We start from the raw sequence: 144,179 nt of genomic DNA, 5'->3' as shown, positions 1-144,179 counted from the left end.
ACCTCTGTCTGACCTGCTGAATTTGCTCTGTCGTCTGAAGCACGATCTCTGTACTGCCCATCACTCTCTGCGCAACCTCTCCCCAGCAAATGGGGGTCCGACACCTCCTACCATACAACAGCTCAAAGGGCGGCATACCAATGCTCGAATGATGGTTGTTGTTGTAGGAAAACTATGCCAAGGGTAAATACGCATCCCAGCTACCCCCGAAATCTAACACACATGCTCGAAGCATGTCCTCAAGCGTCTGAATCGTCCGCTCGCTCTGGCCGTCTGTCTGGGGATGATATGCGGTACTAAAATGCAATTTAGTACCCAGCTCCTCATGAAATTTCTTCCAGAATCTGGAAGTGAAGCGCACATCACGGTCTGAAACAATCGAGATCGGCACCCCAAGCCGAGATACCACTTCTCTCACATATATCTCCGCCAACTTCTCCGCTGAAGAACTCTCACTGATGGCAAGGAAGTGAGCGCCCTTCGTCAACCTATCCACAATCACCCAAATTGCATCAACTCCTCTGGCAGTCCTCGGCAATTTGGTGATGAAATCCATAGTGATCTGTTCCCACTTCCATTCGGGAACCTCCAATGGCTGCAACTTGCCATGCAGTCTCTGGTGCTCGGCCTTAACCCTGCGGCAGGTCAAGCACCTCTCAACGAACCATGCGACGTCCCTCTTCATACAGGGCCACCATGTCACACCCCGAAAACCAAAGGCGGAAACGTTCCCGGGGTTGACTCCACGTTGAGTATCAAATCCAATGTACATAGTAATCACAGTAAACAACCATTACATTACATATATATAGAAGTTTACATTTGGTTCAAAAGTAAATTGTACAAAAGTTATACATATATCATATGAACAAAACGAGACGAGTCTTCGGAGCACTCCGTCTTCACCAAAAGATATCGCCGGGTACCTGTCTAACTTTGACCTGAGAATACAAGCAGTTTGAAAATCAGCATAAAGCTGGTGAGTTCATAAGCGGTTTTGTTTTATGAAAAAGTATCGGTTTCCTTTAGTTTTCTGAAAAGGTTTGATATCCAAGAAAATCCCATATTTTCTTATGTAAAATAGTTAAGTTATCTTTCGTTACAGTTCTGTTACAAGATATAAGTTAACCCCAGGAAAATTCCATATTTTCCTAAATGCAAGATTGATTGAATAACACATAATATAGTTTAATATACAAAACTATAATTTAGACGAACTGTAGATAGAAAGTATTTTGAAAACCTTGGGACTAACATCCCGAACCAGTTATAAGATAATTTGATAAAGACCATGGGATCACTATCCCGAAAGTAGATATAAGATAGCTTGATAAAACCATGGGATCACTATCCCGAAACTAGATATATGATAGATTGATAAAATCATGGGATTATAATCCCGTATAAGATTTAGTTTCAAAACCATGGGATTACCATCCCGAACGAGATATAGACACAAGATCATGGGATTATCATCCCGAACGAGATATAGATACAAGACCATGGGATTATCATCCCGAACGAGATTTAGATTCTAAACAAATCCTAGCTGTGAATAAGTTTATATTAATACGTATTGTGAGTCGGGTAACCATGCTGATACGACAACGAGACCTCCTTGACGTTAGTCAGACGTCGGACGATATACAGAATTTGTCACCCCAGGCGTGCCCGCCTAACTGTAGCTAGCAGTTAAGGTGTGGGATTGTCAGTCCCGAATAGATCTATTCACAAATTCCTCGCTCTCCCTCCAGGAGACTCTGGTTACACTTCCGGAGAGGATTTACTTTGATCATCCATAAAGGGTAGTGACTATCTCACAAGCTAGTATTAAACTATTCACAGGATTCTCATACGATAACAGACTTACAAAGATTTTAAGACATGATACAGTGAAAATAGTTACATACTATGAAATTATCTGGCAAAACATTCAAATGATACAGAGATAAACTGAATCAGACATAGTTTATCTAATAACTTAATACAGATATCAGTACATGATATAAAGAGAAACATAGAACCCCAAATTATTCCCATAATAATTTGATTAGTTTGATTATTTTCTTAACTAAAATCCATTTAGTTGTAATCGATAAATCATTCCTTATGCTCAACATAATACATAAGGAGTAAAAGAGTTTATAAGTTTGCCAGATATTATTTGAAACATATCAATGTTATAATTTGAAAACAGTTATAGTTTGCTTGTATTCCCCCCCTGAAAACATTGAAAAACACGGAAAAAGGCGTAGGGGTATGAACTCACCGGACGAGAAGTATGACGATTTGGATGCTAAGAGTTGATCCGGGGCTTGTAAATACACGAGGTTCCTAATTATAATGTAAAGATACATATTTATATCTAATTAGGACTTAGTTTATTTATATGATAGGGACACTAGCTTCAAGTCGCGAAAACACTCCGATACAAGTGTTTGGAGGGACCCGGGTGGCGTTTAAGGACGTGAAATGACACTAGGGACTTGGGACTTGAGTTTACTCCCCATGAGTAAACTAATATAAGAGTTTTGGTCTAAAAACACCCATTCCCCATGAGTTTACGGCCGTAAACTCATGGTGGGTGTGGTTTAAGGTGCTAAATGACTTCTAACACTTAGGGGATAATTTCTAGACTTGGTTTAAGGACTTGGAATGATTTCAAAGCATCAAATAGACCTTCTTATGGGAGTTTACGGCCTAGCATGGCTTCATGGCCGTAAACTCCTATTTTCTCATGAAAATGGTGTTAAATGGTTCCAAAACAAATCACATGTGATTAATAGAATTATTCCAAGGCGTAACATGAGTTTGCAAGGGACATTTGAGGGGTTTATGGAGTTTACGGCCTATGAGACCCCCCTCATGGCCGTAAACTCTTCTATAGGGTGCTACAAGGTGTTTCAAGGTCTAAAACTTGCATGGAAGGGCTTCTAAAATTCATCTAAAGGCTTTAGGGGTGTTTAGTTAGCATTCTAACACCATGAATTATGGTGTTTACGGCCCAAGAACAAGCCTTGGCCGTAAACTCTTAAAAATCCCACAAATAATGTGTTTAAGGCCCTTAAACTATTTTTGGTTGGTCCTATGATTTATTCCAAGACTTTTGGTGGTGTTAGATGGCTTTCTAACACCTTAGAATTGAATTTATGCCATGTTTTGAGGAGTTTACGGCCCAAGGACATGCCTTGGCCGTAAACTCACATAAGTCCCCCAAAAATCATGTTTCAAGTGTCCAAATGCTAGAATCAATATTCTATAAATCATATCTAAGCCATACTAGTGATTTGGAAGGGTTTAAGGGCATGAAAAACCCCATTTACATGAGTTTACGGCCCAAGCTTATGCCTTGGCCGTAAACTCCTTCAAATGACTCAAAATCAAAGTTTTAAATGTTCTAAGTCCATATCTTGAAGTCCCTTATCCATATCTAAAGTCCAAATGAGTTTAGGAAGGAGTTTAAGGGCTTAAAACCCTTCAAAATGGTGTTGACGGCCTAGGCAGCCTCCTGGGCCGTAAACTCACATATGTAGTCCCATTTCATGATTAAATGTCGAATTTGGAAGCCAAATATGCTATAGATTAAGGCTAGGAAGGTACCTTAGGGATTTGAGGCCTTAAAATTGAGTTTTGGACCCTTAAACTTTGGATTTAGGAGAGAGGTTAGAGAGAGAGTAGAGAGAGAAGGAAAAAGCTTCAAATAAGAGGTTAAACACGTTTATATAGTTCCTAAAACTTGGACACGGAGGAATTCTACCTGATACCGGCCTTAAACGATGCTTTAGGCCCCACCCGATTGAGTTTCCGTCACCCGACGAGGATATTTCTAAAACTTATGAAATAAATGTTTTGGGCTAAATCCATGAGTTCCTAAATGATTTGGACCCTCATTGAATGATAATAAACATATAATTTTAGTTAACTAAACCCAAAAACGATATCGGGACATTTTGATCTCCGACGAGTTATACGGGTAGAATGGGTTTTCGGCGATGAACAACTTCGGGTTGTTACACACCAATACTCTTTCCTCAAATCCAAATACATCTTTGTAGCCCCCGGATGGATTGAAAACTTCGACCGATGAGCCTCTTCCATCAAAGTAATACGCGTACCACCCACGAACGGTACCCAAATCCGACCCTGAAACGTCATAAGCCCTCGTCCATCCGTAACGAACTCTGAAACCAAACCAACGACCCGCTCTCTCTTCTGCATCTCCGGTCGCACAGCCTCGGCCTGTGCCCCACGAATAGCATCCAATACTGGAGCTATCACGGTCAATCTCAAACATACGTCTCGCAGTAGAGTGCTCTCCGCCCTGCGGCTCAACGCATCGGCTACCACATTAACCTTGCCTGGGTGGTACAAGATCTCACAATCATAATCCTCGACCACATCCAACCACCTCCTCTGACGCATATTTAGGTTGGGCTGATCCATCAAATACTTCAAGCTCTTATGGTCCGTATATATCGTACATCGAACCCCATACAAGTAGTGACGCCAAATGTTGAGAGCGAACACTACTGCCCCCAACTCTAAATCATGCATGGGATATCTCGTCGCATGAGGCTTCAACTGCCTCGACGCATAAGCTATCACATGACCCCTCTGCATCAACACTGCACCCAGCCCCAAAATCGATGCATCGCAATATACTACAAAATCCTCCATCCCTTCTGGGAGAGCTAATACCGGGGCTTCGCACAACCTTTGGCGAAGTGTCTCAAAGGAGGTCTGCTGCTCGGGACCCCATGAGAATGCAACACCCTTCCGGGTCAATCTGGTGAGCGGCACTGCGATCTTGGAGAAATCCTTGATAAATCTCCGATAATACCCTGCCAACCCAAGGAAGCTCCTGATCTCCGATGGTGACTTCGGCACCTCCCAGCTCATCACCGCCTCGACTTTGGCCGGATCGACCAGAATCCCTTCCTGGTTAACGAGATGTCCTAGGAACTGGACCTCCCGCAACCAGAAATCACATTTGGAGAAGTTTGCATAAAGCTTCTCCGATCTCAATACCTCAAGGACCTCCCTCAAATGCTCCTCATGCTGCTCTCTAGATCTTGAATACACCAGAATATCATCGATAAATACAATCACTGACCGATCCAACATCGGCCTGCATACCCTCTTCATGAGATCCATGAACACAGCCGGGGCATTGGTGAGTCCGAAAGGCATCACCACAAACTCATAATACCCATATTGCGTCCTAAACGCCGTCTTCTGGACGTCCTCATCCCGCACTCTCACCTGATGGTACCCCGACCTCAGATCGATCTTGGAAAACCAAGATGCTCCCTGCAACCGATCGAATAAATCGTCGATCCTCGGTAACGGGTAACGCTTCTTGACCGTCAACTTGTTCAACTCCCGGTAATCAATGCACATCTGGTGTGAACCATCCTTCTTCTTGACGAACAGAATAGGTGCTCCCCACGGCGAGCTGCTCGGCCGAATGAATCCTTTCCCCAGCAACTCCTGAAGCTGCGAGGATAACTCTTGCATCTCTGGAGGTGCAAGACGATAAGGCACCTTAGCAATAGGCGCGGCTCCCAGAACCAAATCAATACCAAACTCCACTTGCCTCACAGGAGGTACTCCCAGCAGTTCCTTGGGAAAAACATCTGGAAACTCACGCACCACTAGGACCTCCTCAACTGATCTCGGTCTCTCGGAAGCCTCCCGCGTATCCATCACATACGCCACAAAACTCTTACAGCCCTGCTGTAGACACTGCCTCGCCCTAGCGGCCGAACAAAAAGCTGATCCTGAACGGGTACCCTCGCCGTACACCGAAAGAACTCCCCCACTAGGGTCTCATATAGTCACCAGCTGACGCTTACAGTCGATGACGGCGCCGAATCGGCTCAACCAGTCCATGCCCACAATGACACAGACATCACCCATCGCAATAGGAATCAGATCAATCGGAAACTCAACCCCGAAAATCTCTAACACACATCCCCGGAGAACCTCCGTGGCACAAATCACTCTCTCGTCAACTATAGAAACTCTCAAAGGCCGACTCAACGACTCACGACCAACGCTGATATGCTGACTAAAAGCCAAAGATACAAAGGACCGACTCGCACCCGAGTCAAATAACACTAAAGCAGGAACAGAGTTCACAAGGAAAGTACCTACGCATATCATAACATAAGCATAACATCTCGACATCAAAATAAATACATGAATTAAAGCATACCTGCCACAACATCGGGCGCAGCGCGGACCTCCTCCGCAGTCAGCTGAAAGGCTCTCCCACGAGCCCTCGGGGCCTCGGCCTTCACCGGTCGAGTCTCAGTAGTCCTGGCAGCAGGTGCAGATCCCTGAAGAAGCTGAGGGCACTCGGCCTTCCGATGGCCTGTCTGGTTGCAATGAAAGCAAACCGTAAACCCCTTGGGGCAATCCCTAGCGATGTGCCCCTCCTTGCCACACTTGTAGCAAGCACCAGATCGACACGTCCCCTCATGACCCTTGCTGCACTTTCCGCAAGTGCGGCCCTTCGGACCTCCCATCCTCGAATCGGTGGACTTAGTCTGTTTGGCTGCCGGCTGAGACTGAGCCGGCCGCCGGTCCACCCGCTGAGACTCGGCCTCCTCCCTGGCCTGGGTCTCCAACTCGATCTCGCGCTTCCTGGCATTCGCCTGAAGCTCAGCAAAAGTATGATAGGTGGAGTTTGACACAAACTCCCGGATATCCCTCCTCAAAACACCCAAGTACCGGCTCATCCGAGCCTGCTCTGTGGACACCAGCTCGGGGCAGAACATCGCCCTCTCATGAAACTTCCGCGTGATCACCGTAACCGAATCAGTACCCTGCTTGAGGGTCAAGAACTCCTGAACCAATCGTTCCCTCTCCACCGGGGGAACGTACTCGTCTCTGAACATAGAGGTAAACCTCTCCCATGTCACTGCTGAAATCTCTGCCAAAGTGAAGTTCGCCGTCACGAACTTCCACCAATCCTTCGCTCCTAGACGGAGCTGGTTCAAAGCGAACCGTACCCTCAGATGCTCCGGACATGAACAAGTGTAAAAGCACCCCTCAATATCAGCGATCCACCTCATCGCAACAATCGGATCCTGCGTCCCATCAAACTCAGGTGGCTTCGTGTTGCTGAACTCCCGAAACAGCAACGAGTCACCCCCCTGTGACCTGGCAGCGGCTACAGCTGCGGTAGCTGCAGCGGCTGCAGCCTCAGTCAATGCGGCGTACCGCTCATCAAAAGTCTCCATCAAGGTGGTCTTAATAGACCCAAACATCTCCAGAATCTCAGCCCGGATCGCTGCAGCCACCTCCTCATGAATCATTTGATGAATCTCCTCGTCACTCACACCGCTCGTACTCGGTCTGTGGCGTGGTCCAACCATGAGGTCTCTGAAATACAACATAAAACTATCAGAGACTCCATCGAGTATAATTGCACTCGATAACGCAACCCTACTCAGTCTCTGATATCCAGGGATTCTTACTTGGGTCTCCCACTGACCCGGTGTCTTCGGTAGTACGGGCCCAATACTACCGACCACACCGCATCAGCATTCGTCCCAAGTCTTCCTCCCCAAACCCCGGATAGTGAGTACTCTACTTTTGTTATGCACTATCTACCCGCACGCTATCAAAGCATCTCATATCGGCAAACCTCCCTAGACTAAGGCATCACAAATCAGGCCACTCTAGTCCTATCATGAATACCTAGTCTTCTAGCATGCATAACAATTCATATCATATCTTATCTCTTAACATAACATTGTAAGGTATTTTGGGGATCTTTACCGTTCGGGCGCTGGCTGATCGTACACACTTCTTCTTTCTTGTTTACCACAAAATCATTTACAAAAGTTTATGCCTTTATTTTAAAAGTTTTCCTCTAATCCTCGGTTTGAGTTCAGTTACGCCCGAAGGTGCACCCGAATCCCTCAAACCAAGGCTCTGATACCAATTTGTAACAACGTAAATTTTCAAACAAATTTTTCATTTCAAAATAAAGTGTTTTCATTCAAAACAAGGCATAAACAATCCATGTGTCATAACAGAATACAAATCATATAAATCCCAAGATCACAAAACATCTATCAGTGTGTACAGATCACGCCGGCGCCTTCCCACGGTCCTCGCTAGTACCTGAAACACATACACAACAACTGTAAGCATAATTGCTTAGTGAGTTCCCCAAAATACAACTTACGCACATACACCTTTCCAGACCCTGACCTTCCGGTCCATGTGTCTCAGGGGACTTCCGTCCCTGCTGGGTAAACCTTCCGGTCCTACCCACGCCAACCTTACGGTCCACATAAAACGCCTTCCGGCCCATAACATAATGCCTTCCGGCCCACGTAACATACATAGCACGTATAACATTTAACTTATCACATATAACACATATATCACATATCATATCCGACCTTCCGGTCACACAGTCAAACCCTTCCGGGTACAGTATAGTGAGAAGACTCACCTCGTGAATATCGAAAGCTAGCAAATCCCGAAGTCACTCGTGCTCGACCCGCCGAGCTACAATCTCCCTATAACATCATACATCTCTTATTAACACTTTTATCTTCTAAGTTTGACTATCCCTAAGAAGTCAAACATAGGTCAACTCTGGTCAACGGTCAACGGTCAACTTGACCGGACTCGGTGAGTGCACAAGGGCAACTCGGCGAGTCTAGACGTATCCGCCAACTCCATAGGATTCCCCTCTTACTCGTCGAGTGCTTCCCTTGACTCGACGAGTTCCACCTGGGAGAGTCGCGGGGCCACCCCGACTCAACTCGCCGAGTCTCAAGAACAACTCGGCGAGTCCCAACTCGACTCAGACCACCTGTCGACCCTCTCTAACTCGTCCTGACTCACTGAGTCAACCCGTGACTCGACTGGATCACTCACTGGCCGATCTAAGGCAATCTTCAAGCTACTCGCCGAGTCTGCTCATCGGACTCGGCGAGTCCATGCCATGCAATTACTCAAACTCGCTTCTAAGGTCAGATCTGTTCCATCAAGTCATAGATATAGCCTTTCAAGACTGATTCACCACGTAAAGTCCCTATCTTGGTGTCCAAAACACACCCCATGGCTTATAATGAACATTTTGATCTAAAGCATAAGGGTTCCAACCCAAAACTTCCATTGATTCCCAAAAAGCTTGGGCAAAGGGACACTCTGGACCTTTAGGGGTCCAGATCTATAGTCTAAATCTCTTAGGGGTCCAAGGGAGCACAAGATCTAGCCACAAAAGGGTTCAATAAACCCTAAATCAATGAAAACACCAACATAGAAGAGAATAGCTCGAAATATTACCCCAATAGAGCTGCTCTGGACTCCAAATCCTCAGAAGATGGCTCCTCTTGCTTTCCCCTTGGCTGATTTCCTCTTTCCTTGCAAAATGACACCTCCAAGATCAATAATAGCCTCCTTCTATGCTCCAAACGCTCACACTCGATTAGGGTTTCACTCAAGGGACTGGTGAGCACAAATGACGGCCATAAGGCCCTTTAAATAGATCCCAAACCCGAGAAATTAGGGTTTCATTAAACAGCGCAGACTCGCCGAGTCCATATCCTGGACTCGCCGAGTCCAAACGAATCCCGCGTCCAGAATCGCGACCCTACTCGGCGAGTCTGAGCTCCAACTCGCTGAGTCCCCCCTCAAAACACAAAATAATCAAAACAATAAAGATACCTGGAATTCCGGGCTGTTACATGTTAAAATCTAAAACAAATGTTTTCTATTGGTTTTCTATGTTGTATAATTTTTTGAAGAATCATTTTAATTCATATGTTAAGAGTGTTAGGTCTGATAATGGTACTGAGTTTGTGAATTCTCAATTTAAAGATTTTTTTTTGATAAGAATGGTATTTCTCATTAGACTACTTGTACTTATACTCTACAGCAGAATGGTGTTGTGGAGAGAAAACATAGACACCTTTTGAATGTAGCTAGATCTCTTTTGTTTCAGTCAGGTTTGCCCCTTAGTTTTTGGGGTGAATATGTTTTAACTACCGTGTTTTTAATAAATAGACTTCCCACTTCTTTTTTACATGGGAAGTCAACTTTTGAAATAATTTACAACTGTTTGCCTAAATTTGAAAATTTAAGAGTATTTGGATGTCTATGTTTTTCTGTTAAACAAAACATATCAGATAAATTTGTTGAAAGGTCTGAAAAATGTATTCTTATTGGTTATTCTAATGAAAAGAAAAGATATAAGTTGTATAATCTTGATAATTCTTCTATTTTTTTTCCAGGGATGTAGTGTTCTATGAGGATGTTTTTCCTTTTAAAATGAAGAAAGATTCAGTCAATGAAAATGTGCTTTCATTTTTTAATGATTCTAGTTTTGTTGACTCTATACATCCTTGTCCCTATAATGAAGTTCTTCAATCATCCTATATGGATGAGGTTTCTGAACCTGATACTTCTGTGATGAGCCACCAGACTGATGACTCTGGTGTAGTTGTTTCCTCTAGACCGGCTAATATTAGCAACTAGGATGGCTTGGAACAGTTGTCTCAGTCTCAGGAGGTTGGTCCAGGTGTCTCTAAATCTTCTGAGGGAAATAGCTCAAAAAGTCTTGAACCTTCTAGTAGTATTAGGAGGTCTAATAGAGAATCTAAAATGCCTTCTAGATTTGATGACTATATTGTAGAAGGAAAGTATAAGTATGGTATTGAAAAGACTTTAAATTATGCGGGATTAAGTCCTGAGAATCTTTGTTTTGTTTCAAACTTAAATAAAACTGTTGAGCCTAGGAATTTTTTTGAAGCTTCTACTGATTCAAATTGGGTGACTGCAATGAATGAGGAAATTAAGGCTTTATATAGAAATAAAACCTGGGAAATTACAGACTTACTGTGACAACCCGAAATTTATCCCGTCATTTTTAACCATGTCTTCCGTTAATAAAACCGCTTTATTAATTGTCCGTTAACCTTTTGGACAAGGTTAATTAAATTGGGACTTATTATGACTTCGTAAGGCTTGAAACAAGTTAGAAACACCCTCATTAATTCCTTGAAAAGTTTTAGTTGTAACCAAGTCAAAATAAAACCATTTAATCGGGTGTGACCAAAAGCCCCGTTTAACGTCAGTATCTGGTAGATTTCCACCGAGCCACAGACTCAAACCACTATATAAGGGTGAGTGGACTCCATTTGAGACTTTTCACTCTCTCTCTACACACTCTCTCTCTCTACAAGTTGCTTTCGATCCAAAAACCACCCATTTCGAGCCCCAAACTAGTAAGTGATCTACCCTAACTTGTTGTTTAGCTCATTTAACATGCAAATTCGTGTTTAAGGCATCCAATAGGGGCCAAATCATGTGTTTACGGCCCAATAACACTCTTGGACCGTAAACACCCATAAGTGGGGTTTTGACGCCCCAAAACCCTTCCAAATCACTCCTAGGGCTTAGATATGACTTGTAGACTTGCATGTACGAGCTTAGAACACCAAAACCTTATTATATGGAGAGTAAACATGATTTTATGGCCCAAGAACACTCTTGGACCGTAAACCCCTCTTCAAGGGCTGTGAACACCTTTTAAGGTGTTAGAATTGCCCTCAAACACCTCCTACGACTTGGGTAAATGTGTAGAACCAACCACCATTGAAGTAAGGGCTTTAAACATCAATTAAACCAAGGAATTAGGAGTTTACGGCTGTAAACCCCCTAGGATTGATCCATGGGCCGTAAACTCTCAAAAGGAGGCCAAATGATGCCCTAACTTCCCAATATGGCTTGGAAAAATGCATAGAACTTTATACCCTTCCATTTAAGACCTTAATACACATAAGGAAAGGGAATGCAAGAGTTTACGGTCGTAAACTCCTAGTTCACTGCCGTAAACTCCTCAAATGGTCCATATGTTGTTCAAGTTCCATTCCAATGCCTTAAAACTAAGTCTAGCATCACCCCTCAAGAGTTTAAGACCATTAAGCATCCTAGAACACCCCCACCATGAGTTTACGGCCATAAACTCATGGGGAGTTGGTCATTTGGGCCGAAAACTCCATAAGGAGTTTACTCTTGAAGAGAAAACTCCATATACAAGTCATACACACCTTTAGATGCAACCCGGGGCACTCCTAGCACTTGACCAAAGTGTTTTCCGCACATTAGGATGTGTTTACGTGTTTAATTAGTATTATAAGTACTAATTGTATGTAAACATATGTCACCATATGTTAATAGGTCACTAAGTGTGTTCAAGTCTTCACTTGACACCGAGCACCCAACTGGCACCTCCGCCCGATCCACTTACAACAGGTGAGTTCATACCCCTGAATTAACCTTTTAAAATGTTTTTACATACTTTTATGGGGGGGGGGGGGGAATACAAGTTAAAACATGCTAGTTATCATATCAATCATATGTGATTAATAACACGCATGCACAAGGATTTATCACACTTTCAGCTGTTTTACCAAGTATAATACTATAGATGGTTTTCCAAAACATCTTTACTTGTTTAAATCTTTTCTCAAATTATCTCTCGTGCTGTATGTTTTACTTCTAAACCAGTTACAACAGTGTTTTAAACAAAGGTGTTCTTTACTTATATTTTGTTATCAAATTATATTCAAAACGTGTTTATGAATGGTTTTCAAAGCTTGTTTTACATAACGATATCAAGTCGTAAATTCTTATTTTTAAAGGTTTTCCAAAGGTTTTACCAAAGTTTTCTTGTATACTTCTAGGCTTCTACTTCATTAAATGCATGCCTGTACTTGTATAGTTATATAAATAATGTTTAAAAGACTTAGGAAGGCTAGTTCGCCCTATTTCCTTTTCCTCGTTGGGATGTGGTCTGGTTGGTATCGGATATCCGTCCGAAGGTCGTTTAAACATTAGTTATATATCATGTATACACGTATAGACATAAAGGTTTACATCGACCAGTTCATTTCCCTTGGGTAGCAAGGGCATCCTTCCATTCATCATTCATAGATCAGAGACACTAGTAACTATTATAGGAATAGTTAGGAGGTTCTATTTACTCTTTCTAGTACGAGAATTCCAAAGGAGTTAGTTCATTCGCGAGTCTATATCATTTCTCCAGCGCCTCTAATAGAATTCAGAATACGGGATGCATCTTCAGGACATGGATTTCCCCATTGTCATGTTGGTAACCAGAGTCTCCTGGAGGGAGAGCGGGCGTTGTGTGTATAGATCTATACGAGACTGACACTCCCGCACCCTGACTGCTAGCTACAATCCACGACCTACCAAGCCAAAGGGTGACAAATGTCACATTTATTCCGACGCTTGCAGGGCGTCAAGTACTCTAGTGTCAATCAGTATGGTTACGAGTATCTCCATGTTTACCTTATAATTCATGGCCTTAATGTAACGAGAATTAACACTGTATTCTTGAAACAACACTCTTAGGATTACCCTTTGTTTTAGACCTTGCTAGCTGTATCGTTCATTTGATATTGTTTGGGGTCTGTGTTTCTTTGTTCTAGACCTTGCTAGTTGTATTGTTCATTTGATACTATCTGGGGTCCGTGTTTCTTTGTTTTAGACCTTGCTAGCCGTATCGTACATTTGATGCCATCTGGGGTCTGTGTTTCCTTTTGTTAGACTGAGCCAGGCGTATCATTCATTTGATACTCTCCTGGAGTCTATGATTTCTTTTGCCTTAGTCAGCAGTATTTTCTACTGAGGAATATGTTATTTTCCCCTAGTATTTTTTACAAGTGATATTCTCCCACTTTCTTTAAAGTCAAATACCGTATTTTGGTAATGATAGTATTTCAGGGAAAATTTCTCTTTAAAACATAACACTGTCGAGTCTTGGTAGAAGACTGCTTTTAATTAGAAAATATAGGATTTTATGGAAAGGACGCTAATACATCGTAGATTCTAAACTACTACTTTTTATAAAGTTATTTTGAATAAAATGCTTACTTACACAAATGACACTAAATACTTATGAACTCACCAACATTTATAAAATGATGATACTCGCTTTCAAAATAACTTGTATTCTCAGGTCAGCGATAGACAGGTACATCCCAGGAGCTTTTGTGAAGCCAGCCTAGAACCAAGCTGCATCTATACTAGTTTCTGTATTACTTTGATGTCCTTATAAAATGTAACTTATGTAAAACTATTACTATTAATTCAATGGTTGTTGTACTTTGATTACTATACTGCATATGTTGTGATACTTGACATGACGTCATCCACCCCAGAACATTTCCGCCGTTCCGGTTTTGGGCTGTGACATTTACCCTCTAATCGAAAGCACATTGGTTGTAAATGGGTATACAAAATTAAGTATAAGTCTAATAGTGAGATAGAAAGGTTTAAAGCTAGACTAGTAGCTAAAGGTTATAGTCAGAAAGAGGTATTGATTATGAGGAAACGTTTTCTCCTATTGCTAAAATGGTAACAGTTAGGGTTGTTGTTTCTTTAGCTGTTAGTAATTCTTGGAATTTATTTCAACTTGATGTGAATAATGCATTTCTTTTTTGGGATCTTGAAGAAGATGTTTATATGACTCTTCCTCATGGGTATCATACACCTGGTGATACTCGTGTTTGTAAATTGTTGAAATCTTTGTATGGTTTAAAGCAGGCTCCTAGGAAGTGGAATGAAAAATTACGTTATTCTTTGTTTGAGTTGCATTTTATTCAAAGTATGAATGATTATTCTCTGTTTGTCAAAAATAAAGGTGATACTATTGTCATTTTGCTTGTGTATGTTGATGATATTGTTATAACAGGTAATTGTGAGCTTGAGGATGTTAAATTGAAAGATTTTTTAAAATCAAAGTATTTGATTAAAGATTTAGGAAAATTAAAGTTTTTTTTTGGGCATTGAGGTTTTTGATAAAAATGATGGAATCTGCTTAACTCAACGAAATTATTGTTTGAAATTAATTCATGAGTTTGGTAAATTGGCTAGTAAGCCAGTTAAGACACCTTTGGATTTAAATTTTAATATTTCTGAGAAAGGAATTGATGAAAATGATGTTTTGTTAAGAAATATAACTGAATATCAGAAACTTATAGGCAAATTGATCTATTTGACTATAACTAGACCTGATATTTTTTTTACTGTTCAAACTCTTAGTCAATTTATGCATTCTCCAAGAAAGTCTCATTTTGATATTGCAATGTATGTGTTAAGATATCTATAGGAAAGTCCTGGTAAAGGTATTAGTTTTTTAAAGAATCAAAATGTTTCTTTATATTCTTATGTGGATGCTGACTGGTCTAAATGTATTTCTACAAGAAGGTCTGTTACTGGTTATTGTGTCTATTTTAGTAATTCTTTGATTTCATGGAAAAGTAAAAAGCAAGACACAGTTTCCAGATCTTCTACTGAATCTGAATATAGAGCTTTGGCTTCTGTTACTTGTGAAGTAATGTGGATTCTTAAATTGTGTTTTGATTTGGGTGTTAAAAACTTGTTTCCTATAAAGGTTTTTTTTTTTTTTTTTTTTTTGTGATAATGATTCTGCAATTAAATTGGCTCTTAATCCAGTTTTTCATGAAAAGCCTAAACATTTTGAAGTAGATGTTCATTTTGTAAGAGATAGGATTTCAAAAGGGCTTTTGAAAATTGTTAAGATAACATCAAAGAGCTGATATTCTTACTAAGGCTTTGTCATCAAAGCAACATGATTTTCTATGTTCTGAATTGGGGTTATATGATCTTTTTTAAAGAAATAAGTAAAACAGTGCATATTACTTTTTTTCCTCTCAATCTTGATCTTGAGGGGGGGGGGGGGTGTTAAAATATAACAATTTATGGTTCCAGATTAACATTGAATAATTTCTTAAACTGGGTTGAATCTGTAAACCTGAAGAAATGTTTTATTATAGGAATAGAAATAGATTTGTGTTGTTGGGTATGTTGTGTTTGTTTCTGTAAGTGCAGGGGGTATAACTTGCTTTCTGTATAAAAGAGAAAGCATGCGGATCTTTGAGAACGGGTGTGGATCGGATATGTTCAGGTTTGGTTTGTGGATATTATCCGAGGTATATATGTTTGCTCCGCTGTGTTATTTGGGATTTATTCAGTTCATTTTACCGACACACATAAATTGAGTCTCTCTGTTCTTGAGTCATCTTCGTCTTCTTCGTTTTAGGGTTTGTTCTAGTTTTAGAGTCTGATTTCTATTAGACTTGATATGTAAACTAAAACTCCTTTGAATATTGTTGTATATGTCTGAGTATGAGTGTTGATGTAGTGAGTTTTCAGTTGTAAGTTCTTGAAAACCATCTGGATCTTGTTTCTCATTTAATAAAAGATCTGTTTATGATGTGGATAGATTTGTAGTCTTGTGAGTTTTTATCAAGTTCCATAAACGAAAACCTTTAAACCCATACAAAGATCGAACGATTTCTTCTTGGTCTTGAAAACCCCGAAACGAAACCCTTAAAATCGAAGGGTTTTTGTTCTTTTTGTGTTCTTAAATCTTGATTTCTTGAGTTCCAAAAATGAAAACATATGCAATCGATTATTCCCACACAACACACATCTAAAATTGTCTTTTGGGAGGGAGCTTCCAGAACAGGTGAAATCGAAATTAAGATGTTCTTTTCTTCTGAAATCGTTTCTAATGAATGAACCCTATATTTTAGGGGTTTTATATATTCGTGTTTTGGGTTTGGATCTAGATTCTTGTGAGTCCTTCAACCCTTAACTTGAAATAGATTTCAATGAATACACCAAAAACAACCCCAGTTTCAGATTTGTGTACATGTGTGTGTTTTCATTGTTTGAGCCCAATAATTTGTCTGTGTGTTTATATTGGCCGACAAATTCATAGAGTTCATCGGAAAATTTATATTTGGTTGGAGACTTGTCGGAAAAGATGACCGGAGATGTCAAAGTCACCGGAAACACATAATCCCTGGTCATAATGGTATATTTTGAACAACAATAACAATAACAAGTTAAATGATAAATGAAATAAAAAAATGAGTAAATATAAATAAAGAATTAAAAACAACACTTCTTTACCGTCCTAAAAGTCATTTTCTATTTAAAACCCAAAAAATATATGTACACAAACGCCGCCCATAATCTAAGTTTTTTTTTTTTTTTTAATAAAAAAGTATGCATGATTTTCAATATCAACTACACGTGTGGAACTATGTCATCATCATGATTTACTTTTTAAAAGATTTCGGGTATGAAATGTTCTCTTTATTCCTTCTCTTATAAATACTTCAATCATCTCGACCACTATTCAGCGAACTCGTAGTTTGACTCTTCTTCAGCATCGTGATTAAAGAAATATGAGAAAAGGTTCAGTTGGTTTTTTGGCATTCCTTCTACTAATTTTCGTTTTTGCTATCTCAGGTGCATAATCAATTAAACTTATTCAGCTAGGGCTCAGAATATTCCGATTGTTTTTTATTTTTTTTTATCTTTTTATTTTTTTGTTTTTTAACAACATATTTTTTATTAAGAATAGCGAAGTAGTGCTACGAGAAAATAATTAAATAAACAGCCTAAAATCTTTAATGTTGTTTCTTCATAAGTGGATTTAATTGGTATTACACAAATAACGAAAATCTATATAATTCGTGTTTAAGAATTTAAGATAACATACTATGTTACGTATTTTGTGATGGAAAATCTATCAGCCAAATACGTTGTTAACTATTCGATCAATGGCAAGCCATGAAGTCATACGTTTATAACAAAAACAAGAGATTTTAATCATTGACGAGTGGTTTCTTGAACTGGTTTATTTCTGTTAGCTTCGTGATAACAATTATATAGTAGTTTTCTATTCATTTTACTTCCTTATATTTAAAAGTAATTTATTATTCTTAGAAAATACGAAAAAAATGCCATAGCGGATTTGTCTTCGTTAAATATGATATTACTCGGTTCTCCTAAGGGTCCAAAAATGTTAAGGTTTTATGAGGTAATAGTAGTCGGCATAAGATAAACGAGAGAAGAATAATGAAACAACTTTAATGGTAAATGAGAACTCATTACCTACTCGATCAATAGCATTTGCGTAATAGTATTTTTCATTCTCTTCTACTTGATATCTAATAACTAATTTTCGTAAATGAAACTCCAATTTTAATGGTGTGAATAGAAATTACAACCGTGAAGGCGAAAGTATGTGAAAAGCCAAGCAAGACCTGGTTTGGGGTGTGCAAAGACACAGCCAAGTGCGACAAGCAGTGCATAGAGTGGGAGGGTGCAGAACATGGAGCATGTCATCAACGTGAAGCAAAATACATGTGCTTTTGCTACTCCAAATGTGAAGCCAAAGCGTCTCCTACTCCTCCCTCAACTGCTCCCCCTGCAAATGGGTCACCGACTCCTCCTGGAACTCCTGGAAGTGAAGGCGGACAACAACCTCCTGCGGAAGGTGGAAAACCACCATGCAAAAGGATGCGAGCCACCTCCAAGCATTTGATTGGATCCGATCATCTTACATGAACAGCAAGCATTATATCATATTGAATAAAATGAATTTGCTTACGAATGAACATATGAGCATTTTCTAAATCACAAGGTCTCCTGTATCGATAATACATAACATATGTGATGTGATTAATTTTGTCAGATTTTAACTTTATAAAAGCGATTGCACAAAATATGAAGCGCAACATGCTTTAGGCAGTAAACCTGATCGTGTAATAGCATAACAATGGTTAGACCAGGTGTTGAATGAAAGTGGTACATGTATGATTCAAATCCCATAAAAAATCTTAACAGTTAATTAAAGTACTTTCACTTAAATTTGTTTATAAGAAATTAACTAAAACGCAAAAAACAAATTATAATCGGAACAACCAAAGTAAGAAACTAATTTGAAGTAAGTTAATTAAAGTACTTTCACTTAAATTTGATTCACCCCTTATTTAAGGTTAGTTTTGCATAAGTACAATCAATTTATTTCGTTGTTTAGCAATTTACATTGTGACTATCCTCTTCGTCATATTCTAACCATCATCATTCTAATAATAACTAACCTAATGTTCTTCAAATAACTACTCTTATTATCAACTTTAAATTTGTATTATGCAAGACTTAGCCTTTTAAATGTTTACTTATTGATATTTGGAGAACAAATAATTATATGACAAAACTTCATAATGGTCCCTTGTTATCTCGAAATCTGAAGTTTAGTCTCTAAATTTAAAAAACCTCACGATTGGTCCCTGTGGTTTGAAATTTTTTAACAAAATGTCCTCATTGTTTCCCTATCTTATCTATGGATGTAAAAAGAGAATCAGGAACAAAGGAATATGGATGAAGGTTGATGAAATAATTCATAAATTACTTTAGTCTTTTTACTGCACGTTTTGTTATTTTGAATAATTCAAAGCCATGTGGGCTAAGTCCGGGTCTTAAGTTAGTAGAGATAGTTGCAGATTTCTAGCACTATTTTGACTTTAAATAGCTTGCATTTATGTACAGTGAAGTATCACCTCCTTTCCTGATTCACTGAATAAAAGTTTTAAGCTTTAAGCATACTCTGTTGTGTTTTTCCATTTGTCATTGTTACATTGCCTTTCCTAAGTTGCAAGTTTGTGAAAAACCAACATTTGGTATAAGAGCGAATCTGATATATGCCAAAGTATCAATCTTGAGAAGAAATGTCAGACAATAATGGTAATGGCGACAAAGATAGACAAATCACACTCCACTATATATCCGATGTTAACAAGAAGTATTTACGGGGCATCGGCAATAAAAATGCGTGTTTTCATGCAAGCTCGTGGAGTATGGGAAGTTATCGAACCAAGAACACAGAATACCATGGTAGATGTAAAGAATAATAAGATGACATTAACAACCATCTACCAAGGTATTCCTGAAGATCTTCTGATGTCACTAGTGGAGAAGAAGACGACCAAAGAAGCGTGGGAGGCGCTTAAAGTCATTTTTATGGGGGCAGAAAGAGTTCAGACGTTGAAGGCTGAATTTGAAACCATGAGCATGAAGGAGACAGAAGCTTTTGATGAATTTTCCACGAGAGTGACAAATATTGTAAGTACTATGCGATCCCTAGGTGATACGGTGGATGAGTCTTATGTGGTGAAGAAGTTACTTAGAGCAGTTCCATCTAAGTTTGTTCAAATTGCTTCCACACTTGAACAATTTGGAGACTTAGATGTGATGACTGTTGAAGAAGTCATCGGAAGGTTAAAAGCTCATGAAGAACGAATAAGAGGCCATACTGACAGCGAAGAAAGAAAGCTTTTGCTGACCCACAAAGAGTGGTCAGAAAGAAACAAGAAGAAATTAGCCAACAACAAATCAAATCGGGGTGGATTCGGAGGTTCTTGAGGACGGGGCAGAGGAAGAGGAAGAAATGGTGGTGGTCGTGGGAAATGTGGATCGCATCACCAGGAGAAAAGCAATAAAAATGCATCAAGTAGTCATGATAAAAGTCACATTCAGTGCTATAATTTCCTAGAGTTCGGACATTATGCAACTGAATGTAAAAACCCATGAAAGGAACGAACTCACAAAAGCAATCTGGTACAAGAGCATCAAAATAACGAGCCAACCCTACTGCTATCAACACTAGAAGGTGGAAACAAATTATAACCGAAACAACCAAGGTAAGAAACTAATTTGAAGTAAGTTAATTAAATTACTTTCACTTAGATTTGATTCACCCCTTATTTATGGTTGGTTTTGCATTTGTGCAATGAATTTATTTCGATGTCTAGCAATTTACATTGTGACTATCCTCTTCGTCATATTCTAACCATCATCATTCTAATAATAGCTAACCTAATGTTCTTCAAATAACTACTCTTATTATCAACTTTAAGTTTATATTATGCAAAACTTAACCTTTTAAATATTTACTAATTGATCTTTGGAGAACAAATAATTATGTGACAAAACTTCATAAATGGTTCCTATGGTATTCCGAAATCTGAAGTTTAGTTCCTAAATTTAAAGACCTCTCGAATGGTCGGTATGTTTTCAAAACTTTTATCAAAAGGTCCTCATTGTTTCCCTCTCTTTATCTATGGCTCTAAAAAAGAATAAAGAACAAAGGGATATGGATGAAGGTTAGGTTCACAAAGAAGCAAAATATCAGTTTTTCATGGATCGCCATGGAAAAAGTTAAGGAATTCGGACAGTAGCATGTGGGTTTCATTACATCGACATTACATAGAATCCCCCTGTTGGAGAAAGACATTCAATATTGTCTGTTGTTTTCATTTGCGATTCCATTTCATGTCTATATATATTCTTCTTTAAAGGCTAGTTAGAGCACACAAAATTCATCAACTATGACTTTCATGGAAAACCAAATCTAATGAACCGAAGTTTTGTCGGGGAAGATTGCATGTTTAAAGTTACCCATATGTATATATAAGGAAGGAAGAAGAGGTTGAGATTTGAATCTTTACAGATAAGAAGAAAGCTGGACAGGAAGAAAAGGGCATCTCAGTCTCAATCTACCAAAGTGTATGGTGGGTCTAGTTATCTTAAGGTGTGGCTGTTGCTCGATTCATCCGAGTTTAAATATGATAGATTGTTGGATATAATCCCATCTCTCTCTCTCTCTCTCTCTCTCTCTCTCTCTCTATATATATATATATATATATATATATATATATATATCATGTTCCTCATATATACTGCAATAAAGAGTGGACAAAGTGACTAAGATGATCCAATTTTAGCTCAATGTATTATGCCCACCAGATGTTTCTTAAAATGCCAAGGGGTGATTTTTTTAGTTGCTACATCCAAATTTGCCATAAGGCCTATTTTTGTTATTATGTGAGTTTCTGATATTAATTTATGTGTTTTATATACGTTAATATCTAGGAAAATTGAAAGAGAATTTAATCTTATCCATAAATTAATGAAGAAAACATAGATATGAGAGAGAGAAAGAGAGAGAGAGAGAGAGAGAGAGAGAGAGAGAAAGAGACCCTTTGTATATTAAATAATTATTTTTTATTTTTTTAAATAACAAAAAACTTCATAAATGGTCCCTGTAGCAGTGAAATGATTGAAATGTCTTTCACATAATAGACCAAACTTGACAGAGTTAGCAATAAGGACCTTTTGTTAAAAGTTTTGAAACCACAAGTACCATCCGTGAGGTTTATCAAATTTAGGGATTAAACTTCAGATTCCAAGATACCACATAGACCACATATGAAGTTTTGTCACATCATATTGAATGGTCATCAGATATATAAACTTACATATTTAATTTACCAACTTCACTATTTATCCTCGGATTTAGTTAACGACTAGTGGCACAAATTTGAATGTTCATAAAGCTCATATGATTCAAGTTAATTCAAGATAATGGTCATTGATTATATAAACATATGGAATAAGTAATGATAGTGCATAAAAGTGACCATCCATCCGATATGAAGCTCATCCGAGCATGAGGTATGACCAAAGATGTATGGTATCCGAGGAAAACGACCAACTGAAGAAGTTGTACAACTAAGCTAGCATGTCATCTGAAGTAAGAAGATAATTTTTCTTACTCATGTTATAGATTGGGGAACAAGATTAACATGAACTTTTTTTCAGTATACTATCCGATTGATAAACCTTTTGGTATGCCATCAATGGATGTGCCTTTAAGTAGGCTTGTAATACTTCGTTGTTATGTACATTTTAAGAGCATTTGAATACAATCAATCAGATTCTCCTCATACTTCCTGCATTAAATACAAGTTGATAATCAAGTCTTTGATTGGATCATTTCAAACTTAGACTGGAACTTACATTGTTAGTCTTATTGTTATTCAAGCTTTATACTCTCAAAGTTGGTGTTAGAGCCTAAGTGATTGTCTTGTAAATCTATTTGACCATATTATCATTGCTCAAGCACACACTAATGTTCATTTTCATTTCTGATTCTACTGGATAAAATTTCTTCATATATACCAGTTTCGCTCTTAAACATTAAAACTTTATAATGCCTAATCCTAGTAAACCTTTTTATTCAATACACATAGCCAACAATGTGGATTCCTTCCTCGAGCCCTATTACCGGTGGTTGAGAAATATAATCACTAGAAGATAAGAATGGAATGGTTTTTCTGATTTCAAAAGAAAAATGAGACGAAATTTTGAGCTATTAATAGAAGGTCTTCAAGTTCCTGTTTGAAGGGTGATAAGAGATGTAGTTGAACAACTTCTTGGAGAAGAAGGTCTTGTTAATGTACCAATTATTGATATTGAGAAGATGCATGCATACGAACTTGCCTTTTTAGAGATGATCTTTAGAATCCCTCTACATCTGTTCGAACATATCGGGCTATGCAAAAGTGAAAAGGAAATCTAGAATACACTCAAGGATTTGTTGGAAGGATATGAAAATATCAAATACAAAAGAATAACATTTGTTGTTAATGGCTATTGTTAGGAAATTAGATGATAGTTGTCAAGAATCAGAACAAATCTGATGCCAGTTGCCAAGTTCAGACGACCATGAAGTAATATGGATAACACATAAAACAAAAAGCACATAGCGACACAATATTTACGTGGTTCGTTCATAGAGGACTTAACGACATAAGTGGCTCGTCAAGGGATACCATGGCTCATAAGGAGCAAATATGGCATACCAGGAACATGTGTGGCGCATCAAGCCACCTAATGGCGCATCATGATGCACAAGTGATGCATCCTGTTTACTGGTGGCACATCCATTTTTTAACGGCACATTAATAACACATCAATACACCAAAGTACTCCATGGCACACTAGAGTGCCACACCTTGTGCCCAAGATGACGCATCTAGCTTTAAGGTAACGCATCTCAAATCCTCCGTTCCCAAGTTATGATGATTTGTTTCATTGTCACATGGTCCGTTCCGTTGTTACATGATCCATTCCCTTATGACATGATCCATTTCTTTGTCACAGGTTCCATGAACTCCAAGTCCTCTATTGAACTCAAATGCTCCAAATTCTTAAGTCACATTTAACAATATCTACCTTGACTTGAACATCCTATGTAATCCACCTTAAACAAGAACTTCCTGCCCGTTCCTACCATCAAGCCCCGAAGAGCCTTACCACTTGCAAAATCAACTAATTCGAAGCAAATCTGTGACGACCCAAAATTTATTCCGTCGTTATAACCCGTTTCCGTTAATAGAATAATCTATTTTATAAAAGTTCCGTTAATTTGGGGTCGAAAAATAAATAAATGTTTTATTTTATTTTCATGTTATGTTATTATCGTCGTAATAAAATAAATAAAAACACGTAAATTATCTTTCCATTTAATTGGAAAAAGTTTATTTTTAATTACGACCATTTAACCGGGTAAAAACTTTAAACCTCGTTAAACATAAGTATCGGGTAGGTGTATACCGGGTACAACACTGAAGCCCTATATAAGGGTGAGTGGACACTCCTTTGGACTTTTTACCAACACTAGATACTCTCTCTCCTCAAGTCCGATTTTATCTCAAAAACCGCAAGATTTCCGCTCCAAATCGTAAGTTATCTCACCCTAACTTGTTCTACAACCCATTGTATGTTGATACAGCACAAAAATCATTCAAGAAGGCCATAGAAAAGGAGTTTACAGCCTAAGAGCATCCTTAGGCCGTAAACCCCTAAAAACTTGCCCAAAATGCCCTAAATCTCTCCTTTAGGCTTAGAAACCAGTTTTGGGTTAAACCTTGAAGTGTTTGAGCCATGAATCCTTAAGTTTGAGGGCTTGAAAGTGGGTTTACGGTCCAAGCATATGCTTAGACCGTAAACTCCCTCTAAGCATGTAAATGAAGCCCAAAACACTTGCAAACCACATTTTAGGCTTAGATATGACTTAGGGACTTACTATTTCGGACTTGGAACACCTAAACATCATCATTTGAAGGGTAAACTAGAGTTTACGGTCCAATCATATGCTTAGACCGTAAACTCCTTCAAAGCATGCCAAATGACCCTTTAAACCCCTAAAAGCCCTATTCCCCTCACTAGAAATTGTTAGGAATGAGCCAAGGACATCGAAATCAAAGAATGGAAGGTGTCCAAGAGTTTACTACCATAAACAATGGGGTTTACGGCCGTAAACTCCCAAGGAGTGGTCCTTGGACCGTAAACTCGAAGGGAGTACCCTCCTTTAACCCTAAATACCCCCTTAAGCCTCGGATTAAGCCCTAGAACTACCCCTAGTTGTGTATGAACCCTTTTAGAACTCAAACCCACTTCTTCCATGAGTTTACGGTCGTAAACTCATGGATGAAATGGTCCCCCAACCGTAAACTCACTCAACATGAGTTTTAAAAGAGTAAACTCCATGGTGAGGTCTTATACTCTTTCCTTGCAACCCATTAGTCTTCTAGCACTCAACCATAAGGCTTTTAATCACATTAGGATGTCTATATGTGTATAATTAGAATTTAAATCACTAATTACTTGTAAACATATGTCTTCATATGTTACTAGGGTCATAAAGGGTGTACAAGTCTTTACTTGACACCAAACGCTCATCCGACACTTCCACCCGATCTACTCATTTCAGGTGAGTTCATACCCCTTAATGAACCTTTTTAAATGTTGTTACATGTTTTAGGGGGGGGGGGGATACAAGTATAATTCTACAAGTTTTATTATCAGATCATATGTGATTCACAATTTATCATCAAAAAGGGATTTTTCTACACTTTTAGCTATTTACCAATAAAACTGTTTTAATTAATTATCAAATGCATTTTTAAGATTTAATTGTGGTTAAACTATTTTCAAAACTATGTTTAAAATACTTTTCTTTTAAAATATATCTACACTAATATATTTATATAAGTAAGACTTGAAGGACTTAGGACCGATAGCTCGCCTTATTTCCTGTTCTTGTTTGATGTGGTCTTAGGGTATCTGTTGTCCGTCCGACTGTCGTTGATTTCTTAGTTATATATCATATATATTTGTGATAGATATGAAAGTTTTCATCTTATACAATACCATTGTTATTCAAAGGCATGAAATCATACACTCTAGTTAACTATAATAGGTATAGTTAAGACTACTGCTCGTTACCTCTACTACTACTATACTCACTATAACTGCTATTATTACAAGTTAATACACGTATAAGAGAACACTTTATGAGCTATACTAAAAGTCTACTATACTATAACACAAGAGAATACACTAATCCAGAGTATAACACACTATCCCTCTATAAGGCGCCCTACCGCGCTTACACCATGTGACCAGGGCTTCCTGGAAGGAAAGCAACACTACATGTATAGATCTATACAGGACGGACGCTATTACATCCCAACTGTTAACTATAGTCCGAGCCGACCAGGCCCAGGGGTGGCACTACATCACTACACTATGTATGATCGGGAAGGTCATCGGGCTCTCTATTATCATACAGTTGGTTACATGAATGGTTACACCTATATCCAAATTAATACACTAAGACTTAAAGTCTAAGATAATATCCCAAAGTAAATAAATATCTATTACTAACTGAAGTTGCACCACTACTACTGTTAGCATGCATAACATTTCTTCAAGTATGTTACTCAAATGAGATTTATTACTGTACTTCTATAACTGAAGGTTTCAATGATAATACTTTTACACACTCAAAGGATTTAACTTACAAATGTACATTTCTGGAAAATATAGGATTTTCTAGGGATTTCTAGTACTCACAAACTTAAGTCTCAGGTTTTATATTACATGTTCGTAAAACTCTTTTACACAAACAACGACACTAAATTTTTATGAACTCACTAGCTTTATGCTGATACTCGTTTTCAAAATAACTTGTATCCTCAAGTCAAATATAGATAGGTACTGGTGCAACTTTTGGAGAAGACGGAGCACATACAAGACCCATCTTTTATTTTGTTATACTTTTGGTGTCTATTAAAGTTTATAGAACACGTTTGTAATTAAACTTACTATGTAAATGCAATGGTTGTTGTCGCTTGCTTTTACTATTATGCAATTGTTATGATACTGTACATGACGCCCTCCATCCCAGAACGTTTTCCACCGTTCTCGGTTTTGGGGTGTGATAGATTGGTATTAGAGCATTGTTTATAGTGAATCAAGTATATCAACATATAAAAGATATACGAACTATAAACACTTCGGGACTAAAACACTTTGACCAAGAATATATACTTATAAATACTAAAATATTTAATTAAGTATATATATATATATATATATATATATATATATATATATATATATATATATACACACACACACATTCACCACTACAAGAGGGTCAGTATCATACTAGAACAAAGTATTAAGATTGTTGAACATCACAATTAAGCTTAGAGACATATAGTTACATCTGGGTGGATGTAGCCTGATCAACTACATTTTTCCAGGAGTGACTAGCATGTGCCTAAGAGTGATTGTGGTGTTGCAACAAGTCTAAAAACTTACCAACACTACCACAAGAACGTTAGAACAAGAATACTATAGGAGTATTTTGCATTCTGCTAACTGCATATGTGTTAACTAAAAGGGTCGTTACTAGTAGGACAATAGTTGCTAAGTGGATACACCACGGTTACATGTGACTAGGGCGCTATAGACTCAGAATCTGTGACCTTTGCTTAATTTCCTGTTCTTGTTTGATTGGGGATCTGAAGTTAGGGTTGCTTATTTGAAGGACTATCTTGCTTCGCTTACATGTAATTGGTATGCACTACGCAAGTATTGGGTCGACTAATAACGATCTACCTTATAAGTGTCCTAGATGAGTATGTCTATTAACCTTTCTTTCCCCATTCTCGTGTAGATAGCATTGATGGCTTCCACCATCCCGTCGATCCATATTATCCAAACTAGGGAAATGGAGGATGGCTCGATGAGGAGCCAGAAGATGATCACCCGATCCCTTTGGATGATCATCATGTAGAAGGCTTTTCAGATAACTCCAGCTCCGAGCCAGAGTTAACAACCTACCCCCTGTAGCTCCAAACCCCATCCCCCGTCCGGCATTTCAAGGTCCCACTCCCATGTGGGCAATAACCTTGAACCAATGGAGCGAGGAGCAGGGTCAGCCTTTGCCTTACAATGGAGACCGAAGCTTCTAGAACATAAGCGAGGGAGGATCAGCGGACCGAGTTCTGCCCATCATGGTCCGAAGGAGTGCTAGGAACGTTGAGCAAGGTCAAGCAGCCATTGGCCGAGTTGTGGAAGGGGATGTCAACTCAAATCTCAACACTGTTCGCATCCGCCAACTTAAAGAAGCTATGGATAGGACGAGGAGGACCAACGAGGCTCTGCAGCAACAGCTTGCTGCATCCCGAGCCGAAGTTAGGGAACTCCGAGCACGTCAGAGGGCTCATGAATGACATCTTCAAGAAGTTATGCGTCAACTAGCTGATCTGAGGGTTCGCCCAGTGGGTAACCGTCACCAATAGAAGATGTCGAAACATCTCACTCTTTTGTTTAAGGACTAGCCTTTTCTTTTCTATGCTCAGTAGAGCACTTGTCTGTAAACATTCCTAACTTTGAAAGTACTCTAATTAGGCCTCTAGATTGCCAACATTTTCCTAATGGTTTGATGTAAGACCTACTGTTAGGTGACTTTTCCCGAACTTGTATTACATCATTAATACTAGTAAATTGGCAGTTAACTACTCTATTGCTATGACTCTCTCTCTGATTTTCAGACTATGTTGATTTAGTCCATGAAACACTCTTATCATATTTGCAATAGACTCTTACTATTTTCATCATCCCTATTAACTTTTAGTGAAAGATGCCTCCTCGCAAGCGCCTAAACTGAGGCAAACCAGCGACTCAAACTCCACCTCCTCCACCTTCTCCTTCGCAGTTCGATCCAATGCTGTTTCAAACAGCTGTGACGGCAGCCATGGCCCAAATGAATTATGGCGATGCTAGTGGAGCCGGAATGGGCACCAACTCCAGACATGGTGAAATTCCCTCACGTACACAGGGGTGTAATTATAAAGATTTCATGAACTGTAAACCCACATTTTCCAATGGGACCAGAGGAATCCTTGCTCTGTCCTAATGGATCGAAAGAGCCGAAGCTGTTTTCGAAATGTGCTCATGCCTCGAAGAAAGCAAAATCAAGTTCGTTGCTGCCACCTTCACTGAAAGGGCCCTGACATGGTGGAATGGCCACGTCAGTTCACTCTTCCTAGTAACGGCCAATGCCAAGGGCTGGGACACACTGAAGGACCTATTGAGAAAGGTGTACTACCATAGAGGTGAGGTTCAGATGCTTGAAGAGGAACTTTGGAACCTCAAGATGAAGGGAACAGACATAGTGGCTTATATGGCCAGGTTCTGTGACCTGGTAGCTATGTGCCCTAACATGATTCCTTCTGAGAGCAAGAAAATCAAATGATACATCTGGGGTTTAGTGCCCCCGTATCAAGGAAATGTTCTATCTTCCCATCCTGCAACCTTTGACAGCACCAAGGAGTTGGCCCACAGGTTGATTGATCATGAAACTCCTTCCACTCCAGCAACAGCAACCACAACTGCCACTGCACCCCCCAAATGAAACGACAAAAAGAGGAAGCGTTGGGATCAGAAGAACGGCAAGAAAACTCAAACCTCCTCCAAAGACCAACAAATCATGGCTGTCCATGCTGCCACCACTCCTACTACCCCGGTGCCAGCAAAAACTTATGTTGGGAACCTGCCTAAGTGCCCCAAGTGCCCCTTCCATCACAACGGCCCCTGCCGTGAATTACACTGCACCAACTGCGGCCAGAAGGGCCATACCGTCCGGTTTTACAGATCCCAACCCAAACCTATCTCTCAAGTCCCCAGTTCGGGAGTGAGCCGGGCCTGCTATGGCTGCGGCGAAGCGGGCCATTTCAAGAAAAACTGTCCGAAGGCTGGGAATGCGGGAGGAACAGGAAGAATACTCGCTATTGGCCACAACGAAGTAGTAGCGGATCCCGCAGTAGTCACGGGTACGTTCTGATGGGTTTTAGCCAAAAGACATCATATGTGCTCATGCAAACCCCAAAGCTTGGATCTAGGTTTCTCTATTGTACATGCTTTTAATCCAAGGCTTAAAAGCCTAGATCTAATCAAAATAACATATGAATAAGGGTTTAGATCATAACTTGATTGTTATATAGTAATAACAATCTCAATTCCTTCTTGTATAGACTTCAGAAAGCTTAAGAGTCACAAATGTCACTCCTCTAATGGCTCACAAACACCAAGAGCAAGAGGATGAAGAGGAGAAGAGAAGGAGGCTGCCTAAAACATGTGGAAACCCTAGAAGGAAGCTTGTCCACGTTTTTGGGCATAAGGGTTCCTTAAATAGTGAGCCCATTAGGGTTATCTAACAAGGAAACCCTAATTTGGATGCTTAGGCCCTTAGCAACCCATGTACTCCTTTCTTAAAGGCCTTTGGACGATTTATAATGGGTTTCCCCATAGAATTCGTCCACCCCCTTAATAAGGAGTCCGTTAGCTCAATATTCAACTATCACACAATTGACAGTTCTAGTCCCTTAAGTTTAATTAATGTTTTTTAGCCACAAACTTAATTCTTATTAATTCTTGACTAATATTAATTAAACAATATGATTTCTCCTTTAATATATTACTATCATAATATATTAATAAATCATATTTAATCCTTTCTCTCCATAATTCATCCTATCAAGTTGCTTTGGTGAAGGCAACCCAAAAGGACCATGCACCATCGGGTCAAGTACATACCAAAATAGTTATGGACTTACACACTAATCCAACAGTCTCCCAATTGGATAAGTCTAATAACTATTCCGCGTATGACTTCAGATCTTGATCTGCAATTGTAGCTTTCCAAAGCCGCTGTCAATTCTGATCTTATCAGATATGCGTGTCCTTAAGATAAGGGATCATATATTCCTCCATTCTAGATATCGTATAGACTAAGACATGGATCTAAATCATTCTCTCTGTCTATGTGTTGTTTCCTGAATTCAGATTTATGATGACTGACAACAGACTACAATTGAACACATCAATTTAGTCCCGGCTTGGCCAAGCGCTTAGGTGCCATCAATAAATCATCGAGGGGCCCACATATATCGCTTTTATCCTAATTTGAATAAAAGGAACAGATAAACTGTGATTCAATGCTTGCTTGTACTTACTCACCAAATCACACACAACAATATGTTTTATAACACCAAGTTACTGGTGCGTTTACATATTATCAATGTGTAACGGACTCGCAAGACACAACTCACACATCTCGGTTTCAAGAATATAAGATGTTATCGTCTCACTGATCACTTATGATGACAATCCATGAAGTGATCCAAGTGAGCGTGGGTTTAATCCAATGCTCAAATCATATTCGTAAGCATTCATGAACGTTGCAGCAAACATTTGCTTATGTCTAATGCTATTTAGACAATCCACACACCAATTCATGACAGTCTTCATTCATACTAATCACATATGGCCTCAAACCTTTGAGTATAAATAAAACACCTTTTATTTGTCACCATATCGATTACTCATTATTTATTGTTTCGGGTAATCAACTTCTTACTTGAATTGTTACAACATTTGTCGCATGCTCATATCATGCACACAACATTTACCTACGGTTCTTACTTTGTGAAATAGATCAAATGAACACATTTCCAATCATACTCATTTCACAACTCCTAATCCATTTTTATAAGTGAAAGAATATCAAATTCTTGCCACTTATGGAATATGTTAGATTCTAACATTTTATGCAATGATCCTTTTGTAATGTCACTGGCACTAAAGTCACAATGACTATTGCCAATGAAATTACAAATTCCTCTATCGGAGATTGTTACAAGACAATTCCATAGATGTGATGTCTCTCACTCAAAGTACATTCCTTTGAAGATCATTTTGCATAAAATTTCTAATCTAGACATTGATTCTCAATATTCAATTCCCAATATGGAAATCCTTTCCATACTTACCATATGACAATTCATTCTCAATAGAATCTTATCTATTCATAACAATGTCGATATGGTCCATCCAATATCATGCTTCCAACTACTCACAAGTGACCAATCCTCGACGAACTTTGGATTGTCCTTTGATACTTGTCTAATTATCTTAGTCAAAACCGATTCTTGTCCTTTTCCCTCTAAATGCACTAAACATTTGGAAAATTTTAGAATGGTCAAATATTATAGCATTTGCCATCGATCCTATACTCGAAGCGCATGCGACACGATGCATAATGTTTTACATAAAGATTCGATACTTTATCAAACTTCTGCCATAATATTTTATGTGCTACGTTCTCTCAATTCGAAATATGAAGAGGAATGTCGTAATCATAATCGAATTTTTAAGAACGCACTATGTTTCATTGACTTAATTTATTAATATTCCATAACCTAAGCCTTTAGATTTGAAATGAAGCATAATATTCTCTCCCTTAATTATAGCAAAACAACTTTACAACCATTGCAACTTTGCAAAGTATAACTCTTGTTTTCTATAATTAATATTGCTAACTTGCAATACTTGCCTTAATAATCATGCAATCATAACATTTATGCTCCCACTATCACAGTGATTATTACAAAACATAACACTTATGCTCCCACTAGCTTTGACATGTATTCAGAAACAACTTAACTTTCAGAAAAACAATGCCTATTGAATTTCTTTAATTTTATATTTCTAATACCTAATGTTTTGATAATCTTTTATCAAGGCTTCTTAAACTTATACACCTTTGCCTTAGATAGATCATATGTGTGTCTTAAACAATTCAGACTAATTGCCAAATCTCATAATTCGAATCATGGAAAGGGATACCGTAACCATAATTGAATTCGAGAATACAATTTTCACAATTTCTATCTTCTTAAAATCTTTCTTAGTGAAAGCATTTCCTCACAGTCATTTTCATGAAGGAGGGAATCTTATGAGACTTACATTTTAATGGTGTATGTGTTCCTATCCATGTGAATTTGTCAAAACCAAAGTTTACGAGAAATTCAAATTCATATGGACCGAACTGTCTTAATCTTGATTTCTTGCCTTATGGTAACACAGGTACCCACCATGTCTTCCAAGTAGTTAAGCAGCTCACCCTTTCCTATCAATGTACTTTCAATTGATCAAGGTCCTTGCCTTTTATGCATTCAAATGAGAACTCATAGGGATCACATGCATAATTAACTCAATTGGAACGGCACAAAAACAAGGTAATTTCAACACGATAGGTTGTAAACCTCTACTCGTGTGCTAGTGATGATCGATAAGGTTTATTCTTGATTTGTTCTTGAAACCTTTCAAGACCATTAGGACTCCCACTGACTCCTTGAATACTCAAGAGTTAGTGTAGTCTTTATCAAGACAAAACGTTTCATAAAATTGGTCCTAGTTGGTCTTTGTCTTATCCAAGACATCACAACTTTCGAATTTCAAATGTGTGAGAACAGGAAAGCCTTTTTCCAAATTCTACATTTGATGAATGTTATAAACCTTCCTAAGACTTGTCACTTAATGTCACAATCTTAACTCTAAGACTTGTTTTGGAATGAAGTATGATTGACTTCTTGATTTAACCATTTCTTCAATTCTTGATTCCTCTTCTTATACATACACTTGTACTAAGATTTATTTAGAGGATCAATTGAGATATGGTTCTTAATCATTAAGTCATATCATAAAGCATAAAAGGTACTCTCCCTTCTTCTTAGAATAGAGAAACTTTTATCTTTCTGCCTACTTGATTCTTCTTATTCGTTCTGCTATTGATTTAAACCTTTTTCAATCAATTCAGAATTACACTTAATATTATACGTATAATCATATTTACTAAACCTTTAGTAAATCATGACGAATATCTTTGTCACTCTTGTGGTGGATTTTATCAACACACAACTTTGTCTACTCGATCTCCTAGTCATTCACTTGACACTTTGTCAATGAATCAGTCCAATTTCCAAATATGAAATTTCTCATTCATCATGCAACCAAGTTGCATGATTCCAAGTTTCTGTCCAATTGAAACTTGGGTGATGAGAAACTTTCCTTATTTGGTAAATTCTTGACATTTCCACTATTAACATAATTAAGAATCACATCCATTCGTTGTAGAAATATGCAAACATCAATTTTTCATAACGATTTCATTGCAAGGAAATAAATAAATAAATAAATGAGTCAAATCAAAATTTTATTTTATTCATAAAAGCAGTGGAAAGCATTTGTCCTTACAATGCAAAATCAACTGAAAAACTATGTAGTAAAATATTCCTAACAATTCTATCATAACTTTCTAAGCTCAAAATCTAATCTTCAAATCCATGCGATCGAGATCCATTTCTTCGTGATTAGATTCATCTTGCTCTTTCGTCAAGCTTCCTCTCTTTTCACTGATCCTGCAAAACATTCAAATGCAATCTTATCACATCATGTATTAAGAATCAACGAATAGGAACTTAATGGAAATAGATAGTGGATTTTACCTGAAGCACAGCCATACTCTTTGACTCTCCCATCTTCTGGACTCTTCAAGCTCTTAGTTCAGACTTGTATCCAACGCCCTTTCTCTTGGCAGCAAACGCAAGTCGCTTCTCCTAGAATGTCCTCGGAAGCATGGTTGGTTGACTTTCCCAACAAATATGCTCCATTGGTTTGCCAAATCATTTCTGATTCAGCAGCAATGAGCATGTAAGTTAGGTCAATGGGGTTTGCGTCATGATCCATCATATAATACTTTCTTTTGAACTCATTATATGATTCAGGGAGTGACTGTAGAACCCAGCTTATAGCCAACTCATCAGGGAATGACGCACCCAACATTATCAACCTATCGATGTGTGATTTCATTCCTAGAATGTGGGCACACACGGGTTTACCATCTTCATGTTTCATTTCCAATAGGTCTTTAGTGACATTGAACCTTTCAATTCTTCGATCTTGTGGGTTAGGGAGAATAATTGGAGGAGGAGGAGGAAGTGAAGCATGATCTCTTGTTCCTCGATCGACTCATGGAATATCATCTTCGTGTGGAATGATTGTTCAACGGGATTTAGGAAGACCATAGTAGTCGAACTTTGACATCTACAAAATGGGAGAAAAATAAATTCAAGTTAGTTGATTGATTGAGTCCTTAATAAATCACGCAAATGAGATATTAAGGCTAGGACCCAACACAATACGCTACAACCTAGAAAAGGGATGTCGTAATCTAGTTGCAGAATATTTGAAGGTAAGTGAATGACGATTCACTAATTTCCACCATGAAAACGAAAAAGAAATTTAAGTTTTAAATCTATGAAAACTCCTAGATCCTTTTAGATTCATTGAACATTTCAACGACATGCTTAAATCTCGATATGCCCCTTTATTTTGTGACTGGGATGCCGAGGATCACAAAGTGGGTGTGAATAACCATGCAAACTTACATGGTGCCCCCACATGTTACAGTCACCTATTCGATGTGCCAGTAAACCACACATGCTCCACCGAACTATGACAAACATTGAGTCACCCTTTTCTACCTTTGCTTAGAACCGTTTAGTGTGCCGGTTAACCACACGCGCTCCACTAACGTCTTCACAAGGGCACAAAGTGTAATTTCATGGAATTGCATCAATTCACTTTTGCCTAATGTAACTAAGATTGGGAATTTGTAAAACATTTAGTTACTTTTGTATTTCATTATACTTATAATGGAAAGTTCTGTCCTATCCTACCCATTCGGCTAACGACCCTCCACTAGTCAAGAGTGCGGTGGGTAAGAGTGGATACCCATTCAATCGTCATTTTATAGGCAATTTCCTTAAACACCCCTTATAGACTAGTTTCGTGAATGAGGCCTACTAATGGTAAGACTGACTTTTACTCATACATATATATAATGTTAGACTTTTAATGTTATATATAGTATAGGGTGTATTTTACACTTTTAAAATACTAGGTGGTCAAATTTAACAATTGTACTATTAATTCAATTAAATTGTAAACCAAGACTTTATGGATTTATTAAACCTCTTTTAATTATACACCTTAATTAATTAATAAAACCATAAGGGTGTGATTTGATCTTTTCAAAAACAATACTCGGGTTTTAGAATTTAATATTCCTAAATTAAACTTTTAATCAACTTTTAAATTCCAAAACTTGAGGGCAATTTTTGAAACATTTCAAAACATTAGGGTTTAGAATTTAAATATACATCAAAATTAAACTTTTAATCAAAATTTAAATTCCAAAACTTGAGGGCAAGTTTTGAAACCTTTTTCAAAACATTAGGGTTTCAACTATTTAAATTTCAAAACAAAACTTTTAAGTTCAAATTTAAACTATAAAACCTAAAGGGGGAAAATTGAAACTTTTCATACAAGATAATTCAAATCTAAATTACAAATAATCAAATTTTATCTAATAAAACAAAAGATTATCTAAATTTTGACAATTATCTTCTATTTAGGTAAGGATAATCACCAAATATTGATAAAATTCGGATTTTATAACAAAAACATGTTTATGGTAATTATCCCAAGCTAAAACAGGAAGAAAATCGCAAAAATTAGCTGTCAGACGTTTCGACTCGTCGAGTCTGGACTTGGACTCGTCGAGTACACCTGACTCGGCGAGTGCACCAAGTGACTCGGCTAGTCAAACCCTCAGAACCCAAGAAAATTCGATTTTCAGTGCTGATTTCGATCAAATATGCATCAATACAATAGAAACTAATCTAGGCTCTGATACCACCGATGGGTTTTAGCCAAAAGACATCCTATGTGCTCATGCAAACCCTAAAGCTTGGATCTAGGTTTCTCTATTGTACATGCTTTTAATCCAAGACTTAAAACCCTAGATCTAATCAAAATAACATATGAATAAGGGTTTAGGTCATACCTTGATTGTTATATAGTAATAACAATCTCAATTCCTTCTTGTATAGACTTCAGAAAGCTTAAGAGTCACAAATGTCACTCCTCTAATGGCTCACAAACACCAAGAGCAAGAGGATGAAGAAGAGAAGAGAAGAAGGTTGCCCAAAACGTGTGGAAACCCTAGAAGGAATCTTGTCCACGTTTTTGGGCATAAGGGTTCCTTAAATAGTGAGGCCATTAGGGTTATCTAACAAGGAAACCCTAATTTGGATGCTTAGGCCCTAAGCAACCCATGTACTCCTTTCTTAAAGGCCTTTGGACGATTTCTAATGGGTTTCCCCATAGAATTCGTCCACCCCCTTAATAAGGAGTCCATTAGCTCAATACTCAATTATCACACAATTGACAGTTCTAGTCCCTTAAGGTTAATTAATGTCTTTTAGCCACAAACTTAATTCTTATTAATTCTTGACTAATATTAATTAAACAATATGATTTCTCCTTTAATATATTATTCTCATAATATATTAATAAATCATATTTAATCCTTTCTCTCCATAATTCATCCTATCAAGTTGCTTTGGTGAAGGCAACCCAAAAGGACCATGCACCATCGGGTCAAGTACATACCAAAATAGTTATGGACTTAGACACTAATCCAACACGTTCCTTCTCAACAACTCTTATGCCTGTGTCTTATTCGATAGTGGTGCAGAAAGAAGCTTCATAAACCAAAACTTTAAACACTTACTTAACAAATCCGCACAACCACTAAAAGAAACATTCGTCCTAGAAATGGCTAACGGAAAGACATAAAGCTCTAACGAAATTTACATAGGTTGTACCCTCAAGTTAGACGATCATTCATTCCCAATCGATCTCATACCAGTGTCGATCAAGAGTTTCGATGTCATTGTTGGCATGGACTGGTTGAGTCTTCATCGCGCTGATATTCTATGCTTCGACAAAGCCATCCGCCTAAATCCACCAAATAACAAAACTCTGTTGATCTACGGAGACAAACCCGGTATGAGCCTTCGTATCATCTCCAGTATTCAAGCTCAGAAGTACTTACGTAAGGAATATCGTGCATTCCTTGCACACGTCTTCGACACAAGCTAGAAAGTGAGGGATCTAAAAGGCATCCCTGTTGTATGCGACTTCCCCGATGTCTTTCTAGAGGAGCTTCCAGCTTTACCTTCCAAACGTCAGGTTGAGTTCATAATCGACCTAGTCCTAGGAGCTACCCCCGTAGCTAAGTCGCCTTATCGTTTAGCGCCTGCAGAGATGCAAGAACTATCCGGCCAACTTAACGAGCTGCTCAGCAAGGGATTTATAAGACCGAGCTTCTCACCCTGGGGAGCTCCGGTCTTGTTTGTGAAGAAGAAAGATGGATCGTTCCGTATGTGCATCGATTATAGGGAGCTCAACAAACTCACGGTCAAAAATCGCTACCCCATAATGGCTTGACATGGGTAGGTAAGCACCCCAGAATGGCTTGACATGGGTACGTCAGCACCCCAGAATGGCTTGACATGTGTAGGCCAGCACCCCATAATGGCTTGACATGGGTACGTCAGCACCCCAGAATGGCTTGACATGGGTAGGTCAGCACCCCAGAATGGTTTGAGCCGGGTAGGTTGGCATGCCAAAAAGGCCGTACCAGGTAGGTCGGGCACCCCAGAATCACCCGACAGTGTGAATGCTATGTGGATGTATGGTATGTGGTACGTTGGGGGAACTCACTAAGATTCATGCTTGCAGTTTATAGTTTTGATTTTAGGTACCTCTTCAACTAGGGGGAAGGAGCTGGCGCGGTAGCGGCATATCACACACACACACTCTTGTTTTTCCGCATTATGGATTTTCTGGGATGTACTCTGACATATTATTATGATGTAGCTGATTTTCAGACATGAAGCATTACTATGAAACTTTTATATCGAAGTTTTTAAGAACTGACCTACTTAAAAATGAATTTTTTGGCTTGTATTTTTGGGATGTTACAGGTTGGTATCAGAGCCATGGTTTGAGGGATTCGGACACACCCTCGGGACTGTCTGGACTCAAATCGAGGGAATAAAAGAATTTTCTAAGAAATTGATTTTGTCCTAAAAGGGTAAGCTAAAGAGTTTTGGGAAAAGTACGAAGTGTGTGATGTGCGCGACAGGCCAAGCTCAAGTAAGTATTCCCCAAAGTACCCATACGAGATATGTTATGTTTATCAGCTTCAATAGAACAGCATGCTAGTATAGGACTAAGGATCTTGGAATGATGCCTTATGTGTCTGCTATATGTGTTCCCGCTTATGAAAATTGCATGCTAGTATTGAGTAGACAATAGTAGGGTAGCCTGTATAGGTTATGCCTGATAGTGTGAGCTTAGCATTGTATGCTAGTATAGTTTCCTGCTTTGAGGATGTGATTGTTAATATCGTTCCCTCTTCGTCTAAATGTTGTTTTCTTTGTGCTTTGAGGGACTTCGGGTGATGGGGGTTAGCTATCAGGTGGATACATTAGGTCATATACGATCAGGGTCGGATAATCTCAGAGTGAGGGGTTTGACTCTATTTCGTAACTCTTGTTTGAGTCCTAACCGTGGTAGGGGTGAGTCCCTTACTCGAAGGATTATCTGAGCCTCGTTGCATGTGATTGTATTCAGGTGATGGCTAAGCACCATCACACAGAGATCTTCGGCAGCTGAGGACTGATTAGGGTAGGGTCGACAGTTCCCTAAGCAAGCATAGGATGAGAATAGCAGAGAGAAATAGTGATGAAGGGACTTGGTGGATTCGAAGCAGTCCTTCAGGAAAGTACAGATAGATGTGGAAGGTAGTATGGGCCCGTACTACTGAAAGTATAGGATCCGTACTCGAGTCAAGGAAGGCTAAGGCAAAACCAAGGAACTTGTGATCGATGTGATCCCTCTAATGTATTAGTATCGCTGATGATTATTATGGTGTATTGGAGAATGGTGGTACTACGTTTGAGGCCAGCAGTTGGCAGTTCAGGAGAGGGATCGGGATCGGGTTCGGGTTCAGGGTCCGAGCCAGTTGATGAGAGCCTACGCGAGTTCATCGCATTAGAGATCACTAGAGGTATCCTTGAGTCGACCCCTATCATCTTCGGCTCGATCAAGGAAAGGATAGTCAAGCTGATGGAGGATCGCTTCAGGGCGTTCAGGAGTGACATGGCGTCAGGCCAGTCAGGATCCCGCACACTATCCTTTAAGGACTTCAGGGGCAGTGGTGCACCAGATTTCCATGGGGTGAAGGACCCCATTGCTGCCAGACGATGGATTGCAGACATTGAGTCTTTGCAGTTGACTAGGTTCTGTGCTGAACGATCCATCCTTCTTTTTGACAAACAATAACGGAGCTCCCCATGGAGAGAAGCTTGGCCGGCTAGAGCCTTTTTCCAGAAGTTCTTGAAATTGAATGGATAGTTCTTGTGTTTCTGATGGAGCTAGACAATAAGGAGATCTTGCCATTTTGTGTTGCACCCGGGAGTAGGTCGATTCAGAATTCGACATGTATGACTGGAGGTACTCCAAGTAGATCTTCTGGAAATACGTCCGGGTAATTGAACACTTTCGGTATGTCTTTGATTTTCTTCCCCTTGCCTTCCATACCCACCACGTGGGCTAAGAAAGAGAAGCATCTCTTCTATAGATACTTCTTTGCCTTCATGGAAGTGTTGAATCTTAGGTTCTTTGCTTATTTATCTTCATAAATCACAAGGGATTCGTTGTTTTGTAAAGGTAGTCGGACAACATTTTTGTAACATAAGACTACTGCTCGGTGTAGAGATATCCAATCCATTCCGATGATTACATCGGATCTTTCAATGGTCATTGGCATTAGGTCCGCATGGAAGACGTGATTATTTAGGGTGAGAAGGCAATTAGTGAGTATTTCTAAAGTGCTTTCTATTTGACCATTTGCTACTTCTACCGTGTAAGCTTCATTAAGTTAGCATGATTTATTATTTATCATTGTTATATACTTATGGGAAATAAAGCTTGTATTGGCGCCAGTTTCAAATAATACAGAAGCATAAATATTGTTGATAAGAAAGGGCTTTTTCTGGAGTGGGTGTTTTCATGATTAGAGGATACACAACAACAGGTTCTGGATTCTTCTTGCAATCCTTGATGTTCCCTTTCGGCTTCCCATGGAACTTACTTTTTGTATTACTCACTTGTTGCTTCTCCTTTTGCGGGCCATGATACCTTGACGGACACACTATTCTGTCAACTGATAGGCCAATTGATTGGCACTGCCGAAAGTGGAGGCTCTAGATGCGGTAACTAGACCTTGGACTGGTGAAGCTAGTCCCCAGATGTACCTTTCCATCTCTTTGTCTTTCGGGGTCACCATTCCCGAGAAAAGGTATCAAAGGTCATCAAATTGAGAGGTGTAGGCAGCCATCTCCGATCCTTTAATAGTAAGGTTCCAAAGCTACCACTCTAGAGCGTGGACTTCTTGTCATGGGTAGTACTCTTTGATTATCATATGTTCAGAGGTTCCCAATCCATTACATAAGCTTCGTTGATTCCCATTGATTTTGAATGGTTATTCCACCAAGTTAAGGCATAATCCATCGACATGTAGGTGGCATACTTGAATCGACAGTCATCAGGGAACGAACTGATGTGAAATACTACCTCCATCTTTTCTATCTAATAGGATATACCAAAATCTCCTTCTATGACATAGAAGGATCAGGGTTTACAAACCATGAACTCTTTGTATGAACAAGCTGTAGAGTTGTTTTGATTAATGATTGAAGTGCCGCCACCATTTCTATTGTTCCTAGTGTTATCATTCCTCACAACCTCGTATACGGCTAAGTCTGTAGCAATCCCTTGCGCAAGCAATGTCTTCATTAGAGTAGGATGCATTTGAAATGGTGGGTTTGCATTAGTTTCACCAGGAGCTCCTTCGGGATTTGGATTTTCTCCGGAAGTTTAAGTAACTTTTGGAGAATTTCCTCGATTGCCTCGGGCAGTTAATGGTGGACGAACTTGTGGACTTTTTCGTGGAGGCCTCGTCCTAATATGATTTATACAGATACAATAAGTTGTTTTACACTATGTAGTCGCAAATAGGTTGTATTTTGTGATAATGTGTTCATGTAACTTGTTCTTAAAATCTTACATATTTCCAATTCATAGTATGAGAGTTGTATTCGATGTTTTTAAATTAGTAATGATAGTATGTTACAAGAAATACAGGTAATAAGTTTCACATTCAACAAATACTAAAAGTATTTTCATATATTATAACTACTTTTTTTTCGGTTACAAAGATACCAACCATGTAAGGTTAGAAATGGAAAACCTTTACCAAAGATCATTTTCAAATCAGGTAGTGATAAACACTTACAAAAATAAAAGCTATTCCTCAAAAGTTCTGACGCTACCCTAGGGCACAAACCATCCTATATGAAACATTTATCACCATATTGCAAAATAATATGAAGGGCCAGTTCCTCGAACTGCTCCTGGGTCTGACTTCCCACTTGCGCAGCAACAACCACTTGGTGCTTAGCTAAATCTAGCCGACTCTCAGCAATCTGGGTCCTGTAGGCTAGTATTCTATAATGATCACTCATAGTCTTTGCCTTGGTTCGGTTAGAACCTATGCAATGATATAGTGTCTGAATGTCAGTGTCCTACTTCTTCTCCTCCTTGAGTCTTTCGACTTGCCGCTCTAGTGAAGTGGACTCTGAACCTCTGTTGAGACAATCCACAGATTCGACGCTATCAGATAGCCGATTGCTTTGAGTCATAAGGCGGGGGATCTAATCAATCTTCGGGTTATCCCTAAGTGGTTCCTGTGGCAGAGCCTGTAAAGACTCGCCAACCTTGAATTGTAGGGTAAGGTCAGTAACTGTCTGCTTGTGGAGGATATCGGGGAGCCGAGATGGCTCATAGGCCATTGTCCGTTCTGTTGGGTTTTTAGCACTATAACACTACTATGGTGCACATGCAACCCTAGATGCTTTGGATCTAAGTTTTCTCTAATTATACATGGTATTTTCAATTTTCAAATCATACACCCTAACTAGCATGCAATTAAAGATATACAACATAAAACCAAGATAGATGAATACCTCTTAGTGTAGCTTGTAGTTCTTGGCCTTTGAAAGCTTTAGCACCTCAAGTGTGATGCCTCTAATTTGTCACAAACACCAAATACAAGAGGAGCCTTATGAGAAAGAGGCTAGATAGCACAAAATCGGTTATGGCTCTTCTTAGAATGCATGGGAGCTGATTTTAGGGGTTAAGTGGTTGCTTTTATAGTGTCGCAAATACTAGGGTTTCATCCATGCAAACCCTAATTCACCATGACCCTTCATATTTCTTAGGCCCTTTGGGTTTAAACCATCATGGACTATCATATAGGTTTAGCCCATCCTAATCAACCATTGATCATTAGCCCATATTGTAAGTCGTACTGATTTACATAATCAGTCCCCGTAAATTTAATCAGTCTCTTTGATCACTAAATTAATTCCAAATTAATTCTTGATCAATACTAATTAAATAATATGATTTCTCAATTAATACATTATACTTATAATATATTAATAAATCAAAAATAACCTCTTCTCAAAAGTCCATCCTATCAAATTGCTCTGGTGAAGGCAGCACAAAAGGACCATGATACTATCAGGTCAGGTACATACCAACTGTAGTTATGGGCTTAGACACCTAATCCAATAGTCTCCCACTTAGATAAGTCTAATAACTATAACTATCATAGCAACTTCAAAATCCGATTAGCAATCATAGCTCTGAAAATCCGTTTTCGAACTCTGACTAGTCAGTAACGCGTCCTTTAGATAAAGGATCATATAATCCTATGTTCTACAAGATATCGTGAGGACAAATACATGGAACATAGTCATATTTATTGTCCAATAGTTTGTTTCCCGATTTCCAATTTGTTTGACATAGAACTTTATTGAACACATCAATTGAGTCCTGACCGGGCCTGACATATAAGCCAAAACAAAATCATCGAGGGGCCCAAGATATCGCTTTTAACCCTCTTAGGAAAAAAGGAACAGATAAAATTCGACTTATATGGTTGTACTAACTACTCGTTAAATCATGCACAACAATACGTATTATAACATCAAGTTACTGATGCGTTTTCATACCATCAATGTGCAAGCAAATCGTAGTCAACAACTCATATATCTTAGTTTGAAGACTGTATTATATTATCATCTCACAATCACATGTGATAAACTCCATGAAGTGATTCATGTGAGCGTGGGTTAAATCTAATACTCAAATCTTATTTCAAGAGCACTCATGAATGCTCTAGCAAACTTTTGCTATGTCTAACACCTTAGACAATCTACAAGCCAATTCATGTCAGTCTAGCCTCATAACCTACTTCCAAAGTATGATTGACTGTGGATAGTTTGAATAATCTTATTATTCCGGAAGTCAAAACATGCAAAAGTGAAACAATAGTAAACAATTGACACAAGATAGTAACTTTACTTATAAATAAAACTCCTTTTATTCAATAAAAAAATGTCAATTACAATTTAGCTATTACAAGTTTCTAAATATTTATCTAATCTCTAAAACTGATATCGTCCTTCAGCCCGATACGCTAAGCATGCTGCAAGTGCTTAACCATACTCAGTCCCTTCGTAAGGGGATCTGCTGGGTTATCCTCCGACGATACCCTTTTAACCACGATAAGTCCTTCTTCTACCCGATTCCTTATGAAGTGCTATTTTCTGTCGATATGCCTAGATCTTCCATGATCTCTCGGTTCCTTGGTTAAGGTGACTGCGCCTTCATTATCGCAGAAAATCTCCACATGCTCCTTTATGGATGGTACAACTCCAAGGTCTCCGATGAAGTTTTTCAACCATATCCCCTCCTTCGATGCTTCGCTCGCTTCTATGTACTATGATTCACATGTTGAATCAGCTACAGTCTCCTGCTTGGAACTTTTCCATGTTACTGCTTCTCCATTTTGGGTAAACACCCAGCCCTACTTAGAGCATAAATTATCTCTATCGGTCTGAAAGCTGATGTCACAGAACCCTATCACTCTCAAGTCGTCATTCCCACCGAGGGTAAGGACCCAATCCTTAGTCCTCCGCAGGTACTTAAGAATGTTCTTTACTGTAGTCCACTGAGCTCTACCATGGTTCACTTGATATCGACTAACCATACTCAAAGTAAAAGCCACATTAGAGCGAGTACACGTCATAGCGTACATGATTGAGCCAACAACGGAGGCATATGGTACTTGACTCATATCCGCTATCTTCTCATCAGTTCTCGGACTCTGAGCATTGCTCAGTTTGGTATTCCTCTGGATAGGTAAGACACCATTCTTGGAAGTCTCCATGTTGAAGCGTTTCAACACCTTATCCAAGTAGGTACTTTGACTAAGTCCTATTAGTCTTTTACTCCTGTTTCTCAAGTATCCTTATTCCTAGAATGTAAGCAGCTTCCCCAAGGTCCTTCGTAGCGAAACACTTCCCATGCCAGGACTTCACCTGCTGCAAGGTTGGTATGTCGTTTCCTATGAGCAGTATGTCATCTACATACAATACCAGAAAGCTAACTATACTCCCACTAGATTTGATATATACGTAGGACTCATCTTCGCTTCTGAAAAAACCAAACTTTTTGACTTTCTCATCAAAACAAATATTCCATCTGCGGGATGCTTGTCTCAGTCCATCGATTGATTTCTCAAGCTTACTCACTCTATTAGGGTACTTTGCATTGACAAAAATCTCTTGCTGACACATGTAAACATCTTCAGCCAACTTTCCATTAAGGAAAGCGGTTTTGATATCCATTTTCAATATTTCATAATCATGAAATGCATCTATGGCTAGCATAACCCTTACAGATTTAATCCTCGCTATTGGTGAAAAGGTCTCATCATAGTCAACACCATCAGTTTGAGTAAAGCCCTTCGCAACCAGTCGCACCTTATATGTGTGTACTTTCCCATCCATGTCGGTCTTCTTCTTGAAGATCCATTTGTACCCGACTATCTTGTGACCTGGTACATTGTCAACCAAGTTCCAAACTTGATTGTCATACATGGATTGAATCTCCCTGTCCATCGCCTCTTTCCATTTTGCAAGCTCGGGGCCTGCCATGGCTTCCTTGTAGTTGTTAGGTTCATCCAAATTTACGAATGTACTATCACTGATAAATGTATCACCTTCAGCTATTATATGAAAACCATATAACACAGGTGGAACACTAACTCTACTTGAACGTCTCAAAGGTACGGAGTTGTCAATCGATTCAACATGATTTTCCTTCTCGGGATGAGCGCTAGTGTTTGAGGTTCCCTCATCACTTAAATCTTAAAGCTCTTCAAGTTCAATTTGCCTCCCACTGTCCTCTTGGCATACGAGTTCTCTCTCTCTCTCTCAGAAAACCCTTCTCCTCGCAACGAAGACAACATTGTCACTTGGTCTATATAAGAGATACCCAAAGGACTTCTGCGGGTAGCCGATGAAAATACATCACTCACTACGATGTTCGAGCTTGTCATGAGTCTCTCGTCTTACGAAAGCCTCACAACCCAAAACCTTGATATGCGCTAACGAGGGAACCTTCCCTATCCACATTTCGTGAGGTGTTTTGGCAACCTTCTTAGTTGGGACTATATTAAGGATATAGTTGGTAGTCTCTAAGGCATACCCCCAGAATGAGATTGGTAACGAAGCTCGACTCATCATGGAACAAACAATGTACAACAAGGTCCGTTTGTACCTCTCAGCCACACGATTCAACTGCAGTGTCTTAGGTGGCGTCAACTGTGAAACAATTCCACAATCCTTAAGATATTCGTGAAACTCGATACTAAGATACTCACCACCTCGATCGGATTAGAGCATCTTTATCTTCCTGCCCAATTAATTCTCCACTTCTTGCTTAAACTCTTTGAACTTTTCAAAGGTTTCTGACTTATGCTTTATTAAGTAAATATAGCCATATTGGCTGTAATCATCAGTAAAAGTCACATAGAAGCGGTTAGCATCCCTTGTGGCGGATCTGAAGGGTCCACACACATCGGTGTGTATGAGATCCAACAAACCTTCACCCCTTTCACAAGTACCAATGAAGGGTGACTTGGTCATCTTTCCATGCAAACAAGATTCACAAGTGTCATCCCTCTTTAACTCGAATGACTCCAAGACTGTATCCTTTTGGAGTTGGGCTATGCGCTTCTTGTTGACATGCCCAAGACGACAATGCCACAAGAATGCCTTGTCCAAACTATTGGACGAATCAATATTCAACACATTATTTCTTTAGTTATCTACAACCATCACAGTTTCATATATACCATTACAAGGCAATGCTTTAAAATAAAATACACCTTTATAGAAAGCATTAATAGTGCCAATTTCATTATCAAATGAAAATCTAAAACCTTGTTTATACAAACCATAAAAAGAAATAATATTTCTCGCCATTTCCGACGAGTAACAACAATTATTCAACTCTAATTGTAACCCATTACTAAGCAATATAGAATAAACTCCAATCTTGGTGACATGCGACACTTTCCTATTCCCAATGATTAAGTTTATCTTCCCGTGCTTTACATCCCTACTTCCTTTTACTCCATACAAATCAGAACAAATGTGAAATCCAAAACCTGTATCAAGGACCGAAGAATTAGCATGTGATGAGTTATTAGATAGAATAGTGTGAATACCTGCGAAGGTGGGATTTATCTTCCCATCCCTAATGTCCTGCAAGTATTCGGGGCAGCTTCGTTTCCAGTGCCCTTTTTCATGACAATGGAAGCACTTTGCATCCTTTGGATTGGAAGAGGGTATAGCAGGACCAGTTTGGTTCCACTAGAAGAGGATCCATCATGGGACTTTCCCTTGTGGCTCTTAGAAGGAGCCTTCCTCTTTTTCCCCTTCTTATGTCCAATTGCCAAGAAGGGGCAACAAATGTACGAGTGGGTACAACATACTTGCCTTTCAAATTACTTCCTGCAGTTCTTAGAAGGCATTGAAGCTTGCTCAGAGTGACTTCCTCCTTATTCATATGGTAAGTCATTATGAGCTGATCATAACAAGGAGGCAAAGAATGTAGGATGATATCAATAGACAATTCTTCATCGAAGTTCACACTCAACTTCAGCAAGCGGTCGACAAACCTCTACATCTTTTGCAAGTGGGCCGTGATGGACTCTCCATCCTTCATTTTGGTTGTGATCATGGAGGCAATGATTTCATACCTTTCCTGCCAAGCACTTTGATGGTACCTCTCCATCAAATCTTGGTGCATCTCGAAAGGCCAGAAGTCCTCATAGGACTTTTGAATTTCATCAGTCATGGTGGCAATCATAATGCACGATATGTTTGTTGTGTCCCTCTCATGAACCCTATATTCCTCGATTTGCTCGGGAGTAGTAGTTTGTTCATCAATCTCCTTCAGCACTTTATGGAGGATATATTCTTTGTCGTCATAGCGAAGGGCCATACGAATGTTTCGAATCCAATCGTTAAAATTTGAGCCATCAAAGATAGTTTTCCCAACCAAGTTCATGAGGGAGAACGAGCTAGAAGGGTTGGAGCCTGAATCATTGTTTGGGATAGACATCTGAAAGGAAAAAGAGCAAAGTTTAGATCAGATAAGAATCCTTAATATAACACCCAAATGAAATATTAAGACTAGGACCCAACACAATATTTCACAATTCGGAAGAGGGATGTCGTAATCCTATTGCAAAATATTTGAAGGTAGATAAATGATGATTTACCAATTTCCACCATGAAAAACAAAATTGATTATTAAGATTTAAATGAATTGAAATTCCTAGATTCTTTGAGATTTATTGAACTTTTCAATGGCATGTTTAAATCTCGATTATGCCTTTCATGTTTGTGACTGGGATACCGAGGATCACGAACAAGGTGTGAATAACCATGCAAATTGTTTGGTACTCTCGATGTCACTTATCACCTAATCAATGTGTCGGTTTCAACACACGCTCTATTGATCTATGAAAAACATCAAGCTACCCTTTGCCACCCTTGTCAGTTGCAAATTAGTGTTTCGGTTAACCATACACGCTCCACTAATGACTTGGCAAGGTGTAAAGTGCAATTTCATGGAATAGCACCAATTTCACGTTTTTCCTGAAGTAACTAAGATTGGGAATTTATAAAACTTTAGTTACTTTTTAATTTCATTATACTTTTAATGAATATTAATGTCATATCATACCCGTTCGGCTAACGACCCTCCACCAGTCAAGGAAGTGGTAGGTGAGAGTGGACATCCATTAAACCACCGTTTTATAGGAAGTATCCTTAGACCCCCTTATAAACCGGCTTCGTGAAGGAGACCTACTAATGGTAAGACTGACTTGTCTTATACATACATACATACATACATACATACATATATATATATATATATATATATAATTAAGTACTAAACATTAATATTATAATAGTATAGGGTTGAATTTTAAACTTTTAAAATTCTAAGTTTTGGAATCAAAGTTTCATAAATGCGACTATTTAAATTTCAAAACTTGAGGGCATGTTTTGAAACACTTCAAAACCTCTTGAGTTTTAGAATTTATGTTACATAAATGAGACTTTCCAAGTTCCATAACTTGAGGACAAGTTATGAACTTTTCAAGACCTTTGCAATTCAATAACTTAAAGAGTTTAAAGTTTCATGAATGAGACTTTTCATATTTCATAACTAGAGGAAAAGTTATGAATCGCTTCATAAACTAGTTAGATCACAATATAAACTAATACAATTATCATATAACTTATCATTTACCAATTTGACATAATTTAACACTCATTGCCAGACAATTTTTATCAAGCAATACAAATAATCATATTATCATGTAATCAAAACATTATATTAAAATTTGATAATTGTCTTTTAATTTTGCATGATGGAAATCATTACCTTATAACAAAAACAATTTTTAATAGTCAAAACAATTTTTGGTAATGATTCTAATCCAAAACATGGCCAAAAAACTGAAAAATTCGTCCACTGATTAGTCACCACGTCGTGGTAACATTGAACACTTCGTGGTCACCAGTCAGATTCCAAAAAAAACAATTTTTCTTGCTTTGAAAAATTACCAATGCATTAATATAATAGAAAACAATCCTAGGCTCTAACACCACTGTTGAGTTTTGAGCAATATAACACTCCTATGGTGCACATGCACCCTCAATTAATATATTACACTTATAATATATTAATAAATCACAAATAAACTCTTCTCAAAAGTCCATCCTATCAAATAGCTCCGGTGAAGGCAACCTAAAAGGACCATGCTACTATCGGGTCAAGTACATACCAACTATAGTTATGGGCTTAGACACCTAATCCAATAGGTTTCACCCGATGACCACAAGTGGGTTGGGAAACATGTGTAGTAGGGTCCGTGTGGTATATAGGAGGAATGCATATACTTGGGTTCCGCATCAGAGAAGGACCCTTACCATTAAGGAGATATGGCTGATAGTATGGCCTGGGCGGAGCGGATAGTTGATTAGGAGGGGCAGGCTCCTAGTCAATAAGGCCCTGCTCATCCTCGATGGGGTCGTGATCATCTATCTCCTGGGCATCCTGAAGTATTCCCTCATCTTTAATCTCTAAAATCTCCTATATATTATCATCTTCTTCGTCCTATGATGGGTGCTCTTCCTATGAGAAGTCTACAGGGGCGACTGGAGCGTCCTGAGGGAAATATGGGTACCTGGCTAGAAGTATTGGGACCTCCTTTAGCTCTTCAAGGTCAGCAATCTCCGTCTAAGTTGGATGGTCGTCCGGTAAATTTGCCATCTATATAAAAGGGGTTTAAGTCTGTTAGTAAAATTTTTAATGCATAAATGTTTTAATGTTAGTAGAAAGGCTCTAAGGTGCTAGGTATCTTAAACGAATCTTGAGAACATCTTTCCACTTCTAAAACTGTCAACCATTGTAGTATGTCTAACTTCTTGCTCAGGGCGTGTTCCAGGCTTATTTGTGGTATGGATTATGTATGGTACTAACCTTAGTTTAAGCATCTGGCCTAATGGGTTGAGTTGGTAGTTTTAGTTTAAGGGATGTTTTAGAATTTTATTAAGTGTTCTTATTGCGGGTCAGAGTATATATATAACTGTTATATATTAGTTTTGGTGAGGTTTGTAGTATTACTTAATTTTGTTTTGTACTCCAAGACTACTATGTACAAAATAGAACCAAACATGAAACACTTAAGGGTAGGACCATGTTGAAAGTTAAAACATTCTGAAATCCAACAACCCTAAGCGACCCATAAAACCAGATTCCATGTACCGTATGTAGTTAAGAATAGTGTGATTAATAATAATACTTTTATTAGGATCTTGTTGCTATAATTGTATTCCTCTTTTGAGGATAGGAGTTCTTTATACCTAATTTAGCTCTGATACCAGTTTGTAACACCCTCGGCTGATGCGACGGAACAAGCCGGGTTGTGTGACTAATTTCATGGATCACTAGTAAACAAAATATAGAGCACAAGAACAATAATAAATAAAACAATATTTGTATTCCATCTTTAATTTTGAATATAGGATTCTTACAGATAATAACAATATATGAATTGCCTTAACATGTAGGAAGACATAGCAAAAACTAGCAAATTAGAGTTCCTAAAATCCCTGATTATCTATCGTTTGAATGCTTGTATTACTGATTCCCTGATAATACATGTAGTTTTGGCGGTCAACACAAGGTTGGTCAGAGTTACAAGTTTTCTGTTAGCAATAATATGATACTTTTAAAAAGTATGAAAGTATTTTCTTTGTATGTATAACCATACTTTAAACAGTGTTTGTAAAGTAACTTTGATTAAGCTTTGAAAACCAAAGTGTATCTTTGTATACGTAAATCCATAATTAAAATAGTTTTGAAAACAAACAAACCCATGGTTTGTAGTAAAAGAGAGAGATTCTAGTTAATTTTTATAGTGAGTCCTATAACCGAGTTATGTGACAGAGTGTACCCCCTACAATGCATCATTGCACGTCGTAGTAAGGACATTAGACACTTGTCACGCGCTTCGATTGATCTGTAGAGTTTGTAGCAAGCAATTGTATGTATGGATGTCAACCCCATGTAGATCTATATATATATATATATATATATATATATATATATATATATATATATATATATATATGTATCTCACTTTAAAAATTAGCGATCATAGTAGTGTGGGTATGTTAACCAAGGTATGTGAATAGGTCTCAGCCCCAACTTATAAGTCAATAAGTTACTAGGCATAATGAATTGTATAGAGTTTACGAAAGGCGTGCATGGCTGTTATGCATGTATAGTATAAGGCACTAGCGTTTATAGCATAGTATATTTCTTGTATATACTTTGTAAGTATATATTTGCTGTTTACATCCAAGGGAATACAACAAAGTTTTATGAAATACAATGTCACATAAAATCATAGAGTTTTTTAGTAATAGGCATATATTATTTCTATAGTTGTATCATTTTTAACAACATAACATATGAAAATATTGAGGTTTGAAACTAGTTTGTGTGTTTATAACATATAAATGTCAAACCAATATTTTCTAACCAGTTATAGTTTTTAGATAAAATAATAATATTTTATGTATATTTTTGTATAAGGTTGTACAATTTAGAACATATATTCTCCTCCAAAGCATAAAGAAATATTAAAGAGGGACTGTAACACTCACCTTAACATGTGGCTGCTGATTTGTTTTGAGAATTTACTGCGAGAAACTGAAATGTGTCACTTCTAGAACAAACCGACGAGACTAATTTAGTTACATATTTAACCAAAGGATATATTTGGTATTAATTACTAAGTATGCGGTTAGTTTAGTAAAATAATCAATAATTGGGACTTATATTGTAATTATAATCCAAGAAAGGGACTAAAATGGTTTATTTAAATTCCAAGTTTGAGTTTTGGACTTATTTTCTAAAGAATTTCTCAATGGAGGGTTAAAATAATTAAAATCAAATGGAAATTGAGACTTTGGTATCTATTTGGAAATGGATTTTCAATAGAGGGGTGTTTAAATATATTGAAATAAGGTTTGATGGTTAGGAATTGATTTGCAAGGAAATTTTAAGTGAGGGAGGGGGCAGTTAATTTTTTTCGAAATGGAGTTTCAATAGGAGGAGGCCCTCCTACTGCTTTCATTCTCATGCACGTTGATGAGAAGAAGATCTCCGATTGGCCCTTTTGTGATTGAAGAAACACCAAAAAAAGAATATATATATATATATATATAATGGAGGGTGTGTGGTGTACATACAATGTACTAGTAGTAGCAACATACGGTGGTGGTAGCATACATTAAAGGGTGGCAATAGGGGTATTTGGTGGTGGAAGGAGGCCTTTGGCAGCCTCCTGTTGCCCGTTTTTCTGCTTCTTCTTGACAAAAATGAAGGGAGGGAAGGAGGAAAGGGAGTAGAGCTATGATGGATGTGCTGTTGGGTGGTTTCTGATCAAAAGAGGTGGCTAAATGTGGTTTCGGTGGTGGTGTATAAGAACCGAAAGAGAGGTTTAAAGAGATAGATTGCAAGAGAGAGTGGTGATATACAAGGGCGGCTCAACCAGTTTGGGGGCTCTAAGCAAACAAAAATTTTGGGGCCCTTTTAGTTCTTGACGGTGAGAAAACTCTAATTTGTTCCACCTTGGCAACATCCAACCAAAATCATTCCAAAATCTAACTTGACACAGTGAATATTAAAAAAAAAATTAAACCCAATTGACCCTAATAGATAGTGTAATCAAGAAAGAAGAATCAGTCAAGACTACATCAAAGTTCAAAACATAGATTTATTCCCTCTTTTCTGCAGAACATAAAAAACAAATTTCTACATCAAAATTAATAGATTTAACTTCATCAAAATAGCAAAACTTTGCGTAATATATATATATATATATATATATATATATATATATATATATATATATATATATATATAACAAAACGTCACTCAAAAAATTGCAGAAAATATGCACTTGCTTTGCCCTAAAAATCAGAAGATACAATCTCACATATTGCAGAAAATATATACTCTCTTTTTCCTAAAATTAGAAAATATAATCTGAAAAATGACATGAATCATACAAAAATTTAAAACATATTTACAAACACAAAAAAAAAAATCTGACAGTGACAGGGAAAATGCTCATGTACAAAGTACAAACAATCAAACTCAAACACAAACACAAACAATATTATATGAAGAATCATCAATTCGCCAAGGAAAGAGATAACAAGTCATAGAATATCAAACTTTCAGAAAGAAGAATCAACAATGGAGCTAACTTTTTATTTTGAACAAGAATCAATTAGATCATCAGAGCCAATAAGAGGAAGATTAGAATCGAAAATCAAAATCAAACTGGTAGACGATAGTGGTAATCGTTTCTACGGTTCTGAGGATTGGGGAGAATAAAGAATGAACTCGGAGGACAGAGATTCAAAGAAAGAAGAACATTCACCGAGAATTACTTCTGCTGATTGCACTAATGGAGAATCTGAATCGCCAATCCCTAATTAAATTGTCGGTTAAGTGTGGCCCCTTAGAATTGGGGGCCCTAAGAAAGGGCGTAATTTCCATCTATGTAAGGCCGGGCCTGGTGATATAGCTGATGAATTGAGTGAGGATTGATGACGTTTAGGATCTTATTTATAGCCTAATGAAACACCAATTCTTTGAACACCATATATCTAAAACCAAGTCATACACAATGTAACTCATGTTTGTACATAAGTGAAGCTTACACTCAAAGAAAAGGGGAACGAGTATGGGGTTAGTCATGTGGGAAGAGGAAAGAAAGTCCAACAAATCTATTTTTTTAAGAAGTCTTAGTGGGCCCCACAATGATGCCATAGTTAGCTATTGTCCCAAAAACAAGCCTAGATTCATGTATCAGAATCCCGACATTGAATAATTTTTCTGAAAGTGTCATTAATAGAGGCGATCTCAAGGATTCCTAGAAACCCAAACGGATTAATTTTTCAAGTTATAGAATTTCGGGAAATCGCATTTAAAGTTTCGCATCTAAATGGCCGGAAACGCTCGATTTTTCGGCTTGTGCAAATATTTTTGCTAAAAATATTTCGAGTGTGAAATTAAATATTAGACTATAACCTATGTCCAAAAACGTTGTATTAATTTTTATCTGAGGTGTGTAAGTGGATCAACGGATTGATTGAGTTTTAGCAGTTGAAAGAAAGTTAGTGTTTTATTGGTTTGTTTTCTTATAATTGTCATATCTTTTGCATACGAACTACGTTTTGGAAGTTCTTTATTTTTTTGGAAATACGGAAACATGTACTATGAGATAAAAGTGTTTACTTTGCTCACAACTGCTTAATACGAATTTTCAGATTTTGAAACGCATTAACTAGGGTTGTAGTTTGAGCTGTTTGATTCGTTTGCCAGTTTACACATTTGAAATCAACTCATTTATTTCAGATAAGTTGCACTAAAACTTAATGAGTCAAATTACAAAGAAATTTATTATGAATTCACCGTTCATAGTCTTTGACCTACATTCGTGGATGTCACATCCTTCCTTCCAACTGTCTTACCTGGTAAATCCTTATTTCATAGAACTAACATTATTCATTGGAATGATTGATAGATATAGACTATAGTCAGTTATGTAGTATATTGGACTAAGATTTAGTGATAATGATACTAGGTTATGTCAAAGAAAAAGTCAGTTGCTAGAAGTGAAATGTTTCCCGAGTTTTGAGTCATCACTTTAACAAGTTAGTGCATAATTACTTTCATCTTACACATAGATATGAAGTATTTAAGATAATTACATGCTATATGTGCCTACTATATGTCTTCCTGATATATATATGCTAGCTAAACGATCTATACATGTTTTATTCAACTTAAACTATATACATATTTTTATACCTATAAATATATTGGGTAGAAGAAAGATGAAATAAATGAGATGTCTCGATGGGTAGTTGATGTTGAGTCATCTAGCAGAATATAGATGACGACCACAAACTATTCTACATAGTCTGATGGAATGCTATCAGGCTTGCAAACTGTAGGTTTTTTGAATTTAGTGTTCACTAGCTGTGCCCCATCCCCCCATGGTTGTCTTATTGACATATATTTCTAAGGAATACCCTAAGCATAGTCTGTCCCTAAGACGATCATTAGGATAAGTCCCTTGAAATAGATGCTTTAGGGACCGAAAATGAGGATAACGTAAAAGGGTAATCAAGATGAATGATTTGATGAAAATATGTGATTAAAAGAATTTAATTATTGTGAGTTGAAAACCCTATGTGCTCACCAGGCTCCCAAGTCCGACCCACTCAATTTCTTGTATTACAGGTAGTGGCACGAGAGCATAGGTGTGATGAGCTGATGACATATTTATGGATTATATGCCAGTAGAATAATAGATGTTTGTAAGGCTTGTATTATTTTTTTTTATGTTTATGTACTGTATTGGAAATGACAGCTCAAAGTTTTTAATATAAATAAAATACATTTCTTTGGAAATGCTTCGATAATATCATTATCATGTTTTGGGAACAAATTCCGCATTATTATTCTTCAAAAACGGATACCATGATTTTAAATAAGCATAACTAAATTGGTTTTTTAAAGCCTTGAAATTGGGGATGTCACCATGCACTCACTTGATAAAAGTGGATGCCACAAAATTTTGGCAGAACTTTGCCTTAGTACTTATGCTTTTCCTTTGACGTGACCTAGTTTCATATTACTAAGTCTTAATTTTATATTCTTGGCAATGAATGATAGTCGAGATTCCTCACTAATCCCAATGTCAACATCAAGATCTATCAAGTAAGGAACATCCAGGTAGCATCATATCGGAAGTATGGTTCGTTTGGTATATGGAATATACTATTCGGAAATCTCACTTTAAACACCTCCCTAAGCCCAGCCTATATATCATTTTCGTAAGTAGGTCAATTAGTATTTTGACTTGGAATTACTGATAAATCTTATTTATTTGTTCATAATAATGGCTATAAACATAAATATAAGTTACACTGAAATAAATATGAGTGTATCTTAACTTACATAAATTTTAGCGAAAACCAGGATATAATACGGATAGAACTCCAAAACCGGAAGCTTCTATTTTTCGGAAACCTTGACCCTTTAGAACCTTGCTAAATACCCCAAAGAATTCCAAAAATTTCGATTTAAGAAAAAGAAATATCTTAGAGAGAAAATGGAATGAAAATTGTGTGAAATGAAAGCAAAATTGGAGGAGTATATATACTACAGGTGGAGCACGCCACGCATGGCCAAATGGCGCACCACGCCATCGAGTCTTGCTGGTTCCACTGGTTGTTTGACACATGTCGTGGTTTGATGCAGCCACCTGTAAGCACCATTTTGAACGATCGGTGGATGCGAAATAAATAATATCTTGAGATTTAACCAACATTAAATTTTGAATGAATAACATATAATGAAAAATTCCATAATCACTAGAAAAGAGATAAATAATAAAACATGAAGAACATTTTTGGGAGAGAAAAACTCTCCCTTGGTGGGAGAGATCCCACCACTTTCTCTCTCTCTAGAAAAGCTACATTGTGCACTCTTACAATTACATTACCAACTCTCACTTTATATAGGACAGAGAAAAACACCAACAATACAATAAAGGGAATAAATAAATAACCTAACTATCACTCATAATTTATAGAGAATTTCCATGCTCCAACAATCTCTCCCTAAATGCTCGCAAATGATGAGGATACAATAAGTGATAAAAGGCTAAAATACAGTAATCTGACTTGCAAGTGTGGCAATAAAAATGAAGCATAATCAGAACCAAATGCTGAAATGTCTCTAAAACTCTGAACTGTCTCTGAAAAACATCTTCTAATTCTCGAATCATAATACACCAAAAATTCTTCAAAGATAACCAGCTAAAAATGTGAAGCATCCAACAATGAATTCCGAATAATAAATAATGTGAATCCAAAGACGTAGTCTAGAAATACCAAAAATTTCATCAAAAGATCAAAAATAAGTGTCATGTCACATTGCCAAAATAATCTTCGTATTCAAAATATCACAAATCCAAACTCAAAAATTAATAAGATATGAATCAGATGGAACCACAAAGAATCATCCTGTGGTGGAGTCCGAATAATAAATAATCTGGAACCGGGAAACATCTAGTAATACCAAAAATTTGTTCAAAATATCAAAAATCAGTGCCACATTGCATCACTAAATAAATCATCGTCTTCAGGAGTCTTAAAAAATCCAAACTCAAACAATCATAAAACCATATCCGAATGATATCATAATATTCTCTCCCTATTTTTGATAACCAAAGACCGGATATCAAAACTAAATATATCATCGTGATGGAGAGTGTCGGATACCAAGAGCTAAGAAAGGTCTCCCTATATGTATGAAGGGTCACGATAAGTACTATGTGGTCATATGTAGCTGGCTGATTTAGTCGTTGAAAACTGCTCGAACAAACACCGTAGAAACAATAATAACTTTGCGTGAAAAAAATATTTGTTGTGCTGAAAAGATACCGATATACCCAAACTGCGGTGTCAGAACTCTCGAAGTCGTCTTCAAAAGAAATAAAGTCCACATGCTCAAGATACATGGTTCGTCAACCAGGGATCAAGAGCGACAGGTCATATAAATCCCACAAAGCAAAGAATGTGAAACAATTTTGTTGATCAGGCGTCATTGCGGTGCAAACATCACAAAGAATAACATGAAATCTAACTGCGGTATGGAGTAATCCTCATGGAAAGAATAAAATTTTTCCAATATAATTGGCATGAAGTAAACCAATGTGACTATCAAAGGTTGGGTTGTGACAAAAGTGGGTATTAATTAAAATAATTGGTTTAAAAAAAATAATTGGTTTTAATAACAAAATTGGCTAAATAAAAAAATGATTGAAAAAAAATCAATGTAAAAAAATGACTAAATAAATAAATAAATAAAAACTAAAAAAGAAGAGAAAAAAGATTGTTGTACAAAAAATGGTGTTAAAAAAAATAAATGGAGTTAAAAAAAATAAGGCTTAAAAAAGGGGGGAGGGGCTGATGAGAGGAGGAGGAAGAAAGGAAGGAGGAAGGAAGGAGGAGGGAGGGAGGCTAAAAGAGAGAAGGAGAAGATCTGAAGGAGAAGATGACCGGAGTTGAGAGGGTTGATTGCGGTCTAGAGAATGGATTGCTGGTGAGGAGGCGAAGGTAACGAAGTGAGAGGGTTAGAGTGAAAAGAGGAGTAGCTGCGGGGGTGATAGCTACCGAAGTGGGAAGTAGGGCTGCGGTCTGCGATGGTATAAGGATGGTTGCGTTCAGCGAAGGGAAGTTGACTGCGGTCCGAGATACACTGGCCGACTATGGTGCGAGATGCGGTAGGAGGTGAAACGAATGCGGTACGAAGGAGCAAACTACAGTCCGAACAGCGGTATGTGAGCTGCGGTCCGAGAAGAAGTTACAGTCCACGCTTCGGTAGAGAGAAGTGTACCGCAACTGCAGTCAGAAGGTTTGAGAGGACTTCGGTCAGAAGAAGAATGGTTGCAGTCAGAAGATTTCGGTCTGAGAGGGGTACCGCAACTGAGAGGGGTTCCGGTAGCTGAGTAGGGCTCCGGTAGGCAATTTTGGTTGCGGTTCTGGGGGGCCGAGAATGGCTGGTCTGATGACGAAAAATGTTATTTTTCATGAAAAAATGATACCAAAAAGGCCGTTTATTCATATTTTAATGAGAGGAATCTTTTCTAAATCATTTTGGGTCAAAAAAAGGTCTTGGGAAGGCAAAATGTGGAGTGTGCAAGTGGTTTTATGGGCACAAAAGGTGATGTGATTGGTCAAGTCACATGGTTTTTGTCTTTTGAGGGAATAATTAATGGAGTACTCTTTACCCAAAAGAGTAACAAGGACATGGTGCTTTTGCAAACAAATAACACATACAAGTACACTTGAAATGAAGATCAATCAACAACTTTACAGAACATAAAGGCGTTCATTCCTTTTGAAATGAGCTCAAGTATTGCCGGGAAAAAGAATCTTCAAAACAAATTGCTTTTCTCCACTTTCTTCAATAAAAGACCCATGATATTTTTTGTCTCCTTTCAAAGAAAAAGAGCTTCCTAGAGCAAATTCTTCAACCAATTTTAAGAACACAAAAATCTTCTTCTCCCTTTGTCTTCTTCTTTTCTTCAACAACATAAGAACATTTAAGAACATGATTTTCCAGCAGAAAATTTGAATGAACATCAGCAAGTAATTTTTATTCTTCTAAGCTTGAAGCAACACAAAAAATAGAAAACTCACCATAAAAATTTTCGGTTTGAACCCGAAAATTCTTGCAAAATCCGAAAAATATTCCAGATAATCATTGAACGAGAGTCGTTCCCTTGAACTAGTCGCCTGAACCTTTAAGGTACGACTCTGATATCAATTGTAAGACCCATTTTGAACGATCGGTGGATGCGGAATAAATAATATCTCGTGATTTAACGAACATAAAAATATGAATGAAGAACATATGATGATAAATTCCATAATCACTAGAGAAGATATAAATAATAAAACATGAAGAACATTGTTGGGAGAAAAAAAACTCTCCATGGGTAGAGAGATCCCACCACTTTCTCTCTCTCTCTCTCTCTATAGAAAAGCTACATTATCCACTCTTACAGTTACATGACCAACTCTCTCTTTATATAGGAGAGAGAAAATGCCAACAATACAATAAAGGGAATAAACAAGTAACCTAACTATCACTCATAATTTGTAGAGCATTTCCATGCTCCAACACCACCCATCGTTGTTTTATAACGTGTCACCATGTGGTGGTGCCACGTGTCACAATCTTCTGGATCCACATCGTCGTGTCTCTTGGAGGAGTGAGCAGACGGCCTTGCCACATGTTGCACTCTAGTGCTAATTAAGTCATCAGCCCAGGCGGTTTCTCATAGATCTTCGGATGGCCAAAACTTTTTGCAGACGAGCTCCGTTTTCAACATTCTTTATATCCATGGAATCCTATCGACGAGATATAAAAATTTCTTTAACGTCTAAAAGTCTGATTTTTCTTCTAACAAAAATTAATATTTTGACCGGTTTAGACTGTTAAAGTCCGTGCGAAATTCATAACTTCTTCAGACGAACTTCATTCCGACCATCTTTGTATTCATGGGTTCATATTTACGAGATCTTCCATTCCTGTTTAGATTGTTCTGACTAACAATCAACCTATTTTGATATCGATTTGTGTGTCCACACTACCACACTAAAACTTCGAAAATCATAACTTCCTCTCACGACGTCAGATTTAGATGTTCTTTATATGCATGCTCTCGGTTTTATGACTACTATGAATTTCATTTAGATTAATTAGGATGATAAGCAACCAATATAAAATTCACATTTTTACAACGCACATAGCCGTGTCGGTTAATCCCGAAGCTTCGAAGAAGCATAACTTCTTTATACGAAGTGGGAGTTCAGAGTTCATTATATATACGAAACCCTTGTCACATATACATAACTTTGGTTAAGGTTATTTCTCCTAATAACCTTCTCCAAAATGACATTTTTATCGCTTAATATATATTAATCGCAGTGTTGTAAAACTCGCCGAGTTGGCCGACAACTCGATCGAGTACTCGCTACTTGGCCCCTTACTGTTGCGAGTTACAAAATCATATTACTCCCAGATTAGCCCCTTACGGAAGCAATTAGTGTTATAAAACTTGACAAACTTGGTTATTAATATGTATAATATACGTAATGATTTATTATTTAACAGACACACATATGATTATTACTATATATATATATATATATATATATATATATATATATATATATATATATATATATATATATCTTAAATTTTTAGTAATTATTCAGGTAGTGAGACCATTGCATGTCTTTCAATTTTTGTGTATTCACATGTATCTAATTTTATTATATATTTCAATCAACTTATGGTTTTAACTTATGATTTTGACATATATAATTTCCGTAAAAATATTTCTACAAGAATTACCGAATCCGAGTAGTCCTCGAGTACTTGCTACTCGAAAGTCGGCCGAACAGGTACCGAATAGCGAGTTTTATAACCTTGCTTAATTGCCAAGCCCGAATCCTAAATAACCTTTTATAAAATTGTCATTTTTATCGCTTATTATATCCTAATCACGTAGCCTGAATCTGCAGGCTTTACAGTTAGCTCCCTCTGAGGATGATTATGTCCTAGAATCATCAGAAAAACATGGATTGTATAATGACTCTATACGTTACCTTTCCAACCTAGCTAATAACCGTATCTTTTATGTCATTTCTTAAATGTGTTTCCAACTCTTAGTTTTCTTAACTGTTCACGACGCTCAATCTTGCACCTGCTCTTCCTTCTAAATTAGATCTTCATTGGAGAATCTTGCTCCTTCTAGAATAGACTTAAGATAAGGTCTTTACTTGACTACCATAACGTAATGAATGGTCAGGCTCTAAGGATCTTCCATCGTATGATGCAATGGCTAGACTTGGGTCTCTATGAGTTAGATTCCAACATGGAAGATACCTTCCTTCATGTTGTAATGTGATGTAATCACATCATAACAAGTAGCATTTCTAGCTATAGGCTACTTAGTATTAACAACGACAGCGATACTTCTACTGATCGTTTCAATTATATTTTCCTTTGATCTTTTAGCTAAATTCAGACTCGATTCATAATGAACACTCGGTTCGGATTAATATTTATGTTCTTAGGTTAGCAAAACAAAGGTAATGATGGAAATGAACAAAATAGCTCAATTACTAGTGTCTTAGCAAACTTGTGATTTTTCCTAATTTAAGTACGAGTCATGTGCCTCTAGTAGTACAGGCCTCAACTACATTTCACGACTACTCGTACTCGTCCTAATTACTTTCTCTTAGTTTAAGTTACCATAAAAGAAAGTCAAACAAAATGTAATACATTGAATAACATAATTTAGGAAATTATATTGCTTCTTAGATGATTACATTGTTATTCTACTTATATGGCTCCTTCGTTTATTAACTCTGAAAAAGTAGCCCCGAATTCTTGCCTTCTTCCTTCCTCATCAAGTATCATATGCATGCTCAAGATTTTTCCTTCGGGGATACACTCAAACTTTCTACTTTGCTTTTCTTTGGGAAATCCTTCGGAATATGCCCATTTGTCTCCACATATGTAACATGCCCTGTCATTGTACATATAATCCTTAGAATAATGACCAATCCTTCATATTTATAGCTAGTCACTTCCCCACCGCATCTTCTGAAGTGATTCTTTTTACACTTCTCATACCATTCGGCTTAGTTATTACCCACTGACTTCTTGTCGTTGGGGCCAGATGGTTGGTTTTGGATTCGTTGCTATCTTCACTGTTAGACCAAAATCCACTGGTAGTCCACTAACAAACACATTTACCTTAGAACATTTGGCAGGAACTATGTAATGAGCTAGCTACATCTTCTCAGTAAAAGCTGCAGCATACTCGTTGATACTCAACTTCCTCTTCTTCAGCTTCTGGAATTCATTGTTGATCTCCAAAAGATCTTGTTCACAGCAATATTGCTTCTTCAAATCTTCTAAAATTTTTTCCCAATAGATCTTCCTTGCTTCTCCCTTCGGCATGGAGTTAGCAATTAACATCCACTAGCTTAACACTCCATTTTTCCGATGTCCAACTGCTAAGATGGTATTCTTTTGGTTGTTGCAGTTGTAGCTTTCAAACACTATTTCCATCTCAGATATCCAATCTATAAATTCTACTGGTGTTGGGCTTCCAAAAAGACTTGGTGGTTTGGCACCCATGCAATCCTTATACTTACATCCATCTTTCTCAATCCTACCATCAGTATTTTCCATTCTTACTACTTGGGGCTCAACCTAGCTAACAGTCCGACTGTAATTTTCTTCCTCCGAATCTTCATCATCCAACTCATGTTGCATAATGGGTGCATTAGGTTCATCCTTATTCCCTTGAATTAAACTCCTTGACTCTTCCATCGAACGTTCTAACATCACCTGTATCATCACCATTATGATTAGTTCGGGTGCAGATACTGCCTCTGGTGCTCGCTTGGTTATATGGGGCTTAGGTTGTAGATTCCCGTTACCGTTTCGTAGTCCACTTTGAATTCTAACCATGATGATCTATACAACGAAGCAGACATTCAATGTACCAAGACGAGAATATAGATAGTGAAGGTTTAGACGCATAATTCTCCTTATAACTTCGAAAAGTTATATGTCAGTTCTAATACCATAATTAAACATTTAGAAACCTGAAGACATAAAATCTCCTAATTCTAGGTCGGCAACAGACCTTAAACCTAATAATAGCATTTTAGATAGGCAGCCTAAGGCATGCTATATATATATATATATATATATATATATATATATATATATATATATATATATATATATGATCATTTAGCACATAAAAAACAATTATGTATCTTATCCTAAAGTAAGCTAGTGTTTTTGTTAATTGAGGAGTATTAACTAAAATATAATAGACACACATCTTACGATCATCACTTAACATTGTAAGTTTACGTTTAGAAATCCTTTAAATTCAGAGTTCGCTCAAAACTAATGCTCTGATACCAATTGTGGAATACACACTTTTTACGGCCATTTTAAAACTTTTTATTTATGCTTATTTAAAACAGAGTATTCATTAGTGTAGAATTCGTCAGATAAAAGTATTTCCAAAGAAATGTTTTTCATTGATTATTATAAACTTTGGGACGTCATAAATGATACAAGAAATATTAGCATAAATTAGCCTTACAGTATCTTAGACTAATAATATACATTTCCTTAAACCTCTCATCATTCATGTACCTTTGTACCGCTACTTATGATACAAAGATGTTGAGTAGGTCAGGATGGGAAACCTGGTGAGTACATAGAGTTTTCAACCCACAATAATTTAGTTATTTTTTTAATTATCAAACAATTAACCTAATTACCCATCCCATTTTCTTCTTTATTCATCCCTAAGGATCTAGCATAAGGGTCATCATAGTCATCGTTGCTGACAATATTGTTTTAGAGATTTCTACGCAATACATGTTAGTAGGTTTTTTTCTATTTTCATTCCTAAGGATTTTTCCTTAGGATCATCTTAATAATCATTCCTGACAGTATTGTTACGGGATATCTCCGCAATACATGTTAGTAGAAGTAGAGTACATCAAATGGGCACACAATCCAACTCCTACATGTTATAAATCTGCATGTGTTTCATGAGTCTGTCTTGCATAGTCTGGTGGCCATCACCTATAGTTTGTTAGACGAATACATCATTAGTACATTGGTACCATTCCTATAACGTTAGTACACCAGTACCATTTCTACATCGTTAGTACACTAGTACCATCAAATTCGCGACATCCTATTGTATTTTCATCATTCATCATACTATGGAAGCTTATCAGTTTCATCTCTCATCATACTATGACATCTTAACTCTCATCATATTGTGGCATCTTATTAATCTTTCATTACCCAATATATTATATTCATGAAAGTACATATATGTCATAAGTCATATAATTTATCATTAAATTATTTCATCTAACACATAACATCTTTGCAGATAAGAACATATAATATTCCATTATCTAAATACTTCATATATGACATAAAATGGAAGTAACTATATACTCACTTGATAAAAGTGGATGCCTTAGAATTTGGGCAGACCTTCGCCTTGGCACTTTAGATTTTCCTTTGAAGTGACCTAGGTTGATATTATTAACTCTTAGACTTACATTCTTGGCGGCTAATTATAGTCTAGAATCCTCACTAATCCCACTATTTACATCAACATCTATCAAGTAAGGAAAAACCAGGTAAGATCATATCATTGGTAGGGTCCATTTAGTATACAAAGTATACTGTTTGGAAATCCCACTTTAGACATCTCACTAAATTCAGCCTAGATATCATCCCCGTAAGCCAATAATTCAGTATTTTGACTTGGATTTACTGATAAATCTTATTTATTGGTTCATAATAATGACTACAAACATAAATATAGGTTAAACATAAAGAAATATGAGTGTATATGCGGATAGAAGTTTGAAACCGAAAGCTTCTATTTACCGGACCCCTAGACCCTTCATAACCTTGCTAAATGCCCTAAGGAAACCCAAAAATTCATACTTAAGAAAAAGAAACATCACAGAGAGAAAAGGGAATGAAAATTGGTGTGAAGTGAAAGTAAAATCGGAGGGGTATATATACTATAGGGGGAGCATGTCACGTATGGCCAAAAGGCCGCCTCACCCTCGAGTCTTGTTGGCTCCTCTAGTTTTTTTACCATGTGTCATGGTTTTATTCAGCCACCCATCCTCCTTCTTGAACGTGCCACATGTATGTGTCATAATCTTGTAGAGCCACATCGTAGTTTCTCTTGGAGGAGTGAGCAGCCGACCTTGCAATGTGGCGCACTCTGGTTCGGTCACGACTTCAGCCAAGGCGGTTTCTCGCAGATCTTCGGACAGCCATAACTTTCACATAAAAGCTATGTTTTCTAAGTTCTTTATGCCCCCATAATTCTATCTATGATCTCTACAACTTTCATTAAGGTCTCTACATCTAACTATTGTTCTAACAAAAATTGATATTTTGACCGGTTTAAATTGTTAAAGTTCGTGCGAAATTCATACCTTGTTCATACGAACTCCGTTCTCGACTGTCTTTCTATCGACGACCGCATATTCAGGAGATCTTCAATTATCGATTAGATTGTTGTGGATAACTATCAACCAGAATTTCGATTTTTTGTCCGTATTGTTGTGCTGAAACATCAAAAAATCATAGCTTCCTCTTACAAAGTTAGATTTAGATATTCTTTATATGCATGCTCTCGGTTTTACGACTACTAAGACTTTCGATTTGATTAATTAGGCTGATAAGCAACCTATCTAAAATTCAATTTTTTTCGATGCACATAGTCGTGTCGGTTAATCTTGAAGCATCGAAGAAGGCATAACTTCATCATACGAAGTCAGGTTTCAGATTTTATTATATGTATGAAATCATTGTCAGATATACTATAACTTAGCACGAATCTGCAGGCATTACAATTAAGACAATAAATATCATATTGTTTTGATATATTGGGATATTATCTTCACATCAATATTTTTTGTGTTCCATATTGACATGTTTAATTGATGAAGAATCTAATTGTTCTAAAAGTTCATAATCAGTTACAATTGTGGAAACAATTATGAATTAGGACTAACATGAATTGGATTGGTTAAATCTCACAAGATGAAAATAGGAAAGATGTTGCAACCAAGATTCATTGGTACTTTTCTAAGACCAAATATTGGACATGGATTGCATCAAGATCACGTCATAGATCTCTATCGTGGGTGATGCTTGATTTAAGCTACTATATTTGTATCCTTAATACCTGAGATACATATTGGGACTTGTGTGTAAGGAGAACTATACTTTGACATGGCCCAATGCTATTATTTGACCAGGAGATTATAAAGGCCATTATGAGGTGTTGTATGAACTACACAAGATTCGTACATATTGAAGATGGGATTTGTTCCTCTTAGGTCTTAAGAGCTAGACATCTAATGTGCCTTACCCAAAGTTGACCACCAAATGAAATTGATTATGATCCAATCCTCATGGTCTACAGGATGTCAGTAGCAAAGGGGTAATTGAAAAACTTACATTAGACATCAATTACAACTTTGAGCTTCTTGGAATTGGATGTTGATAGAATGGAACAATGTCATATTTTACCAGGGACAGTGAAATGTTGCTATATATTCACCATTGTTTAAAGCAATCTATAATTACTCTTGTGCAAGTGGGAGACTAAAAGATCTTTAAGCTCAAGCATCATTATAGGATGATATTTTCTACATAATATATTATCCTAAAGGGCAACACTAACAACAATTTGATGTTAATATGTAATTTATAAAAATTTTAATTATCCTTAATAAAGATGTATATTTCATGTATTTAATTGGAAAATTAGAAAATTATTATTCTATGAAACTAATATTATACCAACATATTAGGAATTATTTTTTCAATAAAATAATAATAGAAGAGAACATTGACTAGTTATATTCACATGGTATGGATGTAAAAGAGTTGAACAATTATTTGGGCACTATGATTAATCATCTAGTTGGCTTTTATAAATAACTTGTAATGAGTTAGAGTGAAACACAAACAACCCTCACATCTTGTCCTCAAATGTTGTGGACTTCTTCTTAGGAAGAAAGATTGTGTGTTGGTTTTGTATCTTACACTTCCATATCCTTCTTTTGTTTCATGCTTTCATTTAATGAGGATATGTTCCATGGTGTATGTATGTATGTATAAAAGTAAGTATTTAAAGAAATACTTGACTAGTTTTTCTAACACTTATTCCTCTTTTTTTTCCCTCCCAAGGCCGAGAGCTCTATAAACTCCTCCGCTCTCATATCTTGCAATCTGTTGTGTAGAGCTCGAGTTCTTATTAGTTGCTTCTCCTTAAAACTTATTTGGTATATGTCTTTAAGGATTAAGACTAGCTGAAATATAGAAGAAGGACTAGCGTTTATGTCAAGTTGAAGAATTATTGGTGTTTCTAAATAAGGTTGAGTTCTACATCTACATTCTTCATAAACTTCCAACCTCCCAAGAGGATCGAATTCTGCAAGGGTTTGTGCGTAGAGTAGAAAAGTAGATTAAAATGGTTGTATTTTTGGAGTTTTTAGAAACCTGACATCTTTTCTTCTTATGGTTGTCTTAATCATTACATGCTTTGCAAAATGATCATTGGTGGATTAAAATGGTTTTCAATCTATTCACAATTTTATAGCTTTTGTTGCCATTTTTAGTGTTTTTAGAAACCGTTTTTTTTAATAAAACCCAAAAATACGTACATACTTATGTTTAGATTTGTGTGTAGCATAGAAAAGTTAAATTTCGTTGGATGTAGGTTTGCACAAAATTTCATCTCCATAAAGCTTGACAGTACCACATATGAAGCTGTAATGGCTTTCATGTGATTTTACTTGTATTACTCATCCAACGAGTCTGTCATGTTACAATACACTATTTGTCATATAATAGATGTGTATTTCTGCAATGATTTGAAATATTTTTGCTTCTTGGCATCAAAAGTTGCTTGAAAAAATGTTTATTTTTTTGGATACCTCATCAATATGCATGAATAAGTTTCTATTCATCCGAAACCATTTCCTAAATTGGTCATCACCAAGATTTTCATTACAAGCTAAGTAGTCTTTTATAATTCATTTTTGGAAGCTTGTCGATCTCTTTCATGATAAATTCTATACACTCTTGAACTTCAAGTATCTTGAAGAACTTCTACAACAACTTGACAAAACTACTGACAAAATGTTTAGTTAATGATGATTCAGATGAAGATGAGTGATGAATAAGATTATTTTCATTATCCCATTTGCTACAAACATATGAATAACACTTATTTGAAGAATTATCTAAATAATAATCTAAAGAGTTATTTAAGGAACCCATTATGTTAAAAACGAAAGAAGAGAGTAGAAATGACAAAAGAAAGATGATGTAATTTTTTTAAGTTGGGTTTGTGTATTTATATAGAAGGTCTCATTTTGAATTTCTAGTCATTGCATCAACGACTTCATACGTGTGGTTAACTCTACTAAGCATACGTCGTCGAACCCATTCAAACACGGAGCGGCAAGATCGTCAGGCCAGTCGGTGCTGATGAGGCTTTGCAGCAAAAAACATCCCACACCGTGCACTCTTATAGACATTGCAAAACTCACTCCGTACTACTAAAAAAATATATTATTTCGTCTCACCTATAGATTAATAGTCCACATTCTTTTCCACTTTAGTTTAAGGCATAACCATAAAGATATTTTTTTTTTTAAATTTATAAGGAAATCTATAATAACATGTCATTATTTTGGGCTACTTTACAGTTGAATCCCAAAGAGGTCTTTTTTTAAAAAAAATTTAAATCATATTACCGACTATTATAATCAAACCAACCATTTATAATCTTTTTAGCGGACAAACTATTACATGTAGTGTGACAATTTGGAAATTGCTAATGTGCTACCTCTAGGGGTGTAAACGAGCCGAATCAAGCCCGAGCTTGACTAAGCTCGAGCTCGGCTCGTTTAATTTGAGGAAGCTCGAGCTCGGCTCATAAACAATTTAGTGGACTCGCGAGCCTAATCAAGCCTCTCTCTCTCTCTCTCTCTCTCTCTATATATATATATATATATATATATATATATATATATATATGTGTGTGTGTGTGTGTTTATGTATGTATATATATATATATATATATATATATATATATATATATTTATTTATATATATAGGCTCGTTTAAGCGCGTTTAAGCCCGTAAGCCCATTAATTGAAGCTCCACTCGAGCTCGTTTAATAAATTAGTCTCATATTTAGGCTCGAGCTCGGCTCAGGATCTTGAGTCGAGCTTTTAACGAGTCGATCCCGAATAGCTCGGCTTACTTATACCCCTAGCCACGTCAATGCGTTCTGTGAAAATATTGATTTTTTTAGGAAACTAGGAGGGATCAGATTCAAACTCATCACATCCCACACAAAAACCTTTCATGTTACCTGTGTGGGATGGCGCATCACCAATATGTCCTCTTTTGACGCGCCATATGACATACGCTTACGTGCCGAAAAGATTAGTAATGAATGGCTCAATTAAATAGTTTGTTATATGTAATTTTTTAGAAAAAGATGTTATTAATATATGTAATTTTTTAGAAAAAGATGTTATTAAATTGGCAAAAATATTATGACTCTATTAGTGATATCTAAAATTTATAATTATTTTACTTTCATTTGTTGAAAATAATATTTCTGATGACATTTATAATTCGTTTACTTCTATTTTTATGGAAAGTTAGGCATAATATTGTCAAATTGTTAAATATTAGGTACAATGTATGGTAATTTGTTGGATCGGTGTGGTATTGCTTGAAATATTAATAAATTGGTAGAAATTTATCTTGTATTGTTAGGTTTGTTAAATTGTTATGTTGGTAAGTTTTAGGATTTTAAAAAAGTGTTTGTTTTCAAATATGTTGAAATTTATATTTTTATGTTTATTAAATTGGTCAATTGTATTTTAATCTATTATGTGAATTGGTATGTTTTAATAAGTTTATGACGTTGTGTTTCTTAAATTGGAAAATTCTTATGTTTAATGTAAATTGTCGTGTCTAGGTAAATTTGTATGTTTATGTTTGTTTGGAAATTTTGCATATGTTTTATGTTGGTTAAAGGTTAAAATTCAATAAATTCACTAAGTTTATTAGAAATTTTGATTTTAGCATCTTTTTATTTTCTCAATTATATCACTAGATTTACATTGTTGTTGCAATGTCAACCAACTGACATCTTATTATTTTCTCATAACCAGTAGTTGCCATAGTGACTATTATTTACCCATGTCAGGTGTGCGTCTAATAAACATTCCAAATTTCGTTTACCCTAATTTCTACGAACCATGACAATCGGTGAAGACAAAAGCCACAACAAAAGTGGGACATGGATGAACCACCAACATGAAACTAAGCGTATGTGGATCCAAGGAAAATGCTCTTGATTTGGTTGTTGCCATGACTCGTAAATAACGCCTAACGTTATTTAGAACCTTGATATTTATAGATAAATTTGGAGACAATTCATATCTTATACAATTCGATGACAACAGGAAGCACTTCATGTTTGACATATTAATATAGTAAAATTGGGCATAATGTTTGGCTTTAACATAATGTGTTTGCGTCATTGTTGCGAATTGTTAGCTTTAACATATTATGTTTCATGTTGCTTGTTTTTGCTCAATATTTGTCTTTTACATTTTTCTTCCTTATGATTCATTACAGTGATAAACGGGAACATAATGATTTAGATTTTGTAAAAGGTATTTTTGAAGGAGAAACATCTAGTGCATCAGATGATGAAACATTTGTTGTTGATAAGGAATTAATCGACAATGATAAGGAAGGAAACATTACTCAGTCTGAAAATATTGGTTTTGATGACTTTTGGTATAACTTTTGCATTGTACCTGTTATACATGATATAAATGACGATGTAGAAATTAAAGAGGATGGGGCATCTAATAACCAAGGAAGTTTGGATAGGAGCATCAATGATGAGTCAAGTGAAGGTTGTACTTAATATGTTATTTATAAATCTAGTATTGATTGGAAGAATATGAAACCACATATTGGGGAAAGGTTTGTTAATCAAGAAAAATTACGGTTTTGTTCAAAAATTATGTTGTGGCTAACGGGTATCCAATAAGAGTGATGCGATTCTTTTCTATATGTCTTTAAGCTAAGTTTGGTATGGACAGGAATGATAAAGAATGTCCTTTGAAATGGTGAACTTCATGGATGAACAGAGAAAGTTCCTTAGATATTAAGGGATTTAATGAGACACACACTTACATTAGGGATTTTAGGCATTCTACATTTCTCAATACTTATTGTATTGCAAAATAATTCCTTAAACATATTTTTTTTTTTTGGAAAGGGAACTTCCCTAACGAGGGTTTCCGGGCCAGCTTACGCGCACCGACTAATCCCCCGCTGCAAACATGAGACTTTGCCTCATGCCCTGGAGTCACTGCAGGCGAACCTCCATGGCCACAAGGGCTGAGTAGTGCCAGGATTTGAACATGGGTCAATAGGTTATCCACCATATCTTCCACATGCCTTACCAAGTCACCACAACCCAAGTGGTCTAAATGAAAGGTAGAGAGATTAAAGAAGCTGTGAGGAATAAATTCCTATGTGAAGTTTTAACAGCCCAACACTACAAGGCAAAGAAGAAAGCATTGGAAATTATTAAATATGAAGCTCATAAACCACTATGGTCTTATGTGGGACTATGCTCAGGAGATCCTTAGGTCAAACCCTAGAAGTATAACCAAAAAGGATATTAATGTCAACCCATATGGAAACACTTAGTTTCAAAGGTTATATGCTTGCATCAAGGCATTAATGATGGCTGGCGTAAGGGTTATAGAAGAGTTGTTGGATTAGATGGTTATTTTCTTTAAGGCCTATGAAAATGGGAGATGCTTACTATAATTAGAAAGGATTTGAACAACCAGGTATACCCAATTTCATGTGTTGTGGTTGATGTTGAGAATAAGTCAAACTGGCTGTGGTTTTTGCAGTTTCTAGTGGATGAGATTATGGTCCAAGATGGGGAGGACTAACTATCATTTCTAATCAACATTAGGTACTATTACTATTATTTTACTTCAGTTTATTTAATACATAATGGTTTTATTAACTTCTTTTATTACATTTTCAAAATTCTTCATTAATCACAAATTATCATGACTAGAATAAGCTTTGTACTTCCTATTAGGCAGCAGCCACTACAGCCACTAAGGCAAGTTTTCTTTGGGCAATGGTGTTACTGAAGTATATGAATAACAATGCATATGAGTAAATTGTTCAACTGGATCCAAACACATGGACTAATGTATCTTTGTTGAAGGAAGTGATTATGAAGTTGTAGAAAATAGGATATCTGAAAGTTTCAACCAAGTGATCATGAAGGCAAGGATAAAACCAACACTTACCTTGTTGGAAGATATATGAATAAATGTTAGGAAGAGGTTTTTCATAATGGAAAACAACCACGTCACATGGAACCCTCAAGATCGGTGGGGAACAACTTTTTGAAGTAATGTTAGGGTTTGCGTGTTACTAGTAGGTTTATGTGGCATACCATGTGTCCATGATTGTGCAACTATGAACTACACATATCAACATCCAAATGCATTTGTAAGTGACTAATTTAGCAAATAGATGTTTCTACTCACTTACAAAGGTATTATTAGGCAACTAAATGGTGGTAGTATGTGGCCCTAAACCCCTTAGACTAAATAGCTAGGCATTCCCACCAATAGCTAGAAGAATGCCATGGATGCCAAAATACAAATGGAGAAGACATATAATTAAGGGTGATAGGGAAGATAAGAGAGTACATGCTAGTGTTGCGACAAAAAATTGCACAAACTACTGGGAACAATAACGTAACAAAAGGACTTAAAAAAAACACCATCACCAATGGAGAATAAGAAATTGGGAAGACTATTGAACATAGTCAGACTGGTACAAGCATAATAGGTAATCAAAGATGTTGAACTAAGAAAAGCACTTAGAACGCGGTAATGTTCTTTAATTTTTGTAATATGTGATCATAAAAGTAATGTACCTTAATTTGTGTAATATGTGATAAAACACCAATTGTGTTATATAACTTATGAAATATACGATATTTGTGACCAGGGCAAGGAACCATTTCCTGAGGGTGTTACAAAGGCACACCAATCAAATGTTCATGTCACAAAAACAAAGGTAATGTACTTTAATTTGAGTATTATGTGATCATAAGAGTAATGTACTTTAATTCGTGTAATTTTTATGAAAACAAAATATGTTTATATGATGATGTGTTTTGCATATAACCACTTAAAAGCTTTAAGTTTATATCCTATTTATTCGATTTAACTAAAACATAATAGACAGTGTACCTAGTCGCATAGTAGTGAAGTAGAGTAAGTAAGAGTCAAACACAGAGAACAAAATTTGAATAAGGAAAATATTGCTAATAATTATACAAAAGAAACAAACATAGAAAAAGGGTTTTTATCTGATTTTTGAAGTTCGTAAAAACATAACTTTAAACAATGTACTTAGTAAACAACTAGAAAATGAGATTTCATCAAGAGTTAAAAGGTAGTTTCGTTTAAATTCGAATCCCCTTTTTCATATGACTGATTTGAAGTGATTGATTAACTTCAATTGGATACCAATTTAAAGATTACAAATTGTCATGATCAGACTAACTAGCATCAATCAATTCATTAACTTTAACCAAAATGATCATGCAAATTAAGAACACAAAACTAATTTTTAAGATATTTTTAGGCTATGAATGATTTGACCTAAGAATTATCTGTCAACGATCAAGATTAGATAATCTAGAAATTATTATGATCAAATGATTATCTTTAAAACAATTAAGCAACTAACTTACCACCTATATTACGGTATGATCAACCTCTATCTAGCAATTTAATTATTATAAACAACTAGGTAAATAAGTTCATGCAATCAATGGCCACTTTAGTACCCAAACTAATACACTAAGTAATAAAGATAGAAAAGTTAACATACTAAGATGATCTATCAAACACACAGTAAATCCAACTTCAATAATCCAAAAAACTAGTAATGGACACATGGTATTAGGTTTTATCTAATCTAACGAAATCAATAGGGCTTTAGCCCATAATTATAGCAAAAGAACAAATAATCACGAAGTAAGATAGATTAAACATGATTATCACTATGGAAACCAAATGATTATTGTAAATCATTACTCCAATCTCCATAAAGCTCTTTCTCCAACGAATTCTGGTCTCTAAGGGTTCCTTGGTTGCTTTTGTGAAAGATCTCGACACTCTCAATAAATGCACCTTTAGTTATGACTTGAAAACGGTATTTAAACTAGCCTAATTATGTTTTCCACGTTGTGGCAATCCGTTCGGCATGCCATGGGAAGCATTTAATTCCAGTAAGCAACAATTCTTCAGTTTAATCGAGAAGCCTCCAACAGCCACGACGTGGACCAGAGTTAACCACGTCACAGACTTCCTCATAATGTAGGCTCTTTTTCAAGATCTCTCTTCCAAGTTTCTAGCTTTGTTCAGTTTCGACCCTTCTCCCTGAGAATGTCTTCATTTGGCTATAAAATAGATATTAATCTTATAAGTATCCAATATCTTTTTATTTAACCAAATTATAGCTCAAATGTATAGAAATAACACATAAATATGTATATAAATATTGAAATATCAAAATACCGACACTTGTCTTTTGGTTGCCGCAAGAAAAAATTCTTTCAATACATCACATCAAAACATTTCCAACAAATATCACACAAAACAATCCAATTCAAAATCACTAATTACATCCCACCTAAATGCGTGTATTTATGCCTAGTAAATCCTAAGTACTTCCCTAGTCCTAAATAGTCACAATTCTCATAAATGTTTCCCACTTATGTTGAGCAACATTCATATTTGCATTTCTACCACCTATGCCCTTTTATTTAACCCATTTTGTTTGAAAAGTTATTGTCAAATTCCAAGTGATGCGACTTTAAAAAGGAAAATACTATATAATATAATTGTCCTAAAAAATATAACTAAACTTTATTTTCAACTTCCTATTTTTGTGGAACATTTTATTTATTTTTTATTTTTTTTTCAACTTTTTCCATTTTTTTTTCTTCTCTCAAATTTTCAACTTCAACCTCACGTAAAAAAGCAAACAGATAACTCTAAGTTTATTTCTACTATACTATAGCTCATGAATTTTTAAGAAATTCATGGAATTCCTTAGACCACTAATGGAACTCATGATTTTCGATGAAAATCATGTAGCGAATTTCTTCGTGTCCATCAAAGTTCATAAATTGGTTCCATTTCTGAACTTTTAATTATTTTTATATATAGCCATGTAAAATCATAAAGTTGGTCACTTTATGACTTAGGATATCATTTTAGACTTAGATTTGAGTTTTGGATGGAAGGATTAATGAAATAAGATCTTAATGAGACTTTAGGACTAGGCTACATACGCTAGGCATACCTAGGGGTACGTTGCGCGTATACATGCGCTAGGCATACCTAGGGCGTACTCCGTTGGGAAGGGGTATTGTCTTTTGTGCCTCGACCGTTGACTTTGACTTTGACCAAGTGTGACTTAAGGGGTATTTTGAGCTACAGTTAAGCCTTCATCTTTATTTGTTGAATTGGAGACCTATAGAGCTATTATTTAGAGTAGTGAATTCTTCGGCTATTCGTGAGACTGTGAGGTGAGTTTTTCTCACTGTGCATGTGGGTCCAAGGCACCAATACTGGCCCCTTTAGTTATGTATCCTAGTATATAGGATGTTTCTATATGGTAGTGATATGCAGATCTGTCTGTTATTCTGTTAACCGGTTATATGATTATTTGTTGCTGGATATATGTTATTTGTTATGCATTTGTCGATATGGTATGATGGGGTTAAGACTGTACTTCTTTGTGCTATCAGTCAATAGACCGGTGCATTTCAACCGAAATGTTGTGGGCCAGGGCATTCCAACCGAAAGATTGTGGGTGGGGGTAACCCAACCAGGAGGTTGTGGACCCGTTATGTATGGGGCAAACCAAGCGAAAGGTTGTGAGTTCGGGCATTCCAACCAAAAGGTTATGCGCCGGGGGTAATCCAACTAGGAGTTTGTGGACCTATTATCTGTTTGATTATATGTTTTGTGGTGTTACTTTGGGGGAAACTCACTAAGCTTTAGCTTGCATTTCTAGTTTATGGTTTTAGGTATTTCCGAGGATCATGGAAAGGCGATGGCGTGATCGCACACAACTTCCTGTTTTTCTGGCATTGGGTCTTGGAAAACTCTGATCTTGAAATAATGTTTTGAAAACAATGAATCTTTTGAATGATATGATGTTAAATGGTTGATTTTGAAAATTTCAAATTTCTTTGATTTTTGGGATGTTACATGACTCACTTTATTTTAATAGAAAGGACCCATGAGATAAATCATCGCCGGTAGGCTTTTTATTAGGTTAGATATTCACAAAGAAAAACATATTATGTCCCTCAAACTACATAAAACGCCATTTTTATCTCATGATTTCACTAGAACTGGGAAGCCATAAATGTACTAGAGCATATTGGCTAAAGTAAATCTTAGAGTTTTTCTTCAATCATCTCACACACCACTAGCAAACTAGTCCCAACACAATAATATCAAAATAAAATTTAAAAAAGTACTAGAGTTTTCAAATTAGACTATTTTTGCAAGTCAGCATAAAATTATTTGGAAAAAGTTTTAAAATGTAGCATTTTCCTCAATAAAAACTTTTTAATGCTTTAAATTCTTTTTGACCCCTTACCCCACACTTATTTCATACAATGACCTATTGTATGAATAAAATAAACCATATAAAAGCAATAAAATAAAAAAAATGAACAGACTACCCTGGAGTAGTAGTAGAGAGATCGAATTTGATTGTTATGGGCAAGCTTTGACATCTCAAAAAATTGTTGGAAACTGGAGCTCAACTGCTTGTTAATGTATTAGAACATGAATAAAGAACATGGACTTCGTAATCGTAATGTAAAAGTTTGCAAAAAATTGCAATAAATAGTGACCACGACGTAGGAAACCGTCGAGCACTTCGTCGCGTTGAGTGAGAGTTACAACGGAAAATATGACCGTGATGAAAAACTCCTCCATGGCATGGGAATAGCTCGTCTACGTCGTGGAAATCGCTGAAGACAAAAACTACCATCCTTTATATTTTTGTGACATAAAACAGCAAAGTTCCTCTTATAATCTTCATAATGGCTAATTGACTCTCACGAACTAAACGCCTATCCCACACTTATTGTAAGTCGTGTCGCTCAATTATTTACTCTAAAAATTCTCTCACGACTTCTTTCTTTACTAGCAAACTCTCGTATGTGCATCAAAAATAAACCAATTCTCTAGGGTAAAACAAAGAAAATACAATTCATCATTCGGTTACAAAATGTAAACAAACAAAAATTAAGTTGGAATAAATCATAGAAAACATAAAAAAAAAAAAAAAAATTGAAAATGAAAGGGTAAGTGTCACTCCTCATCTTCATCATTGCCTCCTCCACTAGTGCATGACCCAATATCATTCACTTCCCACAACCCCTCCCAAGTTCTAATATATGGAAATTGTTACGGAATATCAACAGAACACTCCATCTTCAAATGGTAAAATAATAAATCCATAGATTTACCAAAATGATTAATCTCTTCATGAATATTTTCTAAGTACATGACAACTCTTTTCTGAAATGGGTCAACAGAAATTCCCTATACTAGCACATGTTGTTGTGATCGTGCTTTTGTGATCCAACCTCCTCAATCATTCTTATACGGTCATCCAAAGGAACTAAATATTTTACTTCACCTACATCACACAGAATTCTAGCATTCTGAAATGATCGAGGCAACAATAAACACCCCCTACTTTACTAAACATTGTAGCAATATGATGCTCCATAAAAACCATAGGATCTAGCCAAGCGTGTAGCAAGTTTTCCTCCACAAATGGGTGCTCCTGATTTCTCTTTTGCTACTCTCTTATAAAGGAAAAGTGCAACATGATACGGATTGTTGTACACAATTCATGGATTGATAATGCTCCGTAGGAATAACAAATCTTGCTCTTGAACCCTATCCCCTAATTTCTTTTGGTTGATGGAAAATGTGATTGGTATGTGAATGAAATGAAGAATCGGAGAACGAATATGGATTGAAGGCATAATAGATGGCTTGAAGATTCCAGTTTCTAAATGAAAATAATGAGATTAAAGATGACTCTCCATGACCACGATCATGGGGTTATGTTGTATTTATAGATAAATAATTACAAGGGTACACCACAAATAATAAATATAAACAATTAAATGTATCATACAACACTTTGGTCTAATACTTCCCCTCAAGCTTAAGGTGGTGGACCGAGACGAAGCATATGACGAAACTGTTCAAACTGGTGTCGAGAGAGACTCTTTGTGAATATGTCTGCCACCTGAAGCTTGGTAGGAACAAACATGGTGACAAGCTTGCCGGAAGCCACAAGCTCACGAACAAAATGATAATCAAGATCAATATGTTTAGCGCGTTTATGAGCCACCGGGTTTTGAGTAAGAAATAATGCACTCTGATTATCACACAAGAGAGTTGGTGAACCGGGCGGCAGAGCATGAAGCTCCCGAAGCAAATGAGTGACCCACATAAGTTCAGCAGCAGTGTTGGCCATGGCTCGATATTCAGACTCGCAACTGGAGCGGGAAACCGTAGGTTGCTTCTTAGCACTCCAAGACACGAGATTACCCCCCAGGAATATCGAGTACCCATACGTGGAGCGGCGAGTATCGAGGCAACGAGCCCAGTCAGCATCAGAGTAGCCAACAATGGTTGTGCGAGAAGGCCGGGAGAAGGTGAGACCATAAGTAATGGTGCCTTTGACATAACGAATGAGCCGCTTCACTGCCTGAAAATGATCAACGGTAGGGGCAGCAAGGTATTGGCTGACTTGGTTAACAGCATAAGAAATATCTGGCCTGGTAATAGTGAGGTACTGAAGTGCCCCAACCAGAGAACGATAGTGAGTGGGATCATCAAATAAAACACCATCCCGAACCATGGAAACAGACGAAGCCAATGGGGTGGGCATAGGTTTGGCATCGAGCAGACCAGCACGTGAAACAATGTCATGAGCATACTTAGCCTGACTCAAAAACAGGCCGGAGGGAAGATGGGACGCCTCAAGACCAAGGAAGTAGCTCAAACGACCAAGATCTTTGATGCGAAATTCGGCATGAAGCTGAGCGACAAAAGAGGAGATAACAGAGGTGTCAGAGCCGGTGAGAATCAAATCATCCACATATACCAACAAATAAAGGAGGCAACTACCCTTGCGAAATATAAAAAGGGAAGGATCAGCCCGACTACAAGAGAAACCATGGGCGACCAAAAACGCGCTAAGACGATGAAACCAGGCACGAGGGGCCTGTTTCAAGCCATAAATAGCCTTATTAAGCTTGCAAACATGATCCGGATACCGAGTATCAACAAACCCAGGCGGTTGTTGCATAAAGACAGTGTCACCAAGCGTGCCATGTAAAAAGGCGTTATTGAGATCAAGTTGCCGCAAAGACCAACCGTTAATAATAGCAAGAGTGAGTACAATTCGAACAGTTGCAGCTTTAACCACCGGACTAAAGGTATGAGAGTAGTCAAGACCCGGAACTTGACTAAACCCCTGTGCCACAAGGCGTGCTTTGTAGCGCTCAATGGATCCATCCGCCCGATATTTGGTGCGAAATAGCCAACGACAACCAACGATATTGGAAGACTTAGGACGGGGAACCAAGGACCATGTATGATTTTGTTGTAAAGCAAGCATTTCGGACTTCATAGCCGAATGCCATTTGGGATTCTTAATAGCAATAGAATAATTTGCCGGCTCGGGTGTAGAGAGAACCGCAGAGAGTAAGCCATGGGAGGGGCAGTGGGGTGGTGGCAGATTTCCAATGGAAGGAGGAGAAGGGTGGCAGGAAACTGAAACAGGAGGAAGAAGAAGGAGAATCGGAATTTTAGGGGGTGGGATGTGAAGGGAGAGAGGCTCTTGATACCATGAAAATAATGAGATTAAAGATGACTCTCCATGACCACGATCATGGGGTTGTGCTGTATTTATAGATAAATAATTACAAGGGTACACCACAAATAATAAATATAAACAATTAAATGTATCATACAACACTTTGGTCTAATACTAAAGAAAACCAAGATGTTGGTAAAAGAATTCTTCTGGTAAGACCCGATGTACCTTTTATATAAAAATAGTAAATGATGGAGTAATAGCATCCAACTTAACATAAAGACCCAATATCCAAGCTAACTCCACAAGAAAACATTGTGGATCTTTCATAACCAGTATAAAACTCAAGTCCCTCTTATCATTTATGTCCCCTCGAAAATTGAACTCAATTATGAAAAACAATTATGCACATAATTCCCTGAATATTAGTTCATTAATCTTGAACAAACGACCCCATCCATTGCAAATAAAACGAAAGTCTTTTCTCGTGTAAATCCTTGTCAAATAAGGAAAAATTCGAGAGGCAAGTCCCATTTCTTCCATCCAATTCCAATCTAAAATAGGAGGTGCAACAATTTCTCTTTCATGCAAAAGATCAAACGTAGCCTTTTAACATGCATGTTTGTCCGATTTAATATTTAAAGTCCATTTATACCACTCATGAATGGGTGGTTCAACTGGAAATGCTCCCTTTATTTGAAATTCATGCCCATTACTACGTTTCCTAGATCCCATATGTTGCAAAACAAACAAATAAACAATTATCCACATCATAATCATAATCATGTTTAGAAAAAAATTATAAAATTTGCGAAGCTGCCCAGTTTCCACGGCATGGGAATGACGTCCATGTCGTAGCTGAAGAAGAAATCGAAAATGGACACTACAAGGATACAGACCTATGCCGACGACACTTATGCCGACGACTAGTGTCGTCGGCATAAGTACCCCTATCCCGACGACTAGTCGTCGCCATACCTTCTGCGAACTTTGACCAATTTAATTTGACTAGGAACTCTATTCCGACCATACGTGGTCGGCACAAGTATGGCGGGAACGACAAAAATATTGGCGGTCTTCTGAAACTCTATACCAACGACATGTTGTCGGTATAGGTATCAAAAAACTATATTTTTCATATATTTTTAATATATATGCCAGAAAAACAAAACGATGTAGTTTTGTGTAAGCTGTGCCGACGACATGTCGTCGCCATAGGTTTTTAATTTTTTTTTTGTTTCCGCAAATAACTGAAACGACATCATTTATTTTACCCTATACCGACGACATGTCGTCGGCACAGGGGTTTACCCTAAATAATGCGCAGATCCCTCGTTCATTTGCACAGCGACGCCATCTGTTTTGCTCTTCGACGAAACTCCGATTCCTCGTCAAGTAGCCGGTGATTAGCCGCAGGTAAACCTTTTCTACTCCTATTTCGTTGAATATTGATGTGTGCTAATGATTTTTACCCCGAATTTGGGTTTTTTTGGTGTATATGGTAGTTAACCGGTGGTGAAACACTACCGCCCTTTTCCTGCCTCAACCTTCCCATCGGCGAGTTGTTCGCCGGCGACCTCGTTCCAGCCACCAAGGGAGTTGTTCACTGGTCCGTTTTCTACTCCTATTTTGTTCATATTGTGTTTTTTTTTTTTCTGATTTTGTATTGCCGCTTGTGGCCACCACCGGAGGATTACCAGCTTTTTTGACTTCATCACACAAGAACAAAACACAGATTAGTTTTTTTTTTCTAATTTTTATTGAAATTGAAATTATATGTATATATAGAATTGTGTTGAAATTGAAATTGATCCTCTTTTGATTATATAATTGTGTTCCAACAACCAAGATCCACTCTAAAACAAAAGGGTTTTGTTCCTAATCAACTTTTTCATTAATTAATATCAAATACATCCCTAAATGACCGCTAAATCTAGAATTATCAAACCTAAAATTCGATTCCTAAAATTTTATGGGAACTAACATGAAATTATCATGAAATATCCGATCTAAATTCAATAAAATAAGGATTATAGTTTGCACACATACCTCGGATGTTGATTAAAAAGGAAAAATAAAAGAAATTTGATGATTTTTCGTGGAGATAATGAAAACGTTCTGGGCAAGGATAAAAGAAAGGGGTAAATTAAAAATGAATTTTGACCTTCTAGGGCAACAAATATTTTACCAGTGACGAATCCACACCGCGAGGTCAGTTTCAATGCCAGACATCATAAAACGGGTTTAAGATGGATTCCACGGCGTGGGACAGAATATCCATGTCGTGGCTAACGAGAACCGGAAATTATTACTTTGTAACTTAAAAAAAACAAATTCACCCGACCCCTCCCCCCCATTTAAGAATCCAAAATGAGAAAATGAGGAAGCAACTATCCTAAACATATATTAAAAAAACAAAATGGAAATGAAATGCAAAGCAAATTTGGGTTACCTCCCGCATGCAGGCCGCAAGGGCTTATTTTGTAGGAGTAATGAGTTGGACTCCTTCCCACTTTAAGTTGCCTTGGGTGGGAACTTATCTCTTTTAATCCCATCAACTCTAGTCAATTCCTTTTGAATGCAACTACTCTTTTTCTATAAGCCTTGTTAAAATTCTCTTTCTTTGTTGGAACAAGATTGTCTTCTTCCTTCTATTGACTCCATTCTTTCAATACTATGCTCATTCTCTAGAGTTGTCTTCTGGACTTGATGTTCAGGGTGTGAAAAGGAAAATACTTCAAATCTCATTGTTGCGACTCACTAACTCTCTTCCATTAAAATTTCCTATTCTAGACGGTAATTATTTACTTCTTTATATTGATCCACTTCTTCCAAAAAGAAAACACCATCATTAAATTCTTCATTAACTGCCTCTTTCTTCACTCCAAAGGTTTTCCTGATCTCCAACTTGTTGTGTGAGCTAGGAATTATGGAAGTCTACTAACGCATTAATGGTACTTAGGAAATGTCTTCCTAAGATTATGGGCAAATTATCTTCTTCTTTCATGTCCAACACCGTAAAGTTCACTAGAAATATGAACTTTTGCTCTTTAATTAATAAGTTTTTGATAACTCCACAAGGATATGTGATCCAGCGACACACCATGAGGATAACAATGTTAGTGGATTTCAATTGTGGAAAATCATGCTTCTTGTAAAAAGAATAAGGCATTAGATTTATAGTTGCTCCCGAATTGGCTAATGCATTTATTTTAATTGTGTTACCGAACTCACAAGACAATGTTAATCATCCCAGATCTTCCATCTTCGTTAAAATTACTTTTTCTAACAGCAGTTGAACATTGTTCGTTTTGCACCACATTTGAGAGCTTGTCCAATATCTTCCGATGGCGAACTAAATCCTCGAGAAATTTCTCATATTCAATCATTTTTTAATCACTTTGAAAAACGGCATAATAATGAAAAGACCTTTCTCTTGCTCCATGAAGCTATCATGTTCTTGCTCCAACGGGTTGTATTTGACTGTAGACGGTGGTTTTAGAGGTGGCGGATAACGCATGACATGCGATGATTTAGGGACTTCTTCCATCGGCTATGCTGTGGAGATCGAAAATAATTTGTTTTCTCATTATACACTTCTTTTTCTCCATCCTATTTTTCGAAAATCTTTTAACTTTTCTTTAAGAGTACGAAAGGCTCTAACTTTTCCCCATCTTCACTTGTAACCTCCAATACATGCGATTTTGAATTTGTCCCGACATTATTTTTACTTGAACCCAATATTCGTTCGTGAATGAGTTTAGTTAATTGCCCAACATGCTTCTCAATATTTACTATAGAGTGGCATACGTATTGTCATGCCTCTTCTCACTAGCTTCAATGAATCTATTCATAATTGACCCCAAGTCAGGCTTCTTCTCCACTTGTATTTGCTTCTTTTGATACAAAATCTTGCCCATGTTGTCAATATTTTTCTTCTCTGTCTTTTTTATACTCTTCATAGGGCTTCCATTCCTATTTGGATTCCTCCAATCGTCATCAAATATATCACCACTCGAATAACACACTTGCACCTTCTTATTCCCGTTCTCATTCAAGTCACCTTCTTTTGTAAGGTGTGGTTTACTACAATTATCACATCTTACTTGAATCGTGTGAATTGTCTTCTCCATCTTCGTGATCCTCCTATCTATGGTGTCGAGTTACGCAATTATAGAAGCAACATTGTCTTGCACTCCATCTACACTCACTCTTTCTCTGGTATCGTCCTCCCTTGGGTTTTGGTATTTTCTTGAATGCTTGGCGAATTCTTCAATTAGAGCCCTATTGGAGGCCGAATATTTCTTTGTCATGGGTCATTGGGAGTCAAGGATTTGTCGTGTTCCTCTATTTATTCGATCATAAAAAGTTGTAATATCTTGATGCACAATCAAGTTATGTTGAGGTCAATTTCGTAACATTTCCTTATAGTGCTCCCATGCATCATATAATGACTCCCCATCCTTTTATTGGAAAGTTGGTGATGTTCCTTTTCAACTTAGAAATTTTCGAAGGAGGGCTAAATTGTTTAATGAATTCTTTTTTTAAGTTTGTCCATGTTTTAATGGCTCCGGGTGGAAGTGACTTCAACCAATGCTCCACCACATCTTTTAGTGTGGCTGGAAGAATTCTTAACATGGCCGCGTCTTTGGGAACAATAGGAAAGTTGAAGTAATTGGCTATTTCCAACATCTCGACAATGTGTTTGTACACATCCTAATGGTTTTTCCCGAAGAATGGTATATCTTTAAGCATACTTCAGATGTGTCCCATAAGCTCAAACTCCGTGTTGGTTAGGATTTTGCGTAGTACTTGACCCGACCCAATATGATCTCTCATTCGTTGATTTCACTCCTCTATCGCCATGGCCATTATATCCGCCATCATATTTTCGGGTTCTCTTTTTTTATCCTCGTCTAAGTCTCTCTCGGTTTCCGGCTCCTAACATGTTCCTTTCATGTTTGGAGTCTTTTTGAATGTTGATACTTTGTCGACTTTGGAACTGCTAATTGATTCATCTTTCTTTTTTTTCCTTTTTCTTGTGGAATTCGGATTCCGGGTCGTCGAAAGGTGGCACAATTTATCCCCTAGTCATGTAATATTTTTTAAAAATAAGGAATTACATATAAAACGAGTAAAAGCATAACAATCCAAAATCTAAAACCCCGGTTTCAACGTCATGGCAATCCAATGGCCACGTCGTGGGAACTGTAATTCCATAAAAGTAAAAAATGATTAAAAAGTAACTTTTTGTGGATTTAACCCCACAAAAAGGGTTGATTAAATATTAGAAATTAAAATTAAACTAAAATAATTGTTCCCCAAAAATGGAGCAAAAAACATAATGTGTTTTATATATAACCACTTAAAAGCTTTAAATTTATATCCTATCTATTCGACTTAAGTAAAACACAATAGATAGTGTACGTAGTCACGTAGTAGTAAAGTATAGTAAGTAAGAGTCGAACATAGGGAACGTAATTACAATTAGGAAAATAATGATAATAATTAAACTAAAGAAAGAAACTTAAAAAAAAAATTATCCGATTTTTCAAGTTTGGAAAAACATAATTTTAAACAATCAACTTAGAAAACAACTAGAAACGATATTTGATCAAGAATTGAAAGGAACTTTGGTTTAGCTTTGAATCCCCTTTTCCTTTGATCGGTTTCAAGTAATGGATTAAATTCAATTGGTTACCAATTTAAAAATTACTAACAGTCATCATCAGACTAACCAACATAGATCAATTCATGAACTTTAACAACAATGATCATGCTATTAAGAACACAAAACTAATTTTTATGATATATTTGGGCTATCGATGATTTAATCTAAGAATTATCTATCTTTGATAAAGTGTAGATAATCAACCAATTTTTATAATAAAATAATGCTATTTAGCAAAACTAAGCAACTAACTTTACCACCTATACTAGGGTATGATCAACCTCCAGCTCTAGCAATTTAACGATGATAAACAGTAAGGTATATAAGTTCATGCAGTCAGTGGTCACTTAACTACACATAACTTATATATAAAGTAATAATGATAGAAACTTTAACATGCTAAGATGATATATCAAACACAAGGTAAATCCAACTTCAATAATCCATAAAAGTAGAAATCAACACACAGTATCAAGGTTAATCTAATATAAACGAAAATGATGGGGCTTTAGCCCATAATTATAACAAAACAACACATAATAACGAACTATGATATATTAACCTTGATTATCACTATGCAAACCAAATTATTATTGTAGATTTTGTAACACTCAGGTCTTGGAGCTACTTATTTATTGATTTTCTAGCTATTATATGAGGGTCACAACGTGAGACAAGGTTGTCACGTCATGAGTGAACATTGACTATTTGACCAGTGTTTTTGAGTCTCACGACGTGAGCCTTTGGGTGCTCATGACATGAGAAAGCTATGATGGCCAAAACCCTAATATTTTGGGTATTTAATGGAATAGAGGGCTAGGGTTGCCGATCCTTTGCCTCCCTCACTCTCTTGCCTCTTGAAAATCCTAATCTCAACCTACTTGAAGTCCTTAGACATTTTTGTGACATTGAAGCATTCTTTGGTGGTTTTTGACTCATTGACTTGGAAGAAAACCTTGGTGGAGCAACCTCTCGGCTATCTAGCTTCTACATCACCTTCTTGTAGAGCTTTTGGACCATTGTAAGTCATAAATCTGGCCTTTTTACCTCTTGCATGCTAGATCTAAGTTTTAAGATCCTTTTTTCATGGTTGTGAAGGATTGTATGCATAAGATCCATAAAGTTGGCAACTTTATGGATCATTGAGGCATTCTCTGTAATATAATCTTTGGATATAAGTTTGGAGTAGTTTTATACTGCGAACGTGAGTATGGATCTCGTTTTTCCCTCTTTTGACCTAATGAGTGTTTAAGTCATGCATTGGTCAAGCATGACTAAAAAGATATGATTTTTTTCATCCTTTGGGTGAGGGAAGAACCTCTGGAAAGTCTTGGGTAATGGTTGAAAGGAATAAGAGCTTAATGCTCAAAGCTGGCCAATGCAGTTCTCATGACATGAGGATAAGCCTGTCACGTCGTGAGAATGCTTGTCATCGCGACTGTTTTGCCTGGATTAGGTCACGACGTGACTTAGGAAGTGGTCACAACGTGACGATGGTTGGAGTCGAGACTGGTCGAGTTGATTGGCTGAGTTGACTCACTAAGTTGGGCCCAAGTCAAACTCAATGCTCATGAAGTGACCACGATCTGGTCACGACGTGAGGTTCACCTGTTGGAGTTTGGACTGCTGAATTGAGTCCACTTTGGAGCATCTGGCCCTTAGGGTTCTCTAGATGGGTTGGGCCATTAGTGGGCTAAGTTTAGGCTTGGGCCATTATTGGTCCTCATGATTAAGAGCTTAACCTAAGAAAGAAACTAGGGTTGGTATTGACTATGTTCAGTGTGAGGAGCCCTTGTGCAACCGACTTGGGTGTAAGATTTACTACCTTCTGATCGAGGTGAGTTTTCCTCACTGTACTTGTGGGTCGAAGGCATCAATGCCGACCCGATAGATTATGTATTTTGGTTAGGATGTTGGTATAATGTAATGTAACAAACCGTTATTTCAAACCTATGTAATAGTGTAGGTCAATTTGTACTTCTTTTTAAATTAATAAAGAGAAATTTTGGCATATTATGCATATTTACATAATTGACCCTCAAAAATAAATTATTAAATAATCTCAATTGGGATGAACCAAGTGATACAGATTGTAACAAGGTTTCCAAAAATATAAAGAGCACTAAAATCCGAGTTATAACGAAGAAGTTATGACCAATCGAAAATCCGCGACAAAACCGGCAAAACACTGTTTAGTGTAAAAACTGAATTTTTAATAAAAGGCTTTTTAGCCTTAACAATCTAAATGAACGTTGTAGTTTATGTTAAACTGAGAACTTTCATAAAAAAGAACGCCAAAATCTGATTTCGTATGAGGAAGTTATGATTTTTCTAAGTTTCAGTATAGCAGTGTACAGCTAAAAACTCGACATAAAGATCGAGTGGTTTTTAGCCGACACAACCTAAACGAGAATTGAAGGTTTCGTCATTAGTAGTACAACGGTAAAAAGACAGACAAAAACGAACGTCAGATAAAGAAGTTATGAATTTTTAACGGATTTTCCCATCTCGGTCTGTTTAAAATAATAATATTAAAAATAAATTCAAAATTAGCCGACGAAGTCTAAATGAAAGTCGTAGAGTATAATTTTACCTACGCGTGCACATAAAGAACGTCAAAAACAGAGTTCGTATGCAAAAGTTATAATTTTTACAAGTTTTTGGCACAAAAATAAAGAAAAATCGGGAATTTTCGCATGAACAGTAACGCCACGTCACCCTCGCATGCGAGGCCTCCACGTGTCGGCTGGTGATTGGACCGAAGCCTCGCATTTCATCTTCTGATTGGAACAACTCTGTGGTCCACTAAGCTTCCGACAGGCTCGCAGGAGACACCCTGCGGATGCTCCTCGGACACCGCCATCGCATCGTGGCATCCTCCCATTGGACCGAAGGTTGGTCAAATCTGAAGCCTACATCTGTCCGACCCTCTCACGTGTACACTTCGCATGAACGATGCGTGGCTGCTGACTCCTCACCCTCGCCAGCTGTCCCTCTTCGGACCGCACCCTCGTACCCCTATATAAAGGGTGCGAGACTTCTCGGATTTGAAAGGTTTTTCACCCCAAATTTCACCATCTTTCACCTTTTCACCCCCTAGACTTTCTCACGACCCCCCAAGGCCCTGATATCACATCTAAAGCCCGAAGCAAGCCCCAGAGCCCCGAAATTCTCGAGAATTCATCCTCTCTCCTGTCGAAACTCTGTTCGATTCACCATCTATCAAGTGAGTTCATACCCCCGTATTTTCATAATTTCTACTGTTTTAAGGGGGGGGGGATACAAGTATAAAAAAATAACTTTGTGTTATAAATAAATGATTTCAAATCACGATAAAATGATTCAAAAATACTCCAAATATTGAACTCTTTTATAAACTTATATTTTTCCCAAACATTCATATTTGCATATATATATATATATATATATATATATATATATATATATATATATATATATATATATATATTTATAAGATTTAAAAGGCTTAGGAATAATAACTCATTCTAGGTCGTTTCCCTTGTTTGGATGTGGACTTATAGTAGCCGTTATTTGTCCGAATGTCGTTTAGCTTTTACTTATCTATAAAATTGTATATGTATATAAATATAAAAGTTATTTCACTAAGTTTAATTACCTTTTGTAACATTGAGCAAAGGATTACATGCAAAAATAGTTATTTACCAATTCATAAAGTACATATAAATTATAATATGTATAATTTATGATACATAGAACAATAATTCATGATTTAAGTATACAAGAATACACTGTTTTACATAAAACGAGGGTTTTAATTCAAAACAAATCAAAGGTTTACACTTGTCAAATACATGTTCAGAATACTAATTCAAGAACATACTGTCAATCATTTATTTCAAAATGATTGGGTTTGCATAAGTGATATACATGTAACATTTATATGCTTTTTATGAGACATTCAATTCAGGTTGTTTAATTCATTTTAGACAACCAAGGTAAAGCCCTGACATTATAACCAGAATCTCCAGTCTGGGGATCGAAACAAGTTGTGTGTAGATCTATATCGGGATTGACAACCCCACACTCAGGCTGCTAGTTACAGTCAGGCATACACGCCAATGAGTGGCAATTGTTATCAACAATTTAAACGCTCACAAGGCGTTTGTTTCAGGCGTTCATGTCTTAGTATGGTTATAATAACTCATTAAAAAGATATTAACAACACGTTAGTGTATAAACAACTAATTGTAAGTATATCTTCAAAGTACCAGTTTACAAAATACAAAGTACAATGGTATACTACAGTTTTCAATAACAGCTGATGAAGCTCTCTTTCCAAATTACTTGTATTCTCAGGGAAATAATAATAGGTACTCCCTGAGCTTTTTGAGAAGATGGAGCCATTATGAGTCATATCTTCTTCTTTTGTATAACTATTTTGGTTTCAATATACAATGATTGAACACATGTAAATATTATACTTTTAAATACAATGGTTGTTTGTACTTTGATTACTATGATGCATGTGTTGTGATACTACAAATGAAGTCCTCCACCCCCGGACGTTTCCGTCGTCTGGTTTGGGGGTGTGACAGATTGGTATCAGAGCATTATTTATAGTGAACTCAGTATATCAATCCATAAAAGATATACAAACTATAAATACATTGAGGCTAAGAGCTCTGAGTACAAGTATACTTTGTAAGAATTCTAAGTATTTTTACAAGAAGTATACTAACCCTCATACCTACAAGTAAATAGTCATAAGAACTTAAAAGTATTTGGATGTTGAACATTACAGTTAAACCCGGGCAGTTATGTAATCATATCTAGAATTAATATAGCCTGATCAACTATATTGATTTCAGACATGACCAACATGTGTTTGGGAGTGATAGTAGTGTTGTGACATATCTAAAACTTACCAACTACAGAAGAAACTCTAGAACAGAACATAAAATACTATATGAATATTTTAAACATCGATATGCTTTAGTTTTTCAGGCATTTCTCATAACCTTATTATCGTACAGACACAATGGCAGGACATCATCTACCAGGGGACCCTTATGTTCCAAATCATGGCAATGAAGGATGGATAGTGGAGGATGTGGAGGAGGATCCGGAGGAGGATCCAGAGGAGGATCCAGAAGAAGACTTAGATGAAGAACCAATTGAGGACAGCGAATCAAGTGGTACAGATACAGAGCCATAAGCCTGCAACCCGGGGTTACGTCCCCCGAGGAAAGAGGAAGCAGTACCCACACCCGAGTAGGGCCAATACATAAACCATTGGAGTCGACAAGACGGCCAACGCCCTCCCTACGAAATCGCATGGGGTTTCTATAACGTCTCATAAGGTGGAACAACCGACAGAGCTCTTCTAGTTATAGTGAACCAAATAGACTGACAATTTTATCAATCAAGGATGTCAATCAATCGCATCCTAGAAGTGAATGTGACTGCACAGGCTAACACTGCAGATATCCTTCGTCTTGACGAGATGCAAGATGATACCCAGCACCATACTAAATCCCTTCAAAGGAAACTTAATGTTGCTGAATCAGAGATCAGAGAACTCAGGGAGCATCAAGCTGCCCAAGAAATCGCAAGACGAAGCGGAACCCAGTAACCGTCGTAGCAACCGCCGCATGTAGTGTTTACACTACTTTCTAGTTTAATATACTGAATGTATAGACTACTTTAAGGATATGTACAAATCAAGTATCAATAAAATAATTAGCACTTTACTTCAACAAGAGTTATTACAATTTTCATAAACATTCCATTCCAAAGTTTTGGGATTATGGATATGTTCCAGTGTTATTTTTCATACTTTTCAAATACAACTGCGAAAAATTTTATTTTTGGTAGGCCAGTTTGATGTCGATAGTTTCGCAATATTGTGTATTAAAGACCTGCTTTAGGGTCAAGTATCCAAATTACATATACTTAATATACCAATACAATCGACATGTATTTTCATACTCTTTGACAAATAACCACTTCATTTTATACTATCTTGTTGCAAGTTGTACTTGCAGTGGACATCCATTTTCAATTCTTTACAAGATTCTTGTTGAATTAAGTGTTTAAGTTCAGAGATATCAAATTCATATTAATTCTTGATATCTCACTATCTTTTTATCTATTGACTTTTATAGAAAAATTTGCCTCCTTGTAGAAATCCAAGACGTAACAATGAAAGTGAAGCACCGACGCCACCTCCACCACCACCCCCTCAATTCGATACTGTTATGTTCCAAGCAGCAGTCACGACAGCTGTAGCGGCTACCTTATCTCAAATTAATGCTCCTGGTGCTAGTGGGTCGGGAGCTAGTGCACATCCATCTAACCATGTCGAGGGTCATGAGCACTCGCGAGAGTGCACTTATAAAGACTTCTTGAATGCCAAACCCAGGAACTTTAATGGAACTGGAGGAGTGATGGTTTTAAGGCAGTGGATCGAGAAGACAGAAGCAATCTTTGAAATTTGCTCCTGTCCAGAGGGTAGCAAAGTTAAATTTGTTGCATGTACTTTCTCAGATAGGGCCCTAACATGGTGGAATGGCCATGTTAAATCACTGACTTTGATAGTGGCTAATACTATAAGTTGAGAGAACCTAAAAACCATGTTGATGCGGGAATACTGCCTGCGAGGGAAAATTCAGAAACTGGAATAAGAACTCTGGGGTCTTACTGTTGGAATAGTGTCTAAGGCTGCAACTATATTAGGCAAGTATTTGACCCGGTTGTGCATGGTCCTTTTGGGTTGCCTTCACCATAGCAACTTGATAGGATGATTTATTAAGAGAGTAAATATTATTAATATATTATGAGAATAATATAAAGAATAATATATTGTTATTTGATTAATATAAGTCATAGAATTAATTAGAATTAATTTGGTGACTTAAAGAGATTAATTAAATAAAGGGGTATAAACTGTCAATTGTTTGATAGTTAAGCTTTAGACTATAAATCCTTATAGATATACAAGGGACAAATTCTAGAAGCTAAAGGATAGCTAAATTCGTCCAAGGCTTATCTATGGAAAGGATTTGGATAGCCTTAAGAGAAGATTATCCAATTAGGGTTTAGGTTGTAACCCTTAAGGAGTCTACAAGTATAAATAGACCCCATGGCTAAGGGAAATCGGCAACTCACCTAAAGTAAGAGAACCCTGGCCAATTTCCTCCCCTCTCCTCTCTCCTAAATCATCTTCCTTGCTATTGGTGTTTGTAAGCCATTAGAGGAGTGACATTTGTGACTCTAGAAGCTCCAAGACCACAAGATCAACAAGGAACTCAAAGGTATGGTTCTAGATCTATTTCAATGTTGTTATTTAACCTAAATTAGTTATTAGAAGTCTTGGATTCAAAGCATGTTTAATTAGAAAGCCTAGATCCAAGCATTAGGGTTTTGCATGCGCACATAGGAAAGTTCTTATGGCTAAAACCCATCAGTGGTATCAGAGCCAAGCTTGGTTTTCTTTAAATTGTTGCTTGATTAACTGAAACAAACCTGCAAAATTTGATTTTTTGGTTTCTGAGTCATGGACTCGGCGAGTAGGCCTGACTCGGCGAGTCTAGGCGTCAGGAATGGCCAGATTCGGGATTTTTTCAAAATTATCTTATGGAAACCTACCTTAATCATAATAGATCAATCTAAATCCGATTTTTTTATATATATGACTATTATCTTGATCTAGTTAAAGGTATTTATCAACTAATAAAATACTTAATTTCCTTATATGATAATTAATTAATTGTTTTAATTATTTTGGTAATTATCTTTCAAAGAAATCTTGAATAAAATCAAATATAGATAATTAGGACATTAATTGTTAATTGGAATTATTTGTTATTTGATCCTCCATGTTTTTAAATGTTTAAAACTTGCCCTCAAGTTTTGAAATTTATATTTGTGATTAAAAGTTTTAACTTAGACAACTTAAATTTCAAACCCTAGATTTTAAAAGGTTTAAAATACAACCCTATAGTAATATGATATTACTAGAATAATATATATATATATATATATATATATATATATATATATATATATATATATAACTAAATGCTAGTCTTACCGTTAGTAGGCCTCATTCACGAAGCCGATCTATAAGGTGGGTATAAGGTTGCGGCCTATAAAATGGCGCTTAATGGGTGTACACTCACACCCACCGCTTGCTTGATTGGTGGAGGGTCGTTAGCCGAACGGGTAGGATAGGGCAACCTCATCCTCTCATTAAAAGTATAATAAGTAATACAAAGTAACTACACATTATTTTTAAAATTTCCCAATCTTAGTTACTTTAGGAAAAGTGAATTGATGCAATCCCATGAAATTACACTTTGCACCCTTGCTAAGAAGTTAGTGGAGCGTGTGTGGTTTACCGGCACACTAATTGGTTCTAAGCAAAGGTGGCAAAGGGTGATTCATTGTTTATCATAGTTCGATGGAGTGTGTGTGGTTTACCGGCACATCGAATAGGTGATCGTTACAATGAAGGCACCATGTGAATTTGCATGGTAATTCACACCCGCTTTGTGATCCTCGGTATCCCAGTCACAAACAAGAGGGGCATATCGAGATTTAAACATGCCATTGAATAGTTCAATGAATCTCATCCGAACCTAGGAATTCTCAATACACTTAGGACTAATAGTTTAAGTTTTGTGATGGAGAATTAGTGAATCGTCATTCACTTACCTTCAATTTATTTGCATGTTAGATTATGGCATCCCTTTTCTAGTATGTAAATGTTATTGTTGGATCCTAGCCCTAATTTTTCTTATTGGGTGATAATTAGGGATTCTTATTCTAATATATCTTTGTCCTTTTCTTTTGTAGATGTCGAACGCAAACAACGCTGCTGCTAGTTCTTTCACGTTGATGAGCCTTTGCTAAAAGGTCACCTTCGATGGAACGAACGTTAGCGAATGGATAAGATACATTCGCACCATTGCTCGCTATGAGGATAAGGAGTATGTCCTCGATGAGAAGCTCGAGAAAATCAACCCCGAAATCGCTACTCCGGCCGAAATCACCGCTTTTGAGACTCATGAGCGAGATGCAACGAAGGTACATTGCATCATGATTGCCACCATGAACTCCGAATTCCAAAAGTCCTACGAGGACATGTACCCGTACGAGATGCATCAAGACTTATTGGAGAGATACCACCAAAACGCGAGACAAGAGCGTTATGAGATTTTCACTAACATGATTTCCGCTAAGATGGGTCATGGAGAATCTCTTACCGTGCACCTGAAAAGGATGCAAAGGTATGTCGACCGCCTTCGCAAGTTAAATGTTGACTTTGGGGAAGATTTGGCGATCGACATGGTGCTTCACTCTTTGCCTCCGATGTACAACCAATTTAGGATGACCTACCACATGAACAAAGAAGAGGTCACCCTAAGCAAACTCCAAGGACTTTTGAGGGTCGCCGAGAGAAACTTCAAAGACAAGTCTGTTGCACCTACTGCTCCTGTCTTGGCTATTGGTCAAGGAAAGGGAAAGAAGAGTAAGGCTTCATCGAAGAACTATCGCAAGGTCAAAGCCCGAGATGGTGCCTCTTCTAGTGGGACCAAAGTTGATCCCGCTAAGCCCTGTCCTAACCCGAAGGAGGCAGAGTGCCACCACTTCCACAAGATATGACATTGGAAAAGAAGCTGCCCAGAGTACCTGCAAGCAGTGTTCTAAAAGGCGTGCCATGGCGCGCGCCAAGGCGCGCCATGGCGTGAGGCGTGGCTTCGCCGTTACGAAAAGCCTCATAATGTTGCTGTTAGGCGTAACGCGTGGCAAGGCGTGATATGGCGCGCCATGGCGCGTTATGGCGTGTTATGGCGCGTGTTTTTTCGTTTGAGACAGTTTTTTTCTCTTCGTTAAGTCTTTTCAAATCGGAGATACAAGTATTGTGGTTTTTGTTAACTTTTTGTTATTAGTTATTGATCTAACACTTCTAATAAGTAGTTATATTTAATATAAATTTATATTTATGTGGTAATATAATTTTAAATTAATACAAAATCGCCGCCTTACATCACGCCTTGAAAAACGCCGTGGCTCGCCATGGCTCGTTAAGCTTAAGGCTTGGCCTTGCCGCCACGCCACGCCTCACGCCATTTAGAACCTTGCCTGCAAGCAATCAAAGAAGGAAAGATCAAGCCATCTTTTGCAGGTATATACACAATTAAATCTAACGATTCTAATCATGCTATTTCTTGGGTTCTTGATACCGGTTGTGGTTATCACATTTGTTCTAATGTGCAGGGACTAAGAAGAAGTAGGGATGTGGAGCAAGGAAGGATCAATCTAATCATGGGGAACAGAAGATCGTCGCCTGTGACCAAGATTGGAGTGTATTCTTTAGTGCTTAGGAATAATTTGGTTTTAGATTTGAACAATTGTTGCTATTCGCCAGAAATGGCTAGAAACATCATTTCATTTCATGGTTTATATAGACAAGGATTTAGATTTTCTTTTAATAATGAGAATGGTTCTATTTTGGCTTATCTAAATGGTGTCTTTTACTTTGAAGCTATACCATGTAATGGAATATATGAGACTGTTATGATTGTTGATAACTTAGGAAATGACGTTTTGAATATTGATTCTTCCACTAGTATGGATAAAGCATCCTTGTGGCATTGTCATCTTGGATATGTCAACAAGAAACGCATAGCCCAACTCCAAAAGGATGGAGTGTTGGAGTCATTCGACCTTAGGGAAGATGACACATGCAAGTCTTGTTTACTTGGAAAGATGACTAAATCACCCTTCACAAGTACGTGTGAAAGGGGTGAGGGTCTATTGGATCTAATGCATACCAATGTATGTGGACCGTTAAGATCAACCACGAAGGATGGGAACCGCTTCTACATGACTTTTATCAATGATTATAGTAGATATGGGTATATCTATTTAATCAAGCAAAAGTCAGAAACCTTTGAAAAGTTCAAAGAGTTCAAGAATGAAGTGGAGAATCAATTGGGCAGGAAAATCAAGATGCTTCGATCCGATCGTGGATGAGAGTACCTAAGTCTTGAATTCCATGATTATCTCAAGGAGTGTGGAATAGTTTCACAATTGACGACTCCTAGGACACCACAGTTGAATGGTGTGGCAGAAAGGCGTAATCGAACCTTATTAGATATGGTTCGCTCTATGATGAGTCGTGCTTCACTACCTATCTCTTTTTGGGGGTATGCCTTAGAGACATCCGCCCATATCCTTAACCGAGTCCCTACTAAGAAGGTTGCCAAAATACCTCACAAGATGTGGACAGGGAAAGCTCCCTCGTTGGCACATATCAAGGTTTGGGGTTGCGAGGCTTTCGTAAGATGAGATACTCACGACAAGCTCGAACCTCGAAGTGAGCGATGTATTTTCATCGGATACCCGCAGACATCCTTTGGATATCTCTTCTATAGACCAAAGGACAATGTTATCTTCGTTACGAGGAGAGGAGTTTTCCGAGAGCGAGAACTCATAAGCCAAGGAGACAGTGGGAGGCAAATTGAACTTGAAGAAATTCAAGAGTCGATAGATGAAGGAACCTCTACCGCTGGCACTCAACCCGAGGAGGAAACTCTGGTTGAACCAATTGACGAGTCCTTACCTCTTAGACATTCCGATAGAGTTAGAGTTCATCCCTAGTTTTATGGTTTTCATATTACTACCGAAGGGGATACGTATATTAGTGATGGTACACTAGTAAATCTTGATCAACCTAATGGCTATAAGGAAGCCATGGCAGGCCCGGAGTCTGCGAAGTGGAAAGAGGCAATGGATAGCGAGATCCAATCCATGTATGATAACCAAGTTTGGAATTTGGTTGACTATGTGCTCGGACGTAAGACCGTTGGGTGCAAATGGATCTTCAAGAAGAAGACCGACGTGGATAGAAACGTGCACACATATAAGGCGCGATTGGTTGCGAAGGGCTTTACTCAAACTCCTGGAGTTGACTATGATGAGACCTTCTCACCAGTTGCGAAGATTAAATCTATTAGAGTGATGCTAGCAATTGCCGCATTTCATGATTATGAGATTTGGCAAATGGATGTCAAGACCGCTTTCCTTAACGGAAAGTTGGCTGAGGATGTTTACATGGCTCAGCCAGAGGGGTTTGTGGATCCGAAGCATCCGAATAGAGTGTGTAAGCTTGAGAAGTCCATTTATGGACTTAAGCAAGCGTCTCGCAGATGGAATCTTTGCTTCGATGAGAAAGTCAAAGAGTTTGGATTTGTACGAAGCGAAGACGAATCTTGTGTATATGTCAAAGCCAGTGGGAGTATAGTAATCTTCCTCGTTCTATATGTCGATGACATATTACTCATAGGAAACGACATCCCGACTCTGCAGGAGGTTAAGTCCTAGCTCAGGAAGTGCTTCGCTATGAAGGACCTCGGAGAGACTTCTTACATTTTGGGAATAAGGATAGTAAGAGAAAGAAGTAAGAGACTAATTGGACTTAGTCAGAATACTTACTTAGAGATGGTACTAAAACGTTTTAGTATGGAAAACTCAAAGAAGGGAGAATTACCGATACAAAGTAATGCCAAGTTGAGTAAGACTCAAAGTCCGAGTACCGAAGCTGAGATAGCAGAAATGAGCCGAGTACCATACGCTTCCGCAGTTGGCTCAATCATGTATGCTATGACTTGTACTCGCCCTGATGTAGCCTTCGCTTTGAGCATGGTTAGCAGATATCAAGGGAATCCTGGCAGAGCACATTGGATTGAGGTGAAGAACATCCTTAAGTACCTTCGGAGGACGAAGGAATGGTTCTTAGTCCTCGGAGGGAGTGATGACTTGAAGGTGCGAGGGTATAGTGACGCCAGTTTTCAGACCGACAGGGACAACTACCGTTCGTAGTCAGGCTGGGTCTTTACCCTAAATGGAGGAGCAGTGACACGGAAGAGTTCCAAGCAGGAGACCGTAGCTGATTCAACGTGCGAATCAGAGTACATTGCAGCGAGCGAAGCGTCAAAGGAGGCAATATGGCTGAAGAACTTCATCGGTGATCTTGGAGTTGTACCTGCCATAAAGGAGCCCTTGGAGATTTTCTGTGATAATGAAGGAGCGGTTGCCTTGACCAAGGAACCGAGGGATCATGGTAGATCAAGACATATCGACAGAAAATATCATTTCATTAGACATCGTGTAGAAGAAGGAAAACTCGTAGTAAAGAGGATATCATTAGAAGATAACCCAGCAGATCCGCTTACGAAGGGACTGAGTAGGGTTAAGCACTTGCAGCATGCTAGGAGTATTGGGCTGAAGGATGATATTAGCATAGATTAGATAGTATTAGAAACGTGTAATAGATAAATGTAATTAACATTTGATGATTAAATAAAGGAGTTTTATTTATGAGTAATGTTACTGTCTTATGTTAATTATTTAAATATTGTTTCACTTTGCATGTTTTGACTTCCAAAATAATTGAGTTTATTAGGAATAATCGAATTGTTCAAATTGTCCACAATCGTTCATATGATGGAAGTAGATATGAATGAAGATTGTCATGAATTGGTGTGTAGAATGTCTAAATGGTGTTAGACATAGCAAAGGGTTGCTGCAACGTTCATGAGTGCTTATGAACTAGTTTTGAGCATTGGAACAAACCCGGGCTTGCTGGAATCACTTTATGGAATACGATATAAAAGCTGATCGCAAGACGATAATATCATATAGTCTTAAAACCTAGATATATGGTTTGTTGTTTGTTAATTGATTGTACATTGATAATGCGAAAATGCATCAGTAACTTGATGTTATAAAACGCATTGTTGTGTATAGTTGATTAATGAATAAGTAAATGCATATAAGTCGAAGTTTATCTGTAACTTTTATCTAAGAAGGTAAAAGAGATATCTCGGCCGCTCGATGATTTGATTTGACTTATGTGCCGGGCCCGGTCAGAACTGAATTGATGTGTTCGATTAAGTTCTATATCAAATAAATCAGAGATCGAGAAACCTGAATGCTTGACCAACCATTCCATAGGATTGTCAGCATGATATCTAACAGAGGACTGTACGATCCCTTATCTAAAGGACAAGATTGATTAGATCAGAGTTTGACAGCGTCTTTGAGAGCTACGATTGCAAACCGAATTGTACTTGTGCATATAGTTACTAGACTTATCCAAGTGGGAGACTGTTGGAATAGTGTCTAAGGCTGCAACTATATTAGGCAAGTATTTGACCCGGTTGTGCATGGGCCTTTTGGGTTGCCTTCACCATAGCAACTTGATAGGATGATTTATTAAGAGAGAGTAAATATTATTAATATATTATGAGAATAATATAAAGAATAATATATTGTTATTTGATTAATATAAGTCATAGAATTAATTAGAATTAATTTGGTGACTTAAAGAGATTAATTAAATAAAGGGGTATAAACTGTCAATTGTTTGATAGTTAAGCTTTAGACTGTAAATCCTTATAGATATACAAGGGACGAATTCTAGAAGCTAAAGGATAGCTAAATTCGTCCAAGGCTTATCTATGGAAAGGATTTGGATAGCCTTAAGAGAAGATTATCCAATTAGGGTTTAGGTTGTAACCCTTAAGGAGTCTACAAGTATAAATAGACCCCATGGCTAAGGGAAATCGGCACCTCACCTAAAGTAAGAGAACCCTGGCCGATTTCCTCCCCTCTCCTCTCTCCTAAATCATCTTCCTTGCTATTGGTGTTTGTAAGCCATTAGAGGAGTGACATTTGTGACTCTAGAAGCTCCAAGACCACAAGATCAACAAGGAACTCAAAGGTATGGTTCTAGATCTATTTCAATGTTGTTATTTAACCTAAATTAGTTATTAGAAGTCTTGGATTCAAAGCATGTTTAATTAGAAAGCCTAGATCCAAGCATTAGGGTTTTGCATGCGCACATAGGAAAGTTCTTATGGCTAAAACCCATCACTTACCATGGCCGGTGTAGACATAACAACTTACACGAACCGGTTCTGTGACTTGGCGATTCTGTGTCCGGAAATGGTTGCTCTAGAGAGCAAAAAGATTTAATGGTATATTTGGGGACTGTCTTCCTAGATACAGGTAAGTGTCATTGCATTTAGGCCTGTTACCTTTGAAAGTGCCAAGGAACTGGCACAGTCACTTATTGACCACGGAAATCGTCAAAACTCTGTCACTACTGCCCCAGAACAACCTAGGGAGAACAACAACAACAACAACAACAAGGGTTGGAACAAAAGGAAGGGAAAATCTCCTCTGGAACCTTCAATAAAGCAACAAATAGTGGCAGTCCATGCTACCACTGTACCTGCTACCATACCTACTATTGTGCCTGTTGTTGCCCTTAACAACCCAGCACCAACTAAACCCTATGCTGGTAGCCTCCCTAAATGCAACAAGTGCAATTTTCACCACACTAGAAATTTCCCACAGATGTAGTGCCGTAACTGTAACAGGAAAGGGCATACTGCTCGATTCTGTAGAACACCACCTCAACCCCTTAACCAAGTACCGGCCGCTGGAGTAGGTCGAGCATGCTACCAATACGGTGATGTGGGGCATTTCAAGAGAGATTGTCCAAAAGATGGAAATGCCGGTGGGGTTGGGAGAATTCTAGCATTGTGTCACGAAGAAGCGGTGGCAGACCCTGCAGTGGTCATGGGTACGTTCCTTCTCAACAATACATATGCATGCATTCTTTTTGATTGTGGTGCTGAGAGGAGCTTCGTGAGCCATAACTTTAAACATCTACTAAATCAAAACTCCTAACCAATAAATGAAACTGTCACAGTAGAAATGGCTAACGGGAAATCCGAATCCACCAATGATATATACATAGGATGTACCCTTACCTTAAATGACTGGTCTTTCTCAATAGACCTTATGCCAGTCTCTATTAAAAGTTTTGACGTCATAATAGGCATGCTCGCGAAGTTTTCAAAGTGTGAATTTTGGGTCAGGAAGGTAGATTTCCTAGGCCACGTGGTCAGTTCAGAAGGAATACACGTTGACCCTTCCAAAATAAAGGCAATTGAACACTGGTCAGCACCCAAATCACCTACAGAAATCCGTCAATTCTTAGGTCTTGGTGGCTATTATCTCAGATTCATTCAAAATTTCTCTCGAATAGCTAAGCCTCTTACTACTCTAACCCAAAAGGGTGTAACCTTTAGCTGAGGAGAAAAGCAAGAAACAGCGTTCCAAACGCTGAAGCGAGCCTTGTGTAGTGCACCAATCTTGTCTCTCCTTGAAGGGACATAGGATTTTGTAGTGTACTGTGATGCTTCTAATCAAGGGCTTGGATGTGTTCTTATGGAAAGAGAAAAGGTTATATCCTATGCCTCAACACAGCTAAAGACACATGAAGTCAACTATACAACACAGGACCTTGAACTAGGAGCAGTGGTGTTTGCTCTGAAGATCTGGAGACATTACTTATATGGCACAAAATGCACAATATTCACAGACCATAAAAGTCTCCAACACATCTTCGATCAGAAAGAGCTGAATATGAGACAACAACGATGGGTGGAGCTACTGAACGATTACGAGTGTGAAATTCTTTATCACCCTGGTAAAGCAAACGTAGTAGCTGGCGCCCTTAGTAGAAAAGAATACTCGGGATGCCGGGTAAAGTCGTTGACCATGACAATCCATTAGCATCTGTCCACGCAGATCAAGGAAGCTCAACTTGAAGCCTTGAAACCCGAAAACGTGGCAGGTGAAACCCTGAGAGGAATGGATAAGAACTTCAAAGTCAGGGATGATGGAATCTATTATTTCATGAACCGGGTCTGGACACCAAAGTTCAGTGGTTACAGAGATGTGGTTATGAATGAAGCACACAAAACCCGATACTCCATCCACCCAGGTTCAGACAAGATGTATCTGGAGCTTAAGAAAATATATTAGTGGCCTAACATGAAGGCCGAAATCGCTACCTTTGTGGGCAAGTGCCTTACTTGAGCCAAAATTAAGGTAGAGTACCAGAAACCTTCAGGTTTATTAGAACAACTTGAAATCCCTGAATGAAAGTGGGAGCGGATTACAATGGATTTCATAACCAAGTTACCCAAGACATCAAGTGGTTATGATACTATTTGGGTAATCGTCGATAGATTAACCAAATACGCACACTTCTTATCAATCAAGGAGACTGACAAGATGGAGAAGCTAACAAGAACATACCTCAAGGAGATTGTTAGACTGTATGGTGTGCCAATATCTATTATTTCGGACCGAGATAGTAGATTCACCTCTTGTTTTTGGCAGTCTTTACAAAACTCTCTAGGAACTAGGCTAGACATGAGTACAGCCTACCATCCGCAAACTGATGGACAAAGTGAGAGGACAATTCAAACGTTAGAAGACATGTTATGAGCTTGCGTGATAGACTTTGGAAAGGCATGGGATATTCATTTACCCCTTTTTGAGTTCTCTTATAACAAAAATTATCACACTAGCATAAAAGCTGCTCCATTCGAAGCCCTCTATGGCCGCAAGTGCAGATCCCCTCTGTGTTGGGCTGAAGTGGGTGACACGCAGCTAGCTAGAGGTCAAACTCCTAACAGTGCTCTCACGGGTCCATAAATTATTCGAGAAACTACCGAGAAGATCGTACAAATTCGGGAGCGACTTAAAGCTTCCAGAGATAGATAGAAAAACTACACTGACAAGAGGAGAAACCCCTTGGAATTCAAGGTCAGTGACCGCGTTTTGTTAAAGTTCTCACCCTGGAAAGGCATGATACGCTTTGGAAAGCATGACAAACTGAATCCAAGGTACATAAGACCAAGGTACATACGCTTATGGAAGTTTCAAAACTCTTAAGATCATAACTTAAAAAAAAACTTTTGAGTTCCAAAATTTTATGACAAAATTTGTAACTCCTTAAAACCACTTAGATCAAACTTTTAAAACAAATAAAATAATCATATCATTCTATCTTTTAATAAATTGACCTAATTCAACTCTTGTAGTAAAGTGACTCAAATTTTACAAATAATTAGTTTTTCATAAAATCAAGTAATTATCATAAAATTTGACAAACTTCATGTTTTTTTTTTCTTTTTTTTTCATCAACTTGAAAAAACAAATACATTTGCATCAAATATAGTAGAAAACAACCCATGGCTCTGACACCACTGTTGGGTTTTGGTATAATACAACATCCTATGGTGCATATAAAACCCTAAATACCTTGGATCTATGTTTTCACTAATTATACATGCAAATGGTTTCCAAGGCATTAACCTATAACTAGCATGCATTTGACATCAACCATATAATATACTAGTTAGGGAAACATACCTTTTATGTGGCTTGAAGTCTTGATGTATTTGGCCTTAAGAGCTTAGCACCAATAGTATGAAATGCCTCAAATGGAATCACAACACACCTAGGACAAAGGTGGCTCTTGAGAGAGAATTCTATGCACCAAAACACCTCCATATTTCTCTAAGAAAAGAAGTGGTGATCTTGGCTATGGAGTAACCTATTTATATGTAGGATTCCAAGGGTCATGGGTATAACCCATAATCCATACCCATGGGTTTTATGATCCATGGTTCATGTGGCCCAACTCTTTATGTATCCATACATAAACTTGGTCCAACATGGATCATAAGCCCAACACATATAAATATAACTAATTATCATAATTAGTCCCCATAGATTTAATTAGTCTCTTTTGATCACTAAATTAATTCCAAATTAATTACTAATTAAAACATATGATTTCATATTAATATAATATAACTTATAATATATTAATAAACCATGAATAACCTTCTCTCAAAAGTCCATCCTAACAAATTGTCATGATGATAAGCAACCCAAATGGACCATGCTACTCTCGGGTCAGGTACATACCAATAATAGTTATAGGCTTAGACATCTAATCCAACAGTATCCTTCAATTTTATGTTATTTGGATTTTGGGATACTCTGATTACTAAAATACACTTTTGAAACAATGGTTTTGTAAAAATTTATGGTTTTGGGTTATTTATGTAAAGTTAGAATTTGTTGTGATTTTTGGGATGTTACAGATTTTTACTCCGATCTCCTTAAAGCTCTTTCTCCAACGAAATCAGGTCTCTAAGGGTTCCTTGGTTTCTTTTGGCAAAGAATTCAGAATCTCTCAATGGATGCACCTTTAATTATGACCTAAAAATTGGTATTTAAACTTGCATAATTATGTCTTCCATGCCATGGCAATATGTTCGACACACCGTGGGAACCACATAATTCGCGTAAGTAGCAAGTCTTCAGTATAATCGAGAAGCTTCCTATCGCCACGACGTGGACTAGAGTTAACCATGGCGTAGAGTTCTTAGAATGCACACTATTTTCTAGCTTTCCTTCTTTACGAGGATTTTATTCTACAAGTTTCCATCTTTTCTCAGTTTCAACCCTTCTCCTTGATAATGTCTACTTTGATATAAAATAGAAGTTAAACTTATAAGTACCCAATATCTTTATATTATACCAAATTATAGCTCAAATGTATTAATATAACACAAATATGTATACAAATATGGAAAGATCATATGAATTATGAAATAGGTGTTTTTGTGATCACAAAAAAGCAACTATGGTGGAAGTTCTGATAGAACTACACCAATCAAATGTTATTTCCACACAAAAAGTGTAATGTAATTTAATTTTTGTAATACATGATCATAAAACTAAAACTACGAGAATATAGGCCTTTAATGACAAGTGAACTATGATACGTATTGGCTTTATAACATGCAAAAGTTTGTATCGTAAATATAATGTCGTCTCTGCTAAAATGTAAAGTGTTCAGGACACAAATTTTGTGTGTCCTAAAATTAGCATCGTTTTATAAAATTTTAAGAACATGCGTCGTCATCCTTAATAGCTAAGGAGGGAAATGATATCCCTAAATTTTTTTGAAGACCACATCTTCCTCTAACTCTACATACTCTTTATTCTAGATCTCTACGCGTTGGACCTTCATTCTCTCCCTCCCTTCTCTCTGCAAGCCCTACATCACTGCCATCACCATCGAACCCAATTAGATCTAGAAGTTTGGACAACATCTGATGAAATCCGATCACCGACGATGCTATAATAGTTCTCTCACACTCGAACCCTAGATCTTACCTCCTACATTCCTACATCTCTAATCTCTCCGTTTGACCACCAAACCATGCATGAGCACCGTCGATCGACGAAGTCATGACGCCTATAATTCTGAATCATGTGCACCGCCAATTGAAGGCAACATGATGCATGTATATCCAATTCCTCTCAAACCAAAGGTGGCATGACATCTTATATACAATGACTGCTGCTCCTCATTGTTTCATTGGTATCATCTTATTGAATCTGAAGTCCCAACTTCCTCTTTATAAGGTAATAATGGTTCAATCAAGGTTCATTGTGTGTTTACTTCTGATTTGTGTGTTTATTGTGTTTACTTTTTTGTCTGTGCTTCGGTTTGAAAGAAATTTTCTCTCATGTTTTGCTCCACCTTAGGTCGGTTGCTTCACTTCCTTTCCATTATTAGTTCTTTAGTTTTCTTGAATAAAGTAAATAGACATTTTTATATCTTTATCAGTTACATTTAATCATAATAATCTTGATACTTGATTTTTGCATCTTGTTGCAGTTTTATTTATTAGTGAAAGGGAGAAGGGTAGGGGGTAGGGGGTTGCAAATATTGGAAATCTTGGTTTTCTAAACTTCCTTATATCTATATTTTTTATGTATTTGTCTCTGCTTCCAATGGATATGATTTCGTATGGTCTAAACTGCAACTTTTGTTTTCAGACAAAACTGAATGGAGAAAATGGTCGGTATAAATCTCAAGTAAGACTAGGGTTAAGAGTTATGTTGTCAGAACTAGGATAACATAGAATGGAATAAAACATTTGCAGCATGTAACTCATCCCAATGTCATTAGAGCTATTGTGAACAAGCAACAAAATGTTGTCCTTCTTGCTGATAAGATACCACTATTCAAGGAAGTTGGTTTGGCCAAAGGGTATTATGGTTCTAAAGCAATACACAATGGAACTAACTTGAGTAGAGATTTTCTAGTAAAGTTGTGGGTTGCAAATTCTAAAATGAAAAAGACACAAGAAAAAAGAAAGCAAAACTTTATTGAGCGTGCAGTTAAAGAAGAAATAGTTTTTGGCACTAAAGGTTTCCAAGTAGATCTTTAAGTGGGGATGGACCTTATGCTTCTAAACAATTCACAGAGCCTCTAGAATCTTCATCTGCGAGGAGGTGAAGCTTTTAATTTTTATTAAAGATTACTTAGTAAAATTAACAGTTAAAGAGACAAATGACACACTCATTTATTGATTCTTCATCTTCCAGGTTTGGATTACACCTATTTTTTCAAGATCTAATATGCTAATTACAAGGGACATATATGGGCCAATCTTACAATTGATTTTGAATGCTAATTGAAACAATCATGCATGTATACTAATTTCACTTTAGATATGCAAAAAATAGTTGTTTTAATTTAAATTGACACCTTTATTAGGCAAACAGATACGAAATAATTGATGTCAGCAACTGAAATGAGGTATTTGCAAAATCCATTTTCTCTTTAAATATTGATGTTATATAAAATGAAGACAACATTTTTCCTATCAGCCTGCAGGTTTTATTCGTAAGGAAAACTATGTGATTACGAGACAGGTATATCATTCTTGAGATTAATCATATTTTGTTGTATATAACCTAAAACTAGGGATTTTATAGCAATGTTATGTTTGTGGATACATTGTTGAATATGATGCTTTGACTTTTTTCTCATTTTGCATTTGCAGTTGCTTTGTCTTAGACAACCTTTTGTTGCTACTATTACCGATGGCTTAGGTAATGAGATGTTTACGGTAAGACTCATGGACTTATATAATTAGATTTATTTGTATAATTTTATTTAGTGTATCACTGACTTTCATCTTTTTAAGCTAATTACATATATTCCCAACGGTTCTAAGTCTATTTTCTAAGAATTTTTTACTTGAAGATGTTATAAATGGGTTTTTAATTATTAACCTTAGCGTCATCTAAATGGGTGATGTTTATTAGGTTGAATTGTTTGGTCAGTTTTTTTTTTTTTGAAACACTGAATAGGTCTCCAAGATATTGTTATCTGAGCACAAAGGGTATATATATATATATATATATATATATATATATATATATATATATATATATAAATAAGATGTCTAATAATATATCATTTATCAAAGACTATCTGGAGAAAGTATGTGTTTTGTAAGCATGTTGAATAATTCTTCATTAGAGAAGTACCTTGTTTTTCATATTATTTATTTTGACTAACTTTTTTTCTTCAAAAATGTCATTTTTATGATGGCATAAATTCTTGCAATACAACTCTTGAAGTCTTGAAAGTGCTACTTACTGATGTTGCATCTACCAAGATTAGAAGTAATCTTAATGCTTTTAAGGGATATTTATTCTGGTTATATGGTGTGAAATGTTAACGTTATGCTTTCTTATATGTAGTTCATGGGGAAGCATTACTAGGGGTAATTAGAGTTTCTCACTTCTATTTTCATATGATGCAAGAATCAATTCGTCTTGTGCAACAACAAACCATGGAACCAAATGGAGATGTCATGGTAGAATTCTCCCAGAAGGCTTATTATGTTTATCATTATATATAGTGTGTGTAACTAGCTAGTGTTGTAGTCTACCTAATGAAATGAATTTGGTAGGTGTAAATCTTAAATACAGGTTGGTGGTGAGAGATTTGAAAAAGAATATGTAAACAACATATAAACAAATTACGGTAAAGAAGTAATGAAAACTACAAGTTATCCTGATTTGGTCATCCATCAAACAAAAGATTGTCTGGATAATATTGTAGAATGGTTCCAAGATCACACAAAACTATTGATTATAGATGGTGAATTGAAGAGGCTGGTAGAGGTGGAAACTTGTTGTTGAAGAGGGTGGTAGAGGATGGTTAAGATAGATGCATCTTCATGTGGTGAAGTAGCAAGGGTTAAAGATGTCATAGATACTATAAAAGAAGAGCTTACACATCCTTTATTTTTTGTGTTTTGTTTTTCAATAATATTTTTTTTACAATATTAACAATTTATTACACCTATTTACCGTTGTAATGATCATTTGTATTTGGCATGTTATATTTGTTGCAATGAGTTATCTTTCTTGTGTATGATATTTTATGTTGTATTATGATACTTTAAATATGTTATTTAATTTGAAAATTAGTAAATCTATTAAAATTATATCTTTTAGAACATTGAAATTATGACATGCAAAAATGTGTGTCATCTTCCTTCATGAAAGGGGCTTTAATACATACAATATGTGTCATAAATTGATGTTGTAAATGGGTGTCATAAATAGATGTTGTAAATGGGTGTCGTAAATAGATGCATGGCGTCTTACTTTATGATGGGGGCTATAATGGCACACATTTGCATATCATTTTTACCCAATTTATGACACGCAATGTGTGTCATTAAAGGGTTATTTTCTAGTAGTATAATGTACTTTAGTTTGCTTAGTATATGACAGAAACACCAACGTGCTTTTATGAATTACAAAATATGTGTTATCTATGATCAAGGCAAGGAACCTATAGTTAAAGGGGTAAATACATGGTTTGAAAGGGTGAATGAGGGGAAACAAGATGTAGAAGTTGTACTAACTTTTAAAGGTCATAAAGAGGCCTAAGATCTTCTCAAATTAAGAAACTCAAAAGATGAAATACTAAATGAATTGAAGGAACTCACATTATGTGTAGAACAAGCAGTACATGACGTGGATGTGATTATCAAAACACAACAATATGAAGGAATTAAGGAAACACAAGAAGGGGAAGCAATTGAGGAAACATAAAAAAGGGAAAATAATTGAAGAAACCCAACCATATAGGAAAAAGCTTAAATTTAGGAAGAAGTCAGAGAAACTTCTAAAAGAAAACTAAAGAAACCCAACCCATAGGTAAAAATGTTGTTGACTGTGCTAGCACTAAGGACGCTCTAAGCTTAAAATACAGAATCTTAAGAAATAAAGGGGTTGATGGACATTTTCTGAAATCCCCTTTTTTATAAATGAATCCTCTTGAATTCAATGCTTTTTAAGTGGTATCCCAAAACTGTAGTACCTTTTTTGTACATTGGGTTGGGTACTTTGTAATTATTGGTCATGTATGATGAATTGACTCTCTTTTGTAAATGGCATTCCCAAACTGTATTACGATTTTTGTAAATTGGGTTTGGTACTTTCTAATCCATGAAAAATGTAAATTATGGTAATTGTGGTATTTTATGACATATAGTATTTTTTGTGTGTAAGGTAGTTGATAGGTGAAACGGTATGGGTTGCTTTAATATCGTCTCAAAAGTATGAAGGACCTGATACAGTTGGTAATTACATTTCCAATATTCAAGGGTAAAATGTTCTATGTTGGCTAATTAGAATAGAAATCGAACAAAGATCCATACATGCCAAGGACCAATGGAATCATGGTCTTTTTTCACATGATAAAATGGCCTAGGTTGCTACTATAGACCAATTGACTTGATCTAATCATGATTTTTTTTCATCATCTCTCAATGGTTATTTGAAATTTCACAATTAACATAGTATCATTTTTTCAACTGTCAAAGGTATAATGGACCAATAGATTTATTGTAAACTATTGCTGCCAACCATGGACCAGATGTATAACTATGAAGTATTGGTTTATAAAATAGATAGTAGATTGTTATTTATGACAATATATTGTTATTTAAATTGAAAGTATGTTGCAACATAATAACCAAAATTTCGTATCGACCTTATTCTTCACAAGGTGAATTGTTTTTCTGTCAAGGGTAATTAAGATAGTACAATTCTATTTAATTTGAAGGCACATTTTTTTCAATTGTCAAAGGTATAATGGACCAATGGACCAGATGTAACTACATGGTTTTTTTGTTAGATTGTTTGATTGTTGTTGAAATAGGAAAAAATGCATCACACATTATTTCAAGGGCAAAATGGTCGACCGTAGTTCAACATCCATATCTCATGTGGGCTAACTCTTCATGGACACTTACATAATCTTAGCCCATCATCCATCAATAGCCCAAACAATATATATATATATATATATATATATATATATATATATATATCACTCATTTACATAATCAGTCCCTATTAGTTCAATTACTCTCTTTTGATCACTAAATTAATTCCAAATTAATTCTTGATCAATACTAATTAAATATGATTTCATATTAATATATTATAATTATAGTATATTAACAAATCACAAATAACCTCTTTCTTAAATATCCATCATATCAGATTGTTTTGGTGAAGGCAACCCAAAAGGACGATGCTACTCTTGGGTCAAGTACTTACCAAATATAGTTATGGGCTTAGACACCTAATCCAATAGTCTCCCACTTGGATAAGTCTAATAAATATAACTGCAAGTACGACTTAAAAGCCGACTAGCAATCGTAGTTCTTAAAATCTGATGTCGAACTCTGACCTAGTCAATGATGCGTCCTACAGATAAGGGATCACATATTCCTCCATTCTAGATATCGTATGGACTGAGACATGGATTATAATCATTCTCTCTGTCCATATGCTATTTCCCGATTTCCGATTTATGACGACCGACTAATTGAACAAATCAAATCAGTCCAGGCTTGGCCAAGCACTTAGGGTTATCATCATAAAATCATCGAGGGGCCCACATATATCGCTTTTATACCTCTAAGGGTAAAAGGAATCGATAAACTTCAACTCATTTTCTTGCTCTATTCACTCATCAAATCACATACAATAATATGTTCTATAACACCATGTTACTGGTGCGTTTACATATTATCAATGTGCAACCGATTTGTAAATTGCAAGCATATGTCTCCGTTTCAAGAATATAAGATATTATCGTCTCACCAATCACTCGTGATAAAATCCATGAAGTGATTCACATGAGCATGGGTTTAATACAATACTCAAATCTTATAAGACTACCCATGAACACTGCTGCAAACTTATGTTATGTCTAAAACACTTACACAGTCTACAGTCAAATTCATGACAGTCTTACCTCATTACTTACTTCCAAAGTATGATTGACCATAGATGTTTGAATAACCTAATTATTCGGGAAGTAAAACATGCGAAGTGAAACACAAGAATAATCGAATCCAATATGGTCTCAAAACTTTTGAATATAAATAAAACACTTTTTATTTTATCACCATATTGATTACACATTATTCATTATATAATGTTTCGATTAATCAACTTAAGACTTGAATAATAGTTATCCCATGCTCCAAGCATGCACACTATGTTTACGTGTGGTCCTTACTTTGTCAAATAAATTAGTTGAAGACACATCACTGATGCAATGATCCTTTTGTAATGTCGAGGTACAAAAGTCAAAGAGAGTTTGCCAATAATATTACAAAGTATTCCTTTGGAGATTGATAACAAAATAATTACAAGGAAGTGAAGTCTCAAATTCAAAGTACATTCCTTTGAACATCCTTCATGCATAAATAGATTCTTAACATCCATCTCCCATTATGGAAACATTTCCATATATGCCATATGACAAATCATTATAAATAGAATCCTGTCTATTCATTATAATGTCAATATGGTCTATTCATTACTATACTTCCAACTGTCCTTAAGAAACTATTCCTTAGCGAACCTTAGATTGTCCTTGACAGTTGTTTAACCACTTTAGTCATATTTAGTTAGAATCCTTTTTCCCTCTTAATGCCCTAGTCATTTGGAAAATTAGAACACGTGAATATTACAGCATATGCAATCGATCCTATATCTGAAGCATATAGGACACGATTCATAATATCTTACATAAAGAGATGATACTTGACCAGTCTTTTGTTATAATATTTCTATATATAGAATTTCCACTGTTGAAATATTTCAACATGGTATTTATATATATCCATGACAATGTTTGATTAATACTTCAATCTAAACTTTTAGATTCGAAATAAAGTATAAGTATCCTCTCCCTTACTATAGCGAAACAACTTTTCAACCTTTGCAATTTTACAAATTAGAACTTTATTTCCTATATATAGCATTGCTAACTCGTAACACTTACCATAATAATTATGCTCCCACTAGCATAAAAATTATTTTTTTACTAGCATAACATTTATTCTCCCACTAGATTTAACATGTATCCAAAATCAGTTGGACTTCTAGAAATCAATACTTTATTGATTTTCTTACCAAAGTTCAGATTTCTTATACGATTTGCTTCAATAAGCCTTTATATAAGCTCCTACACCTTTTATTAGAAAGCCCATATGTGTCTAAACTATTTCAGAACTTACAACAATAAGTTCTAAATGTTCCAACTATTTGCCACTTCTCACAATTCGAACTATGAAGAGGGATGTCGTAATCAAAGTCGAATTTGAGAATGCAATTAACATAACTGCTATATCCTTAAATCTACTTAGTGAAAGAGTTTCCTCAAAATCATTTTCATGAATTGGAGAAAAACCTTATGAAACTTAGATATTAGGGTGTATGTGTTCCTATCCATGTGAATCTGTCATTTCCAACTCTAACGCCTGTAGATCCGGGCTAGTCAACTTAGAGATAAAAGGGGTCGAAAATGACTTTTCGACAAAATATTTTTTGGAGTAAATAATATTAACCAACTCGTAGAATATGTCTCAATGCTTCCGTACATATAAAGAACACCGAAATCCGAGTTATAACGAAGAAGTTATGGTCCGTAGAAGTTTTACGGCAAAACCGGCACGACACCGGGAGACGTAAATGGTGAACTTACGATGGAGGAATTTTTAGCCTTATAAATCTAAACAAAAGTTGTAGTATACATTAAACCGAGAGCATACAAAAAAAGAACGCCCAAATCTGACTTCATATGAGGAAGTCATGATTTTTCTAAGATTTGGCTTAGCAGTGCACAGCCCGAAACTCGAATTTTAGACTGAGTGGTTTTTGACCTATGCGACCTAAACGAGAATTGAAGATATCATTAATAGGAACTCAACGGTAAACATACAGATGAAAACAGAGTCCGTATATATTTAGAAGTTATGAATTTTACACAAACATTTAACAGTATAATCTCCTCGTACTGTTAAATTTAAGATCGGTCGAGAATTAGCCGACAGAGTCAAAATGAAAGTTGTAGATCTTATTTTTTACCTATGCGTGGATATAAATAACGTCAAAAATGGAGCTCGTATGAGAAATGTACGGATTTTATAAGTCGAAAGTGTGCTGTGAGAAAATGGGTGATGTGGCACAATCTTGGCAATTGCTTTCTCCCCAAGTCTTGCCATCAGATGGTGACATGTGGCACCAAGTTCAGCCATATTTCACCCTACAAATAGAACCTCTCCCACCCTCTTTTTCTTCACACCTTACCCATTCTTTCTTCTCTTTACTCTTTCTCTCTTTCTAGAACCTCTCTCTAGCCCCGAACCGCCCCCCCCCCCCCCCCGCCCTGAAAAGCCTAGGGAACCTCCCTAGCACGAGGCGGAAACCCCGTAGTGCTCGACGGCTCCGAGAAGAAGATATTTTCGGCTTGGTAACGTTGCTCCAAGCAAAGCCAGGTTTACTATAAAACCTGTTGTAAGTGAGCTACGCCTAAGCTATTTTTAATATAGCTTTTATTTAATTATAGCAACGTTATTAGAAACTTATAATAAGTACTTGGGCTATTATTATAGGTTATATATGTATTGTTTAACGCTTATATAATAGTAATAATAGCTAGACTATTAATTAGTCTCGGTGAATAATAGACTAAACTTTAGTGGTAATAATACTAGGTTTCGCCAAAGAAAATTATTTTTAAGAAGCGAAGCACTGTCTGAGTTTGGAATCACCACCTTTTCAAGTGAGTGCATAGTCCCTTTCATCTTAAACATAGATATGAAGTATTTTAATATAAATTACATGCTATGTGTGCATATTGTCTGAATACTTGTTGTCTATGCTGGGTGAAAGATTTTTATACATGTTTTAAATGATTTAAACTATATATATATTTTATATCTACAAAATGTGTTGGGTAAAACATGGGTAGATGAAATAGTTGATGTGTGATAACACGATGAAAAAACATCAATGTTGACAGTGATTCATTCATCTAGTGGAGTATAGATGAAGACCACGGACTATACTAGACAGTCCAGTGGAACGCTAGCAGGCTCGTAACCTGTAGGTGTTTTTGAACTAGGTGCTCATTAGGTATTTTGAACTGAGTGTGTTCACTAGGTATTTTTGAACTAAGTGTGTTCACTAGTTATTTTTGAACTAAGTGCTCACCATATGTTTTGGACTACGTGCTCATCAGTTGTAATCTATAAACCTTGGTAACGACGGACTTCGTGCCAATTCCTTAGGATGATCCTTAGGAATAAATGAACGAGGAATAGTTGATTCTTAGGAGTAAAGAAGATAAAGGGGATGGGTAATTGGGTTGATTAATTGTTTTAACAATAAACATAATAATTATATTATTGTGGGTTGAAAACCCTATGTACTCACCAGGTTTCCCAACCTGACCCACTCAGTTTATTTATATCACAGGTGTTGATATGAAGTCACATTACACTGAGAGATTAAGGAGATATAAATCACTAGTGATAATGAATGTAAGTTTTGTTTATGCTTATGTTTCTGTATTGGCGATGACATCCCAAATGTTTTAAAATGAATAAAAATACTTTTCTATGGAAACGCTTTGATAACGTATTTATCATGTTTTACTAGGAACAAATTCCGCAACATTTTTATTAAAAGATGTACTCTGATTTTTACAAAGCATAAACAAAATCGGTCTTTTTTGGCCATGAAAATGGAGATGTCACGCCAACCATTATCATAAGACAAGATCTTTGACAAATTCAAACTTATATGGACTAAACTTGTTCAATCTTAATTTCTTGCCACTTGGCAGCACAAGGGCCTACCATGTCTTCCAAGTTGTTCAACAGATCACCCTTACTGATCAATGAACTTTCATTAATCAAGATGCTTTGCCTTATGCAAACAATTTAGAACTCATAGAATTCACATGCATAGTCACCTTTAACTGGAATGGGCACAGAAACAAGAATATTTTAACACGATAGGTGATGAACCTCAAGTCGTGTGCTAGCGATAAAAAATCGGTTTTATTCTTGATTAGTTTTTGAAGCTTTTAAACATCCTTAAGACTCACACTAACCTCTTGATATATAAGATTCTCTGTCAAGAACTATTCCTTGACAAACAAATATTCAAGAGTTAGTGCGGATTCTTATCAAGAATGACACTTCATATAATTGGTCTTAGTTGGTCTTTGGTTTAGCCAAAACATCACAACTACCAATTTGAAATATTCAAGAGTTAGAAAACATTTCTATTCCATATTTCATGATGTGTTATAAACCTACTTAAGACATGTCACTCAAGTCATTATCTTGGAGAATGACTCTAAGACTTGATTTTGGAACGAAGTATGATTCACCTTAATTGATTTAACCATTTCAAAAATTCCTTATTCCTCTTCTTAGCCATACAAATGTACTAAGGTGTCCTTAGAGGATCATTGTGATATGGTTTTCATAATCATTAAGATTATCATAAAACATGATACTAAAGTACTCTCCTTTTGTTTCAGATTGGAGAACTTTTTTCTTTCTTCCTAATTGATTCTTCTTATTCGTCCTGCTATACATTGAAACTTTTTTTCAATGATTCAGAATTACACTTAAACTTGTAGGCATAACCATATTTAATAAACTTTTAGTAAATCATGATGAATAGTCTTATCGTTCTTTGTGCTGGACCTGACCAGTGCGCAACCAAGTGTACCTGATCCCCTAGTCCTTCACTTGACTCAAATATACATGTGAACAAGGAATTACTCTTTATTTCCAAAAAATGAAGGTTCTCATTCATCACACAATACAAGTCACATGTTTCCAAGTTTCTATCCAATTGAAACTTGGGTGATGAGAATCTTTCCTTATTTGGTAAATTTAGACACTACCACAAACGATAGAATCATATCAATTTTCAACATTGCTAACAATAGAAATGTACAAACATCAATTTTCACAAATGTCATTGCAAGGAGATATAAGATAAGATAAAATCAAATTTTTATTTATTTATAAAATGTGGAAAAACTTTTCTTTACAACGCAATTACAAATCAAAACTATGTTGCTACATATTTCTAAGCAATCTTTCATAACTCCTAAGAAGCAGCTCAAAAATCTGATCATCGAATCAGGCGATTAAAATCCATCTCTTCACAATCAGATTTAGATTACTGTTCCTTTAAGCTTTCTTTCTCTTCTTCGATCCTAGAAAACATCAAAATGTAATTACATTACATCATGTAATAAGAATTTCCAAATAGAAACTTAATAGAGTTAGATAGTGGACTTACCTGAAGCAGAGTCAAACATTTTGACTTTACCATCCTTGTGGTCCTTCAGGTAGATACGACAGTTTCGCAACCAATTCTCCTTTTCTTGGCAGTAGAAACAAACAAATTCTTTTGGAATGGTACATGGGACAATCTCAGACTTAGCCTTTCTCTTTACAATTAGGTCAAATGGTTTGACCATGGTCAGTCCCTTTCCATTGGGAAGAGAATACTTTTATGCACTTCCAATGTTACCATTGTCAATGTCCATGGAAGTTTGGAAGGGAGACCTTCCAATCAAATTTGTTTGACCAGTGCGCCAAATCATTTTTAATTCAGCAGCAATTAGCAAATAGGTAAGATCAATAAGGGTCATGTCGCGGTCTATCATATAGTAATCTTTTACAAACCGACTATACGACTCGGGAAGCGAATGGAGAACCAAGTCAACAACCAAGTTTGTCGACACAATGACTGTTAACATTCCCAGCCTGTCAATGTGTGACTTCATCTCCAAGACATGTGCACACACAGACCTTCCATCTTGGTGTTTGCTTGCCAATAGGGTTTGACTGACATTGAACTTTTCAAGTCTTCAAACATGTGGGTTAGGAAGAACTATTGGAGGAGGTGCAGGAAGTAAAGAATGATTTTCTGGAACATCATCTTCATGAGGAAAGCTTTTTCGAAAACATTCGGGAAGACCATAGTTGTTAGAACTAGACATCTACAAGGGAGAAATTCAAGTAAGGTTGATTTAAGTCCTTAATATAACACCCAAATGAAATATTACGGCTAGGACCCAACACAATAATTTACAATTGGGAAGAGGGATGCCGTAATCCAATTGCAAACTATTTGTCGGTAGGTAAATGATGATTTACCAATTCCACCATGAAAACAAATTTTTTTTAAACGAATTAGGTTTTAAATGGAACACCTAGATCTTTTGAGATTCATTGTACTTTTCAATGGCATGTTTAATCTCGATTATGCCCTTTAAGTTTGTGACTAGGATACCGAGGATCACAAACAAGGTGTGAATAACCATGAAAATTAGCTTGGTACTCTCGAAGTCGTTTATCACCTAATCAATGTGCCGGTTAACCACATACGCTCCATTGATCTATGAAAAACATCAAGCTACCCTTTTCCACCCTTGTTAGTACAAGTTAATGTGCCGATTCACCACACACACTCCATTAACAACTTGTCAAGGTGCAAATTGCCATTTCATGGAATAGCATCATTTTCACATTTTTCCTAAAGTAACTAAGATTGGGTATTTTATAAAACATTTAGTTACTTTATAATTTTCATTATACTTTTAATGAGAATTAATGTCCTATACTACTCATTCGGCTAACGACCCTCCACCAGTCAAGGAAGTGGTGGGTGAGAGTGGACATCCATTAAACCACCATTTTATAGAAAATATCCTTATACCCCCTTTATAGACCAGCTTCGTGAATGAGGTCTACTAATGATAAGACTGACCTTTTAGTTATACATATATAATATATTAAACTTTTAATTTTATATAGTATAAGGGTGTATTTTAAACATTTAAAATACTTTGTGGTTTAATTTATTAATTAAACTATACTTTTAATTGAATTAAACATGAACCATATGATTATGGATTTATTAATCTCTTTTAATTATATACTTCAATTAATAAAATGAAATTCATAAAGGTGTAATTTGAACTAGTCAAAGCATCAAGGTTCTAAATATAAAAATTCAAAATTAAAAAATGTTTAATTAATTTTTAAATTATGAACCTAAGAGTTGCATCTTTTGAAACCTTTCAGTTACAAGAGTTAATGTTTTCATGAATTAGACTTCTCATATGCCATAACTTGAGGGCAAGTTATGAAACTCTTGAAAACTTTTCTATTCCACAACTTATGGACTTAATTTTTTGTAACTCCTTAAAACCTTTTGAGTCCCAACACTTGATGATAAGTTTCGTAACTCTTCAAAACATTTAGATAAAATTTAAAACTAATAAAATAATCATATATTCTTTATCTTTTACCAATTTGACCTAATACAACTCTTATAGAAAGACAGTTTCAAACTAACCATTATCTTAAAAATTTGACAACTATCTTTTAATTAGATGAGGATAGCCACTACCATATCAGAAAAAACAAATCTTATGATACAAAACAGTTTAAGGTAATGATCCAAATCCAATTCTGGCAAAAAAAAACCTCAAAAAACTGCAATCAGGCTATCCGACTCAGCAAGTCAGATTATGGACTCGTCGAGTTAACTATGAACTCGCTGAGTTCATGAGTGGACTCGTCGAGTCCCCCTTGTAGAGTACAGTTTCCGACTTTTCCAGCTTTGAACAATTAAGCATGCATCAATATAACAGAAAACAACCAATGACTCTGATACCACTATTGGGTTTTATGTACTCTAACATCCCTATGGTGTACATACAACCCTAATGCTTTGGATCTAAGTTTTCTCTAGTCATACATGAAATAATATTGTCTAAAGCATAAAGCCTACAACTAGCATATAATTTGACAATTGAATCATAAAACTAGTTAGAAGATTACCTCTTGTTGTAGCTTGTTGTCATTGGCCTTTAAGAACTTAGCACCTCAAGTGTGATGCCTCTAATAAGTCACAAACACCACCAACAATTGGAGGATAATAAAAGAGAGCTTCTAGGCACTAAAATTCAGCTATAGTATCACCAAGATTATTAATGTGTCCAATTTTAGGCTAAGGGGTGTCATATATATATATATATATATATATATATATATATATATATATATACAGTGTAGGAATCCAAGAGTCATAGGTAAACCCTAATCTATACACCTAGGTTATGATCCATATCTCATGTTGGCTAGCTCTTCATGGACACTTACATAAACTTAGCCCATCATGGATCAATAGCCTAAACCATATATATATATATATATATATAACTAAATTAATTCTTGATCAATACGAATTAAATATGATTTCATATTAATATATTATACTTATAATATATTAACAAATCACAAATAACCTCTTTCTCAAATATCCATCCTATCAGATTGTTCTGATGAAGGTAACCCAAAATGACCATGCTACTCTCGAGTCAAGTACATACCAATTATAGTTATGGGCTTGGACACTTAATCCAACAATTGTGAATCAAAAGAGAGGCCACCATCACCATCGTGAGGTGGCTGCTGTCACCTTGTACCACCGCCAACCACCACGAGGGGGGTTGTGTATGTCTGCGTTATATTATTAGTGTGTCTCTTTTGGATTTATGTTGTATAATGGAATTCTTGGGTAGATTATTCAAGAAAACCCACCACCACCACTGTGAGGTGGTGGCTGCCGCCTTCTGTCGCCACCAGCCTCCGTGTTGGGTGGCGGTGTGAATTTGTATGATTGGACTACTATTTTAGATACTGGGACATGTTTTGGTTTAGAATCATAACCACCACCACGAGGTGGTGGTCGCTGCCGCGAGCCGCCGTTGACCACCAATACCCGAGGTGGTAGTCGGTGGTGCCCAACTTAATTAATAAGTAATTAACCTAAAAGCTTAACTAATGGACTAATTGGAATGTGATGGGGTTGGAAACCCTAATTTTGTATGTGTTAACTTGGAATTGTCGGGACCTGTAAGTTTGGACCATTGGATTGGAATCATGAATTAAGCCCGACTACATTGTATGCTTGACCTAGTAGAGTGATGGACTTAATGGGTTAAGTAAGAACACTTAACCCTACTCATCATTTTATGTGAGAAACCCTAATTTTGCTTTGATTTGGGCCTTTTTATTGGAGTTAGGTTATTGGGCTATTCATGGATCATCCAAGGACAAGCACATGGATTAGAATATTAGAATATATATATATATATATATATATATATATATATATATATATAGAGAGAGAGAGAGAGAGAGTGTGTGTGTGTGTGTGTGTGTGAGAGAGAGAGAGAGGAGTAGGATCAAATGAGAACACAAAGAACGTTGAGAATGTGAGAACAGATCTGAGCTATTCAAATATTACGATCTAAGGATAATATAATTTATAAAAGTCATGAGATGAAATTGTAAATTTCTAAATGTCATGGGATGAGATTGTAAATTGTTAATAGTCTAAAGGGCAAAATGGTCATTACATGTTAACCTATTTTTGTGAAGTTGTTGGAATGTCTATCCCCCCTCTCTATCTCACACTCATATATCCTTCTTCCTCTCACTCTCTAAATAAAAATTTCAAACCTTTAAACCCTAATTGAGTCGTCACCACCATACACTTCCAAAACCATCATAACAACCTTCATCTTGAGATTCCAGACTTGCTAATCGATTTTAATCAGAAAGGATTGTTCTCAATTTTTCTTAAATGTGCTACTATGAAGGTCTCCATGAATGGATAAGATCAAGAGGCTCGAGGTGTTGAATCAATTTTCAGGGCATCGCTTGTTCAAAATGATCAATCATCTTGATTCCTGCAAACTCTTTCAGCGGTTGCTGTTGCAAGTGACTAATCATGGTTTGAAGGGCCCATTTGCGAGCCAAGGAATAGGACTTCACGTGGGAGGGTTGTAGGATCTCAGTGGCTAGATTGCGATGAAGGACCCTCCAAGTAGGGTCGTATGAGGCTGAGGTGATATTAAGAGTCTCCAAGATGCTATGACGGTCGTAGACGCCTGAGTCTCTCTGGATGAATAGTTGGTGGGTGAGATCTTGGCTGCCGACGAAGATGAGTTGACGAGAACCAATGGAAAGAGTGACCAGTGGTCCATATTTTAATTTAAGATTTTCCGATGATGGGGACGAGCTCTTAGATGAATTTGGTTAACAATAGGAAGTTGGAGGAGAGGAATGAAGGTCCTGGTGGTAGCTTCTTGCCATCTTTTCGACTGGAGATAATTAGGGCAGCCAAGCAGACGTAAACAATGATGATTAATATATCATTGTAAATGTGTTTTGGGAAACAATGATGATTCATATATCATTGTAAATGTGTTTTGTGTTCTATTCATTTAAGATTACAAATGTATTTATTTTTTTTATTTTTATAATGTTTTTAATCAGTTACGATTATATTTGTATTCATTAAAAAAAACTATAATATTTTATATATACGAATGAAACTATGCATTCATATATGAATACATGGTTTCAAAGTGATTCTAATCATTAAGTACGATTGTGTCAATATAAATGTGCAAAGTTAAATTATAATATAATCATTTATGATTGATAGTTTAGTTTTTTATTTATTTACGATTGGCGTATAGTTTACGTGAAATCCGAGAAAAAAAATGATTTTTTAAGAACCATAAGAACCATTTACTTTTAGTTTATATTTAAGAGTATATTTATCATTATTCAAAAATACATATTTATAAATATTAAAAAAGACATTTTTGTCTAACAGTTATTAAAAAAATAATGGCATGAACATAAATAACAACAAATCTTAGTCTAATTTCACAAAAAAAAAATATCTAATATGCAGATCTGATTCATTTGGTCATAACTCTCAAAAACATCAACTTCGCACATCCCTCCCTCTTTCTACCACCGGCAACCTCTAGTCATTGCTGTCGTCGCCGATGTCGGACCACCACCGACTTACCAGATTAGAAGTATGCACTAGCTTCGCCTCCCAATCTGTGATTTCTGCACTAGATCCACCAGTAATGTCTATTTCTTCCATCCCGAGATTTGTGATTTATGTCGGTAATCGCCACTACTGACGACCGCAACACCACTGACAATAGGCGAGGCTAGATTACGAACTCTGATGTCTGACGATGCTAGATCTACAAGCAACGACGGGCAGCAAGGATAGATCTATGAGCTAGGCAAACGGAAATGATCCACAACAGTCACCTCCTTCAAGATCTATTTCGTATATGATCGCCTCAAGCCACCTTGTTCTTTTCCAAATACCACCCCTGCTTCTACTCTACCGCTGGTGCCTTACATATCTTGTTGAATTCAAAGCGAATTAACATTTGTTATGTTGTAATCACTGACTAAAACTTTAAAAGTCGGAAAACTATCCTACTCTCGGGCCACTGGGGGATGAAACAACTTCAAAACATCTTTGCTGCAGGAGAGGGAGGAGTTCCATTTTTGCTTACTTGTGTTTTTTTTTTTGTAAATAACGACTTCAATTTTGGAGATAGATTGAGGTAGTATTCTAGTGTTTCTGTTTAATTTAGTTAGCTTGACTGTGCATCGTATAACCTAGATAATATTATACTGTTTCTTTTTTGGGATAATGACTTAAAAGGGTAATATATTTTTCAATTTGTACACATTTGGTCACTGAGTTTATTTTCGTCCACATTTACCCCTTCAACTTGTTAAATTGTACACATTCAGTCCTTATGATCGGTTACTGCAGGTTAGCCAGTAAAAATGACATAATAGGGTAATATATTTCTCATTTTGTACACATTTAGTCCTTAATAATTTTGTACACCTTTAGTCCTTAATATTTTTTGTTTCAAATTAAGTCATATTTGTTTTTGTATACATTCAGTACTTATGAATGTTTTCTTCAAGTTTCTCTTACGACATCTTATGTGGGACAATTATTGATGAAGTGTGTGGGGCTGTTGATGTTTATGTGTAATGTCTCATTTTCACAACCAAAAGTTTTCATTTTTAAATAAGCTAAAACTCCCTAATTATAAATCCATTATTAAGAAAAAACATTTATACCAAAATACATTTATCGAAAATCAGAGTAACATAAGAAACGTAGAATGCTCAATATTGTTGATGAGTGTGTACAGTAATGCATTCTCTTTCTCACGACCAACGATAGAACCTGAAAGCATAAACAATTGGGTAAGCATAAAGTTTAGTGAGTTTACCCCCAAATACATGATACAACAAACTAAGTATCTTGCATAATGGACCCACACTCATCAGACTGGAAAACCTTGGCCCAATCAGTCATCGGACTAGACTGCCAACATGCAACAGGTCCAATCAATCATCGGACTGGATTACCCAGGGTTTGTTGGCATGTCGCCTTAACCCAACCGCTATTCTCGAGTCTTTGTGCCTATAACTTATAGCTGGTCCACACCAGGTATCTTGCCCTACAGCATATAGCAGGACCACCTCAACCCATCCCACCACCATATGGTTATCCTACATAAAATGTCGTGAGAAAAACCTAAAAAATTCATTCGTAAGTACTGAATGAATACAAAAACAAAAATGAGTTATTTTGCAACAAAAAAATATTAAGGACTAAATGTGTACAAAAATATTAAGGACTAAATGTGTACAAAGTGAGAAATATATTACCCTATTAAGTCATTTTTACCGGCTAACTTGGATTAGCCGGTCATAAGGACTATATGTGTACATTTTAACAAGTTGAAGGGGTAAACGTGGACGAAAAAAAACTCAGTGACTAAATGTCTCCAAATCGAAAAATATATTACTCTTTTAAGTCATTATCCCTTCTTTTTAATTTTGACAACTTTACTGTACATTATCTAACGTGTTATATATTGCTTTTCTTTAGAGCATTGGGTGTGGGCAACAAGGTGCAATACCAAGTTGTGCCACCTCACATGCCACATAAGCAAATGGTGATATAACACCAAGTGAGGAAATAGGCAACAAGATGCAACACCAACTTTTTGAAAATAAATATTTTTATTTTTGTATTTTTTTTTTACTATTTTGTTTTTTTTACCTTTTTTTGTTTTCGTTTTTTTTTCTTTTTGCGTTTTTTTAATAACTAATATATTTTTTATAAAACATATAATTTTAAAAACAAAAAAAGACATAATATTTAAAATCTAAAATCCGATTACAATTAAAAACACATAATTTTAAACCTTAATTAATAACTAAAATACCATTGAAATCACTACTAATACCACACACAAATCCTAATTAACCCAAATATTTTTTCCTAATTTGTTCCTTCATTGCTTGTAGCACCGCCAGATCAGCAGACGCTAAACCCTCCTCGTTTGTCCGAAGAATTGACAACTATTGTGTCATTAGTTCTCTCTCTTTTTGCTCCTGCTTCTCCCGTGCCTGCCTTTCCAGGAATTCCAAATGACGACGTTTCAACTCATTTTTTTCTTTTATTAATAAATTATGCTCGTCGAATTTCGCTCTCATTTCCGCCGCATCTTTTGCTCTCGTCTCCACCTCCTCCGCATGTCTTGCAGCGCGCCTCGCTTTGTCGCGTCCGGGTGGTCGTCGTAGTGGGGATATCTCTTGGATATCATCCGGGATCTCATCGTCATCGGCGTTTAGGTCGATGTTAGTCCTTGCGTCCGACACGTCGACCGAGCTAGAATTGCGAGACCTTTTGGATTGAACCTCCGACGATGTAGACGTTTTATTCCACTTTGGATTCGCTCGCAACAATTCCCATGATTTTTCAAAGTCGAAAACATGACCCATTTCGACCCGATATTGTTCCTTAGCAGCTTTGAACAAATCGAAGTCGTTGGTTCCACTTTGTTGTTGCGCCGCAATCCGGTTGTAAATACCGTTGAATTTGCTGCACCGCTTGTTTATCATACCCTATTTGCTGCTCAACATGCCGTTGTTGCGATACAGATTTTTCTTTAAAATAGCGTGAAACTTGTCGAGCACCGCCCCCTAATAAGCTCCTTTTTTCATTCCATTTCCGCGAAGTTCGTTTTTTAAAGTAGCACACTAAGCCGCCGTCAAAGCGTATTCCTCCTCCGGTGTCCACCATTGTGGAACGTCTGCATTTTCAGATTCCACCGCTATTGATTTCCCTTTTGATTTTCCTTTCCCTTTCCCTTTCCTACTACTTCCCGCTTCCACTTGAACTGTTGGTTGTGTTGTAGGCGACGGTTGATTGGTTGTTTGTTGCATCGAACCAAAAGTAGAGAAAAAATTTTGTTGTAAATTTGGATTTTGACCAAATTGATTTTGTTGAACGTAAGGTGAGTTGGGAAATTGCAGTGGCGGTGAAGCGGTATTGAAAATGACACCTTGGTATGGTATTTGTGGTGAACCTTGAGACGACAAAAGGTTGAAATAATTTTCATATCCCGCAAATCCGAGAGACGAGGGGGGGGGTGTTTGGGTTTTGCTCCATTTTTTGATTAACAAAGTGTAGAAAATATAAAGAGGATTTTAAAAAGATATGTAAAGTTTAAATTAAAAACAGTATATATATATATATATATATATATATATATATATATATATATATATATATATATATATATATGTGAAAAGATTAAAAAAAAAATTAATTGAATTTCGACCGTTTTGAAACGGTCAAAATAAAACGGTAAAATAAGCGCGTTTCAATTCATCATGACGCTCACGAGAATTGCTTGATGAAATGCAACGAGATGGGGGGCGGTGTTTTCCCCGTCATAACGGCATCGTCGGCTGCCACGTCACCGTGTTGTGCCACGTTTCTGGCCCATACCGACTACTTTTATATTGCAATAGCCTAGTCACTACACATTATCATATTAAAGTTTAAGTTTTATTCATTATTTCTCATTATATAAATATGATATTCGATGTTCTGTGGCTTTGCTTTGGCTTTTGTTTACATTTTACATTTGCTTTTGACTCTTATTTATTTTTTCTACTTTTAGCTTAATATAAGTTTTTTGATTTTTTGTTTGATTAAGAATTTAGTTAAATTTTCAAAATTTGAATTATTAACTATACAAGTTTTGAGTTTTATTTTTAAGAGTATATATAATTATATTATAACGTAAACCCTTTTATTCTAAAAATCTTGCTCCACCCTTGACATTAGTGATGAAAAAAAAAGTTTTCTTTCTATTATTTTTTCTTTTGTTAAGGTGTTAATTTAATATTTTGATATCTTATTTGTTATGTTTTTTTTGGTAATCTTGTCTTTTAACTTTTAAGTGCTATTAAGTTGTGAATCTATGTTTTTTCTTTTTTTTTTTGTTATTATTTTTTTTATTTTATACTATTTGCATACAAATGTTATCCAAAGTTTATGTTTTATGGTTATTATTCTATGAATTTGATTTAGAATGTGTGTTATTATGTTAGTTCCTTCACAAATAATACGAATTTATGTTTTTTTTTAAGTTGTGAATGTATATTTTTTATATATAAACTGTGATTTATTATATTAAACTGTGAATTTTGTATTTTAAGCTGTGATATTTGTGTTTTAAATTGAAAATGAATGCATTAAGCTTTGATTTTTTTTTTATTAAACTGTGAATTAATTATATTAAATTGTGTATTTTATATATTAAATTGTGAATTGATTGTATTAAGTTTGGAATTTTATATAGTAAGTTGTATATTTACTATATTAAGACTTGTAAGGTGATAATATGGCTGTGAATGCTTGATTTTTGTGTACTAAACTGTGAATTTATTGTATTAAGTTGTGATGTTTATGTATGAAGTTGTGATTTTTTTATTTTAAACTGTAAATTGACTGCATTAAGTTGTATTTTCTTTGTTTAAACAATGAATTGTATATATTAAGTTGTGAATTCTGTGTATTAAATTGTGAATTGAGTGTATTAAGTTGTAAATTGATTGGTATTAAGATATGATTTTTTATAAATTTTTTGTTTTCTTCTGAAATATAAGATGAAAGAAGTCTTATACATAGATATGATTTTATCTAATTTTGAATAAAGTTATAAAATTTAAATTGTGAATACTTGTGTAAATAAACTTTGTAAGAAGCAATGACTTATAAATCTTAAGGTATACATATAAGTTTTGAGTTAAGAATATGACTGTGAATGTATAATTATTGTGCATTAAAGTTTGAATTTATTATATTAAGTTGTAAATTTTGTATACTGGATTGTAAATTGATTGTATTAAACTGTTAATTTTTTTATAAATTTCATGTTAAAATATGAATGATTTATGTATGAATGTTTTGTATTAATTTTCTTGTGAGTATATTTATTTTTTGTATTGTATAAATATGTAAGAACGTATTAGTTTTTATATTTTTTTGCATTAAACTCGAAATTAGTGAATTCATTGGTTTATTAAACTGTGAATATAATATTTAAGTTGCAAATCCATGATTTATATACAAATATGATTTGGAGGAAGGATGGATATGACAGTGGCACAAGTTGTTAGTGGCGACGTATGGTATTAAGTTGTGAATCTTATATATTAAACTGAGAATAGACTATATTAAGTTGTATATTTTATACAAATTTTGTGTTCAAATATAAATGAATGTATGAAAATAATATATTGTAATTAATAGGTCTATTGAACTGTGAATATGGTATTTTGAACCGTTAATATATTTTATATATTTTTTAAAGATATCTATAATTTAGAAGAGAGAAAATTGCATTTGTCAAGATATATGTAAAATAAATTTTTTATATTTGACAAAAAAAGGTATGTATTCAAAAGTATTACCAGAGAAATGGAAGTTATAATGATCGTTCTATTAAACTGTGAATACGACTAAAAAAATCTAGTAAATGTGTTATTAGTTCGGCGATGATCCAATGACGGTCTGACAGTAGTCCGACGGTGATCCAGAAGGGTCAGACGTCAAGTGGAAACTATTTGTAAAGTAAGGTAGGAGAGAATTTGCTTAATATATTATTAGTGTTTGATTTATCTAAAATAGACCTAATTAAAACATTTTCAAAAAATAAATCTTAGCGTTTTTAATTAATCTTTTTGGGTTCTCATTTGAACCACTCCGTATATATATATATATATATATATATATATATATATATATATATATATATATATATATATATATATATAGGGTTAGATTATTTTGTTTTTACTATCTATTGTGTGCATGTATGACTGATTCTGGACCAATCATTTTAGTTATTTTAAGAAAATAATTAATGCATATTACATGTTGAAGATATAATAGGTATTAATTACATCTTCAACATTTAATAAACATTAATTACTTTCTTAAAATAATTAAAATGATTGGTCCAGAATCAATCATACAGACACACAATAGATAGTGAAAACATTTAAACCTAACTCTATATATATATATATATATATATATATATATATATATATATATATATATATATATATATATATATATATATATATATATATATATATATATATATATATATATATATATATATATATCACGTGTGCGAAGTTTGGTTATTTTTATGATCTACTCTTCTAAAAATTTATGTTCACCTTCACTTCTCCTATAAATACCCAATCTTGTCGAACTTTTTTCACCCAGTTCAATGCCGAGTGGTCATAAGATTCGCCATAACTCAAAGATGACCAGAAATTCATCTTCATTTTTTGCATTCCTTCTACTCGCCTTCGTTTTATGTATCTCAGGTGCTGAATCAAACTTATTTATCTCTCTTTTAATTTTCCAATTATATTTACCATTACTTAGCACAAGGAACCTGCAATAAATTTAAGATGTTTTTCTTGGTATAATTGAGAATAAGTATTCCCTCGTAAAACATGATGTATTATATTAATAAATGACAAAACCTTGTAAATAATCTTTGGTTTTTTGAAATATGGGATATACTCTCTAAATTAAAAACCCTTATTGATGGTTTTAGTGTTTTCAAAGCTTTTAACAAATAATCGTTATGGTTTCAAAACTTTTAATTTAGGTGAGCATAATAACAATAAAACCGAACCATAACCAAATTACTCGATAAAACCGAACCGTAATAATGGAATCATTTTCATAACAATTGGTTCGGTTTCTATTTTTTAGTAACTGATAGAAAGTGGTATGGTTTTGATTTTATAGGATAACCGATCCATTATTAACTGAACCAATAGAATGATATGTAATTATATATATTATAAATTATAGATATATCAATATTGTATAAACCTAATTAAAAATTGATGAAAATCCAGTAAACCATTGATTTTATACATCTAAGACAGTGTTTGGCTAATCAACCAATCAAGTCTAATACTTAACTGGTTGAGTTAAAAAATTTGACCTTGGAAGTCCATACGTCTTGGGGTTTGAGTTCTACATATTTCATATTTTGTTGCAATCTCAAATTGGCGAATTTTTAGTTTTGTAAATTTACATATTTAATGGAACGACACACTAATTGAACCTTACATTTCTTTAGATTTCCCATCCCTAGAAACATTATCAGTTAAATGTTTATTAAGTTTTTGCTCATCCTTTGAGTTTATCAATTTATAGTATATTAACGATTTGTTCATGTATTCGAGTACACTTTCTGTTTTTTTTTTCTTTTTTATAACAATGTATTTTGAATATCTATATCAATTTTTTTTCATTATGGTTAAACGATATTAACCATTAACCAAAACTATTAACCGATTAAAACCATTAAACATAACCAATATTAACCGATATCCAATGACTACCGAAATATATTAACCAAATGTAATGCTTATGGTTCGGTTTTGGCCAGGGGCGGACCTAGGGGTGGTTCACAGTGACACAGGCAACCACTAAATTTTCCATCCACAGTGGAAAATTTTTTGAAAATTTTTGAAATTTTTATTTTTTCTACTACCGTGCAACTCCTAACTTTTCCGCGCAACCCTTACTGTGAAATCCTGCGTCCGTCCCTGGTTTTGACCTTTAACCGAACCAAAGCGTTCCATACAAACTCCTACTTTTAACCGATAGTCAATCACCCATATATAAAAATACTTATACCCATATATAAAAATATTTATCTACCCTTTTTAATATGTTTTTTGATTTTATTTATTTAAATCTATTTTAAAACAAAAAGGAAAAAAATATCATGGGTCTCTCTCTCTCTCTCTCTCTCTCTCTCTCAATGTGTGTCTCGTTCGTTTCTTTTGAATTCAGACCTCAAACTCAAGATTTGAAGGGAAACATAATGGGTTGGGGAAGAAGTCAAAAAGAAGATGTTGGTGGGTGTGTTTTTTCTTTGCAGAACGGGTATGTGTGTGTTTGATAAGAGAGAGTGTGTGCGTGTTAATTATTTCTATTTTTTTTAATGGTTTTAATTAAAAAAATATAAAAGAGACTAAAAAGAATATAATTTTGTTTATATAGGAGAGAAACTAGTTGTTAAAAGTTTTGAGACCAGATATTTTGAACTATATCCATATTTTTAGGAAACTACATGGATCATTTATGAGGTTTTTGAACTATATCCATATTTTTAAGAAACTACATGGATCATTTATGAGGTTTTGTCTTAATAAAACTATAAAAATGGTCTTTGCGGTTTATATATTTTCCAAGATGCCATCCAAACCTTACGAGATTTATAAAAATTTTCATTTTCAGCATATTTCTTAGCGAGTTTGGTTCATTTTAAAATTGAAATGACTAAATTGGTCTTATAATATTTGTTTAAAACTTTTTCTATTTAATTTAAATTTTATTAATTAAACATATTGAGACCTACTTCTCTCATACATACCCACACACCCACACCAAACACTAAAACTAACTTTTTAACTAATAAAAGAGAAAAAAAAATAGAGACCGCCATTCATCTCTCTCCCTCTCTCTCTCTCATATCAAACTTATATATCCCGAGAATAAGCATAACATTAGGATGAGAATTTGACATGGAAATCCGAACCGAACTAAAACACGAACAGAACCGAATCGATTAGGCGTGAATAAGCAATTTGATGCGGTTCTTGGGTATCTATATTAGGCTTATTTGATTTTCGGGTTACGAAAATAAGGGCTTATTCAGTTCTAAATATCTGACCCGGAATTGAAAAGTCATTTTTTAATCATATTTTTCTTGCTATATCGGATAATTCACATTCAATCGATTCGATTGTGTTTTTCCATGTCCTTCCTTCTGTGATCAAGTCGTACATTCAAAACAGAAAAAAAAAAAAAAACATATTGCATCGTATTGTTGAAGTCGACTTCTTACTCAATCGTATTACCAAAGTCGACTTCCTACTATATATTTATATATGGATTTTTGGGTGTTTTGGATGTTTAATGTTTAGTGTTTAGTATGTTGCTTCATAACTATATTTCAAGATTTTGGTGTTTGGATTTAATTCTTATATCTCAAGAATAGTTACTTCGTGTTTACATTCTTACCACACAAATTCTAACCTTTTTTGTGCACCTTTGAAACTATTATGTAAACTTTGCATTATTTTTAATTAACAAATTTTCTTTAAAAGATTTGTTGTGGAATCAAAAGGTACAAAAGTCATAAAAATAAAGTGTTTATAATCATATTGTAAATGTTATTCGGATTATACAATCCTAATTATATTGTACATGTTATTCGGGTCATTCGAATAATAACCGAACCGAACCGATTAATACCCGAACCGAACCGAATCTGTATTGTTATTTGATCCGATTTTCGATTCATGCAATTACCCTTATTTGATTTTCGGGTTATTCGGGTTCAGATCAGTCTGGTCCGATTCCAACCCGCATAACATCCTTACATAATATGTTGGTGCTCTCTATTCACGTCCAATAAATCTAAAACACGCCCAAAAAATCTAAAAACCCTAAAACACGCCCAATAAATCTAAAATCGGTACTTTTTCTCTTGCCTTTCACACATGAACTCACACTCAATGGATCATTAATAAGATATGTAGTCATATTTTTACCTGGAAAGCATGGTCAGAACCTAATCATAACAAAAATATGATACCATCAAACAATCCGATCGAAACTCTCTCGATTTCCTCTACTCGGTAAAAAATTAATTATGCACGAGGTTCGGGAACCAACCTTTGTCTACCTACTAATATTTTCCGATTTATCTAATAAAAAACAATATTTTTCATCAACAAAGATTGATTTCTAGAATTAGGTCTTCATCTTTAATGACTTCGTGATGTGATGCCAATTATTTGGTAGATACATGATTTTTTTTTGGTAACCAATTTACTTGCTTTAACTTATTGTAGGTAAGTACGTAAAATCAATGTTTTAAAAACCGGTTTAAACCGGCCGGTCGAACCGGGAACCAGGAGAGAGAGCGGGTCAACTATCACCGGTTTTATGTCGATTTCTGAACCGGATTGAACCGGCCGGTTTTTACGAAAACCCGGGTGAACCGGTCAAAATAAACCGATTGAACCGGTTAAATCGAATAAAAACACATAGAAAAGAACTATTTACATAATAAATTGTGGTGATTTTTTTCAAATCTATTAAGTTTTCTCTAAATAAAAACATATGATAAATGTTATAATGTTTTTTGTGTGTTTGTATTCATCCAAAACTATATTTTGTTTCGGTATTATATATATTTTTTTTCATTTCAACGTATATAGATTGATGTAAAATACTAAAAAGTATTGTTATATGTTATTTTAATGTATTTAGATTGATCTATAACTTATTTTTATGTATGTTTTTAATGTTTGAACTGGTAAACATCAAATTCATTATTTATATATGTATGTGTGGAAAAATATGAAAAAAGATGAAAATTATAGAAACCGGTTGACCCGACGGTCGAACCGGTTGAACCGGAAACTGGTCACTATACCGGTTCAACTAAAAAACCGGTTTTTAAAACATCGTGTAAAATATTATACTTATAAAAATACCCAAAATGTATTTTTCTTATGGAACAACAAAACTTATCATTAGAAAATAGGCAAAATAAAATCTGTAATAGAGAATTTGACTTTGTTAATCACTTCCTTAGATCGGACTGTCCAAATATACTAAGTGAATTTAGTAAACCAACTATAATAGTGTGTATTTAAGAAAAAAAAATCTTTTTCTTTTTGGGAAAATAATCATCAAGTAGGGAATGAGTAAAATCCGGAATGTCAAAAAATAATGTCTGAAAAAATATATATTTCAGTCTAATATTTCGGATTGTAGTCTAAAATTTCGGAGTTTGATTTTTTCTTTTGAGAATTTCAAGAGCAAGTCTTAAATCTAATGAAAAGTTTCGGTATTTAAAAAAAATTGTTTTGTTTTATTATAAAATTTTACAAAAAGTTAAACAAACATAATAAATTAGAAAGTGGTAATATTAAACACTTTGAAATAGTAACATTGGACATAAGAAAATTAATTTTTTTCAAAAAAAAAAAAATTCAAAAAAACAAGTAATCTGAAATTTGAAGAAAAAGTCTGGAATAAGACATTCCAAAAAAACTAATGATTTTCCAAAAACTAAACAAATAACTATTTTCTTTAAAATAGTCATTCACGATAATTATTTTACTAAATTTCCAATATATTAAGTTTTACATGATAATAGAAGTCAACATATGATAACGGATAGAACAAATAAATAAATAAACAACTTTAATAGTAACCAATGACTTAATAGATTTGAGAAACACATATTTTTCATTTCCTTTTAACTTCTTTAACAACGACTATAATACACCCTTGTCATCTATTCTCATCCTACTACTAAATCAACATCTTACTATATCACTGGACTTGAACTATCAACCTTTCGGTTGAGATGCACCTTTCCAATATACTTGATACCGCTAAACATTATCTCAATTAACAAATATTTCTTTAACTAAATTCCATTTCTAATGGCGTGAACAGAAATCACGACCGTTAAAGGGAAATTATGTGAAAAGCCAAGCAAGACCTGGTTTGGGAAGTGTAAAGACACAGAACTATGCGACAAGCAGTGCATAGAGTGGGAGGGTGCAGAACATGGAGCTTGTCATCAACGTGAAGCAAAATACATGTGCTTTTGCTACTTCAAATGTGAACCCAAGGCGTCTCCTACTCCTCCCTCTACTGCTCCTCCTGAAAACGGGGCACCCACTCCAACTTTTCCCGGACCTCCGGCAGGAGAAGGTGGACAACCACCTCCTGCAGAAGGTCAACCACCTCCTGCAGAAGGAGGTCAGCCACCTCCAAGCATTTGATACAATCTATTCATTTTCCTCCAATAAAAAAGCCTTATATGACTATGAATATGGAGAAAATAATGCTTCCTAACAAACATATGAGTGTTTTATAATATGCAATTGTGTTGTGCCGATAATATATAACGTATGTTTAATTCCCGTACATAATTGTTTCTCTGACGTCATAAATTTTAAGCACCTCCTACGATTGAATAGAGGAATTGAAATTTATGTGATTCATCATTTGGTCTTATTTTTCTATCGTTTACAATGTTGAAAAAGAATATTTAAAATAAAGATAATGAAAATGTCAGGTCTCTTGTCGTGAGAACAACGAAAGAGAAACACAAAGAATAACAAGTATTAGGGGAGGGTATTTAATTTAGGTCATGTTTACTACTGTGTTTTTATTGAATTCAAAAATAATAAGCACATGTCAAAATAAACTCTTATATCTGGAAAGAAAACATCAAAAATGGAACGAACTTGTATGTTTATCTTTACTCGAGTGTAGGAAATATAAAATCAAAATCAAAACAAGATAAGTCAAATGAAACATCTTAAATTGACCCTCTAATCTAGCATATCTTATGTTCTTGAATCCCAACCATTCTTGCATTTCTACAAAACTGACTATGGCCACAGAGTTTGTGAGAGTGCGTGTCGGTTGTTCTTAGCTGCTCATGTGCTTGGCTGCAATATCTCCCTTCTCAATACATTTTTGCATAGAAAGAAATCATGTGTTCCACTGGTGAAACATCAGGTTCTACATCAAAGCCAGTGTAGAATTATTGCCAAAATACAACATTGTTGCACTGATATTGCTATGTAGTAATCTTCATGTGCATATTCCTTGACATGGTGTTGATATAGCAACAATAAATTCAGCCTCTGGTTGGTTTACGTAAACTTCTTCTTCCAAATCCCAATTGGGAGTGCAGATTTCATGTCGATATGATGTACTTTCCACTTATTGGGAATAAATACACCATGCATCACAAATCCTTCTGGTTGGTTTACGTAAAGTTCTTCTTCCAAATCTCAATTGGGAATAAATACACCATGCATCACAAATCCTTCTAGTTGGTTTACGTAAACTTCTTCTTCCAAATCTCAATTGGGAATGCAGATTTCATGTCGATATGATGTACTTTCCACTTATTTTTACCCAAAAGAGAAAGTAAAACCCATTTCATTTCAAATCATGCAACGTCCGTCAAAGCTTCATCATAATCTATCCTAGGAATATGTATACAACCTTTCGCTACAAGTCTCGCCTTATACTTTATAACATTGTCGATTAGATATTCTATTAATTTATAAACATGTTTAAGGACAATGGGTTTACGACCTGTTGCTAGAAGATCGGTGAGGCTCTAGGTTTGGCTCCTTTCAGTTGCACCTAGCTTACTTCTCATCACATTGACCCAAATTCATTCTCTGTAGCCATGTATTATGATGTAGCTCGTCAATATCTTGTGAAAATAATAGCTTTACACATTCATCATAAATATAAGTTAATAATCACTAACTTTACATAGTTCTTCCTCTTTTCGAGCTTTATGATATAGTAGTTGAACCAACCAAGCTACCTAGTGTCATGGGCACAGAGGAAGAATTTGGGGTGTTTAGTGATTGGTCTTGCTCAATTAATGAGTTTTGGTTTGAGTCTTCAGTTATACTTTTGGGATACAATGCCATGGACGGTTGAGTTTCCCTTTCAACATTGTGACTTGGTGAGTCGTACCCTTCATGAACAAAACTGTCTCCTTGACTAGTATTTTACTTCACTATTTATATGCATGAACACCATTTATCTTCTTCAACCTTTACATCTATACTTACATGTATATAACTTCATCCCATAGTGTTCTAGGTACATGTGTACTCTTCAAAACGCTTCTGTCTATATTGACCTTGGTATAACTACGTTTCTCCATGAAACCATTCTATCTGTGGGGATTACGATATCGTGAATTGTTGGTTTAGGCATGTCTCGTTATAATGGGTGGTGAATTCGAGATTAATTAACCCCTATGATATTTTCCACATGTCTTGAGCTTAACATGTGTTTCATTCTTTACCAACAAATGAAAATTTCTAACAAGACCAAATGTTTCATCATTCATCTTTAGTATATACAACAACATAACAAAACTGTAATCATTAAGAACAAAAAAGATTTATCGATTACCAAAGGATGTGAGTGGTAAAATGGGAAGATAAAATTTTCCATTCATATGCTCAAGTATTATCTCAGCCCTTTGCATATGTTGGGTATGTTTTTTGTTATTGCTTTCTGACTAAGCATCATTCACATAGTTGAGTGTGGGTGTTCCATTTTAAGAAAACTAAATACCATTTCTCTATCTCACATTTTTCATAGAAGGAATGTTTGCCATGCTTGTTGACTTATTATTTTTTTTCCAACAAACGCACTATAATGAATTCTTCTGAAATTATTTTGTAAAGAGGATATGGAGATTGTTATACGTTCATGAAGATTTTCTTATTGTATTCGTGTATCCATAAAAGAACACCATGCATCAAAATTCCTTAGAATATTCCATGAGTTCTTATAAGCTTGTGATGTTCCATAAGCATGGGATTCAACACACTTCATCTAGAAACCATTTCTCTATATTGTTCCGTTGAAACAAAATTGATGCATAGCATTATATATAAATTTTTAAGCCTGTTGGGTTTTATTAACACCAATAAACTTTCTAAAAGCAAAAAAAATAATCAAAATTTACTTAAGGTTACATACACCCTAAGATCTAGGTTTTACTGGTTATAACAACAAGCTTTAAAAACTAACTAAAAGGAAGATTAATAATCTCTTGGTTCTTTCCTTGAGACGTCGAGAATACCAGACCTTGCAATAGATGAAGAATTCAAGCGAAAGTCCCTTTAATGTAGTTAGACCCACTTACTCCTAAAGATAACAAGGAATAACCCTATGAGTAAGGTTATAATTTCCGTATATGGGGAAAAAGTAAGGGAGTATGGATGGTTTTTGAGAGAGAAACAACAACTAGTAACCTTAGCAATCTATTTATAGGCAACATATAAATCCTTAAGAGATTCAAATTCTTCAGGATAATCTGTATCCAGTTCAAAAACGGTTGTATCCCTATCCAAGGGATATCAAAATCGATAGTCTTCCAAGTGCTTTTAGAATATTCCAATTAATCTTTAGTATTTAATTAATATTTAACCTCTTTAACTAATTAAATCTATTTAATTAATTCCAAACTAATATCTAATTAATTTATTAATTACTTAATAAATTAATAACTTATTTTCTCTATTTCCTTTTGCTATCTGTGTAATGATTCTAACCCAAAAGTAACATACTATTAGTAGAAATATTACCAAAACAATTAATGATATTGGAGACTATTTCCAACAGTCTTCCATGTGGATAAGTTGTAAACTTTTAGGATCAAATATGTCACTAACAATCAACAAAGAGTAGTCAACAAATGCAACCGCCAAACTCTGATCTATTCAAAATTTAGTCATTAGACAAGTGATCAATTATTCTTTTGTTAGAGATATATCTATAAACATGAGACATGTATAAGGGTTAATCTCAACATTCAAAATTCTGCTTTCCGATTAAAGATTTTTGATAATTATATCTAACTTCGAAATCGAACACATCAATTTACTCAGGGATCGGCTAAGCACTTCAGATGCCAGCACCAAATGATTGAGGGGCCCATATATACCCCTTTCGAGTTACAAGAAGGAACAAGTAAACTTGGACTACATAGTTTTTGTCTACTCATCTAATCATACATGGACATATCCTTTATGACTAGTAGTCACGAATAACGTTAGAATAGACCAATGCACATCAGATTTTGAAAACAATACCCTAAATGCACCTAGGTTTGAAGAATAAAAGATATTGTCATTTTATAATTACTCATGACTAAATCCTTGAAGTAATCTCTAAGTGTGGCTTGTAACAATAGCTAAAATGTATATTTTCAAGTTATCATGGGTGTTAGCATAATATCTATGGCTAATCAACCAATACTAATGACAATCTTAAATCACTCACTAACTTCCTAATGTATGGATGACTGTGGAGGTTTGAATATAATTTAAATATTATGGAAGTGAGTGCAAAACATGCAAAAGTGAAACACAATATTGAATTAACACAAGTTTCGTAGCAAAGAAAAGCTATTTATTAAGTTACTATGAAATAAAACATCAAATCGGTTACAATTCACACTGTTATATGTTTCAAAACAATTCAAACTAATCAACTAAAATATTACATTAGAACAGTAAAATGTCACACCCCCAAACCAAGGGTGGCGGAAACGTCCGGGGGTGGAGGACTTCATGTGTAGTATCATAACAACAATGGCAATAGTGATAAAAGTAAACACAACCAACATATATATAATTGAAAGAGTTACATCAATGTATGGATTACATGTTTCAAAATCAATTACAATATGTTAACAAAATATGATAAGTTTGACGCCTCAACGTCCCATCCTCAAAAGTACTTTGATACCTGTTTAGCGATTTCCTGAGAATACAAGTAGTTTGAAAAAGTGTCAACACAATGGTTGGTGAGTTCATAAGTTTTTGTATATAATTATGAAAAGCTTGACAATAAATTGTATAATTATTCCAGGAAATCCGATATTTTCTTACAAAGTTATGTAGTCCTAAATACTAGGACATAAGGTATACAATAAAGTATGTAATTGTTGATGTAAAAGGTGGTTTTTAGAATCGACATAAAACCATTTTTGATATGAAGGCGTATAAGTATTTTTCCATACTTAAAGTAATTTCAGTGAGTTAAATGAACATGACTCGTTAATTTAATGTTAGAACCCGTAAATTTTATGATTGTTAATACCACATGTGAGCTATTATAACCATACTTGACTTGGGTGGCCTCGTAATGCGACGTTCTTCAGGCGTCGCCGTTAAATGACACTTGTCACCACAGACCTGCCGGTCTAGCTGTAGCGAGCAGCTCTGGTGTGGGTTTGTCAAACCCAATATAGATCTATACACAACTATCACGTTCTCCTTACAAGAGACCCTGGTTACAATTTACAGGACTTTTTGGCTTTGTTACTTTGGAAGTAACCCGAAGGGAATGACTCACAAATTTATTCATTAACAGATTTACGTGAACTAAACGGAAAACCTTCGATAAATAAGTTTGAGAAGTAATGATACATAAACTATACCTATTATAGTTTATCCAAAACGTTTGTAATGTGTGAGAATTCTTTTATAAATGCTTTAATGTGATAAATTCATAAACTATGCTCATTGTAGTTTAATATTCTTGTTCCAAATAAATGGATAATCTTATCACATATGCCTATACTCCAGTTATGATGATAACTAACAAGGTAACACATTCAATATGTAGAACTTGACATTATACACTTTGCTCGACATAATACAAAGTGTTATAAAAATTATAAGCTGTTAACAAGTTTTCAGCCTTTCTACACTGTTTTTGAAAATTCATAGAAAAATCATACGAAGTCGAAAACTAAATCTGTAAATTCTGGGAGTTCCCAAAATTTGTCTAGTTTACTCATAATTTTTATCATGATTTTTAATGACCTGCAACTTAGGTGGAAAAGTCCATAATCACAGACTGGTCCGGATTGGTGTTTGAAATGATAGGCAGTTTTGTAAAAATCACCATAAATTGTAGAAAAATCGTATGGAGGTGTGCAAGTAGTCATTTTAAAGCTAAGAAGTGGAACTACATGCACCTAAAACAGTTTTGAAAACTAAAATGTTTAAGAGGTCCAAAACAGTCCGTGAATGGAGTCCAACTTTTCTGATGAAAGCTGTTAGAAGAATTTATTTATGTTCTTGGTGTTTTAACTTGTATTCCCCCCCCCCCCCCCCTAAAAACTTGAGAAAACATGAAAATGTAGGGGTATGAACTCACCTTAAGTGTTTTCAGAAGATGATTGATGAAGAATGGAGGTGCTTAACTCAAGGACACTTGGAATGTCTTGAAGATTTCGAGAATCTAGCATGATAGTTATGGAGTTTGTATGAGCTATCAATGATTTGAGTAGAACGAAGTGTGAGAATCACAAGGAGGGTGGATTACACTTACCAAGAGTGGAAGAACACTTGATGATTAGCCTTGAAATCGTGAGTGAGAGAGAGAAGTTGGAGAGAAAGAGTTGGAGTTCAATCTTGGTGAAATTTGAGAGTGTTTGAAGAGAATGAGGAGAGAGGGTGTATGATCAGCCCTTAGATTGTGGGGGTGACTTGTGAATGAGAGTAAAAGGTACAAGGTATGGTGGGGAGGAGTGTGGGTTGTCATGGAGTGGGTGTGGGGGTTGCTTGCGTCATAACTAAGGTAAGGTCAACACTCTTCTTTTTGTACTTTACCAACTCCTTTTTAAATAAGATTTTATCCTTAAAATGTGATTAAATCATTAATTTAGGGGTCTTATAATTAAAAATAAAGTTTTGGGTGAAAATCCTATGTTAAAATAATTAAAAATGGGTTTAAAACGCAAAAATACGCAAAAACGGGTGAAAAATGATATTTCCCAGCGAGACTCCTCGGATCTCGGCCGAGGCTCGGTCTCTGGGCCGAAGTTCGGTCAGGTGATGCATGGTTCGGACGCGAGTGGCTGAATCCGGAGGTGGGACGCGAAGCGAAGGCTCGGTCCGATGAGAAGCAGTCCGAAGCGAAGGAGAGGGTTCGGTCTGAAGTGAGGCTAGAACCGAAGGGACTGTTGTGAACAGTACTTTCGGTTCGGATTTTCCCTTCTATGCGAGGTTCGGTTCGGACCTTCCTTCTTTGCGCGGTTCGGTTCGGATGAACAGTGACTTCGGTTCGGTTCATGAACAGTACTCTCGGTTCGGTTGATGAACAGTACTCTCGGTTCGGTTGATGAATAGTACTTTCGGTTCGGAGGGTTCGTTTCCTTAAGTCCGTTTTTCGCGTAGACTTCCGTTCTTGGGCTATTTTTCGCCAAATTCGAGGGTCGGGATGCCCCGAGTGATTATAGAAAGTTGGGAGAGATTTCGAGAGAGATTTGAGAGAGATTCCTCGTTCTCAGAGAGATTTGGGAGAGATTTAACGTACTTGGAGAGATTTCACATGCAGAGAGATATTTTGGAGAGATTTCACATACTTAGAGAGATTTGGGAGAGATTTGACATACTTGGAGAGATTTCGCATACAGAGAGATATTTGGGAGATATTTCACATACTTAGAGAGATTTAGGAGAGATTTGACATACTTGGAGAGATTTCACATACAGAGAGATATTTGGAAGAGATTTCACATACTTAGAGAGATTTAGGAGAGATTTGACATACTTGGGGAGATTTCACATACAAAGAGATATGTGGGAGAGATTTCACATACTTAGAGAGATTTGGGAGAGATTTGACATACTTGGGGAGATTTCACATACAAAGAGATATGTGGGAGAGATTTCACATACTTAGAGAGATTTGGGAGAGATTTGACATACTTGGGGAGATTTCACATACAAAGAGATATGTGGGAGAGATTTCACATACTTAGAGAGATTTGGGAGAGATTTGACATACTTGGGGAGATTTCTCATACAAAGAGATATGTGGGAGAGATTTCACATACTTAGAGAGATTTGGGAGAGATTTGAAATACTTAGGGAGATTTCACATACAAAGAGATATGTGGGAGAGATTTCACATACTTAGAGAGATTTGGGAGAGATTTGACATACTTGGGGAGATTTCACATACAAAGAGATATGTGGGAGAGATTTCACATACTTAGAGAGATTTGGGAGAGATTTGACATACTTGGGGAGATTTCACATACAAAGAGATATGTGGGAGAGATTTCACATACTTAGAGAGATTTGACATACTTGGGGAGATTTCTCATACAAAGAGATATGTGGGAGAGATTTCACATACTTAGAGAGATTTGGGAGAGATTTGACATACTTGGGGAGATTTCACATACAAAGAGATATGTGGGAGAGAT

At 36.1% G+C, this 144,179-nt stretch overlaps 1 non-coding gene across 1 annotated transcript; it reads left to right on the top strand.

Annotated features, from left to right (window-relative positions):
- Nucleotides 1–85,593: 85,593 nt before the first annotated feature.
- Nucleotides 85,594–85,701, top strand: LOC145065184 (small nucleolar RNA R71). Its single transcript, XR_013688331.1, has one exon. It is a non-coding gene; the product is annotated as a small nucleolar RNA R71 (small nucleolar RNA).
- Nucleotides 85,702–144,179: the final 58,478 nt, after the last annotated feature.

Source organism: Lactuca serriola, chromosome 7 (assembly GCF_051521515.1).
Source record: "Lactuca serriola cultivar US96UC23 chromosome 7, Lser_US96UC23_V15, whole genome shotgun sequence".
Lineage (NCBI taxonomy): Eukaryota > Viridiplantae > Streptophyta > Magnoliopsida > Asterales > Asteraceae > Lactuca > Lactuca serriola.
The sequence above is the reverse complement of the archived record's forward strand: the minus strand, read 5'-3'. Positions and strand labels throughout refer to the sequence as shown.